Source organism: Hydractinia symbiolongicarpus, chromosome 6 (genome assembly GCF_029227915.1).
Source record: "Hydractinia symbiolongicarpus strain clone_291-10 chromosome 6, HSymV2.1, whole genome shotgun sequence".
In the NCBI taxonomy this organism is placed as follows: domain Eukaryota; kingdom Metazoa; phylum Cnidaria; class Hydrozoa; order Anthoathecata; family Hydractiniidae; genus Hydractinia; species Hydractinia symbiolongicarpus.
This window is the reverse complement of record NC_079880.1, coordinates 14,557,382-14,660,676: the sequence shown is the minus strand read 5'-3', so window position 1 is coordinate 14,660,676 and position 103,295 is coordinate 14,557,382. Positions and strand designations below refer to the sequence as shown.

At 34.1% G+C, this 103,295-nt stretch overlaps 5 protein-coding genes and 2 non-coding genes across 7 annotated transcripts; 1 reads left to right on the top strand and 6 right to left on the bottom strand.

Moving 5' to 3' along the window:
* Positions 1 to 16,064: 16,064 nt before the first annotated feature.
* On the bottom strand, positions 16,065 to 16,137 carry Trnai-gau (transfer RNA isoleucine (anticodon GAU)). Its single transcript has one exon. It is a non-coding gene; the product is annotated as a tRNA-Ile (tRNA).
* A 1,386-nt stretch (positions 16,138 to 17,523) lies between these two features.
* On the bottom strand, positions 17,524 to 17,596 carry Trnai-gau (transfer RNA isoleucine (anticodon GAU)). Its single transcript has one exon. It is a non-coding gene; the product is annotated as a tRNA-Ile (tRNA).
* A 12,650-nt stretch (positions 17,597 to 30,246) lies between these two features.
* Positions 30,247 to 36,809, bottom strand: LOC130647132 (high affinity copper uptake protein 1-like). Its single transcript, XM_057452879.1, has 6 exons — positions 36,729 to 36,809; positions 33,814 to 34,071; positions 32,483 to 32,543; positions 31,741 to 31,858; positions 31,522 to 31,560; positions 30,247 to 30,991 (listed from the first exon to the last, which is right to left on the bottom strand). Exons 2-6 carry the CDS (start codon positions 33,994 to 33,996, stop codon positions 30,790 to 30,792), a joined length of 603 nt encoding a protein of 200 aa, XP_057308862.1. The 5' UTR covers positions 33,997 to 34,071; positions 36,729 to 36,809; the 3' UTR covers positions 30,247 to 30,789.
* Positions 36,810 to 49,354: 12,545 nt separating this feature from the next.
* LOC130647131 (high affinity copper uptake protein 1-like) lies at positions 49,355 to 59,954 on the bottom strand. The gene is made up of 7 exons (XM_057452878.1): positions 59,798 to 59,954; positions 58,547 to 58,600; positions 57,923 to 58,000; positions 57,388 to 57,454; positions 56,461 to 56,578; positions 55,838 to 55,879; positions 49,355 to 49,736 (listed from the first exon to the last, which is right to left on the bottom strand). The coding sequence occupies exons 2-7, from the start codon at positions 58,547 to 58,549 to the stop codon at positions 49,529 to 49,531; spliced, it is 516 nt and encodes a 171-aa protein (XP_057308861.1). The 5' UTR covers positions 58,550 to 58,600; positions 59,798 to 59,954; the 3' UTR covers positions 49,355 to 49,528.
* On the bottom strand, positions 50,554 to 55,831 carry LOC130647129 (uncharacterized). The gene is made up of 5 exons (XM_057452876.1): positions 54,672 to 55,831; positions 54,537 to 54,593; positions 51,004 to 54,204; positions 50,787 to 50,875; positions 50,554 to 50,635 (listed from the first exon to the last, which is right to left on the bottom strand). The coding sequence occupies exons 3-4, from the start codon at positions 53,867 to 53,869 to the stop codon at positions 50,799 to 50,801; spliced, it is 2,943 nt and encodes a 980-aa protein (XP_057308859.1). The 5' UTR covers positions 53,870 to 54,204; positions 54,537 to 54,593; positions 54,672 to 55,831; the 3' UTR covers positions 50,554 to 50,635; positions 50,787 to 50,798.
* Positions 59,955 to 61,118: 1,164 nt separating the features above from the next.
* LOC130647130 (translocating chain-associated membrane protein 1-like) lies at positions 61,119 to 70,474 on the bottom strand. The gene is made up of 10 exons (XM_057452877.1): positions 70,280 to 70,474; positions 66,627 to 66,690; positions 64,982 to 65,091; positions 64,586 to 64,702; positions 64,369 to 64,427; positions 63,993 to 64,148; positions 63,362 to 63,472; positions 62,691 to 62,762; positions 62,287 to 62,358; positions 61,119 to 61,871 (listed from the first exon to the last, which is right to left on the bottom strand). Exons 1-10 carry the CDS (start codon positions 70,394 to 70,396, stop codon positions 61,664 to 61,666), a joined length of 1,086 nt encoding a protein of 361 aa, XP_057308860.1. The 5' UTR covers positions 70,397 to 70,474; the 3' UTR covers positions 61,119 to 61,663.
* Positions 70,475 to 83,348: 12,874 nt separating this feature from the next.
* Positions 83,349 to 102,777, top strand: LOC130647128 (ATP-dependent 6-phosphofructokinase, muscle type-like). The gene is made up of 26 exons (XM_057452875.1): positions 83,349 to 83,973; positions 85,499 to 85,572; positions 85,720 to 85,797; positions 85,882 to 85,983; positions 86,277 to 86,364; positions 86,753 to 86,808; positions 87,043 to 87,110; positions 87,797 to 87,838; positions 87,920 to 87,964; positions 88,096 to 88,138; positions 88,385 to 88,450; positions 88,841 to 88,936; positions 89,176 to 89,268; positions 89,439 to 89,564; positions 89,719 to 89,783; positions 90,416 to 90,488; positions 96,391 to 96,534; positions 96,724 to 96,794; positions 97,365 to 97,452; positions 97,780 to 97,932; positions 98,419 to 98,583; positions 99,507 to 99,571; positions 99,676 to 99,787; positions 99,916 to 100,018; positions 100,811 to 100,916; positions 101,381 to 102,777. The coding sequence occupies exons 1-26, from the start codon at positions 83,715 to 83,717 to the stop codon at positions 101,505 to 101,507; spliced, it is 2,508 nt and encodes an 835-aa protein (XP_057308858.1). The 5' UTR covers positions 83,349 to 83,714; the 3' UTR covers positions 101,508 to 102,777.
* Positions 102,778 to 103,295: the final 518 nt, after the last annotated feature.

The following is a 103,295-nucleotide window of genomic DNA, read 5'->3' as shown; positions in this document are numbered from 1 at the left end:
CTAACTTTATTGTCTGTATTGAAATGCTCTGTGATGCGATCAGTTGCAAACCTATACATGTTGTTACTTTAAATTCTGTCGCGTGTCAGGTCAGTAAATTTCATTGTTCCAGAAAATAATCGATTGTTAACTGTGGAACATACAGTTTCTAAAATGAGCGGCGTGCAATATTCTATGTCCGCTTAGTTTTAACAACTTTCCTGATCTTTTCAGTATTCTGTACCTATTACTATGCGGGTCATACACGCAGTTGGTTCGGTTGTAAAAGACATTTTTTAAGTACCGTCGCACGATAGCAAATTTTCTCATTCTTTGACCCACGATTGGCTGATTATTCAGAGACGTTTTTTAAAAGCTGTGCACAAATCTCGAGACACCTTGAATTTCCTGACTTTCACAGCATTGCTGCCAGGATCGTGTGTAGTGTGTAAAGTAAATTGATTATTAAACGTTTTATATATTCTACTGTCTGTTATTTGAAGTTCTGCTTGGCATTCATATGTCACTGTTGCCGCGAACATGTCTTCTCTTTAATATCTTTGTCATACTTTTCTTAAAAATTCTACTGTTTGCTTCTGGCGACATAGAGTTAAATTCAGGTCCTTATGTAATTATGAAATGTATTCAGGCACCATTTTACCAGGGTCACGAAAAGTTTGGAAATACCAGGGGAATACAATGCTCTTGCATATCTCTCTTCAGTATATGCTTTTCAACTCTCAAAGCAGTAAGTCGATGGACATGCAACGACTTAGAATGGTTACATCACTGGGCTACCACCCATCAGAACCTCGAAGAACAAGAGAAAGTATTTTGATTTCACTTTGCACGCAGAAGAAGATGTTCGCCGGGCTGTATGTTTCAGTCCGGAAAAACGGGAACTGTTGAAAACCATTCAAGAAAATTCATCTGTGTGATGAAAAAAATCAAGTTTTCCAATGAAGATATTCTTGTAACAGACTATTCATCTGTCAGAAAAGCTGAACTAAAGTTTGAGAAAACAAGTCTGGAATATACCTTTAAATCCATTAGTGATATTCTTAACGAATCCACTCTCTATGAAAGAGTTCATTTGAAAGGAGTTGTTGCAAACATGTCCGAAATAGAAAGTGCTACTCATAATGATAAAAATTTAAAATATCGTAAAACTGTGATGTATGATAACACTGGATCTATCCATGCTACATTTTACGGAGATTTAACCAACGAAGTGGAGGAGGATAGGGAGAAGCACACAATGCGGTAAAAAAAGGACGGGCGAACCCGTGGATTTTCCTACTAGTAACTACTAGTATAGATATAATACAGGTGTATATCTTTCTACGTTGTTGTGACATGCTGTTGTAATTTACGCATGATACTTTATGACTATATTGTATTGTACTTGGACCACGCTGTGTCAGATACTTTGATAGTGTCAAGAGTTTTGTTTTTACTGTGTAGTGTTTTGATAATGACTACTTTTTTTGTTCACATTTTTTTTGCTAAACAAAAACGGTGTATCCGTCTCTGCATGACTCGTGTGTTAAACATTCATAGATGCCATAATTTTGTAATGGCACCTTTCTATTTTGAAATTTGAAGCTGAGATTTTATATTAGGTTTTTATAGTTATATTTGAAGTGAAACTATTTTCCACGAAAGAAAAAACTGTTACAAAAAATTTGCAAAGTAAATTATGGTAATTTTGTTATAATTTTACCAAGTTCGACTCTCTTGGCAGCTGCTCGCCGTTGGACCAATCAGATTGAATATTTGTTGAATGATTGAACGCAGCCATATTTGTTTACATTCTGTTTTTCTTTTGTGCGCGCCAAAAGACTGGGGTAGAATTGACGATGTACGCGCGCACGTAAAAAGTTTCTGCGCTTGCGTACGCGCTGGCAAGTGGAGGTCGGCCTTTACTAGCATTCAAAGCGCTATTCCTTTAATCGAATTTTGCGGTAGGTTCGATAGTTCTTTAGCCGCCCGGCTTTCTTGTTGATAGGTTGTAACATTACATAATTGATTAGCGGGTCAAACAATAGTTTATTCAAAATTGCTGATATGCCTTTTGTGTGTCAGCAAAATCACAGTAATGGAAATAGGTCAAACGAATATTTTTGGATCTTGCGAGTCTATTAATGAAATTGCACCATTTAAAAGGAAAATAGCTATTATCTATTCTACTTTTTTCCAGTTTTAACTTACTCATGACTTATAACTTTATCATGCTAAATTTTAGTAAATCTTTACGCATATTCTGCTTCCCACAGAAGGCTAGAAAACTGGTTAAAAAAACTGATTTTTTTAAAAACGAAGATAACTAAAAGTTGTTATGACAACTCACTCTTCCTCTTGAGAGAGAAAAACAACACGACATCTACAGAGTAGACGTGCTTTGTCGTTTTTTTTGCATATAAACAAACAGCCCGCTGAAGGATTGCGTAATGGTTTTTTGTTGTGTTTGACGAAGGTCATTTTGATTGCCAAAATCCTTTATTTGCTAATAGTTTTTGTAACTGTTTTTATCACCTAATTAGAATAGGGAATTTACCAGTTTGGGATGAAATAAATAAATTAGAGTTAATAAAAGTCATTAATGGTTTAGTTTTATGGCCTTGCCACGCTGCAAGTGATATATAAAAGGGTCTAAATGAGATCATGTGCATACAAAGAATTGCAACTACAAGAAATATAAGTGCAATTTTCACTGAACAATATGAAAAAGTTTTTCGTATTTTCAGTTCTGTATCTACTCTTTCTGATTATGTTGTTCGATCATGTGAGAGGTGAAGGAAGACGAAGAACAAAGCAGACACGTATGCGTATTGATGAAGAACACTGTACTATATTAGAGGGTCGTATCATGTGCGTTAAAGGAAGGTCATCTAGCTCCCCACAAATTTGCCGCCATCGATGGATACGGCAGTGTATACGACATTGCTTCGGAAGGAGATGTTATAATATTTGCAGGTGGAGAAGGCGAAAAATTTGCTCAGGTTAATGCTGAAAAAAATAATTTGTTATTGTATACACATCACATGTCTATCAAAGTTTGTATTATTTTTATTGGAAAAAATTATTCTGAAATGATTTAGTTTTCAAATTCTCTCAGGTGACGAATAATAAAGAAGAGAACTCTTGCAGTTTAAAAACTGATCTCCCTATTTTGAGAAGGCACTTTGTCAGGGAACTCTATGCGAAATATCATACGATAACTCCATATAGAAATCAGGTCAATACGATGGTTTCTAGGCGCTTTAATGATAGGCGACGGGAATAAAGAGAAGGGTATTATAGCGCAGACACTTTCTGCTCCGTGATTCACAAGTTACAACAAAAAAATCTTGAATCTAGTAAAAAATGCATACGTTTTCATTACTTAAACTCTTAGTCAGCAGTCACCTACAGCTAATGTCATTTAAAGGTTCCATTTCATCCTATCCACGGCTGATTCAAAACGAAATCTAGAAGTTCGTTTGAATCAACTATGCGGCACATTCTTGTAACGGACACCTCTCTTAAAAGAACTTTTTGAATTCTGGATATAGTCCGCTATAGAGAGGTTTGAATGTACTCTTAATACAATAATAACCGATGGATACTTGGGTCAACAATAAATGTTGCCCCATAGTGACTAGAAAGGATTTGGTCAATTTGGCTCAACAACAAAAGTTGTCCCATAGTGACTAGAAAGGATTTGGTCAACTTGGCTCAACAACAAAAGTTGCTCCATAGTGACTAGAAAGGATTTGGTCAACTTGGCTCAACAACAAAAGTTGCTCCATAGTGACTAGAAAGGATTTGGTCAACTTGGCTCAACAACAAAAGTTGCCCCATAGTGACTAGAAAGGATTTGGTCGACTTGGCTCAACAACAAAAGTTGTCCCATAGTGACTAGAAAGGATTTGGTCAACTTATATCAGCAATAAAGGTTGCGCTATTGAAAATAACAAGCAGAAAAATGGTAGGACTTTTCAATAGCAAAAATTTGTTGCTGCGTTTTTTAATATATAAAAGTACATACACTTAAAAACATGTATATATTGCCCTTGGTATTCTTAAATAAACATTGGTCTGATAAAAACTAAATAGAAGATCCAGAAAGTATTTGCACCTGTATATTCGTGTGTTCAAATTAACAGAATACCAACTGAAAGCTGGATCATAAACACTTCATAAAGTTCTGAGCTTTTCAAGAAAACAAAACACCAACACTGGATAGTATTCCAGCCTTGTGCATTAAAACAGGCCTATCCATAAGAAGCATGTGAAAACTCCTGTGCATGCAAACATGCCCATTTCTGGGAAATGAGATAATAGCTGAAGCATTAATTGCTGTGCTAGTTCTGAAACAAGTTTGTCTAGCGGAGTCACTGCATCATTGTATAGCAAATCAACAATTTCTTTCTTATTATTTCTACTACAACATAAGTAAAAGATGAATAAAATATTCTTTTAACCTTATATTGTCTAAAAGAAAGAATATAATGTAAGCTGGTGTTCGATAATTCATGACAGTGAAGTTCTTTTTAAGTGTACATCGGAAATAATTTTTATTGTGTACAAACCAGATGGGGACTAAAGTATCAGGAGTTCTTCTGTCTTTAGGTACGTATAGCTAATACATCTTGACATATGGACAAGTTCTGTTGAATTTTTTATATAAATATACTTGTTAAACTTAACCAAGGAAAGTTAAAAAACATTTAAAGGTTAAAATATTTGGGATTATTGACTTACTTCTGATTATACCCAGGGCAGATTGATTTGGGCTGAAAATGATTTTAAAAAGCTCAAACTGTAGCTTTAATAAGCAAAAATCTATTCTCCTGGTCAGCATAAATGACGTGATAATTTTCAACAAATCACATGTCTGTATTTTTCAAGGTAACCATTTTGAAATGAGGGAAAACACTCTGTTTACGCAGTCACCTTTTTATAAATAGGGGCTGAATTTTTCTTAGAGTCTTCATTTTAACTTCAAACCTGTCATATTGTGTAGTTTTAGGTGTGTTTTTGCTAATTTAGCCTTACTTTAATTCAGATACTTGTATTTCTTTTTTAATCAAAGCTTCTTCTGTGATAGTTTGACCGTAAAAGGTCCATGCTTTCCCTCCACTGAAAGTTGTACCATGCGACATTCTGACTGGATGAATTCAAGATTCATTTTATAACCCTTGTTGTTAATCCAGCCACTCTCAATAAATTAAAAATCTCACTGACTATTGTCTGAAGAAATCAATGGGAAATGGCATTTATAGAGAAGTTGTAGCTCTCTAGCATCTTTTTTACATGCCAGACACATGCTAGAAGGGCCCTTAGTTAAAATGTAAACAAAAAATCTATCTGTACCAAGCTTAAGCACTCTAGTGAAATAAGTCACTAGCTAGCTAGCTACAGACAAAATACAACGTTTAGCCAATCAGATAGGTGAAACAATCAATCGCTGCTGAAAAAACTGCCTTAAAAATACTGTACAAATAACAAGACAACACAGGATAACAGATACTACTTGCATCGTGACATGGCTAGCGATAACTGTTTTCGCAGAAAGCAGGAGGAAAATAAGTGCCTGACCCGACCTGCGGTGGTGGAAGCCGACCCGTTTTGACCATTCTTGATTATTCAAAACCTTGTCAATTTTGGGCAACGGTTAACACGGGTCGGATCAATGGAAATACGTCTATTCTGCAAGTGAGTTTATGCTGCTAAAGATCCTAAAGAGTCATTTTCCAACGTTTAATTTTTGCTTTTTTTTATTCATTATTCTGCCTATTCTTGAAGGAATAGAACCGATACAGTTGAGAATTTGCAAAAAACGTAGATAAATAAAATATTTATTTTAAGATATTTGCGAAATAAGAACAAAAAAAAAATTTCAGACTTAGATTCTCAAAGTTATAAGAGGGTTCAACATAAGTTTTTAAATCTCTACCCATCTATCTTTATCATCGATGTTTGTTTACTACTTTTTCTTGCTTTTTTTATTTTTTAAATTCTATTTTTTCGTTGTTTTGCATGTTCTGTTATTCTGTTTGTTTTTCTTCCTTTTCTTATTCGTAGAATTTTAACTGTCTGTCTTTCTTTTTCGATTGTGTGTCCCTACTCTGCCGTGGAAGATTCTTAGGGTCGTATGTAGAGAAAGAATGTTGCGTGGGTAAAACGACTTCAGAAACAAGGGCTACATCAGACGCACAAGCCTTGTTTCTTATATCGTTTTTTTGCTTGGGTAGTAAAATTAATCCATGATAGAATCAAAACTACCCGACTTCGCTTGTCATAATGTCGTACATTATGACGGGTCTGTTTATGCCAAATAGGTTACCCGTATGTAATTCTTCTTTCCTGCCCAAACTATGGGGATTAGTGTGCATAACCCAATTTTTCTACTAATACAATGTGGTTGAGATTGTATAGCGATAAATGCTATCGTCTGGTTTTCTCACTTTAGATTGAGATGCACGATAATAACCTTCTATGTGTGAATAATTGGATTTCGAAGCAAAATTGAAACGGCAACGTAACTCGCTTGTACGCTGGGACACAAAGCGGCGGAGTAATTTTGAAATAACAAGGGCTAGAAAGTCTAGTATACATATACTCCACTATTGTTTGAAACGGAGAGGAAGAGGCTGATTTAGATTTGGCCTTCTATTTTGCCTAAAACTCACTCCAAATTCTTTAATTTCGCTTCAATTTCAAGGATCTACAGAGAAGACTTATATGTAAGGGAAAAACGGTTATCCTGTGCCAACCAAAGTTGTGTAATGTGATGATTAACTACAATGGGATGATGATCTACAATCATGGACAAAATATAATGAAACAAAACGGCTGATTTTAAATTTAGCCATACAAGTGATCATATTGGTTGTTTCTATAACAGAGTAGCGCATTTTGGAAATGAAAATGAGACTTAGGACTTTGGATCTTAAGTTATTTGGTTAAATCCATTCTCTTGCAATATGCTAATTTTATCTGACATCAGCACGATCATTTTTTTCCTAAACTTCGCGACCTTCGAATACTCTGACGCGTATTATTCTGTTGTGCTGGCGTGCTAACAAATTCCACTAGCAAATCTTGCACTCTCTCTATCTCTTATACATGTGCGCAGAAGTAGCTACTTTACGACCAAAGACACCATTTTGACCGTGTTTAAAACAGGACGAGAAAAATGCCTTTGTTTCATTTATGTTGAGCATGATTGTAGTATACAAGGTACAAAACTATACTATATACATATTAATGTATATATTTACTGCTAACTACTTATTACAGAGTATACTCATCCTGCTCAAAAACTTTCTTATTCTGAATTTCAGGCTTCTGTTAAAGTATGTATAAACAATCAGATCCGTTATTGAGTTGAAACACCACCAAGCATAAGGATACATAAAAGGATTTACTCCCACACAAAGATCAGTAGCAACGTAGAGAGTACTAAACAGACCAGTCACTGGTAACCAAGCAATCAAATACGATGACGTCAACAGCAAGCAGATACACAAAGAACGTAACTGACGTTTAAGTAATTTTTGTTTTTCTTGATATGTTTCTTTGATTGTATTTTTGACAGTTAATTTAACTATGCGCCTGAGCTGTGTTCTTGTTTCAGCATAAACAACAGCGTTTTCGTATATGATAAAACATGAAACTAGTACGGTTATTGCAGCAAAACTGAGAGCTCCTTCTTTAATACCTTTTTTATAAAGAACTATTAATGGTATTACAAATGTTAAGGCTCCAATCAGAGCTGCGTAGAGGAAAATGTTTCTTGCCCTCATGTTTTGATAATGTATTGGATAGCGTATAGCTAAAAAACGTTCTGTAAGGACTAAAATCGTACTCCCAAATGATACGATTATAATAAACGTTATCCACAAGAAAAGAAAAAATCTCCAGCTATAATCTAAGATTCCGATTGTATGTAGTGTGGAATCTCTAGTTACAATTGTCGCGATTGTTCCAATCGTACCACAAACCCCATTCATGAAATGTGAAAAAAATAATAGACGAGCAAATCTATTTTGTCGTTTCTCTTTTTTGTCAGCTCTCATAAATGTTGCATAAAAGACAACACCATTTAATAAAAGTATAGGAATAAGTTCGAACTAGCAGACGTATTTAAAATACACCAGATATACTTTGTCCAAAGGCTTGCTTGTTATATTGTTATCACAGTTCATTGTTGCTTGGTTTTTCTCCGACTAACTCTTCTATGCGTTGGTTTGGTAAATGCAATGGTAAACCTATTTTTTTTAACGTCATGGCATATTGCCATAAGTTTCAAAGTTAGAAAAAATTGTATCCTGCTAATGACAGGTGCTCTTCTTTTATGCTGTTTTTTATGCAATTGGAAATGCTTCATAATATATGTATAAAGCTATTGTTAGAAAATAATTTCGTTTCTTTCTTTTTTTTTTGGGGGGGGGGGGCGCTGTGTATTTTTGGCGAAAATAGAATTCGTGAAGATTTGATCTGAAAAATATTGGGACGTATTTTTTGGGAAAAATTAGCATTAGAATCAAATTGAAACATTACTAACATAATGAGAATTTGGAATTTTTCGTTCTTGTTTATCTTTTATTTTTTGCACAGTTTTAATTTACTTTCTAATTTACACACTTGTTTCAGGCGGTTTAGTACCAACAGACATAATGCAGGACAGAAGTTTTGTTATTCAGACATTAGCTGCCATATAAATCCATGTGCGCCCTGAAAAAAATTCTAATACTTCTGGTTACAACTTTTTTTAAAAAGTAGCAACATTTAATATATAAAAATCTATAATAAAAGTCTGTATCTACTTTTTGATAGTACAAGCCTATAAGTAAAGAAGTTAACAACAAAACAATGATATTATAGATTCTGATTTTATTTGCTTGATGGATCAGGAAAATATTACATGGCCAAGGAATTATTAGTACAACAACAAAAATACCGTAACAGCATTTTGAACAAGATCGAACATGTTTTCAACTTTAAGGAATAACTATGTAAATATTGGACCAAAAAAGCAATTAACCTGAAAGAGAAATGAAATCCCATGTATAGACTTGACAGCTGTATAAGAAATCATTAATGCAACTAAATTAAAGGAAGATTACTGGAAAGGTGAAGGAACAATGTCAACGATAAGTTTCCTTCAAGTTCCCCTGCTAAAAATTGTTAACGCCATTTGTTTTCCTCAATCAATCCATAAAAAAGAATTTTATTTTATTTTGTTGAACATTTTTCGAGTTCCATAATCATTATCGTTTTTTTTTCTTAAACTTGAAATATCAAAAATATGAAAAAAGGTATGCACATATAACAGAGTACCAAAAGTTCAAATAATAAGACCGGAGAAAGGTCAATAGGCAGAATAAAAGCGCTCAAAAAGAGCAAAATAATAAAAAAAGTAGTAGACGCAGTAACAGTTGGTGGGACACGGAAGAAATTTCAATGGTGGGACACGGAAGAAACGTCAATAGTGGGACAAGGTGAAAGCTAGAAGGACAATGATGAGTCAGGAATCAATTAAAAAAGCAAATAAAAAAAATAAGTCTGCAATTGTAGCTAGGTAAAACATTAGTTTAAAGAGAGTCTTAGACACTGTGGAGAACGGTGGGTGAATACAAATCATCCAGAACTTTAAGAAATTCGCTATTAGTTGCCATTAATTCAATCTGATCTTTTAAAGTTAAAATTTCCATTGCTTGGTGACACAGCATTGTCGTTTGCAAGATTTGTGCTAGAAAAGTTTTGGTGTAGCAGAAAAAAATTTGAGGATTGTAAAGATTGGGGTTTGTGTCATGTGAAAAACCTTTTGATGAATATGATATAATTTGTTAGGTTCTTGCTAAAAGAAAACACTGTAGGTATAACCACTACAGAATTCGTTAAAACTTTGTGTATTAATACTGCATACCTTCGAAGAAAATATGCATTTCGTTTTTCCGGAATATGTGCACACTTTTCCTTAACAGAAAATGTGCGTTACCTAAGACAACGCCAATCATTAAAAAGTAAGAAAAGGTAGACACACAGTAAACTGGCTTTATTTGTAAGAGAAATGAAAACCTCTTTGATTCTCTCATCAGTAAACTATATTTAAACATAACATATCGTTTTGTATGAGCAGTTACATGCTATACAACGTGTAGAATGTTTCTATCACAACCACTACACAATCTCAATATTACTATTTGTGTGTTTTTTGTGTAACTTATTATTCTATACTATCCGGGAGACCCAGTGTCAAAACGCCGAGTTAAGTCGCAAGTGAATGTGTGACCCGACGTTGAGCGCCAGGTTGACCGTTTAATAAAAACTTTAAACTGTGCCACACATCGAGATAGAGCACTTTAGTTGAGGTATGCAAAATGTCGTAAATCAAGTAAAGAGCACACAGCATTATATACAGTTTATATGAAGTGTTTCACTTTATATTTTGAAAAAAACACTTTTCTGCAAATGTAGTTGAAATAAAACACTGTTTTACAGACTGTTGTCAACCTGACATAGCAAACACAGTTGGCCAACAATTTTTAATTTGCGGAATATGTTCCTGTGAAAGTTCTAAAAGTAATTGTGACACTGGGCTGAGCGCTTCGTAAAGGTAAGCAATGTTTTTCGGTGTAATATCCTTATCTAAAAACCTTTATCGCTATTTCGGTTTAAATAAAAACACAGGAAACAGCCTGCCGTTACCCCGTCCAGCGAAACAAACAATGTGTAACCTTAATTAGCAGAAAGGTTTGCAAAATTCATTGTCAGATTAAATAAAAATACATCCTAAGGCCTGTTTTACAAAATATTGAGCAGTTGTCTTATCCAGGGGCAGATCCATCAACTCATATGCTCACTTTTCGCAAAGCCCAAAAAAGCCAGTGGTCAAATTGCTAACTAACGACCGTGAAAACATAGTACATCGGTAAATCGAAGGAGAGTCAAGCCTTAGCGATCAAAACAAAGTCCGTAAAAATACATCGCATTTGGTATTTCGTGCAGACATAAAAATTTAGTGTGGCCGTGACACGACGTTTTTTTTCCGGCAGACAGATTAGACATTTAAACCCGTATAGAATCCAATTATTTTTTTATTTTATTTTTTAATTTATTGTGCTTTTTATCACAAAAAGGATTGTTGATAATTTCATATTACATAGGCTAAAAAAATTCAAACCAAAAACTCGTTGAAGGATCCATTCAAAAACATTAAAAATTTATTGTTTCTTATCACAAAATGATTTGTTGTCTAGTGAAATCAATTAAAACTTTTAAACGGAGTAGACAACACCTGTGACTTAAACTGTAAAATAATTTATAACAAAGCACCCATCACGGTAAATTTTAATTTATTTGCTTTGCGTGTGTAGTTTCAAAAGAATTGGATATTTATTTGCATTATTAAAACATTTCTTCCCTTAAAGATCGTTCTTGCATCAGAAAAAGGTGAAAATACTATGCTTGACAGGAAGTTTTCCAAGTAATGACCTCAAGTATATGTAATGTGATATCGTTCATGAAAGTATTTGAAGCCATTTCCATCGACATTAAAACATCTTATGTTTTATCGTTTTAGTTCCACATAACAACAACACTGTATTGCGAAGTGGAAAACTAATTTCTTACTTTGGTGCTTGCTGTAACTATTATTGTTTGACGGTCAATAAGATTATATCGGTGTATATATATTTACTGCACACTCATCTCATGCTTAAAAACGTTCTTATTCTGAATTTTACACTTCTGTTAAAGTATGTATAAACAATGGGATCAATAATTGAGTTTAAATTCCACCAAGCATATGTATACATAAAAGGATTTTCTCTCAAGCAAGCACCCATGAGAGCATATGCAGTAGCAAACAGACCCGTTAAGGGCAGCCATGCAATCACAAAGGATGACGTCAGCAATAAGCAAATGCACATGGAACGTAAATGTCGTTTGAGTAATCGTTGTTTTTCCTGATTAGCTTCTCTGCTTGTATTTCCGACAGTAAATTTAGCTATGCTTCGAAGCTGCGACCGCGTTTTTGCATAAACAACAGCATTTGCATAAATAATAAAACCTGGTACAAAAGTGATGACAGCGAATGCAAGACATGTTTCAACGCGTTCGATTGTGTTTAGTGTGGATACTCTTGTTAGATTTGTAAAGATGGATACAATCGTACCACAAACCCCATTCATGATATGTGAATGAAAAAAATAATAGACGAGCAAAACTATTTTGTCGTTTCTCTTTTTTGTTAGCTCTCATAAATGTTGCATAAAAGACAACACCATTTAATAAAAGTATAGGAACAAGCTCGAACTAGCAGACGTATTTAAAATACACCAGATATACTTTGTCCAAAGAATTGTTTCTACTATTCTGACTGCAGTTCATTGTTTCTTGGTTATATTTGTAGCTTTTTCTACCAAATCTTTTCTTCGAATTAACGCTGTAACATGTTTGCAAGCTTTTTGGGTAACATATTGTATTAAAAAACGTTTTTCCTTTATTCCAGTTTTTATTTCAAAACTTGAGAAGGATACTACAAAGGGCATTTTATACAGCTGTTCTTTTTTCTTTGTTACTTTTCAAATTTCGCACTATGAAATTGTTCTCACTCATTATGCATTTACAAACTCTTTCTTGAAAAATAATTAGTTCTATTTCTTCGCCATCTTAGCAGCCGTCTATTTTCAAATACCACAATTCTTATCTTTATCCATCTTAGAATGACTATTGAAACCTTTAACAGTTTGTCCTGCAGGCTGTTGTCGTAGCTTACTTGTTTTTTAACTTCTTAGTTAACTTGTTTTTTCGTTGGAAGTCAGAATAACCATATAATATACACTCAACCTTCCGCATTTTAGGGTCTCTTGCCCCAAAATTCCGTGGGAACGATTCCGGAAAGTAGCAATTTTTGGTTACATCGTGGCGTTTTTTTTTAACCCAAGTTCCCGGTAAAAAAAAAAACGATTCAAGTATTGCACAAAGAATATTCTGATATTTTGCTTCGTCAAACTTGGTGCATAGGTGGAATATATCCTTTAAACATGTTTTAGGTAAGAAAATCAACATGACGTTATTGACGACGAAATGACGTCATTCCGTTAGAACAATATTTTTTTTCTAAATTATTTTATTCTTATTACCCCGTGGTAAACTCTTGGTGACCAACATACATGTAATGAATAATTATGCAACAAATACTACGCTCTTACATTAATGTCGGCCCTTATAAAAATATTCATAAATATTCTTCACGTGCCCAACAAAAGTTATACCTATTCAAAGAGCACGCAGGCATTATGTACAACCCCACCCACTTCCCTTCGCTCCCGGGTATGATAGTATTAAATTAACAATTTCTTTTTCAGTCTAGACTGTTTTTTATGTTACATTACATTGTTGCAAGAATCCGAGTCTTATTTGAAGAAATAGTAAAATAGTACTGCCATTATTATGTTTTAATTGAAGTTCAACGTTCTTTATTTATTTATTTATTTATTTATTTATTTATTTATTTATTTATTTATTTATTTATTTATTTATTTATTTATTTATTTATTTATTTATTTATTTATTTATTTATTTATTTATTTATTTATTTATTTATTTATTTATTTATTTATTTATTTATTTATTTATTTATTTATTTATTTATTTATTTATTTATTTATTTATTTATTTATTTATTTATTTATTTATTTATTTATTTATTTATTTATTTATTTATTTATTTATTTATTTATTTATTTATTTATTTATTTATTTATTTATTTATTTATTTATTTATTTATTTATTTATAATGAAATTTTATTTATAAAAACATTTTCAGTATTAAAAACACTGGTATTTAAATGTTTCCTGTGTATATATAATAAAATTAGTAAAATAAGTAAAACATCGTAAAAAAAATTGAAAAACTTGAAAAACATATAAGAAACACACGAATGAACTGGAAAATAAGACAATAACAGTTACCGTGTAGCAATGCAAACTGAAAAAAGAAAACAAGGAAGCATGAAAGGACAAAGTTGGATAGTCTTGATGAAAAAAAATAGACTTCAATATACATAATACTATATCTAATACTATCTGTCAAAATATGTGTCGCATAGTTTCTTAAAATCCCTAAAGGCTGAAATACACTATCATTTTTCAATGATCATTTTTCATTGATACATTCCAATGACGTTAAAAATGACAAATTTTGGCGCTAATACACTATTATTAAAAACATGAAACTTGAGCATGTTTTTCTTTACAATATGGACTCGGAAAAAGAAATAGCAGCTGCTGTTGTTATATGTTATCAAAAAAGATAGTCAACCGTAGGAAAAGAAAGTACAGAAGTGTATGGGTGAAGCCGTGGCATCTACAATACTCTCATGTATGAACTGTGCGTGGAGAAAATTGCAGAGTATACGAGATTTTTAAGAACGCCACTGAATATATTTAATAATGAGCTCCTTAATCTAATAGAAATTGACATTGAGAAAAAAACAACGCATTTTAAGACCAAATTCCGGTTAAAGTCAAACTAGCCACAACTTTGAAGTTTTTATCATGTGGGATATCCCACAAACTGGGCTGGCTTCTCCAGATATCAATAAAATTTTCAGTCGCTTCTTGCATCTTCATTTTCGGGTTAATTACTTGTTTAAATCTTTGTTTTTAACTATGTTTACGCCCAAACCTATATCGCGTGCAACAAACACGTGTGCGAAAACAATGGATTTGATTTAAAACAATAGAAAAAAAATGTCATTGAAAAATTAAAAGTTGAACATGTTCAACTTTTAATTTTTAAGGATCATTGGAAATGAGAGTGTAAAAAATGACATTTTTTCCTGTATACACTGTCATTTTTGAATGATAATTGGAAAATCATCATTGAAAAATGATAGTGTATTTCAGCCTTAAAGGACTCTGTTTGTCTGATCTCAATGGGCAAAGAATTGAAATTTTTTAAACCCATTGAGAAAAAGCCAGAACGGGCAAACTCGAGTTTCACTTCAGGAATTTTTAGAAAATAGCCATTATTTCTCTTCGTGTGCTTAATAAACTGAAAATAATTAGAAAAATCATCACACATTAAGCCATCAATATATTTTCGCACAATTAAGACTGACCTTCTCTCAACTAAATTTATAATATTCCTTTGTGGAACATTAGTGATCTTTTCAGCTCGATTTCTTATTGAATGAAGTTTATATTTTTCTGTAGAGTTCAAATTCAGATTTGTTGTACAATTGTACATTAGTGCAGATAAAATCATTGATTGGTAAATTTTACTATAGTATTCATTGTCCAAGCCATCTCTCAGGTTACTCAACATACGAAGTTTATTTGAGGCTTGTTTATGGAGGTAATTAAAATTTTCCTCCATGTTCAACGATTGATTGATTTGGGTTCCCCAGATATTTGTATCGAGCTGTGACCACAACGTTCTTATGATCGTACAAAAGGCATAGTCCAGTTGAAATTTTGATAGCTTTATAGCTGTTCCAAGCAACATGGATTCGGTTTTTCCTTTACTGAGATTGATAATCAATTCGTTGGTATAAAAATAGGCTGCAATCGATTGCAAATCTTCATAAAGTTTACGTTCAATTGTGTTAAAACACTTTACTGATACATAAACAACTGCATCGTCAGCGAATTGGATCACTTTTGGATGTTTAAGGATGTCTTTAAAATCATTAAAGTAAATAAGGAACAATAAAGGTCCCATAATGGACCCATGCGGTACGCCACAGGTTATATGATAAACATCCGACAGGTCACCTTCGTCTTGACACACTTGCTTTCTGTTAAATAAGTAACTAGAGAACCAATCCAACTTAACGCATGATATACCATATGAATTCTATTTTGATAGCAGTATGGAGTGCCATGACGTATCAAATGTCTTGGAAAGATCTATGAAGACAGTTCCTACAAGTTTTAGAAATTTGACAGCATCTTCCTGACAATAGTTTACATACAATATGGTAGGCACATGATATATGATAGCATATGGTGTGCTTACCAAGGGAATGCCACTGCCAAAGGCAACAAAAATGATACTTTTTGTCTTGTTTAAAAGCTAGATTGCTCAGTATGAGACTCGAACTCACAACCTGCGGCTTATCATACCGTCGCGCTACCGATTGCGCCAACCGAGCTGACAAAGTTATTATACGTTCTGTGATAAACAAAAAGTTTCAAGGTCAAACTTGATTGTTTTTATTTGTTATGTGGTTGACTTGTCAAAGGTCAAAGGAAATAATGTCAAAGAAAATTGTCACAAGCTCAATAGTTCGTGCGTTACAATAGACTGCTCAGCTGAGGGATTGTTGCTTTAAAATCCTTTGTTTAATCCTTTGTTTTGTTTAGGGATAATTTAGGCATATAAATAAGCTTAAATTGATTTTTTTTTTGACAACAAAAAGGATGCTGAGCCTTTCACAAATTATGTCAAACCAAATTATTATTTTTTACAACTGACTTGAAAAAAAAGAAATTGTTTATTATAAGGTGTACGGTTGTTGCACCTGTATGTTACTACGTAGGAAAAAATAACTATTCTAAAATAACAATTTTCAACTAATTCTACACACATTCTACTTCGAGGGAGTTCGTTCTTAATATCTTATAAAGGATATTTATATGACAAAAGCAAATTGATGCATTTTTTGAGTTATTTAATAACCAAGAGTTGTTCCTGCTGCTATCGTGGAAGCTTTTCGACGTTTGCTTTCACGTGTTTTAATTGGGGAGGAGGATTTTCCCCAATACCTAAATAAAAATATGAACATCTTTTTTTATTTACCCCAACCAACAACTAGGTTTTAAAATACATGAATTGAGTCGTTTTTAGATTTTTTAAACAGTTCATTGTGTAAGATGTTCTATTTCTCCTGATTAACCATCGTATGTCTTCACGTAGACACTTTACATCTTTTGATTAAAACTACCGATTCCACCGTGTATAAAAACCCCATAAGACTCTGATTACGTCATCATGTGTGTCTATTGTTTTATATTTAACTCTCGACAGGGCTTGCTCCTTTAAAGCTGTTGAAAACTAAGTGGTTGGTACTTTTTAACAAATACAATGATGATGGTTGGTACTTGTGGTTCTAACAAATGCTGGCGCATACTGGATGCCCCCTTAAATTTTAGAAAAAGTTAGCAAAATCCGCACAAAAAATATATATGTTCCTAAAAATACGTCAGTAGAAAGCAATATTGTTCATTTAAATCGAAGCATGAAATTCCTTGCAACTTCAAATCACTTCTTTCTATTTCTTGGATCGCGCAAACAGTGATTTTGTTACGCTACCCGTTTTCTCTTTTCTCTTTTACAAGCAAAATTTCATTCTTTAATTTTTTTTATTTTACATTCTTTGTTTTTCTTTAGGGTCGTATCTAGTCTATTTCCTCTTTTTTAAATTTTCATACTTTTTTTTACTCTTCGAACTAGCTACCTTAAAGGACTAGGTTTTTTGGGAGTAAAATATTTCATTTTGTAAAGCCACAATTTGCAAAATTTTGTTCAAAAGCTACATTGCTCAGTATGAGACTCGAACTCACAACCTGCGGCTTATCATACCGTCGCGCTACCGATTGCGCCAACCGAGCTATTTGTAGATGTTACAACGTACTTTAATAAATAAATATTTTAAAGGTCAAGCGCTGTTGATTTCATTTGCTTAATGAGGGATATGTCAACGGTCAGAGGAAATAATGTGGTAAACTTAAGCTCAAAAGATTTTGCATTACAATATTCAACTGAAGTAAATTAAAACTTGTAACTGTTGACTCAATCCTAAAAAATTCAGTGTTAAAAATCATTTAAGGATATGTAAAAGATCCTAATTGGTTATATAAAGACAGGATGGATGCAGGAGAATAAAAGAACACTAATTTTCGCTGACGAAAATGGCAACTTTTTTGTAGCTTTGAGTTAGTCGCAAAGTTTTCATCCAGGGCGATAGTTCATAACTAATTGATGTTTTGACTCTGTGGTTTACACCATGAAAGTATAAAAGGTACACTTTACACCATCCATTGGACTGTAAATGATAAAAAGATGCAATGCAATCTTCGTTTGTTGTTTCGTGTTCTTGTGTTACTGTAGTAGTATAATGATGTTATCGGATTGCTATAACCAAAAGGACGTCTTGCCAATTAATATCAATTGCACCTTTCGATGGAATGAACGACATTTAGCAGCTCTCGTATCATGTTGTTTATGTGTTGTGTTTTATTGTGCTACTGTCGTGTTGATGCCACGTTGCTATGGCAATGTTTAGTTTGTAATTTAGTTTGTTGAACTATTTCCGTTTTGTGCTGCTGTCGAGATGTATGTATGTACACTGTATACTGTAATATGCTTTTGGTACGTTGTGCATTTATTTTGCGTTCTGTTGTTCTCGTGTTGTGTTGCTGTATTTTTTGTGTATTCTACTAATGTGCTTATAATGGAATTTACGTGTCGAGTTGTTGTGTTGAATATAAGTTTTGTTATCGCTCTGCAACACTGTGCCGTGCTGTGTCGTGTTGTTGTGACGGTTTTGTCTGATGTTAATGAAGTCAACATACAAAAAAACAGAAAACAGCAGTAACATTTTTTTTTATTGACAAATCCAAACTGCGTGATAACGTACATAGTTATTTGTGAGGATAAACTTTTGAAATTTGCAGTCTTGCCAATCATGTCTTGACCAGCCCAGCACACAAGACGCTTTTTTTAATCCAGGTCCTGTTTGATGGTATTTAAAATAAATACTTTTTGAAGAAAAAACAAAAACAGAACTGAAAACAGAAATCGATTGAAAACTACAACTCAACAAAGATATCTGCCGCTTTTCTGTAATGTCGCCTTAACGAACCGACCGAGTCCATACATTTTCCCTCTTGGGAGTCGCCATATATCAAATTTAATTGTATTTGTATTAGACAGCTGATTAATGAAAAGAAAACCATTTTTTCACAGTTATGCAGGCTCAAAAACTGTTACAGTTCAGTCTCTCTGTCTGCTTTTCACAGATTGGCCAAAATCCGGTTTTAGATAAAAGATTTGTCAAAAAGAACCTTTTTTACACTTTTCTTAAAGAGCATTGTAAATGATTCTCTATGAACTTGCTCACGTAAGTATTCTTTGGCAAAGAATGGACTAAAAAATATTTAAGATTGTTAACATTTTTACAGTTAAGGCGGTTCCCCTAGAAAAAAACTATATCGCAGAGGATTGTCTTTTCTGAAGATACTTGATGAGGATATTATAGTGTGTGACGGTACGACAAAATTATGTCAAAAATTTCATGGATTGGAAGTATAGGCAAAATATGACATTTTTCTGCTCGACGCCTAACCAAATAACTGAATAACATACGTTATTTCAAGCGCCTTTTTGGCCGCTTTTATTCCTCAAGGGTCACGTGTATGGATTGAGTGAGCGCATTTTAGCAAAGCTGACTCGTCTTCCAGGGAACTGATGAGGTATTTTTTGGACGACAGAAAAGCCAAAATAGGGCGAAACAGGAATTATCTCGACAAAATAACTGAAAGACAAAACTTCGATTTGAAAATCAGTTTTATTTAAACACTAGGTGGTACTAATGCCTGCATCCACAGAAGAAATTGTAAAGCGTGTGTGCTTCAATCTTGAGAATTCTTGTTTCGCGTGGATTCCGAACTTAAACGGCAAAAAACTTGTTTAAAGATTATTTTATGGACATTCTTAACTTGTGGATCGACAAAAGGTGTACGCCAGCAGTATTTCGACCTGAAAAGCACCAAACACCTAAGACCTTGATGACAAGTTCACTTTGGAGGGTGTGTCGTTAAAACAGCCTTGTTAATGCTTGTGGAACACCACATATAATATTCCGAACTGTCATATATTGTCTTAGGATGCCCTAAAGTATCATCTAGCTATTGCAAGGAATCAAACATCGACGGAGGGGCAAGAAAGCTGTCTAAAAATGCAAAAATGGTTGCTATGGGCGTTGCTATGCACTTATATTTACGGTTGGCTGGAAAAAGTGGCAGAATGCTCAATAAAAACCTAAATTTGTCATAAGCATTCTAAGATGAATTTGCTGTCAGAAAACAACTAAATGACAATTCTTGAAATTTAGAAATTTTTTCTAGGGGAACCACCTTAAAGGTCCTCAATCCTTTTCATGGACGTAGACAATTTTCTTGGCTCATTATGAAAGACATGACATCGACTCTTTCGAAAAGCTATTTTCTCACAACAAAAAAACAGTAGAATTTTCGCAGCAATCTGGAACGTCATCAGAAAAATATTCCGTCGATTTATGAAAATTCCTAACCGTACTATCATGCAAAGTGACTGGGAAACGTGTGAATCGTAGAATAGGCAATTTTTTAAAAATTCCTGTCCAGTAAAACAAAAATGTGTAAAAGAAAGGAAAAAATTGATAAATAACGTTCACCCTCGTCTTATTTTTGCAGGATTTCTCTATAGAGCGTTTATTATTATTTACCCAGGATAGCCTCTTAATTCCTAAGGGTACTGTTATCAATGAGGTTCCTGCTAAGTGGTTCTAGTGCATTTGAAGCTCCTATTTGAGCTACAGAAGGCGTGCAAGTACAACAACAGTTCACTTAAACAAGAAATAAATCCTGTTCCCATCCTGCCCTCATGATGAAGGTTTAACAGAAAGGAAAAATTCACACTTCTATAGTCTCTGGCATGCCTTGGCCAGGGTTTGAACTCAAGACCTTCCGTACTGGAGGCGGACACCCTACCACAAAGCCATCAGTTTCATTTAGTGCGAAAGAAATTGTCTGCTTTCTGAAAAACCCGTTTTCTGGAGAGCCTTCTTTGTGGAGAGCCCGCTTTGTGGAGAGCCCCTTTTATGAAGGTCTCACTTTATGACTAGTAATAATTAACGCAGTAATTTCAATGCAGTGTTAGTTTAAAGAGTGTTATCACTTGTTAATCAAAATACTGTTAATTTGGTGACTTTGTTACAAATGTTTTACTATTTCTTCATCATCAGACGATAGATTAACGTTGTTCTCTTTTTCAGCGATCTTTTTTAAAAAAGCTTTTGTATTATGTCATGGATGCACAAGTATATCTAGTAGTATATCTATGATCATCTTCATACTTTGATCCAAGTGGAAGATTAACTGAAAGTACTTTTCTTCCCCAAAAATTTAAATTTTTAACATTGTCTTCCCAAACAACGAAAACTTTTATTTCGATTTTCAAACTGCTTTGTAATAGAGGAGCTCACTTCACTATCTAAACTCCCATCGTGACGTGACAACCATTGAAGTTGATCTTCGCTTGTCAACTTATAAGAAGCATCTACGAGTTTTTCGCAACTGAAAAAGGTCGTAACATCATCACTGCTGGTTGGAGGGCTGCTGGGATAACTGAAAAGCGCGAGAAAAGCAACTAGCCAGATCAACTTGCACTCATTTTTGTCAAATTATAAGTTCATATCATACCAAAAATTTGCGTTAATTAAATGCATTTTTGAAAACAACCTTCCTTAACCGCATCACCGATAACTTACCAAATTGTATTCAATCTCCGTATGACTTTTTGTGTGATGTCGTATTCCTCAAAACTTTCATGACCAAATACTATCCTCAACACAATCTAAACGTTGAAGATGGATTGTAAATACAAACAACCAAGCTCAAGCATCTCAGATTTTTGGTATTTTTTTTGGTTATCCCATTAATTTGGGGCATTTAAGGGTCGTTAGGCGTGGGAGGAATTATTTCCTCCATCTGTTTAATCGACTGATAAATAGAGCTTAAAACCTGGCCAGTGTTTAGTTTTATTTATTTCAAAAGAGTGCAAAACATGTTAGGTATGATGTCATCACTTCCAGTATAACGTCATAAATAAAGAATTAACCACTTGTTTTTTGCACCAAATAATAAATACAATACTTCATACATTCCATCAAATATTCAAGCTATATATAAAAATTTGAAAAAACGTCATGCACTTATCTAGCATACAAAAGATCACAATTTCAGATAGTTAGCCCATTGAAAAGTTGCTTACCCCCGTCATTATGACTGATTTTTTAAAAAAAAGATTTTGTCCCTGTATTACTAGATAAAAGTTAGGACAAAGACAAGAACAAGGGCAACTATATTTAGCATTCAAAAACAGTTACAGCACATTGAATATGTCGCGAGCCACTATTACTTTCTCCCAATTTTGACAAAAATAAGATTTTAAAAAATTGAATTTTGCAAATAATAGAATTGACAAAAAATTCGCGAGAACATATTTTCGTAAATGGCGATGGTGAATTAAAGCACTTTGCATTTTATAACTTTCTCATCACTTCATTTTTAGCGGGTATTTCTAGCAAATCATAACCGCGCTGCGCAATAATCGAACGTTTTTTAACCAATAAGACTGCTGGATTTGATTATTTTCCCTTTTTTTCCTGCCCATACAGGTAGTAAGTTAACATATTTGACGTCATAAGGATGTTCTATTAAATTTTTCAATATATTTACGTCATAATAATTTGACGTCAAATTGATATTTTTGAGCTTGTTACACACTTCAACTCAAACACTTACAAGAGTAACATACCTCTCATTGTGAGTTTTGATTTGCGAAGTTTTAGTTGACAAATATGTCGCGTTTAAGCAAGCAGAAGCGTTCAAAAGTTATTGAAATATTAAATAGAAATTCAGATGAAGAAGTGGCAGAAGTTTGGAAAGATATGAATAGCGGAAGACCAGTAAAATCTGGATTACCTCGACCGAAACGATTGTTGTTGGAACAGCACCTTTGTGATGGTAATGTGAATTTATATTCTATTATTTTTTATTATTATCACACGTGAGTCGAGTGCTCTACCGACGGAGTTACCGACCCCCGAAGAGTATTATTATTCCAGTATATATTTTCCTGTTTACTTTTCTTACTTGTTTTACCATTTTAAATGAAGTAGTTGTATAAGTTTCAATACATTTCAAAGCAAGAAAAAAGAAAAACACACACAAACAGATTTGCTTCTTCAAACTAAGCTTGATACATTCAACTGCCCATAGCTACAATGTGGAATTAATGTCTTCATCACAGAATTACCGCTCAGGACTTAATAAAACTTAATCCGTCTAAGAAAGCGCCAGTCAGGATTTGTAACTACTGTTTTACGTTTAGATGAAACGGTAGCTTCAGATAATACCAACGAAAAACCAAGAGAAAATACTCCAGTAGCCAGAGATTTTCACCCTCCTAAACTCGTTACATTTCCAGAGTTAAAGATTACCAAAATGTATGAGATTCGATGCAAAGTTTTGTATGATGATGATGCTGGTGATGACAGCGATGGTGACAGTGGATATGATGACAATTTGTTTGTTGAAGAACGGATTGACAGCAACAAAACAACGAATGGAGAATGTGATGCAGCGATCGATGACCTGATACAATTGTTTTCAGCGCTTCGTATAAATATCCACACTCCAGTAGCTGATCCGATTCTCAATGAGAAGATTGTAGTAACACGTAATGATAAAGATGTTGATTGCAACAGCAAGAAGAACGAAAGCAAGGATGACAACATCAACACAATGAAAAGATATCGTGTAAAAGTGGAGATTGAGGATTGTTCCGATGATGAATTTCAAAGTGAAGTTTTGAAACCAAAGCGAAGAAAACACACTGCAAAAAAAAGAAGAAAGGCAGTTGTGCATTTGACAGATGAGGTGGATAGTGAAGATGAAGATGGATTGTTTGTTCCAGTTAAAAGCACGTGTGTGTTGCCTTCATCTGCTCATGACGAAGATAGCGTTGATGCAATCACATTGATGATGCAACGGTCCCGTATACGTAGAGAAGCTGTGTGTGCTGAAGACCTCAATGATTTAGACTTAAGTGATATTGGGAGTATCTTAGAAGATGACGTGTTCGAAGAAAGTGATGGCGATATTGATAGAAGGGTTAACGGTAGAAATGGTGAAGGTAGTGAAGGTGGTAAAGGTGATAGAAGAAATGGTCGCAAAGATGGCAGCAGTAGTGGAGTAAGTAATAGCAAAGTTGGTGATGAAAGCAGTGAACGGACTATCGGTAAAATTAATGTAGATGGTGGTGACGATATTGATGGAAGGGTTAACGGTAGAGGTAGTGAAGGTGGTGAAGGTGATAGAAGAGATGGTCGCACAGATGGCCGGAGTAGTGGAGTAAGCAATAGCAAAGTTCATGATAAAAGCAGTGAACGGGCTACCAGTAAGGTTAATGTAGATGGTGATGACAATATTCATGGAAGGGTTGAGGGTAAGGGTAGTGAAGGTAGTGAAGGTGATAGAAGATATAGTAGCAAAGATGACATCGGTAGTGAAGTAAGAAATATTAAAGTTGGTGATAGAAGCAGTGGACGGAATACTGGTAAAGTTGATGAGACTAACAAAGGACATTTTAATAATTCTTTATTAAAGGAGAAAAAAGAGAAATAACATTAACTTAATGTTGGATTCTCTGAAAAAGACATAAAAGTTTATGTTTCCAATCCATGTTTATTATACGCTTTTTGCAAGATGATGGTCTACAAGCGTATTTGGCTAAAATCAGAATAAAAAAATCAACCACCACCAATAAAACTATATGTTGAATTTTAAATCAAATACACAGTTCATATTTCGCTTATGAGACATATCGTAGACATCGCTAGTTTGTGTGTATCCTCAGTATTGCGATTTGGCTACCGTTTTGAAAAAACAAGATACAATTCACGGGGTCGCCCACCATTTAAAACAAAATCCATGTTGAGCGCTCACATCAGTGCGCTTTATAGATGTTGTGAGTGGCCTTTGCAAAAACACTATCGCAACCCTAACGGTTTAAATAAAACACAGGAAACCGCCTGTCAATACCCCGTCCAGCTAAGGAAAAGAAATATTTGCTTGTTAATTTTGTTTGGGTTTAAGGCAAGAAAACAAATTTCTTTTTTTTTGATAAATTTTCAGAATTATCCCAACATATCGAAGAAACGAAACGTACAGTCAATTTTGAAGAAGTAGAAGTGTTAAGAAGAGAAGGAGACTTTAGAAAAAAAGTTTAAAAAGACAATCGAAATAAAAAATAACACTGAGGGAGCTAAATAATAAAAAAGGAGGCAAAGACGTTGTCGGAAATATATGGGAGAGGAGGAGAAAATATAGGATAAAAATTTTAAAAGATAATAAATAAGGAAAGCTAGCTAGCTGGCTCATAAGTGATCTAAGTGGTTTTAGTTAAGGTCTCAGAAATATAATATTTTTTGGGACTCTGAAAAAAGTCAAAGTAAGATTCTGCGGAGATTCAGAAACAGGACGGCGGTAGGACCTTTCAGAATACGGCTATTATTAAAGAGGCTATCCGGTAATTCGTGAAAAATCGAAGGAAACTGGCTCGTTGCAGTAAAATTGATGAAAATGTGCCAGAATAAAAAGGCAACGGGTATTATTACAGAGATAGACTAGCGGGACAACTTAACGTTGAACGCCAGGTTAAGCGCTTACGTATAGGTACACGATGTGTTATAAATTTAGGGTAGCGCCTACAGCAATAAAGCCTTTCCAACAGTAAACCCCAGGCTGAGCGCTCAATTGCAGGGTAAACCGTGCCCGCAACCAGGTAGTGCGTTGTTCTACAGGTATACGTGGCAAATCCAGTGGAGTGCACACAGCATTTTAGCGTGTCGCATTCTCGACCCCAGAGCTCTTTGAAATAAACAGAGCCTTATCTCAAAGAAATCTAGGGAGGAGTATAATGTATTTTTCAAAAAAACTTTTCCGCAACTTCAGCTGAAATAAAAACAGGTTAACCCGTAATTACAAATTCAGTTGAATGTTATTTTGCGAAATAAATTTCCAAAATTAACCGTGACACCAAAATGAACATTTAATACAAAAACCATGGTGCGCATTCAGATCGAGTGCTTACGCCAGCGCGCCCTATTAGGGTGTAATATCCTTTTCAAAAAACGTTAACAGAACTTCAGTTTGTAGTTCATTTAACAAATTTTATTTTGCGGAATAAGTTTTCGTGACCTTTATTCAGGTTAATTTAATTTTTTTATGTAGCTTTATTTCTAATTACTTAATAAAACGTTTCAAGCATTATTAACACTACTTACTAGTAAGGATTTAATCTAACGCGTCTCTTTATTATATGGCGATTTGCATGAGGTCCTTTTTTGCCCACTGACTTTTATGTTGAAAAGGCGAATGCAGACTTCAACCTTCTTGATGAAGATACTGCGGACGACGAATTTGTAACTGTTAATTGATATTACGGAAAAAACAAAACATTTATTTTATTTTTTCTTAAGATCGTATTTGCAAAATGTTAAAATTCACAAAAAAGGATTTGGTGACCCAGGTTTAGGAAACTTACCCAAATTGGTCCTAGGTGATCTCTAGTTACCCACGCGGTAAAAAATCATTGACGTCACCACCTCGTTTCCAAGTTATTAAGCCTCAAAGTTTTAAGTGCACTGTAAGGCTTCATTAATTTAATATAGGATATTGACGTTAAAGTAGTGTTATTGACGTCGCACCGTAACGCTAGAAAACTTAACATATTAGACTTGCATTTTTCGGCAACATCAAAGGAAAATGAACACATCCACTTTGCCTGTTACGGACAGACACAGTGTCCGTATTATTATAAAAGACTAGTCGATAAGGCCCGTGGAGAAATCCACTGAGGCAGAATAAAATTTTGATGACGTTAGCAACCCATTCACAAAAAAAATTAGAACTTTATTTACACGTTGCCTCTATTGCGTAGAGCTTAAAGTGCTTATCAAGAAAATGTATATGTTCATGTGGTTTTAATGAGCGGTTATTGAGATATAAGTGTTTAAAAAAAATTGATGGCGTCAGGCCTGTCAAAACCCAAAAAATAGTTTTAGAAATTTGTACACCTATTGCCTTCATCGTATAGATCTTGAAACGCCGATCAAGAAAATGTATAGGATCATGTACTTTTGACAAACGGTTGCAGAGATATTAGGGTTTGGACGTTTTTTGATGACGTCATCAACCCGTCCATTATTATATAGATGGCGTCTTAAAGGGACCCTTGCCTAAATTTTGTGTAACATTGTACAAACCTCTGCGCTTTTTGCGTCATTCTTAATAACAAGTCGCACAGGTTAAGAAAACGCTTTTCCGCTAACGGTTAATTGGAAATGTGAAGCAAAGCAGTAAATGTGAAGTTTTGGTTCGTGACTAAACGTATTAAGCAGATTAAGCAGATTATGGCCACTTTAAATCGACCGCTAGTGAATAAAGAATTGAATCTAAATTCAAACGTAAATGGCAGTTCCGCGCAACCAAATCAATTGGCGACATCTGCTACATCATTCAGATGCAACTCCTGTAATACGAGAACTTTTACCACATATAAAGGAAGCGACAATTACAAACTCTTGAAGCCAACCAGCTGCCGAACGAATTATTCCAACAACTGTAGTAAATGAAAATTTTTATTGAAAGAACATTCCAGGATCAAAATTTACGCATGATTTAGACTATACATATGAAGGAATAGTTTATTGGAAAAAGAATTTGTTTTACTACCTTCTGGTGCGGCTGGAAATTCGTTTATTCGAGAAATGCCACGTCTTATAAATCTCTGGATCGACAATTCGCCGATGAAACCTATTTCGTTAAAAGCACTTTATGTAATGCCTTCACTGTTGTTACAAAAATCCAGCAAGAAGTCGAAATCAAAAGACCATACAAAAGCTTTAGAACAGCGCTTGACACTATGGGAGAATGGCGAATTGTTAGAACTTTTTGATGAAGCTGTCGCTATTCAAGAAAGACTTCAACCACCAAATCCGAAAAGTGATATTTCATCTATTTCGAAAAAGTTTCGATTGTTCATGCAGAAGGGAAATATCAACAGTGCTTTGCGATTATTAACTGACAACATGACGCAAGGTATCCTTCTACTTAACGACGAGACATTATTATTATTGGAACAAAAACATCCTGATCAGGGGATTGTTAGCGAAGATACGTTAATAGATCAACCGTCACAGCGAATACATGATATTGTTTTTGATGTCATTGACGAAGACATGATAATAAAGCTGCCACGTATACCAAAGGTGGTTCTGGTCCGTCAGGTTTGGATGCTGACGGATGGAGACGAATACTTTGCTCGTCCACATTTGGTACAACCAATACTGATCTACGTAAAGCCATAGCCGAGTTAACGAAGAAGCTGTGTATTGAATCTATTCCAGAATCTGATAGATCTCCGCTTGAAGCCTTTGTTGCTTGCCGCCTAAAACCGTTACACAAAAATCCTGGTTTACGACCAATTGGTGTTGGTGAGGTGCTTTGCAGAAAAGTTGGGAAGAATGAGATGAACATATCTAAAAATGACATAATTAAAGCAGCAGGTTCGTTACAAGTTTGTGCTGGTTAAAATGCTGGTGTTGAAGCAGCCGTCCATGCGATGCATGACATTTTCGACAACGATGATACTGAGTCTGTTCTTCTAATCGATGCTGAGAATGCCTTTACCTCAATTAATAGAAAGTTAATGCTGCATAACATTTCGAAGTTATGCACAATGATTGCTACGTTTATCAACAACTGTTATGCTGTACCTTCACGTTTATTCGTGATAGGCGGAAAAGAGATTCTTACGAGGGAAAACACCACACACGTTCGAATGACCACACCCTGAAAAAAGTTGCATCCGCTGATGATTTTACTGCTGCTGGGAAACTTTACGAAATTAAACAGTTTTGGTCATCGGTCCGAAATACGGCTACTTACCGAAAGCGACTATGTCCCATCTAATTGTGAAACAAGAGTATCTACTTAATGCTGAGCAAATCTAGTTAGTCTTACAAGATTAAATATGTTAACAGCAAAGTTGCCAGTTTAGTTGAACAGCTAAAACTTCTCTCAAAGATTGCTGAACTAGAACCTCAATCATCTTATTGTGCGTTTGTAGCCGGTTTTAAAGCTAAGTTGACATTTCTTCTCCGGACCGTTCCTGACATCAAAAATTTACTTCAACCGATAGACACAGTCATCAGAAACGAATTCATACCTGCGATAACTGGTGGTCATCTATGCTCCAAAAACGAAAGGCTTTTGCTATCACTCCCAACACGACTTGGTGGATTGAATCGCACGATTTTTCCTGACGACGCACAAGTACAATTTAACAATTCGAGAAGGATCACAAAATGTCTTGTCGACTCTATCAAAAAGCAAGACATTGACGGTATCTACGATGTTGGAAAAACAAAAACAGCTAAAGCACAAGTTAAAACTTTAAAATTGGATATCCAGAAAGACAGTCCGGCCCTATCCAGAACTAACATGACGGTGAAGAAAGTTAAGGTAAACGACATCAACCAACAAAAAGGAGTCTCCAATTGGTTCAATGTATTGCCAATCACTGAGCAAGATTTTTATCTCAACAAGCAAGAAATTTGGGATGCTATGCGTTTACGCTACAATTGGAGCATTCCCTACTTACATAGCAGTTGCGTTTGTGGAGCTCGATTTGACGTTGAACACAGCATGAAGTGGTTTTGTTACGAGACATCACAACGACATTCGTGACCTCCCATCAAAGTTACTCAAGGATGTTTGTCATGACGTACTGTTGGAACCGAATTTGCTATCGCTGACTGGAAAACTTTCGATTTAAAGAGTGTAAAGACCGGTGATGATTGTAGAACGGACATTCGTGCTCGTGATTTTTGGATAAACGGCCAACAGGCATTTTTTGACGTAAGGGTTTTTGACCCCACTGCCTCGAGGTACAGCAACCAAACTTTACAGCAATCTTTCATTTCAAACGAGAACGAGAAGAAAAGAAATTACAATCGTAGAATTTTGAGTGTTGATAATAGCAGTTTCACGCCGCTTATATTTTCAACTCACGGAAGCATGGGTCGTGAATGCATCACTTTTTACAGTCGGCTTTCGGAAATGATAGCGGATAAGAAGAACATACCTATTTCAACTGCAGTCACCATATACGCACAAAACTTTGTTTCGCTCTGTTGAGATCCGGTTTAATATGTTTAAGAGGTTCGAGAAGTTTGTATAAAAAGTTCGATGTAGGAGATGATATTGTGGTTGATCATGAAATTTCAAAGTTGAACTGTCAAATCGTTAGTTAGGAATATGTTGTGTTATGTCGTAAATTAGTCCCTCGTAATTATATAATGTTCTAGTTATTGTTGTAAAATTATGTGTAGTTTATATAGTTTTATAGGTTAAGAAAAATTCAAAGAACGAAAAAAAACATAATTTTACGATTTTTCATTAAAATGTTTAGTTTTTATTGAACAACTTTAAGAAGACTAATAATTCTCTAAAATCTAAAAATATAAAAAATTCACCTACAAATTCTAGTCATCAATTTCAAATAATTATTTTGTCACAAAATATATTCCAGTGCGCAAACTATAACAATTGTGCGAGAATTAGCCGATTAGAAGCTAACTTGGTGCAACAAAAAGTTAACATAAAATATTTCTTTACAAAAATAAAAACCTACAACTCAGACATTTACAACAATGGCTGAAAAGCAGTGACAAAAAAACACCTATAAAAATGGATAGCGCAGAAGGAGACAACAAACCAATTTAAAATTATGTTATATCCAGACCCGCTGGAATCAAGCCGCCAGCAAATTAGTACCTTAGCACTAATAAATATTTTAAATAAAAATAAAACACCAACGTTGATTAGATGTTGTTAACAAAACATAAGTATAAATAATCCCTGTGAATTATCAGCCGCAGGGAAACGCCCATCCCAGAATTAACATCCCAGAATTAGTTACAATGATCGCCACTGCTTATTATCGTAGCCGTCTTCCATCCAAACGCGAAGTAGCCGACACCAGAACCGACAACGACGGCGACACACAACCACACGTTGTACGTCATAAAAGCTAACATGAGAAGGTAGCCGACGAACACTTGAAGCATATGTAGCATGGTCTGTAGAAAGTGTGACCACGACAAAAGTTTCATTCTACAAGTAGAAAATAACCATATAGTAAAAAATTAATAAAAAGTACAAAGAAGCACGAATATCAAATTACGTTGTTCTTCAATTTTATAAGAAGTATTACAAGTAATCTGTTTTATGAACTAAGTGAGACAATAAGCGAGAGTACAACAGAATAGCTTAGGTGTGTGGTCGCCCTTTTTAAAAAAGACATTGAGATATCACTACATGCTATCATCGCCCTACGTATTTGAGATGTTATCAATTATATATTCGTGGTCACATAAATTGTGAAATAAATTTTCATTTGTGAGCACTAAACGCACTGGAACATAGCTAAAATTTACTTCAGCGATATCAACCACATAATGTAGATTTTTTGTTTTTGTTTAGTCGTTACTTGCCAGGAAAACAAAATTTACGTGTTGGCTGCTCAGTTAGGATGGTGTACATAGCGAAGACTAACTTCAAAGCATACATAGTTCTAATATTTCATGTGTGTATGCACTACTGTAAAACAAAATAAAAGGGTGCACAATGACAGAAATACTCACGAAGGCGGAGAGCGCGTGACAACGCCATTTATCGAACCCCTACAAAAATAAAATGAAATTAAACAATAAAATAAAATTAAACAAGAAAACAAAAAAAATTAAGTGAAAGTGAGTGCCATTACATAACCGACATAATTTTAGACGAATCAAAACAAAAAACATGAAAAATAATTTTGCACTTCAATAATTTTCGATGCACACGAGATAAAGAAATCTCACTTCGTTTGAACTGGATATGAAGTGTTTTCATTTGTGAGTAGCAACTGTCGAAATACTTTTAATCCTTCGTACAGAATAGCCATGATTCCCAGCATGAAACAGAAACCAACCAAATATTCTGTAGAAAGCAGAGTAAAATATCGATTTGACAAGTCGCTCATGAAGAGACTATATTGTAACCCTAAGGGGCTCCTCACCCAAGGCCTAAGGGTTAGATAGGATTTTGTATTTAGAACACTTAAGAACAATGCAATTAATGTGCTGGAGTTGCTAAGTTCCCGTTCCATCCGACATACATATTTGCTGCATTGAAAAAAGACTTTTTCCTTACCAGTCAGAATGTCAAAGTAGAACTTGGACAACTTTTTTGATTTCACAGTTAGAAAAATGCATGGTTAGTGTCGCAGCAAAAGCATGGAAAAATTTGTATGTTCTTCTTTTACAAAAGCTAAAACATTACTTTCATTTTTATTGGAAATTTTTATCAGAAATGCATGTAAAAAGTGTTAACGCGTCTTATAAAACGCGTAGTGTAAAAAACGGCCCAACCCTATTTCTACAAGGCTCTTTGGGTGCCCCTGAAATTATAATGGCAGGTTTGTACACCTAAAATTTTCAGAGTATATTTTTTTATTAAATTTTGAAAAAGTCAAAAGTTTTAGTAACTCCGTCAAAATTGTGACGTTATGCGTGCTAGGAACAGGCCTGAAAGCAGCATTCTAACAACATTAAAAAAACATACTTTGATCATCTGTTGTCCATCCCTCTATGAATAAAGTCACATCATTGGTAGTAAAATACATCTTAAGAAAAAAATAGAGAATATACAATAATTATGTGAGATATGAAAACATAACTAAAGTAAAGGCAATAAGCACTGTCACGTGATTATGATAGGGTATGTATTAACAATACATTGTATTAACAAGAGGGGTGGAAATTACACAAAATTGAGTAGGTAAGCAAATAGTATCCCTAGGTCTCACTGGTTTAAAGTTTTTTTCTTGATAAGAAATTAAGTAAAATCATACACTTAATTTTAAAACTTGAAGAGTATACAAAAAGGGACATGATAAAGCCTTTGTAGGGGTAAAGAAAAAAGGGTGGTAGAAATTTAAACTTAATATGCATCACTCCTCGTATTTATAAAAAAAAGAGCAGCCAAATGGCAATTCGACTTTCTCAAAAAAGCATGGGGTAGCATGCTGACGCACACACAATTACCTTGTTGTGCTGATAGTAGCATATACAAAATGCCAAATGTATGACAAGTGGACAATATAGCATGCATAAAAGAGCGCCTATACACATATACCACAGTAAATTAAAAAATGCTTGTCTGCCTATGCTGATGTCCTGTATCATAGGCGAACATCGAATCCTGGCTGACCAGATAGAAAAATAATAATCACATGGATAATAGGTTTTAAAAATTCCCTGGTGTTTTTTAGATGATTATTTGAAATTACACAATTACATTTTTAATGTAATGAACATTCAATCCTTATTTCCCAGGGCAAAACCTAAATCAAAATCAATCAATATGATCACATCCTACCCTCTTAAATAATGGGGGAATTATACACGTTTGTTTGGTTGGATGAGATCACTTTCGCTCAAAACATTTCCTTGCCATGATCACTTAAACAAAAAACATTGGAAGCAACCAATCTAAAAGCATGATTAGTATTCTGATAACAGAAAATTTGTTTGCAACATCACATAATTTTATTACCTTATCTATAGTATAACACCTGTATGTATCTGTCTATCATGCAAAATGGTACCGCAGTTTCAAAATCGTTCCATTTTTTTTAGTAAATTATATATTAACTTCGTAAAAAATATATGAAACATTTAATTCGTTTCATGATACGATTATGAAATGATGTAAAAAAAAAAAAAATGAAACGATTCCCATACAATGAAAATTGTTTCAATTCGTATCAAAAATGAAACGATTTTGGAGACTATCCCTAAAGGCGACTGACACAGGCTATTTACTATAGTATATTTTGATATCTTTTTGGTAAAAAAAATTATGCTTGGTCTTCAGCCAACCTGTTTACTTACATTCATCACATGAGATGTTGCATGATTGTTATGATTCATGTTGTGGTTCATACCAGTGTGGTTCATACCAGTATGGTTCATACCAGTGTGGTTCATACCAGTATGGTTCATGTTGGTATTGTTCATATAATTCATCACCGTATGATTCATACCCGTATGCATTGTTGGCATTGTGTGATTCATGTTGGCCAATATCAATTTTTATAACCTTATAATTTCACAGTGCAGCCCAGTGAAATAATTTTTTAATACTAAAATCTAAAAAAACGTTAAAGATGTATAACATAATAAAAAAATAACAAGCTTTTAAACAAAAACATAAAATGACTGGGTAGTGCTATTAACATTATACATGTGGAATACCACACATTATGAGATGCAAGCCAACACAACATACTCCCCAATAACACCTAAAATCCTAAGGTTTGCTTTAAGCCTCTAAATGTCTCTGAAAAAACCTGTTATAAACTAAGTTTTTTTTGAGCTGAACCAGTGTAATAAATATACATAAAGAAAAATATATATAATAATAAGGATAATCATTTTAAAACTATAAAACTGTATTGAATATTATCTTCTATATAACTGTTATTGCATTTAGTCCTATTCTTTCATTTTATTATATTTCAACAAGTTTATCATTGCTGAAAGTGATAAGATTTTAATCTAAAAAACTTAACATTCTCATTGCCCTTATTTTTTTTTTCTTTTTAAACAAGTTGACCTTGTAACAAAGTAATTAAGTATGACACCATAAAAGAAACAAAATAATTGGTGTTTAATGGAAGTAATTGTTATTACAGAAAGGATGTCAGCATTAGAAAGAACAACTGGAACTACATGTATCGGCAGCAAGTACATGCCAGGATTTTTTCTTTAAACAACAAAAAACTAATTTTATTCAACTTTTTTGAAATATGTATATATTTGGCTAGAAATATCATCGTGCTGTAATTTACTGGAAACTGTATTGGATACTACTTTAAATTTGCTATCACAGGAAATAGTAACGGTTTGTTGTAAATAAAGGTCAAAGTTGTGGCAATTCAGGTTGCAGTTTTCATTTTATCTCAGAAGCTTAATTAACTATTCAATCCTTTTTCGTATAATTGACAACAAACTGTTTTAACATAAGCCCAAAATGTTTTAAATATTTCTCTACGTGGATTCTTCCATAGGTTTTAAGAACTAGTGTTTTATATCAACATGCCACTGCATCTGTCTGGGATGTTTGTGCACATGTTATTACACCTGTTTTCTTAAACAGTGAATTACCATAATTTTATTCTATGGTGATAATGCAAATACAGATCTCACCTGTAGACCAGATCCTGCTTGGCAGTAATTTGCATCCCATAATTAATTTAACAATATCATTTTAAGAAATTTAATAAATGAGTAATTATGTTGATTAGTTGTTAGATCAAGAAGAATCCATAGTTTTTTGCCAATCAGTAATGCTTTTCCATGCATCTTTGTTGCCAGTTAGTACAACGATAAAAGTACTATACCAGGCATGAAATAAAGCTGCTATGGCACAACATTTAACCACACAAAATATGGTATTAATAAAAAAAGAAAAGAACGGAATGCTTAAACATAATCCATCATCATCCTCATCCTTGTTGTCACCACCACAACCACCCATCCAAGAGTGCAGGCATTTCTAGCTAGATAACTAGCTTACTTGCTATATTAATAGAAACTTGGGCCAATCTTCTTTATAAGTATAGGTAAGATGTGTAGCAAGGCTGGCTGGTTTGAGGAATGGGGGTTGGAAGACATGGGATCTTGAAATTTGTTCAAAACCAAATACAACGTACCAAACAGAACACAAAGACCAAACGGCGTATCAAACTGCAGAAAAAAGGGTTAGCCAGGACACTTAATTTTTCTTTTCACATCTCACAACCTCTTCCTCAGGCAACTTGCTAGGCTTTTTATAGTTGGACGGAAGTTCAAACCTGCTTTAATTTTATTAGGTCAGGTTTTTTTATAATAACTTTTTACTTTTTATGCTTTTTTAGTGTTGTATATACACTCATAATTTTATTCTTATATATATAGTCTATGAAGGTGTTTAAATATCAGCCTTTCTAATTTTATTTATTTATTGTTGGCAAGAAACTCCCAACATGAACTAGCCTTTGCCTGCCTTTGCAGTTACATTTAAAGAGAAATTTATAAGAAAATGAGAACAAAAATTATATATGTAAATATATAATTAAAAGTCACATCCAACTGCAATATAAACCATATTGGCGAATACATGCCAACGTAAATCAAGAATTTTTGTTAACACCTGGGCATTCGCCACAGCCAATTGCAGTGTCAACAACGTTGTAAATCATAAAGGCTAAACGTATATAATGTGGTTTGTATTTTCAGCTTACGGAAAAACATATATGTTCCAGTTATAATATAGATGTAAAAAACTGTTAAAACATAGTATATTTAGAAGTGAGCAATGCACAAATCTTAGAAATAACGTTTAAAAAATAGTCTATGGCTTATTGCCTGTCAATTTGTGTTTAGGGTATGGAAATATAAACACCATTATGTCACAATGAAACATGTCTAGAGCTAGCTAGCTACTATATAATGGGGTTTTTGTAAATGCTTCTGCTGGTTGGTTAGGGAATTTACAAAGCAAGTTCAACAAAGTGCCCAATATTTCAGATAAAAAATCTTAAAGTTACCAAAATAGTTAATTAAAACCATTGTAAAACTAAAGAATAAAGGGGTACCTACGTCCAGTTGGCTGACTATTAACCCAACAAAAAATTTGCTTTTCTGGTAGCTAGCTAGTTTTAACTATTCTAAAGTTAGTTAGCTTGGTGACTAGACAAAAGGCATGTGCAGATCAGCTAAAAGACACCAGACCAGCTAGCTAATCAAAATACAATAATTTTTACCTTATATCAAGTATACTATAATATAAACTACTCTGGAGTTCCCACTAGCAAGCCAACCTTAAAAGAAAGATTCGTACAACAAGAATTCAAAATGCTTTTGGTCATAGTCCAAAGCTTTGACCAAGGAATGTAGAATACTGGAAAATCGTGAAGATCAGATTATTTACAATCTGTACTCTTATTAGTTGTAAACAAAACGAAGCTTTCCTATTGGCTTTTCAGGTAATAACAATGACAGGGTCCGCGCAAATATTTTAGCCTAAAGCCTAAATATCACAGCCTCGAGTGTCCAGCCTAGCTGCGTATCCCTCAAGGCGATTTTAAAGATTCCGCCTCGCGTAGCGGTCGGCGGAAATTAATAAAGTGGCCCGTAACTTAATTCACATCACATATATATTTCCTAGCTGTAAACATACACATAAAATACACGATTTAAAAGTTTTTCTTTACTCTTGTAAAGTGGCTGTCTCTAGCTGACTCAGAATACAGTCAAATTCGTAAATCAGGTTTACAATGAAACAAATAAACAAATAAATTATAAGAAATTTTTTAAAAAACAGGAAATTAAGAAAGGTGATAGATAACTAACAAGAAGCAGTACAGTATCAATGTTTTTTGCTGCCAAAGCAACAAATAAAAACGCCTAAAAGCTCATAGAAATGGGGGAATTGTTCAAAAGACAATGAAATATAACTGTGCAATAGTTTTAGATGGGTGAAAATCGTCTGTGTATGGATAGAAGGTGGGGTGGGTGATTCCTCTGTTAATACTTCTTAATACTTTTAATTAATACTGTTAATTCTTCTGTTAATACTTCTTGAAGATAAACCTTTGTAAGATAATTTTATGCACATAATGTACAAATATTATGTGCATATAATAATGTCACACTGCCTTTTCCTAGTTTCTTGTTATAAACCAAGTCGCCTGATTTATATTACTATATTACTATATTATGTAATCGATGATCTATCATGGAAGGCTGTATATCTTGCACGTAGTGTACTGAATATGTTGTGACTTGCATCCCACCCACAGCGAGACAATTTGATATGCAAAGTAACAATTCGTTCATTTCCATAAACCACAATCGTTTTCAAGTATTTCTTATCTGTATATATAGCCATGAAACATCTTTAATGTCGACCCCAGGGTTCTATAATAAATCTCAACGCAATAAAACTACGAAGTCCTGGAGATGAAGGGGTATTCTTATTTTTTTTACACCCGATAGACTATATGTTACAATGTATACACAGCTGTACAACCTTTCTATCAAAATAACGGAATAGCAAATATCCATGGGAAATATTATTTACATAGTTCTTGATACTTCAAATAGAACAATAATAACCAACCTCGTTCCAAAACTTCCTTTTTCTGATTTTTCTAACTTCTCAAGATCAGAAGAAGAAGAAGAAGAAGAAGAAGAAGAAGAAGAAGAAGAAGAAGAAGAAGAAGAAGAAGAAGAAGAAGAAGAAGAAGAAGAAGAAGAAGAAGAAGAAGAAGAAGAAGAAGAAGAAGAAGAAGAAGAAGAAGAAGAATGATGCACCATTCTGACTGAGCAAGTATAAAAAACATGAATTCGGTCTTTGCCCAAGTATTAAAACAACAAGCGAAAAATAAACATCGCTCAAAATTTTGTGTCATTATCGCAAAAGCGCGCATTCAAGTTTTTGTTTCCTTTATAAAAACGCTTTTTTGATTTGTACGGGTTTTAAAACCTTTTTTAATGTTTATTGACAATTAAACCTTTATGGAAACAGAGACTTCAAGGAGTTTTGCCTTCCAGTATCTTTAAATAAAATTACTTCAGATATGATGGTACAACCTTCTAAAGTTTTCAACAACAATGTCAAATTGACAGTTGCGAAATAAAAATTGAGAATGTTGACAAATTTGTTTGACAAAACAGTTAATTATAACTTTGGCTACGATTTTATAAGATTATAACCATTATACAGTCAACTATCCAATTAACGGACACTTTAATTAGCGGAAACCTCCAGTAAACAAGCAAATTCCTTCGCATGGGCAACAGCACGGTTAAAGCGAAATGAAAGCAAAACACAAAGAGATATTACTGCATTTTTTCACCCACTCTATTGCCTTCTCTGCGGTCCTCTTAGCGTGTTTGTAACAGGAATTTCGTGTTGTCAATGACGAACTCGACTTCTTCTTCAATGAAACTTAAAAGAATTTACAGTAATTCCAGCTTCTCCATTTCCCAAGCTGTAAAAATGCTGTCAATTTGAATGAACCAGAGGTTCAAAAACGAAACTAACTTGAACTACGAAGACTTATACTAAGAATATCAATGTTAATTAAAAAAGTATTCTAACTTTTCAAATATTCAAACTTAAATTTGCTGTACGAGAATACACTTTCATTTGACAACTTTGTAACACTGTAAAATGTGTAAATAAAGATTTCTTTAATAAAGTATCAGAAAGAATTATCTGTTTTTCATTTGTTTGTAAACCACCTAGCTAGTGTATTGAACCCTTTTTAATAGTTCAACGTAACCAGGGATCATGTTTGGACCACAAATAGACAAAACAAATCGAGTTTCCAAATAGCGCACACTGCTAATTAACGGACAAAACTCTCTGCACCGAAGTATCCGCTAATTGGAGAGTTGGCTAGAATCAAACAACAAACATATGCCAACACATGCCAAGATGGTGCTTTCAATGATCTGGGGATAATATTAATACCATCAAATCTGCAGGTCTGTTTGAAATAAAATTTTCCAGGTAAGCAAGTGCTATGTGTTATTTTAGACTAAAGGATGATTAACGTTTCTTGGATTATTTCAGCACTTCCCTGCTACCATATTTAGACATTTATAAGTTATAGAAAAAGAGAGATGAGGATAGAACAGAATGGTGACAATACGTAATTGTTATTCTCGGGAGTGGCTCATGTTTTAATTTACTTATTTATTTATTAACGTAGAGATAGAAATAAAGAACGAGATTGAACTATTTTGATTCTATTGAAGTCAACCATGATGCGACCAGTTGCAAACCTATCTATGGTGTCATTTTATATTTGCGTGTCAGTTTCAGCAAATTCCATTGGTCGAAAAAAAATATAGCGGGTAATTCTTAATTCAAATAGCTGATATGCCTTTTGTGTGGTTTAATAACTTTCGTATCTAGTGATGAAATTACACCATTTAAAAAGAAAAATGACTATTAACTCTACTGCCTTTTGGCTCATTTTTGACGTAAAGCTTTATCATGCTAAATTTTGGTAAATCTTTGAGCTTATTTTGCTTCATGCAGAAGTTGAAAAAAAAATTAAAAGTTATATAATAACAACTCACTCTTTCCCTGAGAAAGAAAACGACACGACAGCCCCAGAATATCGTGCCTTGTTTAAAAAATCCCTAACAGCCCGCTAAAGGATTACGTAATATTTCTTGAAAAAAATCCAGTGAAATGCACATCGCGCATGGATATCAAAGTAATGCCGACACAATAACAATTTTAATAGAATTTTAATGCCTACTGACAAAGTTCAATCTCCTTCTCAATCTCTGTCTCCATGGTATTATGCAATCGCGAAATTCAACACGAACGTTGACCAACTACTACAAAAACGGGAAAAACAACAGCACAAAAGCACAACCTGTAAACAACAAATATAATAACAGACATAAAAGATATAACATCAACAACAACAACAACAGCACAAAAGCACTACCTGTAAACAACAACACTAACAACAGCAATAACAACAACAACAACAACAACAACAACAACAACAACAACAACAACGAAAACAGAAGCAAAAGCAAGAGTAGAATCTTTAAGATGGCTGCAGAAAGTGTTGTTTCATGGGAAAGAAAAAGAAAGTATACATTAATAGCTTATGCGTTTCAACTTTTCACGATAGGAATAGAGAAATCAGCTTCTGGCGTCACATTGTGGGATTACTTAACAAGTTGGTATGGTGAGAAAAATCCTGAAATGCTTTTTGGAATAATCAGTATGGCTTACTACATACCTTTGCTTTTGTTTTCTATGGTTATCGCAAGGATCGCAGACAGAACAAGGCGAATAACATTGATTATATTAATATGCAATATTTTCGGTATGTGTGGCTGTGTGTTGAACATTATTCCGACATCTCCTTACTTTGCCTTATTAGGTCGGTTTTTCGTTGGATTTATTTCAATCATGAGACCCCTAGCACGTGCAGAAATAGCTAGATCGTATCTACCTGATGAAATGAAAAGGAAAATTCCCATTTTAATGGTGTCGTTTTTCATTGGCTTTGCTCTTGGTCCTATTGTTGTCCATTTTTTCCAACATATTGACATTGTTGTTCTTGGTCTCCATATTACGATCGGCAATTTTTCAGGTCTCATCTCACTGATTATTCTTCTTGCCACACAAGTAACTATAATCCTTCTAGCAAGCGACTTATCAAAGGAGTTTGATTTAAAAGAAGCAACAGTGGAAAGAAAAATCAAACATCGTGATTATGAAAAGGAATCATTTACGTTTATACTTAAAAAAGTTGTTCAAACTTTTGACGTTTCGTTTATAATGTTTTTAACGATAGGCTCTGCTTTCTGTCAAGAGACTTTCACGAGAAGTTTTCCAGTAATTATCAAGCTATTATCATTTCCACATTATTTTAATGCAATTTTTTTTTTCGTCTTCAGCCTGGTGGTATCTGCAATCATTGTGGCACTCACATCAACCAAACTTAACGACAAGACTGTTTACATTTGCGGTATAGTCAGCATTGTGTTTATTTTTCTAGCAGGAAGCTTTCAGACCATATTAATAACAACAGATGTGAACATCGCCAATAAATTATTGCTCACAATTGGGCTAGCTATTTGTGTAACCGTAGGAGAAATTGGAGAACAAATCTTTATTGTTGCTGTTGCTGCAAGAATGATTTCTTCGAAACACCAAGCTTACGTGGAAAGTGTCCGTGATAGTTTATTAAATGCTGGTTTTGTTGTTGGATGCATAGCATCCGCTTATATTGTTGCGTACTGGCAAGCATACATCATTGGATTAACAACGATGTGCCTAATAAACTTTATTGTTCTGGTGGTAAAAAGACAAGGATATATTAGTCCAAAAATTATGATATAGACCGCAGCGTTTGCATCATCTTGTTTTTGTGATTACATTTCATTACTTTTGGATATACTTCCGGGGTGTGTCTTTTAGTATCCTCAAATTTATTCACTGGAAAGAATGCTTTTAAAATAACATTGTTTATTATAAAAGGCTGTAAAAAGAAATGTTAACTGAGAGGATTGTGTACAACTCACGGAAAAAATATTGCTGAGCGTCACGCTTTATTCTATTTTTTTAACCCTATTTGGACCAAGGTAAACAGCCGTGAAGGAGAGGGGACTTCAAAGCTCCCCTCTTACAGTGATGCAGAATCGCTATTATAATAGCCGTATTCCGTCTGTCTGTCTCTGCGCGAACCCCCCACTGAGTTAGAAAATGATGTTACGGAAACACGAATATCAAATGCGATATATTTTTAGCCACTTTGTTGCGACGAGTAAATATAAAGGTCTGGCGAACCCGTGGATTTTTCCACGGGCAACGACTAGTCTATATTATAATACCCGTATACGTCTGTCCGTCTGTCATGCAAAATGGTAGCTAAGCTGGGCAAGTAGCGAGAAGCACAAAATGCGGTATAAAGAGGACGGGCGACCCCGTGGATTTTTTCATAATTAACTGACCAGTCTCTATAATAATAGCCATAATTTGTCTGTCTGTCCGCAAGGTTAGCGACTGGTTAATTATATTACTACAGAACATAGCACTAGTATTTGCTCGCGTTTTAAAGTATAGTCGGAATAAAAAATTGCACGATGTCATTTGAACCCAGATGACTTTACTTATTTAAAGTCCTGAAGAGAAAAGATGCTTAACGGTGAAACAAAAATTTTGAAGTATGAAAAATTACTCAATATATATTTATATTAAAGTGCGGAACCATTAATTAGAATGCTTTTACGCCGTGTTTTCGTAACCACGTGTTATTCGATGAGTCACTATGACAACAGGCACTATGCCATGACTACATTTTTTATACATGTTTTTCCCAAAAACTACTGTTTTTGGGAAAAACAAGGATGATGGAGAGGTGAACAAATTTCTGTGTTTAAAACCGTATATTTCAGTTCAGAACCTTATTCTCAAAATTTATTTAAAATTGTGGAACAGCTTAACCATGTTTTTCAACACAAACTGAAAACACAAATACAAATGCGACTCTTTCGCTGGACTATTTCTTTGGTCATCATCGTCATCACTGATAAAATAGAAACATCGTTAGTGCGAGTGTAATGAGTAGAACTTGAGCTGCAGTCACTCGAATTGAAAACCACTAGCAAATTAACTAGTTGGTTTTTTCGTGGAAAAATCCACGTGTTCGCCTGTCGTTTTATACCGCATTGCGTGCGTGTCGATACTTGCGGCACCATTTTAAGCGACAGACAGACCGGCATTATAATATGTTCTAATTCTTATTGTCTTCACTAGCTTACGATTCGAAAGTAAACAAACATTTTTAATGCTTTTTAATGCTTCATAGAGGAGATGTGCATACAATACAACATACAATGCATAGGATGCAACTATAGATTTTGAAGCAACCAGCCTCAGGCTGTATTTTTATTTAAAGTGACTATAAATTTAAAACAGTAAAGAAAGCTTATGCCGCAAAATAAAATTGGTGGTTGACTGTTTTAGAAAGACAGGGTAACGGTTATTTTTTATCTAAACCAAAGTCAAGAGAAAGGATTTTCTAAAAAAGGAGACAATGCACCTTAAAGAGCGCTTTGCAACTTTTTTTTACATGATATACCGTTCAACCCGCTGTCAAAATACAACAGACAGTTGATTATTGGTTTATATTTTTTTCATATTCAGTTGTTTGTTTTCATCAAGATAAGAACTCTCTAAAATCAGCTTTTATTTTTTGATAACGTGGGTGTTTTTTGCGTCGTCACTTTGCGTCACTTCAATTGAATTCAGTTGCACGATTCTGTCATTTTGGATGACCCAAATATTTCTATGGGGTACGACATATGACATAAACATTGGAACTGATTCTTTGAAAAGTTATATTGAAAGTCTGGTTTGGAGAAAATCACATTTCATTTTTTGTAAATTATCTCTATAATAGTAACAGCTGCTGTACGTGTTAAGCGCTCGACCTGGTGTTCAACGCCGGGTCACTTAGCTATCTTCTTTATCGATTCCCGTATTTTGTGTGATTAAAATGGCTGCGGGCAGCTGTATTTCGGATTCCTAGCAGAACTCGATTTTTACGGACTTTGTCTTGACTCGTCTATTCACAATATGTTTAAAAAAATATCTGAATTTGTTTCCGTGAACCTAAGTGAATCGTATACCCTGTTCGATAAAAATAATTCGATAAAATCAACACGTCACAAAATTAACGTTCACGAAATAAAAGAGAACGAAATTAACGCGTATGCCTATAATTGATTTAGCTCAACTTCTTTAAAATAATGCGGCTTAGGTTCATTGACAACCAGTTTCTCCTGGTTTCTTTAAAACATTTACAATATCCTTTCAGCCGGCTTTTACCACATTAGGCGAGTGAACCGTATCCGGACGATACTTATTTTTTGTTGCGTCGAATAATTAAGGAGAAGAAAGTATGGTTGTGCAAGAGAGCTTTGTATTCCGATTGTTGGGAAAATATATTGTTAAACTGTAATGACAGGTTTTAAATTAACTAATATTTTTTTTAACGTCTTAGGCTGCAACATTCAAAATTCACGTAAATTTTGTGCCTAATTTCTTGGAATAAGATAGACCATTAAAAATGATCTCATTATATAACACACCATTTACATCGTGTTTCTTCTGAGTATTCGTTCAGAGCGTATCATCAATATCACCATTTTTATATATATATATATCTCCTTAATAATAGCCGTATTCCGTCTGTCTGTTCGTGCGTCTATTTGTCCTTTTGTTACGGAAACACGAAATGCGATACATAAAGGACGAGCGACCCCGTGAATTTTTCCACGGGTTAAGGACTAGTCTTTAATAATAGCTGTATTTTTTCTGTCTCTGCGCGGACCACCTGCTGAGTTAGAAAATCATGTTATGGAAACAAAAATATCAAATTCGATATATTTATATCCACTATGTTGCGACAGGTAAATTTAACGGACGGGCGAATCTGTGGACCTTTCATGGGCTAATGACTAGTCTCTTTAATAACAGCCGTATTTCGTCAGTCTGTCTATGCGCGAAAGTCACTTCCTGTTACGGAAACACAAAATGCGATATATAAAGGACGGGCGACCCCGTGGATTTTTTCACGGGCTAACGACTACTCTCTATAATGATAGCCGTCGTCTGTCTGTTCGTGCTTCAAAAGCGACTTGTGTTATCCACGCACGAAATGCAAGCCCGCTAGCGCAAGGACGAGAAAACCGTCGTGCCACTGTTGGCACAAAAACGAGTTAAATTAGGAACGGATTTTTATATAAATAACCAATTAGAAACTAAAGCTCTTTATATTCCTTAGCAACAATTTTTACGTTTCCCTAATGTTAGTCCGAAATTTTGCAAAAAGATCGGAGCAACTCATTGCTGGAGAAAGGAAAGTTTCTCAACTGTTTTCTTTCTGATAATTCTATTTGTGTTCTAACAAGGTTGCAGTTTCTTTTAAAACTGCTTTTCGGGTGTTTTTTCTATTTGCTTACATTTTTGTTCACCTATATTTTTTAGTTAGCGAGTTGTCCAGCCACGTTGAAACTTTGTATTACTTTTATTTGTCTCTTATTGTCACATTCTCTAGCCATATATAAATCTTAAACAAAACAAATTTTAAGATTCTGGCTACCAACGTAGATATGTGATTCTTATGTTATCCAACATTATAGATTTTTGTGTTATTTTCGCCAATCTGATTTTTACTTAGCTGCATCTGGGGTTGTCACTGCAGTTAGCTACCTCTAGGAAATGTAATAGTATCCAAATACAGTTGGCTGCAACAGAATTTTTAAGTAATCTTTTTCATACTAAATGCAATTAAGTAGTTAGCTAGCTATCCCTTTACTGTAATATAAACTTTAGCAAAGGTGAAAGGTTTATTAATGAGACACAGAGTACCTTTGCTATATGCTTATAGCAAGGGTACCCAAGATGTGCTCAAGAGGTGCTCAAGAAGCATAATTCAAGTTTCATTCTATCTTTATTTTCATAGTTTACATTGGAGAGACGATCTTTTTCGACAATGCGAGTTGCACCATCATCTCAGGTCGAAAAATTGAATTTGTCAAAGCCCTATTTACACTCTAAAATTCGAAATAGGGAGAGAATCGTGCTGAAGGGACTGAAAAACAGTTCAAATTATAGAAAGTTTTAAATTAGAGAAATACGAATTGCAGAAAGTTTTTTGTAAGAGTTTCTTAAGAAAAAATGACGGTGACTGAGCACTCGTTCGAATTATAGAAATATTTCAATTATAGAGATTCGAATTAGAGGGTGTCAACCGTATATACTAAAACCTAAGTAGAACTTGCAATGGCCTGAAAGCTAACGTACGTTCAAAGTAAAGTATTAGCAAAGCAAAGTAAAGTAATACTTAGTATAAATTATTTAAGAGCGATAGCTAGGGAGATAAGTAGGTATTAAGAGTTAGGAAAAGTAGTTATCTTCTATCTATAGTATAGTCAGTTGTACATTCTCAATGCCGTAAATAGGCCAAAATTATGTAATTTCCACCATTTTTCAGACCTTTTATTTATTTTTTCTTTAAACTCAATATACAATAAAATAGGCTAGAAACTTTAAAAAATATTGCTAAAATATGTTAGCCTTACGCTAATTAAAATCGACTCATTAAATATAATAATAATAATAAGAAGCTAATCCAAATATCCAACGTTATAAATATATGTGGCACAGAAGCGACAACTGCACTAAATACACGGAATGTTGTTTAGCCCGTGTTCGAATAAGGGCAACGAAAAGGCATTTCGGGCGGAGTCAGGAAGCTGCTCCCATAATTTAGACGCAATATAAGAGACGCAGAATAGGCCATGTTTTCTCGCTTTGTTTATATATCACAAGCTCGACTGAATAATTACGGATATCCGATTTTACCTTCCTGAATATCTGCTTAATGCCGTCTAAATAAGGCGCCTATTTTATTTAATTACCGGTTACGTCTGATTGGACATACGAACTTTTGGATTTAGCCTAATCAATGAATCAATACAATAACAAGAAGCCCTGGGGGCTCTAAGAATTTCCGCTCGCTAATTCGTTGTGTCATCGTGCCAAACATTCGAAGAGGTTTGGTGCATGAAACTCTGAAGTTAAACACACAAGTGACATTATATCTTACAACAAACGCAAACAAAACGAAACGTGTCATAATAAACTCATATTTTAAAAGAAATTGCTAACAAAAAATACATGAAAGTCTTGCGATTGAAACGTTTATGGTCTTAAACTGCATTTAGTAGTTGACAAAAAATCAAAATTTTGATGTGACCATTATTTTCAGCATACTTTTTTTATCAACTGTGCCAATTTTTGTCGAGAATAAAGTAGTTTTAATTTTTGGACCAATTTTGGCCTAAAATGACATTTAAGGTGGCAAAAAATCGAAATTTTGATGTCACCATCATGTTCAGCATACTTTTTTGTTAACTGTGCCAGATTTAGCCGAAAATGAAGTAGTTTTAAGTTTTGGACCAATTTTGGCCTAAAATGACATTTAAGGTGGTAAAAAAACAAAATTTTGATGTCACCATTATGTTCAGCATACTTTTTTTGTTAACTGTGCCAAATTTTGTCGAAAACAAATACTAATTTTACTTCCAAATTTCGGCAGAATGCTTTATGGTCATTTTTTCTTCAATTTGCAATTAAATTAAATTTTCGATACGCATCAAAAAAGAGCAGCTACTAATGCTTGGAGTTGCCATAGCAATATTATCATCAGCATAGGATATACAGTTACAACACAAAACAGCAGGGATGCCATGTTTGTTTACATTAGTTCTGGTTTCCCCAGTTAGTTTCTTTAAGGGGAGGGTTGGTCCTAACATTTGATAATATTCTCTTACTTCTTTAGAGAAAAAGCTAAAACATTCGAATTATTGATTATTTTACCACTCCACTCTTTTGAGATTAAGTTCCCATCTGCGACAATTATATTCCAAAGAGGTTGATAAGCAGTTGTATGATCGTGTTCGTGATATAAAAGTGGATGACGTATTGACGATATAAGTCAACTCGCAATAAGTTTAAAATTTTTATTTAATTTATTTAATTTAACTTTCTTTTTTTGGAAAAACGGACTAACGACTGGTATATATATAGTAGGCGATTATTAACTACATATTTTTTACAATATAACACTAAATGAATATAAACGTTATACGTGGAAAGATAACAAAAAACATTGAAAGTTGACATTACTATAACAACATAAGCCAAAAGATCGATTTAACAGTTCAATGTTCTCGAATAATCAGCACGTCGACGCCACACATACTACGAACAGAATACTTCGGAAACCACGCAGTCATAATTACTTCATTGCTTGAATGTTAACTGAATAAGGATGAAAATCAACATTTTTGTCACACCACAAAAGCGTAAAAACATTAAATACTTTTACAAAAAAACACGAAGTATAGATTTTACCATGAAGTGTGTAATCGCCATTTTTGTAAACCGTGTTTTTACAAGTTAGTAAATAACGCAGACTAGAATTACAATAGACATGCATTTAGTTGCGAATAATAAAATCGCAGAAGATGACTGACTCCAAAGGTGGAACACTGCGGGAGAGTGATACAACGAACAAATATGTAATCGAATGAATTCAAGACGTTTGACCCCTATCCCTTCTGATAGAATCCTGAACCCGATAAAAAAACTATGTTAGATTTTAGTGTTCAAATGTTAGTTGGTAGTGCGCACTTAGACAAAATCTTAAATTTTGTTAAAATTAATTTTAAAACTAATTTTGTTAAAACACAGAAGGAATCATATTAAGACTGATTTTTCGAAGTTGTATCTCAAGTGCTGTGGGGAAGAGAATAGACTGACATGCTTGGAATATGACTATAAATGTTATGCTTATGTAAAGAAGTTATGGTAAGTGTGTAAAGTTGAAGCTGAAATTATTCTTCACCTTTATGCTTATTAAGGTTATGCTTGTATAAAAAACCAACCAAACAGATAAATCATCCCAGAAGGAGAGTTAAACGGGTTACAGTAGTGATAACTGCCATCGGATCTTGTTAAAGAGTATTTAAAAAATGTTTTTATTTTTATTATATAAAACAGTTTGCAAGTTTAAAAAAAAATTACTTCTACCATTCCTTAAAAATTCAAAATATTATCAGAAAGAGTTGCAGCAGGGGCGTAGTAGGTATACAACTTTATACTGTAAATGCTGAAATTTGGGAAGTATTTCAGACAAGTGTGAAAATTTATAAATTCTCGACTTAGTAGACCACAACCATGATTGCGTATCTCTAATTACTTAATTCGAGAAAATATTCAGAAACTCACAATCACCCCTCCAACTGAAAACCAACTATAAAACATTTCAAGTGTTTTAATGCTTACATTTTAAACAACAATAAAAAACACATAAAAAACATCACTAGAAAACTTAGTATAAACACAGACTTATTTAGAACACAAAGTATCTTTTGTCTCATGCGTTGTATGTGGGCTTATTTCTTCTTGTTCGCTATGAAGGTGGTGTAGAAGTCTAGGCGCTAATCACATATTGCAATGGTCACCCATGGTCTCCTCCATTGTTAGGGGTGCCCATGAGAAGATAAAGTAACCGAGACCAGATCCTAAAATAATGGAGACGCCAATCCAAACGTTATACGTCATCACAGCCAACATAAGCAAGTAACCTGCTGTTAATTGGAACATGTGGAGGAGTGTCTGGATGGAGTGCGTGGTCAGATGCATTCGCTTTCTAAATAGAAAATATTTACGCTATTATGAGCGCTACTATATAGAAAATAAACAAAAAACAAAAAATGCGTGTTCTGAAGTCCATCGCAACTTGTAGTCCAGGAGCTCATAACAGAACTTTAGGTCCCATTTTCTACAAAAGGTTTGACCCTCTAAATAGGTTGGTAGTATCACGGACAATAAAAATCACATGGTCAGCTGACCCAATTTGGGGGCGTTTGGGTCCCAGGCCCCTAAAATTACCCTAATTCGAGACTCCTATTTGGTCCCATAATTCTCAAAGCTTAAAAGTTAGTAACGTGTGTCATTATATGAGAGAATCTGAAAGATGATAAAGCTTACCGAAAAATTGGGTCTTAAGACTGGGTCAGACCCCCCTCAAAGACCATATTTAGGACCTTAATTTGTCCCCATAAGCTACAAACTCCAAATTTTGCACAAACATTCTCTAACATAGTGTAATGTCAGTGGTCATAAAGCTGACCAAAAATTTGGGTCTCTTGGCCTAGTCAGACCAAGTCTCGCCCCAAATCCCTATTTTAAACAACTTTTAGAGGGTAAAAAAAACCAATGACTACAAAGCCCAAACTCAATATTTGTGTTCTATACTAACTATGTAATACATAAATGGTCGAGCTTACCAAAAAATGCGGTCCTATCAGCAGGTCAGACAAAGATCTGAACAGGGACTCAAATTAGACCTCATAAGGTACAAACTTAAAATTTTGTAAGACTATTGTGATTTGGCAAAAAGCAAACCAAAAATTACGGTCTCTTGATCAGGTCAGACAATAGTTAGCGATATCAAATTAAAAAAGAAATGCTCTGATAGCATTTAATAAAATATAAATATGTACAATAGGTTATAGCAGCATGATTGATATTGTTCTGCATCAGCATCTAAAGATGAGAAATGTCATTCAGTCATAAGATCTAGTTTAAACTACAATACAACATTAAAAAATATTAAAAAGGTTACTCAGTTCTAGAATATATGACATTGAATCCTATTCTGTAAATTTTTTGTCATATCCCACAAAAAAAATCTAACCTTAAATTATCATTACACGTCTTCGTCACTAGTTTCGTCATCACTGTCTGAATCGTCATCACTTGACAGTTCATCAAACCCTTCAAAATCTTAAGGAGAATGAAATACTTTTAATATTTAAAATAGCGGCGGCAGTAGCGGAAATAAAGAATTGCTTCCGAGTAATAATTAAAAAACTAAGTGACTAGATTGTAAAACTTAATATCCAAAATTTTACCTTCTACTTCTCTGGAGAATCCATAATAATTTTCATTGCTGGTGACATCTACTGCTTTTGGAGACATTTCGCCTTCGTACCACTTAATGATATAGCTGCCATCTTTCAGCAGCCAACCCATGTCTTCAGGAAGGTGATTTGGAGGCTCGGACGTTATTGATGACATCCATAACTGTGCAACATACTTTGTTCGATAAATCTTTTGACGCAACACTCGTAAACAAGGTGGTAGAGAACTTCCATCAAACTTTTTAACACAGGAAATTGCTTCATTTTCTCCTTTTGGTTTATACTTTTCCAAAAACATTACCAACCTAGCTTCATCTACAGATGATAGATTCCTTTTTCCATACATGCTGCATACAAATTTTTCCAACGTTGCAAAAGCGTCATCTGTGACATCAAGATTTGTTCCTAGCTGTTTAAATACATCTTGCACACTTTCATTTTTTTCTAGTAGTTTGAAAGGTCGAATTTTTCCTTTCCTACTAAACGATGCTGTATAGTCACATCCAGTGAAAGCATGGTATGCTGGCAAGGCCATGCAAATATTTTTGCCCAATTTCTGGTATATTTGATTAATACTTATGTACCTTAATGTATTTTTAGTGTAAACACCGGTTTCCATCCAAATATTCAAGCTGTTAGGTAACTTACTAAGGCAGCCAAGAGCAATTATCAGCACGTCAGTATCTATGGTTCTTATCACAACGTTTGCTGGTGTTTGAATCGAAGATAGGTGGTACAAAATTCTGGAATCAGCTTCTTCATGAGTTGAAAACAATTTAACGATCTCGGTTTTGACCACGATCTCTCCTTCAACTCTAAACATGTAGCAGGTATCATTGCGATTCATTATGACTGTTTTGTTTCCAAGTACTGTTGAATGCATGTTGTTTTCCCAAAAGAAGGCTAAGAACTCCACCAATGCTGCTTTGAAGTGATCATTTCTCAATGCATTCAACCAGTTTGAAGGTCTTTTTTGCTCAGGTCCAGTTATCTGATAAGCTCCATGTCTCTCAGTACATCGAATCTCCATTGCAAGTGCAAGTATTTGGTGACATCTTTTACTTCTCTTGTAACACTTTCCCAGTAAAAATGACTTGAGAGAACCTTTTTCAATCACACCAGCTTCATTTAGGATATGCGGACCACCAGATTCAGCGATGTACTTGCCAAATGCGCTAAACATGGCCATCTCTACATGGAATGCACCTAGAGCGACAAATATATTGTCAAACTTTGGAGATTCTTCTGCTTGAAGTTGCATAGCCACTTTGGCAATCGCAAGATCATATGTTACTGAAATGTTTTTTTTACCACATTCATTCGCAATCACCTGTGCACGCCTCAATGTTTCTGCTACTACAGCTATAGAAGTTGGAGACTGATTAATTTGTGGCAGGTACCAAACTTTTTGCAGATTGTTGGTATTTTGAAAAATTATAGAATTCCAGCCAACCCACATTGGTGTAGTGTCGGGTGAAAAATAAAAATCCATCATCCACAAGGTATCGTACATGCGTGCTTTGATATATGAAAGGGGTTCTGACGCCCTTCTCTGGTCATCTAGTGGAAGCATTATTCTTGTTAACATCTTAGGTTTTTTTCTGTACGGCTCTATGTCTAATCCTACAGCCAGAAATGATCTACGTTTTTTCTTTCCAGATAGCTGAGAATTGCCAAGGGTAGAATCGTCATCTTCTTCCAATGATTTGTCATTATTTTGTGACACAACTTGGTACGCTATCCCAACAGTATCATGCAAGGTATCCTTTCCACTTAAAGTTTCAACAAATCTGTCAAAGTTGTCGAATGCAACGCCTGTTCCAAGACTTGACATTAGTTTCATACCATGTGGTGTGGCATTCCCGGCCTTTGTTGATGTAAAAGTTAATTCTGTTTCTAGTTCTTCGATAATGCTATAGCTAACAGAGTGTCCAAGTCTATTTAACATTTCGATCACTTTTTTGCTTCCTGTAATGCTTTTCACTGCCAGTCCAAGCTGCAAATGTTTTGCAGGTTTTTTTTTTCCTGATGTTGCAGCAAATATGACATCGTCAGCAATACTTTTTATGCGCCTCTGCTTCTGATTTGACTTTACTATGCGTTGGTCAGGACCACCAATAAGGTAACTGAAAAATTCAATTAATTCATTTGGTGCCTCAACTTCACCTTTTTTTATATCTGCAAATGTCACTTCATCGGGTATAGGGCATTTTTCAATTTCCATTATGGCAGACCTTAATGCAAACGCTACATCTCTAATCTTCGCTTTCAATTTTGTCTTCATCGAGTACTCTTTCCTGAAAGCTTCTTCTTCGGAAATGGTGCTGCAGAATATCAAGTTTCCACGTCTTGTTTTCCCCTTCATGATTTGTATACTTTCTTTGTAATGCTTTAATAATTTTTGCTCAAGTTTTGCTGAAGACGATTCAATATCTTCGAATGCTTCATTCCCGATTTCTGCTAGTAACATGTGATATTGATTTTTTAGCTCGCTGAGTAAGATAACATCTTTTTCTTTTAGGATGTGATCATCAATATAAGCACAAACACCTTCAAAAGCCTTGCAGTGAATCCCTCTCGCAGTATGCCAGGATGTTTCAAGTTTTTGTCTTTCCATCCCTTTTTCATTCCTCTCTTGTATTGCCAATGGTGTTTTTTCGGCCTTGCTTTGATAACTGACCCTGCACATTCCATGGTAGTATATTTCTTTGCTTACAAAATCTTCATTTCCGATTCGCACTAACATAGGCTTATCTTCCAACCAACGTGCATACTTTTTTATATTTTCTTGAAAATTCTCTGTAGATGCTGCATTTAATTTTTGCTTTAAATTTTTGTGCTTCTTTTCCTTTCGCATGCAGAAAATACATATCTTTGAAAACACTCCTGTTGAAGATGATTGCACTGTTATGGAAATTTTTGAACGGGTTAAAGGGACAGCTTTAGATACTTTCTTATCGTTGGGGAGATTTTTTCTCTGTGTTTCAGACAATGCTATAAATCTTTTGTAACAATTTAAATGAAATCCTTGAATTTTATTCACAAAGCCAGGAAGTTGCGTATCCTTGTACTTTAGATTTCCATTTTTACGTGTAACTAAGATAGATTTGCACTTTCCCAGGGTTTCCGTATTGAAGAGATTTATTTTGCCAACTTTGTATCCATCACCAACATGCAGCACACAGCATCGTTCTAAAAGTTACAAAATTGACAAAAACGGTTTTAATTGTGGTGAAAAGAAGGTTTTACGGAAATTTAGGTGTTCCGATTAAGCAGTGATTTCAAAAACATTAAATATATTGTATAAATACAATACGCCATGTCACTTAAATATAATATACAAAACAACAAAACGTTAATATGAAGATATATTGTAATTCTTCTGTAAATAGCGTAAAAAATCAGTTAATATAATTAGAACGTAAAAATGTACAAAGGAATTAATATTTACAAGGCTTCAACATAATCTAACAAGTATGTAAATCAAAGAAGGTCTCATTTACATTAAAGCATCTTCAACTTACCATCACTGTCAGTATTTCCATTTGCATTTAAATTGTCATCTACAGTAGCTACAACATCTGCAAAATATCACAATAATAACTTGTTATTGGTTATCTTAAATTAATGTATTCTAATTAATTATGTTTTCCTCTTACCATCGCTTTCATTGATCTTATTGAATATTTCTTTGTTCGAAAATTCTACGAAATGAGAAATTCAATCAATGAAGTAAAAATTGACAAAATATATGTTTAAAAAATTCAGTTCAACAACAGACTATTAAAACTTTTTTTGACTTATCATCCGAAACTGACTACAACATGCAGTAACTAAAAACTTGATATAATTACATATATCTTTACCTGTCATATCTTCTATCTATCACATTTTATCTAAAGTTTCTAATTTTCTATATTTGATAGTCTAATATGCAAATATCCCGGTAATTTGTTCACGTTTTTACTTCACTTGCTTCAAAATAACTGCTTCTCTTAACTTTTTTCTTTCACTGTCTGGTTTGTTATGTCGGTTTCCTGTTGTATTTGGACGAAAACGTTCTATTCTATTTAAAAAAATTCTAAAAATAAGTTAAGGCCCTGAACACATTGGAAATAAGACAAATGTTTTTCTATTGCTTCTCCTCCGCATTAAAAATAGAGATATGGGGCGAGACGCGGTCTGACTAGGCCAAGAGACCCAAATTTTTGGTCAGCTTTATGACCACTGACATTACACTATGTTAGAGAATGTTTGTGCAAAATTTGGAGTTTGTAGCTTATGGGGACAAATTAAGGTCCTAAATATGGTCTTTGAGGGGGGTCTGACCCAGTCTTAAGACCCAATTTTTCGGTAAGCTTTATCATCTTTCAGATTCTCTCATATAATGGCACACGTTACTAACTTTTAAGCTTTGAGAATTATGGGACCAAATAGGAGTCTCGAATTAGGGTAATTTTAGGGGCCTGGGACCCAAACGCCCCCAAATTGGGTCAGCTGACCATGTGATTTTTATTGTCCGTGATACTACCAACCTATTTAGAGGGTCAAACCTTTTGTAGAAAATGGGACCTAAAGTTCTGTTATGAGCTCCTGGACTATTGGTGGAATATTTCAAGTCGAATGATTTTGTGCGTGTTTTTGATTGGCTGACAGAAATTTGTAGCGTTCGAAAGTAGAATTGATCTATTTCTAGCGGTGCAGTATTACACTGGTCAATGAGAATCTTTTTGTATTCTGCGCTAGACGAAAACTATTGGAAACGAGTCTTTATATACTTCAAGCAACTCTTATGCCTTGATTATTCCACACTGCAAGAACTTACGCAGAAGGTTCCTTGACGTCCGCATCAATAGCTTCGTATCGTCTATGAAAATATAAATATAAAAATGTTATTTAGGACTTCATGCATTCTTTAAAACTGCTTGGAGGACCCCTTTCAAAGCAGTTCTTCAATTTACAACATGTGCTAGTCGGTCTATTTCTTCCCACAATGTTTTTCATAGCAATAGAAAAAGTTCACAACTTAATATTAGCAAAGGATATGGAGTTTTGATGGCTTTTTATGTGGCATTTCGAACGAACGATTAAACTGACTGTTAAAACCTTACCTGAAAACAAAATCAGAAATGTTTAACATCTAACTAACTAAAAGTTAAACCTATTCTCCGCTTAAAAACTTGAGAATAGATCACTCAAAACTTAAAAAATAACAAATATGGGGCATTAAACTTTTTTTCCGGTTTATCAGTACTCGACAAAATTAAATATCCCGCTATTTTTACGTAAATTTACAGTGCATGGGCAGTTTTTCTACATGTGTGCATGCGCTAAATTGGAACACTCACAAAAACTCGTCGATTGTTGTTTTTAAGGACCTTGCATAGTGGAAGATCCCTGTAAGATATTGAGGTCCTGAATTCAATTACGCATGTGTGATTTTCTCACCCGTTACGTTGACCAGTAAGAATCGATTTTTTCTTTTTTATTAAAGAAAGTCGCCAAGATTTGAAGCCTTCGTACAGCATAGCCATAAAGAAACAAAACACACACGTGCCAAATAATTCTAAAACAAAAATTAAAAATATAACGTAAGGGGACATGAAATGTCTACCTATAGCTTTCGCAATATCGTCGCCAGGCCTCTTTAAAGTCTCGTGTTATAGACGTAGAAAAGTCCTGGAAGCAAGTTTAAAAGCTATTGTTGAATAAGAATGATTCGATATACAGAGTTTATTATCATACTTATGTAGGATTGAAATCAACCGATTTTCGTAAGGGTGACATCTCCCTCGTCTCCCGAATAAAAAAAAATTGTAGATACTGAAAGCCACTGTATTTCCGTCAATTATTCACTTTTTAACGTCTTTTACATTTCCATAATTATGCTCCTTAGACTAAATATCACACATATGATCTCTTATAATAATATGAAACTTCCGTGTGTCTGTTTGTGACTTTTGCATACATTTGTTATTTGTTCACTCGTTCCCTCGTTCATTCATTCATTCATTCATTCATTCATTCATTCATTCAAGCATTCATTAAAACATTAATTCATTTAAGCATTCGTTTATTCATTCATTTATTCATTCATTCATTCATTGAAGCATTCGTTCATTCATTCATTTATTCATTCATTCATTCATTGAAGCATTCGTTCATCCATTCATTTGTTCAAACATTTATTCATTTATCCATTTATTCATTCAAGCATTCATTTATTCATTCATTAATTCATCCAGGCATTCATTCATTCATTCATTCATTCATTCATTCATTCATTCATTCATTTATTTATTTATTTATTTATTTATTTATTTATTTATTTATTTATTTATTTATTTGTTCATTCATTCAAGCATTTAAGCATACCTGCAACAGTGGTCGTTTTCCATTGTTTGAACAGCATCGTTACTTTTTTATCCGCAGTAAAATACATCTAAAAATAATTAGCAAATGACATGCGCATGACGACACAGAGTTTTCCCTGTTTACGTAGCATGTGTTAACAAAACGTTACAAGAAAGGTATGGGTGGGAGAAACTAGAGTGAGCCTGTCTACACTGGCATATTTTTCTTTCGGCTAAAACTTGTTGTTTCTATACAAAATTAAAATTTGTTTTATTTGGCACTTACATTTCAGCCAATGTTTTGACCAGTGTAAAAAAGATAGACGGGGACCAGTAACGAAGTGGATTTAAAAATCAGACGTCCTCCATTCGCTTATTCACAACATATATGGGTATGCACATTTTAGCTTTCCAAAATCCGACAAAATAGCTAGCACGTATAAATTTAAACTACCAAATAGCAAAAACAATTATGCTCGATAGATAAAGATTAACAACAACACTGGTCAAATACTCGCATAATTCAAAAAGGGTCTAGAATCGAAGTTAGGACTTACTTGCATCATCATCATCATCATCATGGTAGAATTGCTGTGCATGTTCATCCCTACATCATCCATCATCATGTTATCATCCTGAAGAAAACAAAGTAAAACTTAAGAATACACAGAAAACAACAGAATCGTTCCCAGGGTCTTTTTTCTCCCTATGGTACTAGCGACCTGTGAACCCTGAGAACAGAGTTGATGCAACAATTGCGACAAAATTTTCATTCCACAATTTTTTTAGTTTAGTGTATAAATTTTGTCTGATTTCACCAATACTACTAGGAAAGAAAGTACTCAATATAAGACACTTGTAATTTAGAATGCTTTCACCAAAACAGTTCAGTATTTAACGTGGTAAATAAACGAGACAATTACGTCTCGCTTTCCACCTGTGGTGTTTGCAGATCTTGAAAAGATATTTGCACGCGATAAGGCGGTTAAATAAACAAAAAGCTTTAAAAAACTTAACCAGAAATTTTAAAACCTCCAACTATAGGTTATAAATTAATTCGTTCAGGCTAAGGCTTGAACAAACAAAGTTTGTAAAAATACCACAATCTGTAGTTCTTTCAAATTAAAGGATGTGATTTCGTGAAAATAATAAAATCATATTTTAAATGAGTTGCTTCTTACCATCTTGGCTTCAACTTTCAATTTTTGCAACAAGTCACATGAAAGTCACGTCTGCTATAATATTAGGTAATTACATAAATCAGTCCCAGGCTTTATTTAACTTAAAATAACTTTCGAAAATGATAGCCATTAAAAATTACGTAAAATATAAACCTGAAAACTGCGTTCTGTGAATTAAAAGCGGCCTCAAGACGACAGTACACTCTCGTCATCAGGACTTTTTGCATTTTTGATAAGATAGACTCATATCAAAAAAGCAACAATCCCCGGGGACAAAAGATGGATGACGATATAGCCTGGACAAACAACTTGCGTCCTTCAAAGTTTGCATTCTTTAAAATCAAAACCAATAACACCAAGGGTTGAGGTCCGAAATTCCATCGTTGACGTGAAGAGAACTCACGTGTTCAAGATAAAAGCCATTCTTGTTATTTTAGATGTTATATTAAAGGTTGAAGTCTACCAATTTTTTATGATTTGTTTAGTACGGGCGTGATTGGTACAAGGTACAGACAATGTAACGCCCGTGAAAATTCTAATTCTAGGAAATCAGGACATAGTTGTTAAATTTAGTTTTAAAATCTAAAAAAGGCCGGCAACGTGGTTTCACTGCATAGCATCGTGTTCCTTTAAAGAATACTTGACAAATATCATATACCCTGTCCAACATTATCGGGACTTCGGCGGCCACTTTGGTATATAGAAGACTAATAGAATCTTTTGATACAACCAAGCTTCGGTGGCAGGCACAACAAAAATGTCATGCACATTAAACTGACTTGTGAAGAAACTACAACGACGCCGCCATTACTTGGGTGTATAAAATTGCACGTTTTTTGTTACTAAGCAAAAGCAATTCTTGTCCAGTTCCATTGTTACTTTATAATTTAGCAAACTCGGGCTGATTTGTTGTTTTAGTCTCGCTCAAAGCAAAACAAGAATTAGAAAAGAAATTGGAAGAATTTTTGGCTGTAAGGGACAACAAAAGAAGTGAAGTTAGACCCCAGTATCTTTAACTATTGCTGTATAACTATCAGAAAACGCAGTATTGTTGAGAGCATGGAGACAAGGTTGATAAATCTTTTGTTGGGGTTTACTCGAGCCTGGCTTGTTGCTTATCTTAGGCTTATATAATTACTTTTCAAGCAGAGCCTAAAGTTATATATAATTAAATATATTTATAAGAACCAGCAGCTTCTTATAAATATGTTTTATCTATAAAAATTAAAGTTTATTTAAGTTGTAACTTACCATATATTCTTCCTGTTTTATTCCACTTTTTTTCTTTATTATTTTTATTATTATTATTATTGACTAGAGTAAAAATTTGCGAAAAAGAACGAGTTTGAAATCTGCAACCTGTAAAAAAAGCAAACTTTCAAACAACATGCAAACATGCTTTCGCGAATTCACACACGTTGAAACGATGTCAAATTGATCATGTGAATAACATTAACATTCATCTTATTAAAAAAACATCACATCACATGTTAGCATTCATTGTCTACGTCATGTCTGCAAAAATATATCATGTTTCAAATCTTGCTCCTAGGTAACATTTAAATTCCAGCAGTGGTCAACTATATGTAATTAAAAAAAGTCTACATTTTTTATTAGTAAATGTGGCACAGTTTACCCGTATTGCTCAACCTGACGTTCAATGTTGGGTCATTCAGTTAGTAGTAAAAACTGTTTCTCGTACCACTATTACAGTGTTTTGTTTTCAACGCTGTGAAATTTATTTTTTATGCGAAGGCTGACATCTTTGGAAAGAAGCAAAAAACTTGGATGAGGGTTACCTTAATTCGTAAAATTTTTAAATTTCACACATTTTTTATACACACTCAGATTCAGCATACATTTAATTTCGCGCCTGTCTTGTGAGAGCTACACAAGAATCTTTTTGTACAGCACAATGTATTGCACATCTTTTGAAACTAAGTCTTTAAATCTCAACTTTCATTTTGATAGAAACCATGGAGGTATAAACAGATCGTGTCCATGGCCGAGTAACGCTTAGAAGCTTCATTAACCTCGAATTTACCCTAGGTTGGTTACGGTCAATTTTTTTTATTTCCTCACAACTAACTTTTGCGCAAGTTTAAAAAGAAACATTTCACGCATAATAACTTTTTTCATGGGCAAAAAATTTGTTTTACGGTACAGTACAGCTGTTCTGACGCTAGCATTCTTTCAAAGTAGACGCTAACCTTACTCTCGCGTAAACGTTTCAACGGAAACTCACCTTCATAAATCAGATAATTTATAAACTTCTCAACATAAAGATCTGAACTCAAAGAAGCGCACAGATGCAGTAGGACCTGTACCACTGACTAGTCATGTACTCGATATCAACATGGTGTTTAGTCAGCACATCACGTGATTGCTGTAGAATTTCCTTACTTATTTCCTGTTTCGACAAACGCTAACTTAACGAACCTCTCCTCAGCCGTGACTTTTACAAGTGCGCAAATAAAGTGCAGCATATAAAGTCTATGTACGTTAACATCGAAGGAGGAGGGAAGACATTGATAGACCAGTTACTTTGATCACATAGTGCAGAAAAAACACATTTTCAGAAAAGTGATGAATTCTTTTACGGACAATTTATCCTACAAACCTTGCAGAACCTGGACTAATGGCGAGACTTTTAATTACCAGTTATATAACCACTCCATAATTTGAAAAAAAAATTAAATACCTTTAAATATTAAAAATAACCATCTTTTAAAATGCTCTATCGTAGTCTGGTAAAAATAATAACATTCTTCCTCTAAACGTCACTGGCGCATAAACAAAAGATAAACTAAACCACTGCGGAGGAGAGATTTTACACACAAAAATATTCGTAGTCTGAAAACGGTTTCATGATAGAATATATGCAACAACGCGGTCGTAACTTTTTTTTATGAAAAATTCTGATCGTCAAAAAGCCAGCTTAAATAAGTTTGATATGGCGTGTTCATTCGCACCCAGCCAAAAACATTACCAAAAACGTCGCTACAGTTTCAAAACAAAGATTTTATAAAAAAACAACCTATCAATACTAAGTAATTATATGCTCTTCGGCTTCGAAACAATTATTCTCACTTTGCTAAAACCGCTCAAATAAAATCTCTAATCTTTTTTCTTCGATCTTGGCGATGTCCTGTTACGTGGGGAGCCGCCATTTTGATTCTCAGCCAATTTATCCTTTTTCTTGCGATCATGCTTGTCTGCTTTTGACTTTACCGGCATTGACTCCCGGTATCGTTGAACTTGCGACATGATAAAGTTCCACGCCATCCAAGCTTGGACCAACACAATGGCTGACAGCCACGCAATTCTATACAATCAAACAGAATAAACTTCACATACAAAATCGAAATTTAGTAAACAATATGAACCTGCAGTAACAGCACAAGTAAGAAAATGGAACCCGACCCGAAATTCGTCGTTCCAGAATTTTTCTGACAAACTTTCCTGAATAATACCAGTAGACAAGTCTTATACTAACATTTTTATTTAAAACATAATTTGATAGTAACACAACTTTTGATAACCCTGTGAAATTTTGACTTTTTCATGTTACTGTTCAAACTTTGACGATGCTCGAACCAAATGACACAGATTTTATACATTTCTGAAGAAAGTGGACATCTTTCCGGTCATTAAAGGTTACGACAACAAGCTTATAATTCTGGACCATAACAATTAAGCACGACAGGCAATGAATTTCCAGAACTGAAAACCTTTCTCACCTCACAGTTTGAGTGTTAATATTTCCACTAGTGATGTCAATTTTACCAATGTCATGTTTACCAAGACCAAACCTAAACAAAAATTTATTTTCGAGATTTTAATATAGTTTAGTGAAAAACAAATTAAGAAAACAATTTGGTATGTGTATAGCATTTTAGTTAAATGATCTGTGGAAAATCGATATGGCTTACACAATTTGTGATTTTTTTCTTATTTTGTAAGGCCTTAGTTATTGCGTTTGAAGATTTTTGTGCGGGTATTAATTGCGGGTATAAAGTGCGGGCATTAATTGGTATGTTGAAGAATAGTTCTTGCGTACTAACTTTGTGGATTCGACCAAAATCCGTGGAAAGCGCTCAAATTAACACCCGCGAAAATCAATACCAAAGAAGGGAACACTTACCAAACAATTAAAATCGCGATGCTAATAGTAGCAAGTCTGGCCAAAACAAAAGTGACAGCCCACACCAAAAATCTAAATGATAAAAATACGAGATAATATTTGTGTTTGGTATCAAAAGAGCTCTCGTTTAACTTATTTTGACCGCTATGCTTGTTGTATACACTCGGGTGGTCACTCATATTCAAAAAATGAATTTCAGGGTATTTCCAGAAGTATTACAGGAGTTTTTTTAATTTTTTTCCAGGAGTAATTTTGCACGACAAAAAAAAATATTCAACGAGAAAAAAACACAACCTATATTATAACCTAAATAAAAAACAAAGATTCCTTAAAAAAGATTCCGAAAAATTATTTTCCCAAAAGTTTCCCACCTCCCAGCTTTAGAGAAGAACTTTTTTTTCTAGTAGTATACTTTATTTTCAAGGAGTTTCAATTGTTACAAACCCTAAAATCATTTTGAGTATAGGGTTTTTATATAACAAGAAGGTAAGGAACTTCACTTTATTTGAGCAACATAAACAAGCAATAAAACCACTCATTTACAAAACAGACTAGTCATTCATATTTTTGATAATCAAAAAAAAATTTACATGTTTGTTGCTGTAATGCTTTCGTTTTGCTCTTGCAACAATAGAAGCGTCTAACGAAAAGAATTCCAAGGTTATACATACCCATGTTGAGAAATTTCCGTTTTCCCTGTGCAATGAATAATTCTCGTCAGTGCGAATAAAGCTTCTGGCACATAGTGGATAGCCAACAAAATTAGTGCAATGTGTGTTCCACTGTAAAGAAAAGGAGTATTTTAAAAACAAGTTATACAATTGTAAACTCGAAAAAGGAAAAGCTGACACGTGTTGAAACTTAGTAAAACAGAAAATCTATTGTAAGAAGTATTGTTTGTATTGTTTAAGACTCAAGTGAAACTTCATCTTTAGTATTTGTGACTTTTAGGCACACTGATTGAGGAACGCATTTCACTCCAGGGTGAATTGTTTCGATGGAAATTTTGGCTAACTTAGAAATTATGACCTTAGTGTAACAGCACTCTAAGCGAGTTTAATTTCGACCAAAGTAATTTTCAAGTACTCACGCAAACGGTTCTAAGTACCACACACACATGGTTAGGATTGATGTGACTTAAACAAGGTTTAGTTAATTTTAGGTCGTCTGATGTAAAACAGCATCTAACATCACAAGAACTTAAATACAGTGGCATTTTCCAAGAATACCATTTCTGCATTCACACAGACCGACATGGGATAAAATAAATAAGAAAACATAAAAATTAATTTGAAGAGCTACCTGGACACATAGGCAGCAGAAATGAAAGCAAGGTACAAAGTGTAGATTGTCACTTTGCTTGATATGTCCTCGCTTCGGACTTTCATAAAAAACAGCTCAGGGTAACAGTGAATCCAGTATGCAATTTGCAAAATAAAATAAAACTTGACCATAAAGCTAAAAAGGAAATATAAAGTTTTTAAAGCCACACAGTACAATTGCTTCTGGGTTGGTTACTAACAGAAATTAAAATCTAATAATTTTCAATCATTGTTTACTAATTCATCAGATTTTTATTTCTTTGTGTGTGGAAAAGGGAACAATTAATATATAAAGTTTAAGGTGATGTAAACAGAGGGTTCCTATGCAATTTCGATAAAATACACAACACGCTTACCTCATTTCCGTTTGTGGATATTTTTCCCATAAACCAGAAAAATTTTGCAATATTTGAAGCTAAATAGAAAAAATAAGAAAAATATAGATCAAATTATGTACTTATATTAGTCATTTCAAAAGATTTGATTGATAAAGCATAGACCCTATATTAATTAAAAAGTTTATTTATTAAGGCACAAAATTGATCTTATCTAAGCCTTATATAATTGTCTTACCTTGGTAATTTGATCAACAGCAAACCCAATTGAAGCAAGATAAAATGGAAGCATGTTACCAGAATCATTGAATTTACTAAGTTTTGTCTTTGACAAATGAAGCCTTTTGTTAAATTTCTAGATATGAAGAAATCATTTTTATACAATAATTAAACTGCTACAGTAAAAACAATTTTTTATCAATGCATTTCGGGTGTTAATTTCAAAATTACAAAAATTTATCTTTGGGCTTATTCAAAAGAGGGGTTTATAATTATTATGACAAGACTTATTTAATTTTTTCAAATTTTTATAAAAATTTATTAAGATTATGACCTCTATTTTTTTATAGAAATTGGTCCCAACCGATTACAAGGAATTTAAAAGGATTAAATGTAAAAGAAGACAACTACTCACATCTAATATATATTCTTGAATAATTGCATGCATAACAATCCAGCAGAGTGAATAAAAAAATATTGTGCACAAATCTTTCCAACCATATGTATAATTGATAATTTTTTGATCTATAAAATAATGATTTAAAGATCAAAATTCCGAAAAACATTACATGTTTGCAAACTTTATAAGGATTACTTCAATCTAATAGTTGTGCTACAACAGAGAAAAGCTTTTTGGAATTGCTTAATTCTTAATTGTATAAATATATATCACATTTATGCAACCATACTCGCATGCGATCACACATGCACAACAATGCTCACATAGTCTACTTTTCAATTTTACCATTTATTCTCGAGTTCGCACACCTCAACTAAGTTCAGAATATTTGATCACTTGTTGGTTGCATTTTTTAAAGCTGGAAACAAGTGGGGGACCTAAGGACCCTAAACACAATAATCGAGCGTCTGAGCTAGCGACTCTGAACTTCTTTGTCTCGGATAGCCAAAATAATGTTCAGATGAAAATAGTTTTCATATTGATCTTATTATAAAAACCTTTCTTAACACCAGTCAACTGTTCTGTTTTAATGAGGAAAATTACAAGTTTCCTCTCTTTATTTGACTGTTATCTTTGTAAAGAGCATGTCCTCACAAACAAAGTTTTAAGTTTCCTGACGTAATCTGGTGATTGACATTTGAAAATTTTCTGCTTGTGAGAAAAAAAATTGAATTGGCTGATTACCTAATTTCAGGACATTTGACAATGGCATTTATGTGATAAATTTGAAAATGCAACAAAAGAAAATGAAAAAGAGGACTGATGATGATGACAAATGAAAACTTTAAAGTAATTTTGTGATAAAATTATTGAAAAACTTTAATCATTTGGATTAAGAATAGCAAGTACAGTAAAAACAAAAATAATCTTAAAAAAATTCAGCTTTTTTTTTTTAGATTTTAGATTGGCCGGTGGAAAAATTTAAATTAAAAAGAATAATGGTTACATAAACTGTCCTCATGCAAAGTAATTTATTTCAAATTGTTAAAAGGTGTGGTAGCCTTATTCGGTACAGCTTAAAATGATTTCCAAGATAATATATAGTCATGTGAATTTGATAAGCCGTTCAGAAGATACTAAGGTTTGATGCAATGAATTGTCCATATAAAAAAAATTATATTCATTTGTCATAATGGTTTGAAACAAATCATGGCACTGTTTAGCTTATTTACGACCCTGACTTAATACACAATATACGCTATATTGTAAATTTCTACAATCTCGTTTTTATGATTTTAAGGCGATCTATGGTGATGTTCTCGCTTACTATAATCCTGTTTTGTTAGTTTTGTGATAAAGAATGCAGATAGATACCATTTCAAATTAATATTATATGCATTGAAACAATTATTAAAATGATTGGGGAGACGATACCTCATTAAATTTAAGTCAACCTAGCACATTAATGTCATGCCATAATGTCAGAAAAGTTAACAAGAAAGACGTAACTTTATCAGCTATATACAACAAAAAAAAATGAAGATAATTCTTTGGTCCTCACAGAAACACGGACATTTCAGTTTATAAAATAATTTACAGGAAGGTACTGAGTGGTAAAAAAGTAATAAAAAAGTAGGCCTGTAAGAACAAAACCACCTACCTTCAACCTCCTTTGTAATGTTATGTTGAGCAGCAATAAATATTTGTGAGAGTGGCTGTGTTGCCTAAAAAATTAAAACAAAAAATTGTTTTGCTGAAATTGCATCAACTCATCAGCTGACATATAAAGTTGAAAAGGTCCAACACAAGCTGAAAAGAATCCATTAACTTAGGTTACAGACTTGTGCAAGTCTCATAGTATATAATATAGTATCACAATATTAAAAGGGGTTGAAAATCCACTTTACATACAAAAATGGATTAAAATTATTCCCTACGCACATCTTTTTTTTTACATACAGTCTTTTTCAGGAATATTTGAGTAGGGGTGCAATGATTCGCATGTATAAATCAAGTAACGCGTGCGATGTAAAACACACGTGCAAAGAATGTTACTCCTGCGATACGGGCTCCAAGGATTATTTTTGTTGCGCATTCATTTTGCGGTAGAAAAGTGGGGGACGTTTTAAATCGTGAACCCCAAACCCTATGATCGAGCGTCTCCTGGTATAGCGACTCTCTCAATCTTAACTTCATGCTTAACTACATGTCCGAAAATTTTTACAGAAAAAAATTTATACCGCCCGTGGGTTTCGTTTTTACAGGCATAAAGAAAAAACCCATTAAATTCGGACCTGTTATGGTTTCCAATTACTTTGTCAAATGAAGAAATCATCTACAATTAAGTCCATGTTAAAATGTCTATTCCGCCTGTAGGTGCAGTTTTGCAGACTTGCTTCATCCGTGCTCCGTTAGCGTTTACCTCTGCATTAGTTAAGAACCGCATGGCTGGATTTCTTGTGTAAGACCTGGTTACCAACGACGAAGGGGCCAGGCAAAAGAGATTTATGTCTATGTAGTTCTTTTAACTAAGTCAGAAGTCGGTGAATTAGCTAGGATGGTCAGGTTGGCTATGAATAGGCTTGCTCGTGGATTAAAAGGACAAGGACTATTCAATAATTTCTGAGATCTAAAAGTGTTCGACCAAGACGGAAATCTATCGGACGTTTTGTCTGACGAGTCTCCAAAAAATTATTTCGAGGGCTGCCACCGCATGCTACAAAATGGATTTTATATGTTGATTTTGCAAACTCAATATTTATTTTTCAGAAGTGCGATTAATCACACGCCTGAAACGATTTAGGCGTGAGCCAAGGGCGTGCGATCGCACGCCTCTGCTGAAAAGGACTGTACATATGTATACCATATTTAAATATACATTTTAATAGTTTACTACTAAGTGGAACCTCTTCCAAGCAATCGTACAGCCAGTTTATAGCCCTCTTAAACATCCTGATAATATACTTTATACAATATACAAATAAGCGTTCTGCAAAGCAAAATATCAATAGTTTGAAGCTGAATCATTCATAATTTCTTTTGGTTCATTATATTTTGTATATATATATATTAATTATTTTACTGTACTTACTAAACATTTTACAAAATATAATTGATTGATTTAAAGACAATGCCAAAAAATTGAACATTAAGGCATGTTTTAATTACTTTTGCAAATTAGCAATCTAAAAAGTTTTGCATAAAAAAGGTTCCCCTTTTTTTCAATTTTCAGTCAAAATGAATTGTAAAAGAACGAAAGTAAGGAAAAGAAACATTTTTATAAAAACTGAGTCCAGCCGAATTTTTTTATTTTCATTTTTTTAGTTGGAGTTTAGTTGTCCCTATGGCCCACTTCTCTTTCAATTAAAAAACACTTCTCTTTTATGATTCAAACAGTTCTCTTGCGTATTCTCACACTTCCCTTTTGCATTTTAACACTTCTATTCTGCACTTAATAACTTCTCTGCATGGGTCCAAAACATTCTTCTCACAATAAAATTTAAAAATCTGGTCTGTAATTTTTCAATAGATACCATAATAGGCAAAACAGCTGCCAAGAGGTCTTCAAAATCATGGTGGTGCTTACCAAGCATCACCAGGTTTAAGTAATAGGTGTTTTGTTTAGAACAATGGAAAAATAAGAATATGGCCAGACTGGTTAGAATTTTGATAAAAAAAGAGCATATTAAAAAAAATAAAGAAATGCCTTTAACTGAATGCCACATTGTATTTTTATCTGAATTATATAGCTATAGCTTATCTTTTTAATGGCGGGCAATCAGTACGTCGTCTTCAAAAATTTTTTATTTTTTCTGTTTTTTTCTGGCATATGTTTTTCATAGCATATTCTGGCATATGTTTTTCATAGCATATGTTAATGGTGGCTAAATTGCTACCACAGTAAAAATGTCTTAGTGAGAGTGCGGCCACTAGTTATGCTCAACCTACAAACCAGGGATCACATCCCTCGATCCAGGCATTACATCCAATGAACAAGGGATATTGCCGTTTTCGCTCTGGTCAGCATATGCATTTTATAATCAAAGGTAGTTTGCTGTATAGTTCAGATCAGCTAAAGCATCTTCATAGATTTAACTGTATATACCAAATCAGAAGGTTTATGGTCAGATTTGCTGAAACTGACATCCACTTCGGTTGACATAAATTTTAAGTAATCAACAAAAACATTAAGCTTGACAAAGATTATTTGTTGTTTTGCAAGTTATACACCAATTATTTATTGTAACAAATACTGGGTGTGCATTCAGAATACGAAAACTAGAACAAATTTGTGACAGCCGAGGTTAGTTTAAACTGGTATATTATAGCAGGAGTATCACTCGATTGCAGTAAACAAATATGGCAGATCTAAAAAAGTTCCTTTCCTGGGAATGTTCTACCCAGATTGCAAAAACAGCCTGTTTATAAACAGGACGCCGGATTATGTATGCATGGTCTGATTATGTTTTTTTGCCCTGATTATGTCTTGGGGACCGAATTATTAACGCTGGATTTAATGACTGAGGCTGTAATTGGCTTTTCCTTTGAACTTTTATGAATGAAACATTGACTAATTATTGTCACAGAATGATGGAAACTAGGCATAGCGAAAAAAGAAAATTACGTCTTGACGTAATTTTTTCTCTGCAGAATAAAACACCTTTGAAAACGTAGTATAGCAAAAAAAAGTCTGAATCCCAAATTTAGTATATGGCAATGCAAGCGAAAACCATGGGAACGACGTTGACTGACAAAAATCGAACTTGGAGGCTAAAAATACAGCTGGCGTACAATTAAAACGAATAACAAAATATGGCTGCAAAATATAGTATTTTCGTAATTTTTAAGGAAAAATTTTTATCCGACCGACCGACCAATTCACTTTTGTAATTAGAAATGACGCTAACCAAACATATTTTCGACGGTGGCCTTATGTTCGTTCTATAGCTAAGTGCCAAATAATATTTTTAACTGTCGTACTATATAGCCAACCATTCCTCATTAGGTTGCCCCGATTATGTATTTTCTGCCCTGTTTACAAACGGGGCAAGCTGTCGTACATAATCCAGGCCGTGTTCGTAATCCGGGCAGAAAAGGAACACATGATCCCTGGTTCGTAGGTTGAGCCTAACTGGCCACAGAGACAAAGTCTTGCAGTTATAACAATCCTGTTCTGATAATCAAAAGGACTTCTTATCTTCCTATTTTATATAACTTAACGAAAATAATGTTCAAACTTTTCTTGATTCATCTTTAAAAAAGGTAGTAAACTTAGATTGTAGAATACTATAAGCACACGTGTTCATAACTGACCTGAAACATTAATCCCACCATTACGACCATACAAACGCAAGATACGATATCTCCATGATTCTGGATAATAAATTCTTGGCTCAAAAAGGGAGGTGTTTTTCCCTTCTTTCCTCGCATATTGAGTCCGTTTTCTTGGGTATCTTCAAGCCGATTCCTGGTACTGCGAGCGGCGGAACAAATTATTTACACAAAAGAAAAATGGTTGCCGTTTAAACCCGAACAAAATCGATTCCTTGAACTATAACGCCTTGAAGTAGCAAAGTCCGCATTTGGGTAGTAATAAATTTACGACTTTAGCTTGTTTGTTACCGATAAGCTATTATCTATTTATCGATAGGTTGAAATCACAGCAACACGTAGCAAAAGACTACCAACAACTTACGGCGACCGACAAAAAGTAAGCAACACAGACCTCGTTGAGTGCCCTGCTTGTCAAATTGACGAAGTCTGGACCTCGACCCCCGTTCCTCTTCAGAGACTAAAAGCATTTACGACCTGTATGTCAAAGAGTTCCAGGGATAGAATGTTTTGTAGGAAAACATATTTATTAGTTTCTAAACACTGCTAGGCCAAGTTTTGTCAATATTTTGTAATTTTGCTCTCCTTTACCGAGTTGTGATTAATAATGACAGATTTTAATAATGGTGAAACTACGAAAGGGTACACTCTGGTGAAACGTTACGTATCAAGAGATGTCGTAGCAAGGTCTTATTTCTGAATATTGATATAGGAGAGGTGATACTCCTCTTAGCTTTCCTAGCTCGTCTTCTTACGTAAAGTCAATCGACGACTTCGGTAGGCCAAAGCGTAGACTCTTTGAACGCTAGTAATAGGGAGTGATTATAATCAGGTTTTCGCTCCTTCCACACCTTTACCCCCAAAAACCCCGCTTTCACCATTTCCACCACCACCTCCACCCAAAATAGAAAAATCATATGACGTCATCAACACATAATCATATTCCTATGCCAATAACCAACACATAATAATAGATACCAGAAATACATGACGTCATCTGCCAATAACCAACACAAAATAATATGTACCAATAACCAACACATAATAATATATATGACGTCATGCGCAGTAACATATATAGTATATATGCTATTATATAGAATATGAGTAAAAATTGTCATGACCATGCGCCAGAAAAATTTGTTGATTGGAATTAAAATATATATAAGATGTCCATTAACGATCATCTCATAATGCCTGATCGAATAGTCTGTGCCGATTCATGGACACTAATGTTTGTAACCGATCATTTAAAGACACAGGAAATGTGTACTGCCGTAGTTCGTGAACATCCCTGGTCACTAATGTTAGTACCCGATCATTTCAAAACACAGGAAATGTGTGACCGAGTAGTTCGCGAATATCCTAAGATCATCGAATATGTTCCAGATCGTTTCGGAGCCATGGTTATGAATTGATCTCGATAAATACGATAGATGCAAATGTGGACGGAGGCTAATAATAAAAGGAAGGATGCTCTGTTGGCAACACTATATTATGTATGTGACATACAATGGTGGGTGGTTTACTTGTGAAAATTCCTATTTGGGGGGTTCAATTTCCATAAATAAAGGGATGTTCAAATTTTATGGAAATAATATTGAAACCAGGGATTTCTATAGTAAACCAAGAGTACTAAACATCGAGGAGGTTTAAATTGAGAAAATTATACTAAGCGATCCCATCCAAGCCAACAAGGGTAAGGATGAACGGTTCGTAGTAGGCTACAAGAATGACAGTAAGATATCATCGTTATTGATTCGAACACCAAAGGGTTTATATAGCAATGGTGCCTCGCGCTATATTGATGGCTCGTCGCTTACCATGTCATTTGACATACATCAACATCCAGAATGGTTGGAGAAATATCAGATCATCCTAGCCAGGATAAAGAAACTATATGGTTGTGAATTTACAGCCTCGCCAATAAAGAATGATAGGTATCTGAACACAAAGGTCAAGGAATGGAATGGGGAGGTAACGACCGATTTCTATGATGCTATAGTACCAGTGAAGCAACCGTGTGAATGTACGGCTATCATCAAGCTATCCAGCATTTATAAGCAAAGCTCCAAGCACTATATGCAGGTCCTACTCGAAGAGTGCAAATACAAACCGGTACCTGTAATCCTAAGGACACGACATCTTATTGATTCAGATAACGATGAGGAACCGTTCGTTGTCGTATAATAAAACAATGAACGAACTTAAAAAAGAAGCCAGAGAATTAGGGATTCGTGGTTATTCAACCTTCAACAGAGCTGATCTTCTCGCTGCGATTAATAAGGTAGAATATGAAGATATTGCAACACAAACCCTTGGGCCTCATTATAAAGAATGCCTAGAAAAAACAGCTATGAAGATCCTAGAAGAGTACATCAGAGGCCTCAAGGCAAAACAAAAGCGAAATATCATCTAAGACGGTGATTTTATGATCGATAAAGATACCGGTGAAGTGCTTGGTGTAATTTAATGTTTTATACAAAACATTAGATTATGAATACGCTGGCGGTTCGTCAAGGTAGCGCTTGCATATTGCGCAGACTGCAAGTTTTTTAACAATTCTACCCTCACCTCATCGCGGCCTTTGGCTATTAATTGTTGCCTTTCTTGGTTATTGATCGTTTCCACGATCTTTTTCGTACGTTGTCGAATCTGCTCCTTTAGCAGCATATATTTTTGCTTCTCTTGCATTATCAGGCTAAATTCATAATCACTTATCACTCCATTTTCAATCGCCCTTGATATCAAATTAACTATTGAATTCAGCTTAGTCTCTGCAAGGAGTCTTATTGGGTCGTGTTTTTTACGTTTATAGTTCAATTTCTTCCCACCTTGTTTTAAGGCTGTTTGTCCAAATCCAACGGCTATGGAGATTCCTCCCATCGCGACGGCCAGAGGAACTCCGATGCCACTGAGCATACTAGCGATACCTACGCCTGATGTTATCACGCTTATTGCGAGCAATCCATGATCCATATAGTGAATCCAGGTTCCATGCATTCCAAATTTTTTAGCGAGTTTTTCACGTTACTTAACTTCGCTTCGCAGAAACTTCTCTATCTCTTCTATCTTTTTAAGCCGGTATACATGCCCCTCGTTATTCTCATGATCTGGAGCACTTGGTGGTAAGCTCGGGTAAAGTTTTGTAATCTCATCATTATTCATTTATTCTATGAGCAAGTGCATCGTTAGTCCTACGAATAAAACATTCTTATCGTGGTGATACTCGTCAGTCAGCATCATTTGTAACACGTCCGTTGAACTTTTAAGAGGGAGGTAAACAGGGTTGTCAAAACTCCAGCTCAGCATATCTCCCCAGTTATTTAATTCTTTGATAGGGAGTATTGCTAATATATTTGATCTTTTACCATCCATTAGGCATCTTTCCTCATCGAGTTGGTGACAAGTTAGTCTAAGCCTATGGTATACATCGGTCTTGTGTAAACTATCGTGATCTCCTTCTGTGAACATTGACTTCTTGGTATCAAAATTATAGCCCATAAGATCCGTCAGTGATTTGTCAACTATCGCAACATAGCCCTTGCTAACTCTTACTTTACATACTCCGTTTCTAAGTACGAAAAGTTTGATCCTTCCTCCCGCATGTTCATTTACTATGGCAGCGAGACCCTCAATCCTATACAGACCTTTCTCGATCGTGATGAGGGTTTCAAAATCCCCAACTGTAAAGTCCCCGTCATTGGTCGATCCGGGCGTCTCTTTGTAAATCTTGATATCATTATTTTTTTCGAAAAGGTTCAACCAAGTAGGTCGAATGCTAATGGATTTTAGGGCTATCGTCGTATCCTCCCCCAGATATTCATTCCTGGCTCCTCAATAGTCGTAATATATAACTGCTTCATGTTTCTTTAAAGAAAAGATGAACATATATTCGTACAACCCGAAGGTAAAATACAAGTCCAACAGAGGCGAGTGGCCTCTAGGTATAACTAACTTGGAGCATCAGGACCTCTACGTGTCTACGACTCAGCACATTTCCGTGGCATTCCCACAGTTCACCAAGTACCCCATCAAAGTTCCCACTAACCTGTTGAACGATCCTGTGAGTGTAAATTGGGAGGGGCGAGCCTTGGACTATTGGAATATCCAGGTGAATTTTGCTTGCCATTGCGCGACAACGGCGTTGGGGATCTCTGCCAAGCACATGAGTGCCTACGTACCCCTCGTTAACACCATTTTTAAATTTCACGCATATTACCAGATGAGACGTCATCGCTGACGAGTGGTAGATGGTGGCCGCATATTGATGGAGATTGGGCTAAATTCATCATACCAACCTCCCAGGGTCTGACATCGGAAGGTATAACCAAATTGAGCGAGAGTATTCGTGTTTACCTGATCTTGCTACTAGGATCCCAAGCGAGTGCCAAGGCGTCAATCCTAGACTCTAATGCCGATAACTATACAGCAAGACAAATTTTATTACAAAAGTTGAGGCCATGGTACAACGTCAAGAGAACGTAGGTCAAGACATCATCGAGTTTCAAAAGGTGCTCCAGTATGCACGAACACCAGTCAATTTCGCCGTAATGCCCAGCGTATACATGTTTCCTTCAAATATGGAACTACGTATTGGAAAGATTGTGGGATATAACAACAAAGTTTTAATCGCGCCCCCCAACATAGGCGGGTAGAGCTAGATCTGAATACCATGGGCCATAAGCATAAGGCAGCCTTCACTACACCTCCTAGGCAACATATCAAGTCGCATCCTAATACCAAGGAAGCTGCTGTTCACGAGGAAACTAAGGTTACCATTATCACGGTGGGAATAGGATTGCTCCTCACTTATATATGGTTGAAGAGATAGATGTAATAGTTGCCTGATAAGCCACTGGTTTACCAGAGTAATCTACGATCTCTTCCCATCCTTACTCCTCCTGTTAACCACGTATGCAACAACTATACCCACAGCTCCCGCAATCGCTAAATAGAGGTGCTTCGCTACATATTCGACAACCCTCGCTGCAACCCTGAAGAAGAACGACACAACAGTGCCAATAATGCCAGGTAATGCAGCCCCCGCCTTGCCTGCTAGATATTTTAAAAAATTTCCGAGTCTCTCCAGCTGCTTTTGAACAAACCCTTTACCTGCAGCACTACCTCCTCCTGCTGCTGCACCATCTGTGAGCGCCAGGACGATGGTAGAGACCATCAATCCAACAGCAGAAACGATGCTCGCTATAGTTATCCCTTGTTCTTTGAATATAATAGTCAGCTTCTTCCTTAGCGATATGTCATCTCCAGCTATTTTTATCAATGTATCTTTGATATTTTTCAGTTGGTTGTGGATACTAGAGGATAGTAAACCATGTTCTTCTATTGCCGCCTTTCAACCATTCTTTTTTCAATCATTCTTTTTCACGATCTTCCTTAGCCTTATCTAAATCCTCATCCCATATATTTTGCTGTTCCTCTGATACATCAGACCCAGCCTTCTTCGCCTCAAGCCTCTCAATCTTGTCCTCTGCCTTTGAAAGCTCGCCATCGTAGTTTATTATCTTGCTTTTCACATTATTCAAGTCGTCGTGGAGCGTTATAACATAGAAATGAAGCTTTCTTCTTTCACGATCTGTGATATCCCCGCCAAAGGAAGTATCTCCGATGAGGCTCTCCGTGTCATCGAGCACGTTTTCAAGTAGCGTAGTATCAATATTATTCAGGAGTTCCTGCGCCATCTTCCTACTAACCTTGTTGGGTGTTGAATATTGATCGAATCCCATGGCTCGCAACCTACCAGCGCCCAAGGCTTTTTTTTATCGCTCCCATGGCTCTCAACTCACCATTTTGTTTTGTGAGTTCTACACCATCGTAAATAAGCTGGTTACCATCCATTTCAAAGTCACCATAATGTCTCGCATTAGGCTGACCGAGCTCCTCACCAAGGGCTTAGCGTAGTGTCTGTATCAATCGCTTCTATCCCATTTGCCTGGGGCTCGTGCTTGTTCCTTGAATATCCTCAGGCCGAATGATCTCACTCTCGCTACTAAACTCTTCGGGTTCGTCTTGAATATCTTCCTCCAATGTAAAGTCATCTTCATATCCAGGATTATCCATAGTTTATTTCAACTCCAAACTGTTATAAATAAATGAGTGTTTTTGGAACAAAATTAGATCCTTACAAGGAGGTAAAAACGATGTATGTGTTGATGACGTCATATGATTTTTCTATTTTGGGTGGAGGTGGTGGTGGAAATGGTGAAAGCAGGGTTTGTGGGGGTAAAGGTGTGGAAGGAGCGAAAACCTGATTATAATCACTCCCTACTACTACTTTGAACACTAATAAACCTCGCCGAAGTTGTCTACTAGATTTACGGAAGACAGATACTAGACGGCTAAGTGGACAGCAAGCTCGTTCCCAGCGTCCGCTATCTCTTTTTCCATTGGGACGGCGAGAACATGTTTGTATCGCGTCGCAATGTCACAAAAAATACAAGATACCCTGGGGGACGAGGTTGAGTGGACAGGTGACTTTTTTGTTATTGCTTTGCGACATCCGCACTGTATTTGGTAGGTACATCTGGATGATCCTGTCTCTGCTGAAATTTAGACATAATCATAAAATATAGTTTATTATGTCGTATAAAAGCTTTTATGCAACTATCGGCATGTAGTAGTAGTAGTAGTAGTAGTGTAGTGTGTATTCCTTTCGTCAAAGAGAGTTACAAGTTCGTTTATATATACAAGTTCGTATCGTTTAAAAGTAAATAGAAAATATATACATACATCAGCTAGTAAAATAAAGATCTTAAACCATACGAAAAAACTGACTGGTGCTTGCAGAAAGCAATTTTGCCTTATTACTAAGCCCCACCATAAGTTTCGTTAGAGTAGAGAGTTATTATTCCTTGTTGTTGTTTAAAAGAAAGTAACTTCGTTTTCAAATTTCGCAATAAAATTTTCCACACGCTGCTTAATGGAATGTTTGGGGTGCTAACTTATTTTTAACTTTAAACATGAAAATTTAGTGTTGATAGATATTTATTTGATAAATGTTAAGCGCCTTCAAGTCTTTAATTAAATGCCTTGAGTGAGTGCCATGATCCTGGTGGTAAATTATCCTAGTTGCTTGTTTTGGTTTGCTTAGAATTGGTTTTAATTTAGTCCTGTGTGCACTTGCCCATGCAATGTTTGCATAGTTTATGTACGAGTGAATTAGTGAGAAGTATATGTTTTTTAAACACATCTGGTTCAAAATAGATTTAGCTCTACAAAGAATATCAATATTTTTCGAGATTTTGTTTTCTACCAATTCAATATGTTTATTCCAAGTAATATTTTGATCTAGGATTACTCCAAGGAACTTACTTTCTTTTTCCCTTTCAATTTTTATATTGTTTATTGCTAATTCTGGTAGTTTTAAAGGAATTTGATCTCTTCCACTAAATTTGTGAAAAAATCGTATTTCGTTTTTTTTATATTTAAAGACACGGAACCACTCATGTATATCGATAAGTTCTGTATTTACAGAATCGAACAAATCCTTTATGTTGCTATGAGAGTAAAATGAATTCGTGTCATCTGCGAACATTATTGGATCGAGCAATTTTGTAGCTCGTTTCAAATCGTTTACGTATATTAAAGTGGGCCTAATATCGAGCCTTGTGGTACTCCACAAAGTGTGTATTCATAATCAGTTTTACCTTTCTCACAGCTTATAAACTGTTTTCTTTGAGAGAGATAACTACGAAACCAATTGAGTGATATGTTTCTGTTACCATAAGATTCGAGTTTTTTTATTAGAATTTCGTGATCTACGGTGTCAAGGCTTTTGATAAATCTATGAATACACCTAGCTATTGTATATTTATTTTCATTAAATGACTGGAGTATTTGGTCAACAAGTTGGACAATTGCATGAGAGATGTTTTTTGTTTTTTGACAACAATTACAGACTTTATTGGAAACCAGGCTTTACTATTCCCGACCCCAGACCTTTTTGAGATAAAACCTCGAAAATTTAAGCTGTAGCCTCCCTTTCAGGTTTATTCCAAGAAACTTTGGGGTCGAGAAAGAAGCTTTACTGCAGTAATAATTCTAACAAGCACGTAAAGAATCGCACCAGGTTTTTTTTACTTTGTCCCAAGGCTCTCTATGTTTCTGCACAGGCCCTAGAGATAAGGTTGCTGTTCTTGTGATATACTTTACTTCCGTTTTTGAATGTTACATCATATAAGTTTCACTGTTTTTACATTTTGTGCCGTTCCTTAGGATGGTTGTGTGCTTAGAGACACGACATGCACAATTAGGCGCTTTTTATGCATTTATACCCAAATTTGTGAATTACTTTTTGTCGAAAATGCACCACTTTCGGGAACAGAAAGTGTTAAGTCCCAAAACTTTCATTTTGTTGACTTTCTATCGAATTCATTTGGATTTTATCAAGTAAGTCTTATACAGCTCTGCAATATTGTATTTATGCTGATTAAAAGCTAACAGCTTTGCATATACTTCAGATACATCTGTAAAATTGAGGTTTAGTATTTTTTGATGTGACTTGAAACCTCCATCCAATTACTTCTAGCCACATATCAATTAGCTGTAACTCACGAATGAAAGGATGGGTGCTAAACATATTAAACTGACAATTAGTGGAGTTGGGTGCATACGTAGGTGGGTGGCTGATTGAGTGGGAGTGATGGGTGGGGGAGGGAGGGAGTAAAAAGTGTCGCGACGTTGAAACAATGAATTTAATAATGGTAAATTCTTCACTGGTATTTTTACCAGCTGGAATTTCTTTAGCCTTCATCTATAAACCTTCCTTAAAATGTGCGTAACGTTTTTTGTCGCAGTTTAGCAAACTATAGCACTTTATATTATGTAGGTAAGAAGGCGTATGTTTCATATTTTTTTGACCACAACTTAAACGTCGTCTTTTTTGTGTAAATCGAGAACCCATTCACCCATTCGGCCCTAGTTTTTAATACAGTTACCCCTAGATATGTGGAGCCCCGGCTAAGTGGAACTTTGACTTAGTAGAACAATATTTTCTGGTCCTATGACTGTAAGGCTTAACTTTTTTTCATATGTTTTTATCGTTCTGAGTAACTCACGTTGAACAAATGTACTTGTAATCACCTTAATGATTAAAATAATCTTGATTTTATTGGAAACACATGTTGTAAAAAGAGACCAGCGCGAAGGCGTGTTTTTTTTTTAACTATCTAAGAAAAAGCTCGTTTTAGCAATTAAAAAAAAACAGATTGGTCAAGGTTTCTTTTGACAAATCTGAAAAGTGATGAACTTTTGGAATCTCGAATTCGTCAAATTGAATTCAACGAAGTGGATAGTGTGTCGCGTGCTTTAGAATTTTTTTTTTAAGAATTTGAAGATTTAAGCCCATTCAAAAACATTTCTGTCGTAAAGGATTGCGACAAATCAATGTTTACACTAAATGATTGATACTTCTTGATATACCTTTTACTCACCTCCATTCTTTGCAACCACCTTTATCTTCTTATCTGCGTAACATCACTATATTTCTACGAATGTCTAGCGAGTTTTTTAGGCTTCATTTAAGTCAATTTACGGATTTCCTGTATGATATTTTATTTCCAAGTTTTGTTATACAATGGGCGACGTTTTTGGATTATCATGCTTTGCTCATTTTTTAACACAGCTTAAACAACTTCAAAAACACTATTTTCTCTTTCTAAACAAAGTCAATATTAAAGTTTACTTGGCGTTTTAGCTGATCAGAAGGTATTAAATTTTAAAAATTTGCTAAGGAGAAGAACCGACCACAGCTGGCCGTACTAACTCTTATCCAATTTCTCGACCCTATAATCTATTGTTTCTCAGTTATAGAAGAGTAAAATGTTGTTGTTCAGAACGGTATTTTTTTTAAAAAAAAAAAATTAATTAATTTTTTCCTCTAAAACATTAAAAAGACTTTAGAATGTTTAAAAGGTCAAGAATGTCCCGCACACAAAAGTTTCCGGGATATTCGAAACGTCTTTATTATTGACACTTTTACATAATGATCTTCCCTAATTATTTCAACGGAAACACTTTTTTCAAAGCAGGTTAAGAGATGCTTTATTAACAACAACAACAATAACAACAACAACAACAACAGCAACAACAGCAACAACCCGGGTTGACTTAGGATATGTTTACAACGACCGGAGTTGAACTGATGTCTCTTATTGATACGGTGAGATACGCATGTTTAAACTCCTCACTAATTACGATGTACACTTTGGTGACATATGCAAAACACATGGAAAGTACTTTTGCTAAATTGTAAAAGTTCAAGATGTGACCTGGAAAAGCTGGAGAAACCTTCTTTTTTGATTACCGATTATAACATCTGGGTTTTTGAGTGTCTCAACAACAACAATTATTTGAGAAAAATTCTTTCTAATAATATGAAAACCTACAATTTCATTCTCAGCGTCTTTTCTAACTTTACTAATAAAAGTTAAAAAGAAGTCCTTGGGACATGGACAACAGATATGCTACGTTTTGTGAACTGCAACGAAGGTGTCATAATAAAACTTTGTTTCCACAGTTTCAGAGTTTCTTTAACCTAATGGTAAGTTTGGTGCTTGTTTAAAACGAAACAGAATAGACCCATGTAAAAACTAAATTGCGTGATAAGTTTTTGTGTCTATGAATGTCACGTGTCTAGACAACTTAAAGAGCTCAAAGGATAATCGTTAGAAAAGAAATCAATTCACTGTGACAATAAAACAACTCACTGGTCATTATCACGAACATTATTTCCTAACCTCCCAAGCTGCCAGTTATCTTATGGAAAAACTAAGTAATAACGTTTGCCTGGAAATGTTTGACATTAGCTGAAACGTAACTGCAAAATACAAAGTTTACGCAGCGCAAGAAACTGAGTTTTCATTTTTAGGTTTACGCTAAAGTAATTTTTTTTTATTCCTACACATTTTGCATGGGATGGGAAAAAAAGGGAAATAAATAAGAACTCACAACAAATTAATTATTTAAAGAAAAATTTATTAACAATGCAGTACCACTGAGGACAACATGTTTTAGCTCAACAAATTTTTATGGTATCAGAGAAGATGAACAATGAAACTTAGTGGTATTTAGCATTCTTATTGTTTCTGTCCGCTGGGCGCAGGACGGGGAATATGTTCATTTATTCTTCTTTGGGTGTTAAAGCCGAAGGGGCTTTCGATGTTTACACATCAGCCATGGAATCGGATACCTGATATAAACAGAACACGAAATAATAGTAAAGTGACCTGATGCACGTCAAATTCGAATAAGATTCAAATATATTTTTTTTATTTATTTGCCTGGTGAAAGTAATTTATTGGTTTTGGTTTTATTTTGATAATGATAAATAATATACTTTGGTTTTTCGATTCCTGTATCATATCGTGGCAAACGAAATGAAGCCACATAAAGTCATCGAGGTGGTGGGTTCCAGAGTTTAGACATCAGGTGGTCGCGCGTTTGAGCTTAATATTATTATATGATTAACTGTCTGTCAAATGTCTAAATATATGCACTGAAAAAAGTTTCTTAAACAAAATTTTACTTAGCCAGCTATAGGCTAACTTGCTATTTTTTAAACACAGGCAAGGGAATAATAAGTTCAATTAATACATTATAACTAACAGCTTACATAATAATAAACACAATAAACGTAATTAGCTAGATAAAATTACTTGTATTTTTCTAAACAGAAGAAGTACAGCCCTAATGTGTTTTGGCTAATTGTATAATTTTTCAGAGGGGCTAGCTATACATAATATAATCAAGCCAAAGTCTGCCTTTCATTTTTTCAGCAAGATGTATGGCATTCACATACTGTTTTGGGGGGCATGCAAGTATGTGAATGCCACAAATTAGTGGTCAGCGTAGGTAAGTGCACCACTGAGCATCCACTATTCTCTTGGAATAGTTTTTAATAACAAATTTTAAATCTAGTTGTAGCTGTATTTTTTGTTGTGCAATTGACTGAATAGTTGTTTAGTTGATATATATATACATATATATATATACATAATAAACCCCTATTTAGGATATGTTCAATAATTACTTTATATCCTGTGAAAGGTCGGTCTTCATGTTTTCATGATTTTCTGTGATGATGAATTGTGGGTGGGTAGATGGTCATTATTCTTTATTCAAGTCTGTGCCATAACAGTAAACTGTAGAAATATATGAAAGAGGTAAAAGGTTTCTTTACTTTGTATGGGACAGGCAAAATCTGAATAAACTTTCTCAGTTTTCTTTAAGTTTTTTAAACTCAATTGGACACAAGGATGCTAGGAATAAATGAGGGGTGCAAGAAAAATTTTATGGATGTCAAGATTTTTAAAACATCTACAAGAGAATTATTACCCACCAATACCAGGGATACTGAGGTGTATAGACAGTCTTCGGGTGGCGCCGTAGATTAGTGGTTAGGGTGGCGCCGTAGATTAGTGGTTAGGGTGGCGCCATAGATTAGTGGTTATAGCTCTTGTACTCTGTGCGGGAGACCAGGTTCGATTCCTCTTGACCACGATTCAACATGGGCGAGTGAATGTTACCATAGCCCCGGGTTAACCCAAGCCATGTGAGGGAAATTGGGAAGATGGCACACTGTGGGCCGTTGGGTGTTGCCAGGAGTTGTCTAGTAGAGCGCGGGCCCTAATTGGGTCTGCGTAGCTCAAAATGAGCATTAAATACTCACAGACAGGGTATATTTCTCGATATTTGTGAGGCTACCCATGTAAAATATGCACATCTATCTATCTATCTATCTATCTATCTATCTATCTATCTAGTCTCCTGATGGATTGGATCTAAAAATAGTATATTTTACCATGACCTTCCCCACCACAAACTTTGTTTGCTAATATGCATTCAAAGAGTTGTTTATTTTCATCACCTACTCTACTTATCCAGATGTCAAGTTCATGCTACTAATAACAACATGACTAATAATTAAGACATATATATATGACATATATATATATGTCATATATATGACATATATATTATATTATGTGCAAGAATGAACACTCTCTAAAAGCTCATTTTGCATTTCACGAAGAGATTCAACATTATCACACTTTAAATCAGCAAGAATCTGCAAGTATAACTGGTGAAAATAAAAAATAAAAGTGAAGAAAATGTCAAAAATTAGGAAAATAAAGATTTAATATTGACTGGACACCCTGATTATGAAGTGTTGATTGATACCTTCTGATTCATAGATTTATTTCAGGTCCTAGCAATATCTTTATGCAAATAAATGGACTGAAAAAGACCTCATTTTTGCTTTTGTGCCTACTATGTTCTGTATATTAAAAAAGGTCTGTATAGATTAAACAGCACTGTATAGATTTTTTTATGTTTATTGTATTCCTCTTTAGAATATAAAATTAACAATAAACAGTCACAAAACAAACTTACCAAGATGTTGTGGTACGTTGTCAGCATTGCGTCTTATCTTTATCAAAAAGTCATGGTTTTTGTTAATCGTCAGGCTGCTATTGCTCCAAGATCTAGACGCCGAACAACTAATTCCGATTCAGCTTTCTCCGATGACGTGGATGCACCCATGCTAAGAAGGCCACGATATGGAAGAAGACTGAAGAAGAAAATGTCCTTTGCATCTGGAGTTGATGGAATTGGTCAAAGTATTGCTATTTTAACAAGTGGGGGTGATTCACAAGGTTAGAGATTTTAATTCTGTTTTAATAGAGCTTTCATATTCTGGCTAATAAGTTTTTACCTGTTTTTGTTTTGTCTTGTTTTTCAATTTTTTTATTAAACTGTTTCTTTATGGTGATCAGATTATTTGCCAAAAAATCATTTAATCTTAAACACATCTGTGTTTTGAAGATCTTATATAATAATACGGAGTGTATGTAATGGTCATAGTGGATATCGTCATTTTCTTTTGATGTCGCCAAAAAAAGTATGTCCCAAATGTTAAATTTTATAACGTTACGGCGTGACGTCATACAGTGCACTTAAAATTTTGAGGCCAAATAACTTGGAAACGAGTTGGTGACGTCAATGATTTTTCACCGTGTGGGTAACCAGGGACCACCTAGGACCAATTTGGGCAATTTTCTCAAACCTGGGTCCCCAAATCTGTTTTAGAATGGGCGGGTTGATGACATCGTCAAAAAACCTTTAAACCTTAATATCTCTGCAACCGTTTGTCAAAAGTACATGATTCTTTACATTTTCTTAATCAGTGTTTCAAGATCTATTCGATGAAAATTTTTGGTTTTGACGGGTCATTGATGATAATTTTTAGTTTTGACGGGTCATTGCTGACGTCAGCAAAATTTTTAAACCCTTATACTTCACTAACCGCTCATCAAAACCACACGATCATATACATGTTCTTGATCAGCAGTTTAAGCTTTACACAATGGAGGAAACATGAAAACAAGTTTCTCAATTTATTTATTTTGAATTTACACTGCTGACGTCAGCAAAAAATCTCAAACAACCTATCTTTCCATTGTCCTTCTGCCTAAGTGGATTACTCCACGGGCCTTATCGACTAGTAGTGTAATAATTAAAACAAAAGTGAGTGCATAAACATTTGCAATGTGTTAGATATTTTGTCAGACTTTTTAGAAATAAAACTGTAAAGATTGCACCATTTGTGCACCTGGAATTGTAGTCTTACTCTAGCAATAGCCAACAAAAGTAGACCACTCATCCTTCCATATTTTCATATAAATTTTCAATGTTGTTACGAAACATCGATTTCTTAGCAAAAGTATATAAGTTTGACATTAAGTAGAAATTTGACATGTAAGATTTGCAGTATAATTCCAAGGTTTAAAGAATGTGTGGTGAAACAGGCTATGTACATTGTACAATTTTTTGGATACAAAACCTTAAAATTATTAAGTAAGTAATGAGAAAAATTTAAGGTCTTTCTTAGATATTTCATCTAAACGGCTGACTCTTTCTCCCCTTAGACTGTAACTTTGTTCCATTACTGCCAGAGATACATAAAGGATTTTTATAAATGTTAAATTTTCTTAAATTGTCACTCAATTCAGACATTTATATTGGTGTATCTATGCTCACAAAACATTGTTTTCAAACTTGTGTATTGGTGCATCAAATCTGCTGCAGACACTCATATAAGATTAATGCAAACAAAATAATAAAATATATCACAAGGCAAGTAATTTATTTATTTTTTTATTTATTTATTTATTAACTTAGGTATGAATTCAGCTATCAGAGCAACAGTAAGATTGGCTTTACATGCTGGTGCGAAAACCTTTGTAGTATATTGGGTATGTAGATTATCTTATTTATTTGTATGCAATATTGTGCAAATCATCAGAATAGAATTGTCTGTTTTTTAAACTCAACTTTTGTCAAACTGTCCCACACTACTTCCTCTTCATATTAAAATGTTGAAATTTCTCCTAATTATCTAGGGTTATCAAGGTCTTGTTGATGGTGGAAAGAACATAAAAGAAATTTTCTGGGATGGTGTACATGGAATAATTCATCAAGTATGAGACCTTCAAACATTATTTTTCTCTTTTTCTTTGTGTGTCGATTTTATTTCTGTATTTGTTCATTATTATTTTTTTCAGGGAGGAACTGTGATAGGAAGTGCAAGGTGTACTGATTTTAGAGAACGGGCTGGTAGAAAGAAAGCTGCTTACAACCTTATCAAAAGAGGAATAACAAATCTTGTAAATGTTTCTTCTTGCGTTTTTTAGGTCTTCTTTATGACTGTTTCTTTTTCTTTGTTATCTAAAAGAAAATTTATTTTAAATTCACAGTTACCTGTATCCACTTAAAATTGCTGACTCAACATTTTGTTAAATCACTGCCATAACCTTGTGTTTGTTAACTATCTCTATTATGTCATAGTGTATAGTGGTTACACTATATGGTTATTAGGAAACGTTTTAAAAATTCTACAAAAAGATTACAACAATATGCTAGAATTAATATTTTTATTTATACTTTATATTTTTGCTAGGTTGTTATTGGTGGAGATGGCAGTTTGACAGGTGCGAGTTTGTTAAGCAGCGAATGGAAGTCACTAGTTGCAGAACTGAAAAATGAAGGTATTAAACATGTATATCCATCCACTTTTTTCCTCCTCTAGACAAGGTAATTGCTATGAAAAAGCAACAGCATTTTCTTCTTAACCTTTAAACAATAATGTTTGCTATGGTACTTTTACATCCACCTTTTACATCCATCTTTTAGATCCATCTTTTACATCTCTCTTGCTTGTAAATTTGCAATTTAATTACAGTAATTGTTCAATGGACACTATTTGACGAAATACTAAACTTTCTAAAGTAAATCTTTTATTTTAGAAAGTGTTGATTCAAGAATTTTTGTTTTTTATTCTCTTATTTTGTTATATATTTTGTTATTTTTTATTGTGTGACAGTCATTTGAAGTCTCTTCTTACAAAGTTTTATTTAAATTTAATAACATTTTTAGGAAAAGTAACAGAAGAACAAGCTATAGATCACTCATATTTGAGCTTAGTTGGAATGGTAGGTAAAATGTAATCATACTGATGGATGATCTGTCTATGTGATGAATTTCATATGTTTTGTTTTAATCTTAAGTCATAGTTTTTCAGTTAAAAAACTGCTTTTAAGATCTTATTTTTCTTAAGGGCCCTTCTTTTTTCATTTATTTATTTCAAGAAGTGTGTTTCCTTCTAATTTATAATTGCATGACTTTCTGTCAGACGTTTGCAATATCACAATTAATTTTTTGTTTAGGTTGGTAGTATTGATAATGACTTCTGCGGTACTGATATGACCATTGGGGCTGATTCAGCATTACATAGGTAAAGGTTTTGTTATTGTTTCTGATTGCAGGATGAAACACAGAATGTGTTTCACGAGAATTGAGTTTTCCAGGCTCTTTATAGGAAAATTTTAGCACACAAGGTTTTAGGTGTGCTTTTGGGTGTGGCATATTGGTTAAGAACCTCTTATAAAATATTCCATTTTACATTTGATTATTTGGATACTTTTCAGTGCTAATTTCTAAAGTTGTTTATTTGGCATGAAACTTACCAAGTCTTTCCAGGCCTGCACACCTTAATGAAAGCAAAATTATTAAGGTAACTGAATTTGCAGAATTTAAAAAAAAATAAGCTTAAAGTTGAGATTTATAAAATATTTGTGTAATTGCTCAGCATGTATATATATACTGTGACAAAAACCAAAAAAATGTACCATAATACACTAAAAAGCACAAAATATCAAGGTGAACTATAAACACATAGTTAAAGAACAAAAATTGCACACACCGCTTCCCAACATGATAGATATTTATATTGGTCATGTAAAATGTATAAAATTATTGTGTACATATAAAGAAGCAGTTAGCTCCATCCCTGTGCTGTTAAATAAGCTTGTCTTCAAAAAAGTGGGTAAGGGGAAATGGTCAGGAAAAAGCTCCTCACAGTACAATGAATACAATAAACATCAAGAATTACAGTTTTATAGAGTGTTATTTTATTTCTAGGGTGTTGGAAAGTGTGGATGCAATTGCAACAACTGCTCAAAGGTATATTCAACTAAACCAATTTTATTAAAATTTTCATGCTTTAAATAGTCAAATTAATATTTTGTTACTACTTTGTTTTAGCCATCAAAGAGCCTTTATTCTTGAAGTGATGGGTAGAAGATGTGGGTACGAAAAACAATAATTTTAGTTTATGTATTCAGTATATGTAAATACACAAACTTGTATCAGTAAGTGTATATGTGTTACCTATGAACATCTAAAAGACATTCTATAAATTTTATTCTATTTTTTGACAGGTATCTTGCTCTGATTGCTGGTATCAGTTGCAACGCAGATTGGGTGTGTATTTACTTATTTATTTATAAATCTAGATTCTAGGCATAGATACTTTCCATATTTAATTAATAATAGGTGAATTATAACAATCTTGGCAGTGATAATTATAGTGAAATTAATTATAGCATGATCTAATAAAAACAAGTCTTTTTCAAAAATTTTAGTTATGTAAAGTTTTGTCGTTGCTTGGTAGAGATCATTTTGTTGTTTTAAAAATAAAGTATTGCAACACATATAATTAATGTTTAGGTTTTTCTTCCTGAATGGCCATCAGAAGATGGATGGGAAGAAAATTTGTGTGATAATTTGAGAAAGGTATGTAATGAAAATGGTAGCGTTAAAAATGACTTTTAAGCCTAAATTTTTATTCACCAAAATTGTATTTATTTTTAAGCATTTCAAAAATTTTTACCATAAACCCTAAGAGTGAAATGTTGTGAATTGATAGAAGAAGATTTTATCAAATCTGTGAGGTTTTAGTTATAAAACATTTTTCAGAATTCCTTTTCTCTTAAACTGACCAAAAAAGCACCTGATGTAGGTTTGGTTTTCTTTATGTGTCCACAAAAATTTGTTTTCTTTTTTAAATACAAAAGAAATTTTAAGGTAATGAGTTCTTGTTATCTTTTTCATCTCAAAATTTTAAATATTAACAAAAAATAAAATTTTCTTTCTTGTCAGAATAACAGTCTTATTTACTTTTAGACACGAGAGACTGGGCGTGTCTCAACTATCATAATATTAGCAGAAGGAGCGCAGGATGTACATGGAAATCCAGTTACTGCTGCTCAAGTTAAAGAGGTTAGGACTTTTTTTTCACTTATCTAGTAAAAACTGATTTTATCCCTTTATGTGTGTACATTGCTTAGTACTTATAGTGTTATGCTCAATGTTGACTTGATCAACCGAGCGTCTTTTTTAGCTGTAGTAAAAAGCTGACCTCGCTCAAAACATAATTTTGTTTTCAGTACCAAATAATATAGTTTAATCTGGATTCTATTTAAACTAAATTATAGTATTTTTAATAAAAAAATGTTTAGCTTTTATCGAAGAAATTAAAATACGACACAAGAGTGACAGTGCTGGGACACGTGCAACGAGGTGGAACACCATCTGCATTTGACCGACTTTTGGTGAGATTTTTATTATAAGTTTTCACTCGCATAAACAAACATGTAGAAAGGTTATAAGTTGTACAAAGCTCAATGTCAGCCAAATACACAATGTATTAGTAAACAGAACTTGTTCGGATGCTCTGCTTTTAAGATCTAATGAACCCTCTTTTTACCAAATCACATTTTAGGCAAGTAGGCTTGGTGCTGAGGCAGCATTGTGTGTTTTGGAATCAGGCGAGCAAACAATTCCCACTGTTATGTGTTTAAATGGTCAACAAATTGTAAAGAAACCACTTCAATCCTGTGTCGACTCCGTAAGTATTTCGTTGAAATTGTCAGTTGTACATTCTCTATTGAAAGAGTTGCTTGTCTTGTAGTGGTTTGTCTGTTTTGTTTTTTAAAGAATTATTTTGGTTTGAAGGAAAAGGTGATTTTCAGTAAGTAATGTGTGTTTTTATCACCTGTTAGTGTATTGAAATAAAGACTGCATTTGATAATGGTGAATTTGAGAAGGTGGTTAAATTGAGAGGAAGGTATTTGCATTTTTTTACTTTCTTTTTTTCTCTTTATTTTTTAAGTATTGTTTTGGTTTGGTTTTGTATCAGAGATAAAACATTTAAAAAAATACATGTGATTACAAATACACTTTAAGTTCACATTGATTTAATTCATTTGGTTCTGAAAAATCCATTTTAGAAAAAAGTCTGACGAAGACCTTTTTAATAATAATCCTGGAAAAAGACCTTCTCTGAATCTCTGTCAATATTTTTTCTTTTTTCTGTTTAATGCTGATTCTGATTATTAAATGGGAGTTTCCTAAGTACTTACTCATGGTAGATTACAATTACTCCTTTATTTTCATACTCATATACTGGTTTGTAACCATTTGTCAAACACTGTCCTTGAATATTGCAAAATCGACCTGAAATTTATAGTTAATTGTGTGAAAAAATGCTGAAAAAAGTTCTTAACTGTTTTCGAAATTTAGTGGCTATCGTGTGAGTTAGCTCTCTAAGCATTTTTCAATTAATGATATATCTGTGCGAAACTGTACGCATACATCCTACCACCCTTTTTATCACAAAAAATGCTTTTCCGTCCCTCTTTGTTAAACTCTTTTTAATGATACATGCTAAAATGTACTTTACTTAACTCATTATTTTAGTACGTTTGAAAAGAATTTGATCATGTTTAAAGAATTGAAGCATGTCTCACCTCCACAGACACCCACCAATAAGGTAAAATATATTATAACAGATTGGTTAATTGGATGAGCTCTTCTTGTTAGAGTATTTTTAAGGAGATCTATTCAAGAGGGTGCTTATTTAATATACACAATAATATGCAATAAGATTAGAATTTATTGCGATATTTAAAAATTTCCAGAGAAAGAATTTAGACTCTATCTGAAGTACTGTATTTACTCCAGTAAGCACCTGGGGAACTTATTTAATTTAGGGACTTTGAGGAATGGTGGTCATTAGAAAGTGTTCAATTCAAAGGGAAAGCTTATTAATTATATTCAAAGAACATTGGAATAGTTGTGATATTTTTAAGTGGGTAATACATTATCTATTTTGTCAAATTCAATTTGTCGAATTGGAACTTTGTGTTCAAAAATAACAGAGATAAATGATCCATTTTCTCAAATTAGATATATGTAATTGCCAAATTTGATCGTGTAACACACCATTCAACTTGCTAAATTTGATCGTGTAACACACCATTCAACTTGCTAAATTTGATCGTGTAACACACCATTCAACTGCTAAATTTGATCGTGTAACACACTATTCAACTTGCTAAATTTGATCGTGTAACACACCATTCAACTTGCTAAATTTGATCGTGTAACACACCATTCAACTTGCTAAATTTGATCGTGTAACACACTATTCAACTTGCTAAATTTGATCGTGTAACACACCATTCAACTTGCTAAATTTGATCGTGTAACACACCATTCAACTTGCTAAATTTGATCGTGTAACACACTAATCAACTTGCTAAATTTGATCGTGTAACACACTAATCAACTTGCTAAATTTGATCGTGTAACACACTAATCAACTTGCTAAATTTGATCGTGTAACACACTAATCAACTTGCTAAATTTGATTGTGTAACACACCATTCAACTTGCTAAATTTGATCGTGTAACACACTATTCAACTTGCTAAATTTGATCGTGTAACACACTATTCAACTTGCTAAATTTGATCGTGTAACACACCATTCAACTTGCTAAATTTGATCGTGTAACACACTAATCAACTTGCTAAATTTGATCGTGTAACACACTATTCAACTTGCTAAATTTGATCGTGTAACACACCATTCAACTTGCTAAATTTGATCGTGTAACACACCATTCAACTTGCTAAATTTGATCGTGTAACACACCATTCAACTGCTAAATTTGATCGTGTAACACACTATTCAACTTGCTAAATTTGATTGTGTAACACACTATTCAACTTGCTAAATTTGATCGTGTAACACACTATTCAACTGCTAAATTTGATCGTGTAACACACCATTCAACTGCTAAATTTGATCGTGTAACACACCATTCAACTTGCTAAATTTGATCGTGTAACACACTAATCAACTTGCTAAATTTGATCGTGTAACACACCATTCAACTTGCTAAATTTGATCGTGTAACACACTATTCAACTTGCTAAATTTGATCGTGTAACACACTATTCAACTTGCTAAATTTGATCGTGTAACACACTATTCAACTTGCTAAATTTGATCGTGTAACACACTAATCAACTTGCTAAATTTGATCGTGTAACACACTATTCAACTTGCTAAATTTGATCGTGTAACACACCATTCAACTTGCTAAATTTGATCGTGTAACACACCATTCAACTTGCTAAATTTGATCGTGTAACACACCATTCAACTGCTAAATTTGATCGTGTAACACACTATTCAACTTGCTAAATTTGATTGTGTAACACACTATTCAACTTGCTAAATTTGATCGTGTAACACACTAATCAACTTGCAAAATTTGATCGTGTAACACACCATTCAACTTGCTAAATTTGATCGTGTAACACACCATTCAACTGCTAAATTTGATTGTGTAACACACTATTCAACTTGCTAAATTTGATCGTGTAACACACTATTCAACTTGTTAAATTTGATCGTGTAACACACTCTTCAACTTGCTAAATTTGATCGTGTAACACACCATTCAACTTGCTAAATTTGATCGTGTAACACACCATTCAACTGCTAAATTTGATTGTGTAACACACTATTCAACTTGCTAAATTTGATCGTGTAACACACTATTCAACTGCTAAATTTGATCGTGTAACACACCATTCAACTGCTAAATTTGATCGTGTAACACACCATTCAACTTGCTAAATTTGATCGTGTAACACACTAATCAACTTGCTAAATTTGATCGTGTAACACACCATTCAACTTGCTAAATTTGATCGTGTAACACACTATTCAACTTGCTAAATTTGATCGTGTAACACACTATTCAACTTGCTAAATTTGATCGTGTAACACACTATTCAACTTGCTAAATTTGATCGTGTAACACACTAATCAACTTGCTAAATTTGATCGTGTAACACACTATTCAACTTGCTAAATTTGATCGTGTAACACACCATTCAACTTGCTAAATTTGATCGTGTAACACACCATTCAACTTGCTAAATTTGATCGTGTAACACACCATTCAACTGCTAAATTTGATCGTGTAACACACTATTCAACTTGCTAAATTTGATTGTGTAACACACTATTCAACTTGCTAAATTTGATCGTGTAACACACTAATCAACTTGCAAAATTTGATCGTGTAACACACCATTCAACTTGCTAAATTTGATCGTGTAACACACCATTCAACTGCTAAATTTGATTGTGTAACACACTATTCAACTTGCTAAATTTGATCGTGTAACACACTATTCAACTTGTTAAATTTGATCGTGTAACACACTCTTCAACTTGCTAAATTTGATCGTGTAACACACCATTCAACTTGCTAAATTTGATCGTGTAACACACCATTCAACTGCTAAATTTGATTGTGTAACACACTATTCAACTTGCTAAATTTGATCGTGTAACACACTATTCAACTTGCTAAATTTGATCGTGTAACACACTATTCAACTTGCTAAATTTGATCGTGTAACACACTAATCAACTTGCTAAATTTGATCGTGTAACACACTATTCAACTTGCTAAATTTGATCGTGTAACACACCATTCAACTTGCTAAATTTGATCGTGTAACACACCATTCAACTTGCTAAATTTGATCGTGTAACACACCATTCAACTGCTAAATTTGATCGTGTAACACACTATTCAACTTGCTAAATTTGATTGTGTAACACACTATTCAACTTGCTAAATTTGATCGTGTAACACACTATTCAACTTGCTAAATTTGATCGTGTAACACACCATTCAACTTGCTAAATTTGATCGTGTAACACACTCTTCAACTTGCTAAATTTGATCGTGTAACACACTAATCAACTTGCTAAATTTGATCGTGTAACACACTCTTCAACTTGCTAAATTTGATCGTGTAACACACTAATCAACTTGCTAAATTTGATCGTGTAACACACTAATCAACTTGCTAAATTTGATCGTGTAACACACTATTCAACTTGCTAAATTTGATCGTGTAACACACCATTCAACTTGCTAAATTTGATCGTGTAACACACCATTCAACTTGCTAAATTTGATCGTGTAACACACCATTCAACTGCTAAATTTGATCGTGTAACACACTATTCAACTTGCTAAATTTGATTGTGTAACACACTATTCAACTTGCTAAATTTGATCGTGTAACACACTATTCAACTGCTAAATTTGATCGTGTAACACACCATTCAACTGCTAAATTTGATCGTGTAACACACCATTCAACTTGCTAAATTTGATCGTGTAACACACTAATCAACTTGCTAAATTTGATCGTGTAACACACCATTCAACTTGCTAAATTTGATCGTGTAACACACTATTCAACTTGCTAAATTTGATCGTGTAACACACTATTCAACTTGCTAAATTTGATCGTGTAACACACTATTCAACTTGCTAAATTTGATCGTGTAACACACTATTCAACTTGCTAAATTTGATCGTGTAACACACTAATCAACTTGCTAAATTTGATCGTGTAACACACTATTCAACTTGCTAAATTTGATCGTGTAACACACCATTCAACTTGCTAAATTTGATCGTGTAACACACCATTCAACTTGCTAAATTTGATCGTGTAACACACCATTCAACTGCTAAATTTGATCGTGTAACACACTATTCAACTTGCTAAATTTGATTGTGTAACACACTATTCAACTTGCTAAATTTGATCGTGTAACACACTAATCAACTTGCAAAATTTGATCGTGTAACACACCATTCAACTTGCTAAATTTGATCGTGTAACACACCATTCAACTGCTAAATTTGATTGTGTAACACACTATTCAACTTGCTAAATTTGATCGTGTAACACACTATTCAACTTGTTAAATTTGATCGTGTAACACACTCTTCAACTTGCTAAATTTGATCGTGTAACACACCATTCAACTTGCTAAATTTGATCGTGTAACACACCATTCAACTGCTAAATTTGATTGTGTAACACACTATTCAACTTGCTAAATTTGATCGTGTAACACACTATTCAACTTGCTAAATTTGATCGTGTAACACACTATTCAACTTGCTAAATTTGATCGTGTAACACACTAATCAACTTGCTAAATTTGATCGTGTAACACACTATTCAACTTGCTAAATTTGATCGTGTAACACACCATTCAACTTGCTAAATTTGATCGTGTAACACACCATTCAACTTGCTAAATTTGATCGTGTAACACACCATTCAACTGCTAAATTTGATCGTGTAACACACTATTCAACTTGCTAAATTTGATTGTGTAACACACTATTCAACTTGCTAAATTTGATCGTGTAACACACTATTCAACTTGCTAAATTTGATCGTGTAACACACCATTCAACTTGCTAAATTTGATCGTGTAACACACTCTTCAACTTGCTAAATTTGATCGTGTAACACACTAATCAACTTGCTAAATTTGATCGTGTAACACACTCTTCAACTTGCTAAATTTGATCGTGTAACACACTAATCAACTTGCTAAATTTGATCGTGTAACACACTAATCAACTTGCTAAATTTGATCGTGTAACACACTAATCAACTTGCTAAATTTGATCGTGTAACACACTAATCAACTTGCTAAATTTGATCGTGTAACACACTATTCAACTTGCTAAATTTGATCGTGTAACACACCATTCAACTGCTAAATTTGATCGTGTAACACACCATTCAACTTGCTAAATTTGATCGTGTAACACACCATTTAACTTGCTAAATTCGATATTTTTTACAAAGAGTGTCATTGATTGCAAATTTTTTTAAAACCTTTTTTTTGACAAATCTGAAAGTTGAACATTAAAACAAAATGATACACAGTCAAAACTGTCTAACTCAACCACTTGGATTCGGCAAAATGGATTTGACAAAATGGATTCAACAAAATGAATTTGACAAAATGGACTCAACAAAAGGAATTTGACAAAGTGGATTCAACAAAATAAATTCGACAAAATGGATTCAACAAAAAAGATTCGAAAAAATGAATTTGACAAAATGAATTAGACAAAATGGATTTGACAAGTGGGGTTGACGAAATGGATTTGACAAAATGGATTTGACAAAATGAATTTGACAAAAAGGATTCGACAAAATGCATTTGACAAAATGGCTTTAGTTGAATTAAAAATGAAAAGAGAAAAATATAAATAGTTTAATTTAGAAATTTTAAGGTTGTATAAAAAGCCTTGTAGGACATCATTAATTGAAAAACAAAACAGTCCATAAAAATAAATTTGGTTGTATTTTCTTACGTTTATTTAATAATTTCTACATAAGTGCATCCTACCAGCATCGTTTTATTTAATGAATGCCTTTTTAAAATAAGGAGGGGTTCATTTACTGCCCTGTCGATGTAGCAGTATGTACATTATAGTCCATTTTTTGTATAAATACTTAATTTTTTTGCTTTCAGGGTTATAAATTAGCTGTTATGACAATAGGTGCACCTGCTGGTGGCATGAATGCGGCTGTTCGGTCATTTGTACGTATTGCATTGTACAATGGACATTCAGTGTTAGGAGTTACAGATAGTTTTGATGGTCTTATGAACAACAAGGTATTTGATGTGTTTTTGGTTATTGCTATTGTTTTTTTGTCTTAATGATTATCCCTCTCGCTTGTTGTTCCAAAAGATTTTCACTTTATCTCTTTTTTCACGCCACACGCAGAACAAAACAAAGCAACGTATTGTCTCTCTTGCTTATTGTTCCGAAAGATTTTCACTTTTATTATCATTTTTATTTAGTTTCGATATCTTACTTGGTCAGAGGTAGAACAATGGACTGGACAAGGTGGTTCAAATCTTGGCGTTTCAAGGTAAAACCAAACATTTTTATAAAGTAAATATGCACTGTTAGCTATATAAAGATCACCAATTTACAGCTCATTGTAAACGTTGTAAGCTCAATTACTAGGACAGATTTTTCCTAGTAAAACATGACACTTGCCTCTGCCGATCTAGATAAAACTTCTTTTTCCCACTTTGTGAACATTTTTGTATTGTTGGAACATTCTTTTTTCATGCTTTAACAGAGTTATCAGTTTATCACCATCCTTATTTTTAGTATAAATAAAAGATTATTAGTGTCGTTCCTAAGAATTCAAACAATCACAAAACTTGACTGTTGCATGATATCAGTCTTTAAACATTTCAATGAGTGGGAAAAAACATTAAAATCAAGTAAACTTGTATTCTAAAATCAGGATACATGCTAGAATCAGGATACATGCTAGAATCAGGGTATATGCTAGAATCAGGATATATGCCAAAATCGGGATATATGCTAGGATCAGGGTATATGCTAAAATCAGGGTAGTATCGGAACTAAAGGCAATTTCTGTGTAGAACCATTGTGTAAGTTTTTCAGCTGCTGTTTTATTTACTAGGACACTACCTGAAAAACATCTTGACAAAATAGCAGAACGTCTGAAAGAGCATGGTATTCAATCTTTGCTGATTATTGGTGGTTTTGAGGTATTATTTCTATTAATTATTTTATTTATTTATTTTTATTTAGTAGGGTGAATAATTTTTCTAATTTTTTCCGAGTTAGAAATACTCCAAACCTCAATTTTTCTCTTTTTTTTTCATTAGTTGTTGCATTGGTAATATTAAAACTTAACAATTCATGAAAATTTGTTTTTTTTAAATTTGACAACCAGAAGTTCCCTTTTATTCGAAGGATCAATGTTGGACATTTGAGTAACTTTCTGTTTTTAGGGTCAATGATGTCTGACATTTGATAATAGTGACAAGGAAAGTCACTTAGGTTCTTGCTATGATTATATTTATTTTCCACAGGCTTTTGACAGTTTGGTGCAGCTTACTCAAGCTCGCAAAAAGTACGATGAATTCTGTATACCCATGGTTGTAATACCAGCCACGATGAGTAATAATGTTCCAGGCTCCTGGTTTTCACTTGGTGCTGACACAGCTTTAAATGTTATTGTAGAGGTGTGAACTTTGTTGTATTTCTACATAGTTTTCAATGACCAAACATTATTAAGCGGATACCGAATGGTTTGATGTTGTGCTATGAGCTTCCGATGTTTGTACCCCTTTACCATGCTTCTTATGATACTATTTTAGTAATGGCTTCCAAAACCAGTTAATGTGGCTCCACAAAATTTTTTATTTTAAATCATTTGATTTTTTTATACTAACCATTTTTTTGTCAGTCAGGGAAAACAGTTCAACAGTAGCAAAAGTTGGTTGCGTTTCTTTAGTCAGGAACAATTCTTGCAATTTCGAACGTTTTATAATTAACAAATCTATGAAGCTTGAATGAAAGGGTAATTATATTTTACGAGGACATATTTCCATATTCCAGGTTTTCCTGTATGTTGTTGGTGACGAATGTATATAAATATAGTATGAACGTTAGATTTTTACTATTTTATCCTATTTATGTGTTGAGATAATTTTGATATCTTTTTACAGAGTTGTGACCGCCTTCGTATGTCTGCAAGCAGTTCTCAAAGTCGAGTCTTTATCGTGGAAACAATGGGTGGTAGATGTGGTTACTTAGCTACCATGGCTGCGATAGCTGGTGGCGCGGATTCAGCATATACATTTGAAGACAAATTTACGTTGGCCGACCTAAAGGTAGGAGTGTTTTTATACGTATATCAGGGAGTTTTTTTATTTTATATTTACAATTTGTACTTCTTGCGTTTGATGCGGCAGGTGTAAAACAGGGGACTTGAATTGTTATTATTAATGGTTGAAAAATGATGTCGATTGTATGAAATCCAAAATACACGCAACATAAAAGAGTAGTTTTTGAATTAATGAAAACATTATATTATTACTTTTTAAACCTTTTTCGTTACTAAATACTAAATATAACTGGATTTTCGAAAAAATACCATCTTCCATCATCGCTAAATTAAGTCCACGCCAAACGAAAAACTTTTAAATCGCTAAAATTATCTCTGGTCGCAATATTTTCTCCTCTTAACCCTGCTCGTTTCAGAGAGGCGGATTCTGCCCCTGCCAGGTTTCATTAGCTCTATTTTGTTATGCTGTATGGTTATATACTTACTTTGTAGATTTATCTATTAGACACCTGCATACTAAATGTTTAGGTCCCATACTTCTCAGAACCTTAGATAATGGCCATAACTGGAAACTATCTCTTAAATTTCTATGAAATCCATATAATACATATTAACATATTTTCGTTAGGATTATCTAAAGAAGTTGAAACACACAACTTTAGGGGAGAATCATTTCGGACGTGTCATTAATCCGATTGCCCAATTTTTTGAAAATTTTAGGGCAATTCTTGGCATTGTTACATGTAAAAACCTAAAAAAATAATAACTCTTAAAAAATTCAAAAGGAATGTTAAAATTCGTTCTAAATTTAAAGTTTAAGTAGTAGTTTTTTAAAATATAAAGTAATAGATTTTTAAGCAGATAGTGGTATTTTGGCTGAATCCGCCCCCTGTCATAATGTGTTGGAAAACCGTGGGCCGAATATGGTCAAGGTGAACATGAAGTCGTTTAACTTTTTTTTTGTTTTAGGACAACATAACTCATTTAATACACAAGTTCAAGTACAGTAATTTTGGCAGTGGATTGATATTACGGTATGACAATATTCTTCTCAAAGATAATGATCTTGTGATGACTAGTAACAAATTCATCGAATGGATCGTTGGATTGCTCTTAATTTTTTGTTATTATTTGACAGAACGGAACACTGTAATGAAAATTATTCTACGGACTTCATATCCCGCGTGTATTCCGAAGAAGGAAAGGGAATCTTTGAGACAAGAACTAATGTTTTGGGACATGTGCAACAGGTGTGTGGGTCTTTTTTATTTACAAAATACTCGGTTTTGCAGTCCAGGATGTTATATTTACACGGAAAGTAAATTTTGTGTTTAAATTTTTGTAAATGGCGGTCCTTAATCAACTTTATTTTGTATAGGGCGGCACTCCATCACCTTTTGATCGTTTGTGCGGAACACGTCAGGGCGTGAAATCCTTTAATTTTCTGCTACAGAAAATGGACGCCTGTAAAGATGAATTTGGTATGTCTTTTGTTGTTCGTGGTCACACTGCAATTCGTTCGCGGTCACACTGTGCAATTCAATATAGCGCGTGTCTTTCTCGTTTATAACCTTTCGTAGATTTTCAAAATGTTCTACAAAAGAACTTAAAAGTATTTTAAAATTAAAATTAATTTTCAGGAATGTGGCAAGTTCTGATATTTCGCAAAAAAAATTGGATAAAAATTTTATTTTCTTAACTATACCTTTTTTCAAGGTTGTTTATGTAGGGGAGGCATAACATGAAAGACTGATGAAGTTAAAATTCACAAATATATGATAAGCTTTTCTACGTGAATGAGAAAAAAAGATATAGTGTATATCATTTTTTAAAAAGGAAAGAAATATCCAAATCCGAGAACTAATTATCGCAAATAGCGAGTTCCGCAATAAATTTCGCAGGAACTAATCGCAAATAGCGAGTTTCGCAATAAATTTCGCGAGAACTAATTATCGCAAATAGCGAGTTCCGCAATAAATTTCACAGGAACTAATTATCGCAAATAGCGAGTTTCGCAATAAATATTCGCAGGAACTAATTTCGCGAAATTACATGATACCGATTAAAAAATTATTCCATACGAAAACGACTAGAATGGTTTGTTACATTATTTTTTAAGAAACTAAAATTTAGTTTAGTTGTCTTCACAAGTTTTTTTTTAAATGTTTAAAAATTATAGTAGGCTATTTATTCTCGGGAGTATCGCTTAATTTCTTATATTTGATAGATTTAAATTAATTTAAAGAGTAATCTCTATTTTTTATACCGTGTAGGTTTGGTGAAAACAGAAGATCCCAATTCATCCTGTGTGTTGGGACACATTAAAAATTCTTCCACGTTTACTCCAGTATTAGATCTGTTAGAAAATACAGATTTCAAGTAAGTATGTGTAACCATGCTACCCAACTTTGATCTGTTTGATTGTGTTCGTCAGTAGAGGGCTGGGCATCAACACAATTTTGCCTAAGCACACTAAAAGAGTGTTGAAAAATTGATATATGTTGCTTCTAAGAAGACTCTTGGTGTTTACGATATAAGGACTTTTATGCAAAGCACAGGAATTGTGAAGCTAGCATTTTGATGTAAGACTTTTCTTTGCCATTTTGTGCTGGAAATAGACAATTAATAAGAATCAATAATCACATCAGCGCATGCGTAATGTACGCTTTATTTTTTACTCGCTATCAATGTGTTTATATGATTATTTTTTGGTCATTTTCTGGTTATTCAAGATCTTCGTAGAATGTCAAAATGTTTCAATCATGACATGCTCTAATAATAAAAACTTTTGTCCGCCATAATTTTGTGCAGTTAATTATGGCGCATTCTCTTCTTTTTTTTAGAAATCGTGTGCCAAGATGTTATTGGTGGACGAGTAACATAAAACCTCTTCTCAAAGTGCTGGCGCATTACGAAGTCATGTATTATCGTGAGACTGACCGCGGTGATGTTGGTTCCTTCTCATCGTGATACTGACCGCGGTGATGGTGGTTCCTTCTCATCGTGAGACTAGTCGCGGGGGTGATGTTTGCGGTAATCTTTCTAGGAAGTAATATATAGAAGTATTTTAGGTTAGCTAGATTTAGCGCAACACAGGATAGGCGTAAATGTTATATTCAATAAAAGTTAATAATAAAAATTCATTGCGATGGATCAACCATTGATGATTGTGTTCAAGGTCATAATAAGGAACGTCCCCTCTAAAACGTCTAGATTTAGCACCCCATTCCCCCTCTATTCGTGTCATTCTGTATGACACAAACTGAGCAGTTAGAAGAGTAGTAAACTATGGCATGTATCCTACGTAATCATATGGGATGCATTACCCCAATCATAATTAAAGGTATATATTGAATGTAAATTGTGCCATACACTTCCCCAATCCTAAAACATAAATTGATTACCGCCACACTCCCCCTCCCTCCCTCGCTCGGGACGTTAATTATGTATGACCCCTCCAGAAAAAATTCGCTTAAATATGTAACAACGCACTACTATCGCAAGTTAAATTGAGTTTCTATTTTATTGCATGTTCTTGAAAACACTGACGCAATCAAATGCTGTAATAAAAAGTGTCATGTGATAAGAATGTTTTAGGACGAAACAGACCCTTTCTTGTTGTTTTGTTGTTTCAGCGGTTATCTATTTCTAAGGACTTCTCCGTTGGTGTTATTTTTTAGTTGGCGCGAATTTTAAATTAACTTCAGTCATATTTATTGCACGCCTTTAAAGTTTTATATTTTATTATACATGAAGTGTTAATGTTCCTATTTTTTGTTTGTTTGCATGTTATTGATCATCAAAGAACATGGCTGAACTAAAAAAAATCTTTTGCCGTATTTCCATCCATTTTCGTTTTTTAAGCAACCATTTTGTTAAAGTTGTGCTAAAAATCTCGAGTTTAGAAGAAGCAACAAATGAAATTAACAGACATTGATTTTTGCATTAGTTTCTTATCGTGTGGTTAATGATTTATACTCATTTATGGAAGAATTTCTTTTTCTGATTTGAGCCGAATAATTATGTTTTCTGAATGGTAGGTAAGGATTGGTTAAGTGCCGTTTCAGCAATTTTTTTTTACGAGCTTTGAAACTTTGTGAACTAGTAACTTTGCACCAGATGTAAAGTTACATTGCTTTAAAAAACATGCACGCTCAATATTTACTATATATAATTAGCTAGCAATTATTTAATTTTGTATTAGTCATGTTTTGATTGTAACATTTAATTTGATTTACAATTTCTGTTGTTTTTTGGAATTTCGCATTCATTGAGAAAACATTTCCAACCTCTAGTTTAGGCACCGAGGTTAAAAATATCGAAAGTTTTGTTGCTTTTTTGTACCTAAAATAAAGTTGTTTTAAGGTCGCTAGTTTATCGATAGAGCACTCGCTTTAAGCTCCCAGTTCCAAACCAGTCAATCTCCAAACACTCATTTAAGAAAATCTTTTTTTTTGTCTGATTTGCATATATAAGAAGTGCTAAGATTAAGTGAAAAGCGGGTAAACAATCTACTTTTATGAAAATCCGATCGCCATCTCGTCAAGCGGCAAAAGTTATTACTTTGCTCGTCGGTAAAGTGGCTGAAATTCTAATAGGGGACTAAGAGAATTCATCTGTAATTATTAACGTTGCTAAAACTTTAAGTTTTGACGTTGGGCTTGTCGCTTCACGGGGGTATATCGTCTATGTAATGTAACGTCTATGTAGATCGCTTTTATTTTTTTATTTTATATCAGTAGCGTACCCCGGATTAAA

Coding starts and splice junctions, on each gene's coding strand:
- LOC130647130 (XM_057452877.1), bottom strand. CDS start 70,396: ATGCGAGGAAAGAAGGGAAAAACACCTCCCTTTTTGAGCCAAGAATTT. Junction 65,092..66,626: donor CATTACAAAGGAGGTTGAAG/GTAGGTGGTTTT, acceptor ATTATTTTATAG/ATCAAAAAATTATCAATTAT. Junction 61,872..62,286: donor ATTAACACTCAAACTGTGAG/GTGAGAAAGGTT, acceptor TTGATTGTATAG/AATTGCGTGGCTGTCAGCCA.
- LOC130647128 (XM_057452875.1), top strand. CDS start 83,715: ATGTTGTGGTACGTTGTCAGCATTGCGTCTTATCTTTATCAAAAAGTC. Junction 90,489..96,390: donor CACAGACACCCACCAATAAG/GTAAAATATATT, acceptor TTTTGCTTTCAG/GGTTATAAATTAGCTGTTAT. Junction 97,453..97,779: donor TGATTATTGGTGGTTTTGAG/GTATTATTTCTA, acceptor TATTTTCCACAG/GCTTTTGACAGTTTGGTGCA.
- LOC130647129 (XM_057452876.1), bottom strand. CDS start 53,869: ATGCGAAAGGAAAAGAAGCACAAAAATTTAAAGCAAAAATTAAATGCA. Junction 50,876..51,003: donor ATTCTCCAGAGAAGTAGAAG/GTAAAATTTTGG, acceptor ATTCTCCTTAAG/ATTTTGAAGGGTTTGATGAA.
- LOC130647132 (XM_057452879.1), bottom strand. CDS start 33,996: ATGAATCACACAATGCCAACAATGCATACGGGTATGAATCATACGGTG. Junction 32,544..33,813: donor CAACATCTCATGTGATGAAT/GTAAGTAAACAG, acceptor TTTTTTCTTAAG/ATGTATTTTACTACCAATGA. Junction 31,561..31,740: donor TCATATCCAGTTCAAACGAA/GTGAGATTTCTT, acceptor TTATTTTTGTAG/GGGTTCGATAAATGGCGTTG.
- LOC130647131 (XM_057452878.1), bottom strand. Junction 57,455..57,922: donor TGATGATGATGATGATGCAA/GTAAGTCCTAAC, acceptor AATTATTTTTAG/ATGTATTTTACTGCGGATAA. Junction 56,579..57,387: donor GAAAACGACCACTGTTGCAG/GTATGCTTAAAT, acceptor TTTTTGTTTTAG/AATTATTTGGCACGTGTGTG.